The sequence below is a fragment of the Schistocerca piceifrons genome, chromosome 3 (genome assembly GCF_021461385.2).
Source record: "Schistocerca piceifrons isolate TAMUIC-IGC-003096 chromosome 3, iqSchPice1.1, whole genome shotgun sequence".
Classification (NCBI taxonomy): Eukaryota; Metazoa; Arthropoda; class Insecta; order Orthoptera; family Acrididae; genus Schistocerca; species Schistocerca piceifrons.
The window spans coordinates 419,653,842-419,798,020 of NC_060140.1; the positions used below are offsets into that span (position 1 = coordinate 419,653,842).

At 41.7% G+C, this 144,179-nt stretch overlaps 1 protein-coding gene across 1 annotated transcript; it reads left to right on the forward strand.

The window, feature by feature from the left end:
* Positions 1-87,048: 87,048 nt before the first annotated feature.
* LOC124788706 lies at positions 87,049-87,853 on the forward strand (the record flags this gene model as incomplete). Its single annotated transcript, XM_047255986.1, has 2 exons — positions 87,049-87,501; positions 87,626-87,853. Coding segments are annotated over 2 exons (681 nt in total), but the record flags the coding sequence as incomplete, so codon positions are not given.
* Positions 87,854-144,179: the final 56,326 nt, after the last annotated feature.

Sequence of the window (144,179 nt, forward strand, 5' to 3'; positions counted from 1 at the left end):
TTTTCTAATTCAGAAATCGATTTTTGAACATTGGTTGGACAGTGTCGTGATTCGAGTGCTTCAGTACCGTAGCTTATCGATCCTACAGTTTGTAGTCCAGCGATATAGTTGTTCGAATTGGTCACGATCCCATGACTGGCATGTGCATGTGAAGCCGATGGGCTCGGGAGAGAGCTCAACGACTAGCATTGAAAATGAGAGACACACTGTGGATAGTACAGTTACACCACGTACCTGGAGTCTGCAAGACAAGTAACCACACGGATAATGCGACAACGTCTGGAGCACTGTTGACTGTCAGCTTGGTGCCTATTGTTGCGGCTTCCCTTGATGCTTCAGCAAAGCATGGCACTCAGTCACATCACTGGTCGCAGGAGAGGCATCACATCGTCCTTTCATAGGAGTCCCCATTCTGCGTACAGCGTGACAATTGACATAACCATGTGTGAAATCTCCAGGGGCAAAGAACATGGGCACAGCATTTGGATACATGATATGGCGTGCCATTAGGTACACAACACACTTATCACTGGTTCGCACAGCCGGTAATTTCAGTAGCAAGTGTTGTACTTCTGACGTGTTCAAACTACTGTCTGCGCTCTTAGAAGTTTCCGTGACATTATATTGCATCAAGACAATGCAAGACTGAATGTTGACTGTGATCTCCTGACGTATCTCCAAATAGAGGGGTCCGACTATTGCCCTGGCGAGCACATTCTTCATATGTCTCACCTGTTGAAAGCATCTGGTCACGAGCTGCTGAAAGACTGGGCTCGCCAAACGCTGTGACTGATGACCTCTAGAGTAGAGTTTAAGAAGCTTGGCCTGATGCACCCGTATCAGTGGTCAAAACTCATTTTGACTCTATTCCCAGCCAGTTTACAGCCATTGTTGGCGCTTCAGTTGGTAATTTTTGCACATCGAATTTCGCACCTTGCAACTCCCTAATCACCTAAAAGCGTTATCTTGTGTTCTTTCTGTACACGCCAAGTAAGTAAAATACAGTGCCCAGTAACGTTAATGTGACTATCTGAATAATCATCTTTTGCAGTGTGGACCATTGTGTCACGAGCAACAAGAGTCAGTGAGGTTGTGGAAGGTACCGAAAGGGGTGTAGAATCATGTCGACTCCAGTACCGTGGCCAGCTACCCTAACTTTCTCCGTTGGGGACTCATGGCACAAATAGCCCGACCGAGGTGGTCCCATAGATTCTCGACTGGGTTTAAGTCCAGGGAGTATGGTGGTCAGGGGAGTACAGTAAACTCATCCAGGTGTTCTTTGAACTACGTAGGTACCCTGAAAATTGTGTTATACTTTGCATTGTCCTGTTGGTAGATGCCATCGGGCCAAGAAAAACCAAATGGCACACAAGAGTGGACATAGTCCCCAAAGATAGATACAATTTTCGTTGATCCACAATGCCTTCCGGAATGACGAGATCACCCAGCGAATGCAGTGAAAACATTTCCCAGACCAAAATACTCCCTCCATCGGCCTGGAGTTTTTACTATCAGACATTTCAAGCCATACGCTCAACGACCTGTGTCCTTTGGAGCGCAAAACGTGATTAATCTGAAAAGGCTAACTGTCGCCATTCAGTGGACGTCCACCTGCGGTAACGACGTGCAAATTGCAGCCTTCATCACCAATGAACAGCAATCAGAATGGGTACATGAACAAGACTTGTGCTCCGAGGGCCAATACGCAGCAACTTTCACTGAAGAGACGTTGATGATCCCTTAGTCATCATGGAATTCACTTTGCTCGTCTATTTGCCCGCACTCATCTCTGCATCCCTCATTCTCCCCTATCGTCTAAAGCCCACTGTGCACGGCAGTTGCCTCGGCGGAAGCCAGTTTTGGATAGTGCCATACTGCTATGCACCGTATACTTTAACCACAATGGCACGTGAACAGTTCACAAACTCACCCATTTTCGAAATGCTTCCAACCTTGCCTGAAAACCAGTAATCACGCCTCTTTTGACGCGAGATAAATCGCTATGTTTCTGCATTACGAGGACTGCACAGTGTTCCGCGTCCACCCCGACACGCTTTATATACCTTCCAATAGTAGTGCTGCCACCTGTGAGTGGTTACTGCGAGTAGTTGTCGAACTTAGGTGGTGGTCACATTAATGTGGCTGGACCATGTGTGTTTAAATGCTTTCATCCTTGATTTTTCGGTTTCAGTTCCAGCAGTGTCGTTGGCTGCTTGTCTGCACATTTGAAACTCCAAGGACACGGGTACTTTGTTTTCCAGAATGAAGCAAAACATCTCTTGCAACTTTTATGTCACACTTACTACGTGGGAGAAATTGCACACTTAAATACCTCGGACTAACCTTTGACCGGTAACTAATGTGGAAAACTCACCTACTAACCATCCAACAAAAGCCCTCTGTAGACTAAAACTACTAACTGGCCAAACATGGGGAATACACTTCTCCACTGTCCTTAAAATGTACAAATACCTGATCTGCCCTATCGTTTGCTATACAAATAGTACATGGATATCTGTGCCTCCCAAGTTCTATAAGCCCCACCAGATCCGCATCCATTTAACACGCCGCACAAGGATCCTTCACCAATTCATCGAAGTCTCACCTCTCTTCACTCACATTGAACATCTCCAAACGATTTACATCATCTGGAAACTCGACTCCAATAAACCTAATCTTGCCTCTCTACTTTCCAATTCTCATAAGCTGCCACACCTTTACCAACACATTCCACCACCCCTACAGATACATACCCTCCACAGACTCTCCCGACGAAACTTCAACCACCTCCCCTCCAGATCATAAACTACGTCCTGACATTTACCCATTGTACCATCTATTACTCCACCCCACCCATTCCACCCCATCAGGGCTTCCTCTCCCTCGCCCCCCCCCCCCCCTCACTGTTCTTTACCTCGCCTTTCCCTCATCTGCCTTTCTTTCCCCACCCTCCCTTCTTCCAGTGTCAGAATTCCCTCATCTGCTTTTCTTTCCCCACCCTCCATTTTTCCAGTGTCAGATAAATCGCGTCATTCCCGCACTACGACGAATGCATTGTTTTCTGTGTCCACACTGACACGCTTTGTATACCTTCCACTGCTAATGCCGCCATCTGCCCTCTGTTAGTGGTTCTTGCACGTTAATGTCGAATATAGGTGATGGTCATATTAATTACTCCCTCTACTCCAGCCCTTCTTCTGTCCCAACAGCCACTCCTACCCTATTGCTGTTATGCAATAGTCCTCCATCCTCATACCGCCATATTTCTTCCAGCCTCATGAGCCAGCCTTTTGCCCTTCAACGACAGCTTCCATTTCACAGGGCAGCGCTTCCAGTTCTCAGTGACAGAAAAGTGCTTCTTTTAAATATCAGCGTTTCGGCGTCAGGTTATTAATGTTTTTAACTATGCGCTTATTGTGTTTCGTTTTACGTTTCAGGTAAGAGGTCACAACTCTCGTGTAGGCTATCTAAAAACTTCCATTTTATTTTTTCCATGAAAAACGTTTTAAATTCAGTGTAAATAACTCCGCTATTTATTTCATTTCTCTTAGCTGCAGAGCGGGTTGCCTGTAACGCTGACAGCCTACCCCCCCCCCCCCTTCCACTCACGCATATGGGACGTGGAGGGATGAAATAACAATTAAAAAAAAATAGTCGGTCTGATTCCCTCTTGTGGATCTGCGGATCTACCATTCGCTTTCTCGTTGATATTCTTCAAATTTAGGCAAATCCTTCCCCATGGCTGTAGTGCAGGTAGATTTCAGCAGCAGCAGTTCGTCAGACTCGGACAATTTTGAATAATACGGTAATTTTTGTCTTTTATTGTCGCATCATAAGGTTCCTCTAAGCACTTATCAATAGGGCGGTTCTTTGTTTCCATTACCAGGAATACGCACTTGCAGAGCGTACGAAATTACAGAAAATCGACGTTTCTTGAAGTTGTGTTGTATTTGCATTCCCGATGCACTATCGTCATCGACGTTCCAATATAATAACAACGGGATTCATATGTGCTGTTGGGGTCAGCATTTCGAAACATAATACTTATTGTTGGACAGAAATACTTTGTGTTCCAGTACTTCAATGATGCTCAGCGGTGTCCTACCATGCGTTTCCGTCACTCCTGTCGTGATTGTCCCATTACGGTCTCTTTCGGTATTTTATCCCCCTTTGGGATTGGTAAGAAATGGGTTTTCCAGTTGAGCGGTTATTTCGAATTCCACTCACAACAGACGAGGTAACGTTAGTTTCTGGGAACTACAACAATACATGTACGATGCTTTAAAAAAATAAATACAAAATAAAGGAAAGAGCAGGGCTGTAATAATTTCTGTCCGTAGCACTGGTGGTGGTGGCCACGGCCACGGAGAACGCTGCTGGACGTACGCCGGCGGCAGCGTTATCGCCTGCTGGTGAGACGTGCGGAGTGTGACGGGAGGGGAGGGGGCGCCGCCGGCCGCTCTTTTGTCCGGCTTATCGGCGCGTGCGTCTTTTGTTCTGCGCCGTATAAAAGCGCGCGTTCGCAAACTGTGAATGGAGTAATCCGGCGAGTCGGCCGAGCGATTGATCAAGTGCGCACCGACCCCGGTGGCGAGAGACGATCAATCTGGCTATCGGCAGGCCCGTTCCTCGCAAGACAAGTAGCCGCGGAGTCGTGATGGCGCTTTAACACCACCGTTCTGTGCTCGCGAGCCGCCGGCGCGGCAGTGCAGAAGGACGCTCGCATTCTGTAAATTTGGTCTGGGTCAAATTTTGTCGAAACAGTTCACGTCGATTCAAATCTGGAAAAAGAAATAAAGTGCTCTAGGGAAGAACTTTAAGGGATGAGTTAGAAGTCGGTTAAAGTGTTGCGGGGAGTGAATGAACATCAGACCTTTACAGATTCACTGATCATAGACATAAATGGTTAAGGCGACCGTTCACGATAAAGTAAATTCTGATTAGAGTCCTAGTCCGGCAAAAATTTTCAGTGTCGTCATTCCATTCTACAGCTGGAAGTCGATCGTATTCGCAATGCATGCATGTCCGAAAGAACACTGTAGCGTACTTCTTACAAACCCTGGCCCTGCTGTACCTTATTTATCCGCCAACACCAGTCTAGTGGCTTTCGATTAAAATGTCTACCCTGTACGGGAACTACAGTAAGTGTACAAGTGCAAGTTAATGACATATGGACGACGACATATATAAGTTTCGATGTGGCCAAAACAGTTAAGGCGACTGCTCGCGACAAGTGGGAAATCCAGATTCGAAACCCGGTACCGCACAAATTTTCAATGCCGTCATTCTATTCTGCAGTCGGAGGATGTCTGTATTCGCAAATGCGAATCCATTTCCTGTACACCAATATAAATTTAGCAGATGTCGGTGCTGGATGCCTAGCTACAGTTAGATTTTCTAGAACTGCAGTGTGACAGACAGTTGTGTGATAAATCCCATAATTAAATAAAACTTGTAGACTCGTGTAAAAATTTAATCACCATAAATTTCGACAACTTCACAGGTTTGCAGGTACGATTATGTCGATATTTGGATCTATGTACTTGTGTGAGCAACTTTTTCCGCAGTTAATTGAACAAAATGTACCCACAGAAGCTCACTGGTAGAGTCAACTTAAAAACTTATCTTTGAATTAGCCGTGCTTAGAAAGTGGTACGAGACATTAATGCTGTAGTGAAAAGCAAAATGGGTAGTACCGGTACTCATTGACATCTAGTGCTTTTATGTTTAACGTATGAACAAAATAATCAAGAAATACGAGTACTTTTTTCCTTTTGTTGTGGCCTTGAAATATTAGTTGATGTCGATTTAAACTTCGTCTCAAAACGATATTCATCATAAGGTTGCATGAGTCTTAAGAAGTATTACGTTTCGTAATCAACTGTCCAACGTTTTTCTCATCGATAAACAGAAATGAATGTCTCCATTTTAGCTGCCATTTCTCATGAAATAAATTTCCCATGAATAGTATTAATTAATGATTGAAGAACTAACGTTACGCGTTTAGAACGCACTCGATGATAATAGTTTCTCGTGCCGAGCTGCGTTGCTCTCCGATTTCTCCTCCCCTCCCCTCCATTTCCCCACCACTACTGTCCCTGAGCTGGTCGGTTGCTCACTGCTAAGAAGCGGGCGTGAGCCAGTTAGCACGAGCAGATCGGTGAACAACCTGCCCTACGCCACGCACTATTAGGTGGGTCGCACAGTAAAGATACAGTTAAAGAGTATTGTGCAATACGCTTTGGACAGGCAAGTGCCAAGCGAAGTTGTGAGGGAGGTGAGAGATCCTTCATGCTTCAATAGCCATTTCAGAAAGTTGTTCCGAAAGCAAAAAAAATGTCATCGCAAATTTAAACACATCTGAAAGCTTGTAGATAAACAAGAACTGAACGAAGCCAAAATGAGCGTAAGAAGATCCATATCTGAAATGTTCGATGATTTCTGAAGTAAAATTCCATCAACGGATCTGGCAGAAAATCCTATGAAGCATTTTCCTTGATTCGCTTCCCTAGCTACGTGGTCAACACGGCAAGACGACATTCGAGAAACCCGGGTTCGATTATCTGCCGGCTTGGAGATTTCCTCCGCTCAGGGAGTGGGTATTGTGTTTTTTTCGGTATCATTTCAAACTCGTTGGCACGCAAGTCGCCGAAGTGGCGTCAACTAAAAAGACTTGCACCAAGCGACAGGTCTACCCGATGAAATTTACAATATTTTGTAACGCTGAACATAACAAATGTGTGGTTAGACAAATAATAATAGACAGTTGAAACAAATGACCTGTCATAGGATAGAATAACTACAAAAACAATATCAATCAATAACGATGATAGCACAGTATAATAACACAGCATCTATTTGTCATTTATACTACATGTAATATGAGCGCTCAGATAACGCACGTTAGCAACCAGTGACAATAATCATGTCCGTATAAATGACCACATGACCACGCGTACATTTTTTTTTTTTTTAATCGTAACGTTAAGTCAGTGAACGGAGCAAAAACATTTGTCTATTCACTCAGTGATTATAAACACATCGGAAAGTAAGATGGCACAGAGATGGTCGAAATATTTAACTATGATTTGAGAAATTGTTTCACTGAGGAGCCTCGTATTGTTGTTCCTCCATTCAGTTGTTACACGAACGTGAAAACAAGAGACATTCAAGTAAGAGACTGCGGGGTGGAAAATCAACTGAAATTGCTCAACAGAGGAAAGGCCACTTGACCTGATGGGATACCTACGTAATTTTACATAGGTTATGCGGAAGAACGTGTTCCTATTACAGAAACAATCGTGAGTTCTTGAAGGAACGAAGCATTCCAAGTTTCGCTGACGTCAGTCTGGTGCAGCGAAATCAACTAGAATGAGATAAGTGGAGCACGTGGCACGGATGAGTGATACGAAAGTAGGTAAAAGGATATTAGATAGAAATCCAGCGGGTCAAAGAGAACGAAGTCGACCGACAATCACGTGGATAGATGTAGTGATGGGGAACCGGCTGAAAACGGGTTGAAGGGGATGGAAAGCTCGATCGTTCATTCGTGGTAACTGGCGGATAATTGCTGAGAGACCAAGGTTCACAATGAACTGTAGAACCACGAAAAAAGAAGAAAAGGAAGGAAAAGCAGAACAAGAAGGAGGAGGAGGAGGAGGAATAAGAAGCAATCTGATGCGGAATTTTATGATCGCGTATTATATTTGTGGAAACCGAAACTTTCGTTGTAGCGATCAATATGGATTCCACAAACTGCGACCGTGTGAAACCCAGCTGGCTCTGTTCGTCCACGGGATCAAGAAGGCAGTACATAGCGGCGCCCACGTTGACTCCGCGTTCTTTGATCCGCAATGCGCTATAGACAGTTACACACTGTCGCCTAGCGATCAAAATACAAGCGTAGCATTGTCATACCACCTCTGTGATTGAACTGAAAAGTTTGTAGCAAATACGCTCGTATTTGACGTAAAAATAGCTTCGGGCGTACGCCAAGGGAATGATATAGGACCATTACTTATCACGTTTTATGCAAATGACGTAGTGGATAACGTCGGAGGCTCCATGAAACTATTCGCATATGAATCTATTGTATATAGAGAACTCTCAACGTTATAAAATTGTAGTAAAATGCAGGAAGACGTGCGGAATATCGACGCTTCGTACAACGACTAACAGTTGACATCAATCAACAATGTCTCGCACACAAATAGGCGGAGAGACCCGCTGTGACACGATTTCTGAACCGTCGACGGAAACAGTCACATTCATTAAATACCTGGTTACGGAGTGGAATGATCGCGTAAAAGTAATGGAAGGAAAAGCAAATACCAGAATTCGTCGGAAGAATCCTTAGGAAGTATTGTTTATCCCTGAAGAATATAGCTTACAAAACTCTCATTCGACTGATACTTGAATATGGATCTTCAGGATTGATTGAGGAAATATGGGAATCCACGGAAGAATAGACCGTTTCGTTAAGTAACTGCGAAAAGTCGCGGAGGTGCTCATCTAACTTCTAAGGAAGAACCTCTTAGAGAGGTGTCTTGTATGGTTCACTGTTGAAATCCTGAGAACGTACTTTTCTAGAAGAGTTCACTACGGGAAGAAATTTCTAGTTCACTTGAATACTTGACAACAGGTAATCCTCTCACACAATTCACGAATGTGACAGGAAAGGATAGAACCGAGAGGCCTAGGTGAAACACTGTCGTAAGGTACCTTCTATACAAGCCCCCTTACGACGAGTGTACCGTATATACAGGGGTGAAGCGAAATTCGCGCACTCGGGCTTCGAAGTGCGACTCCTCACATGCCAGCGATAAAAATGTGTCTGGCGCAAAATTTCGTCCGGCGAGCACATCCGGCAGAAAAAGGACGTTAAAGAGTGGCAATCTAGCCACACGGTAACCACATGTATTGTAACTACCTCTGGCAGTAGGTGTTAGTCGCTACTGTACAGCTGGTGCAGTGGATAGTTTTGGGTTAGTATGCAGGAGGTCGAAGGTTCGATCCTGGGTTCAGGCGCATCTTTTTTATTTGCTTGTTTCATTCTGACATTTCCTACTGCAATATACACCGTTTCTTAGGTCACATATGGCCGCGCGGGTTTAGCCGAGTGGCCTATGGCGCTGCAGTCATGGACTGTGTGGCTGGTTCCGGCGGAGGTCCGAGTTCTCCCTCGGGCATGGATGTGTGTGACGTTCACAATAGAATACACTGTCCTCAGAACAACAGATGCTCAAAGCGACCTCCCTGCACTTCCAAACATTGCGCAACCCTTCGGATCATACAGCTATGGACCCTTCGCAGCAAAGCTGTATCCACAGTAACAAGAGCTGCATGAACATGCGCTACCAATTTTGCCGCATTCGTCGACAGAGTAGAGTACATGTACTCCTTCAGGTGCCCCCACGGGAAGAAATCGAGGGTATTTAGGTCAGGTGAATGCGATGGCTGTACAACTGGACCTCAACGTCTGAGACATTTCCCTGGAAATGTTCTGCCCAAATACTGTCGCACATTAATTCCAGAGTGTGGAGGTGCACAATCGTGTTGGAACCATATCCTCTGCTGAACATGTAGTGGAACTTCGTCCAGCGCATCAGGCAGATAGTTTGACAGGAATGCATGATAGCACCGTGCAGTTAGCCGGTCAGGTAACATGTAGGGGCCAAAACACCTGTCGCCCAATATTCCAGCCCAGTCGTTGATACCAAAGCGAACTTGATATCCACAGTCGCGGGTGCGGGTTAACTTTACACCAATGGTGGGCATTGTGCATATTGAAGACATCCTCACGAGTTAATGGTGCTTCATCTGACCATATTCAGTGTTCATGAAGTCATGAGGATATCTAGCAGCATATTCACGTGGCACATCATCCGGTTATCAGATGCACCAAGGACCAGGAGCATACCCATATATGCATCGTTTGTGTATGCCATACGTCTGCCACATTGGTTCAAATGGTTCAAATGCCTCTGAGCACTATGGGACTTAACTTCTGAGGTCATCAGTCCCCTAGAACTTAGAACTACTTAAACCTAACTAACCTATGGACATCACACACATCCATGCCCGAGGCAGGATTCGAACCTGCGACCGTAGCGGTCGCGCGGTTCCAAACTGTAGCGCCTAGAACCGCTCGACTACTCCGGCCGGCGCCACATTGGTTTAGAGGTTTAAATGAGAAAACTCGACACGCGTACGCATGTACACTGGAGTCTGTCATGGGCTCATTACTCCGCTCGCAAGTGTCCCTATCTGGTGGACGGCACATACAGTATAAACACGCCGTCAGTCCTGCGCTCTGTTCCACCTAACGCGGATTAATCCTCTGACAGATATTGTTTCGCATGATTCACCCCGGCACCGCTAATTGTAAAATGTTCGGTTTCGAATTACACTGTATCCCTAACGGCAATAGAAGTGATGTTTCCACAATCCTATCGATAGAATAATAATAATTTCAGTAATTGCAGGGGCAACAGTCTGGATGATCGACTGATCTGGCCTTGTAACACAACCAAAACGGCCTTGCTGTGCTGGTACTGCGAACGGCTGAAAGCAAGGGGAAACTACAGCCGTAATTTTTCCCGAGAGCATGCAGCTTTACTGTATGGTTAAATGATGATGGCGTCCTCTTGGGTAAAATATTCCGGAAGTAAAATAATCCCCCATTCGGATCTCCGGGCGGATGTCGTTATCAAGAGAAACAAAACTGTCGTTCTACGGATCGGAGCGTGGAATGTCAGATCCCTTAATCGGGCAGGTACGTTAGAAAATTTAAAAAGGGAAATGGATAGGTTAAAGTTAGATATAGTGGAAATTAGTCAGGTTCAGTGGCAGGAGGAACAAGACTTCTGGTCAGGTGAATACAAGGTTATAAATACAAAATCAAATAGGGGTAATGCAGGAGTAGGTTTAATAATGAATCAAAAAATAGGAGTGCGGGTAAGCTACTGCCAACAGCATAGTGAACGCATTATAGTGGCCAAGATAGACACGAAGCCCATGCCTACTACAGTAGTACAAGTTTATATGCCAACTAGCTCCGCAGATGGCGCAGAAATTGATGAAATGTATGATGAGATAAAAGAAATTATTCAGATAGTGAAGGGAGACGAAAATTTAATAGTCATGGGCGACTGGAATTCGAGAGTAGGAAAAGAGAGAGAACGGAACAAAGTAGGTGAATATGGATTGGGGGTAAGAAATAAAAGAGTGAAGCCGCCTGGTAGAATTTTGCACAGAGCATTATTTAATTATAGCAAACACTTGGTTCAAGAATCATGAAAGAAGGTTGTATACATTGAAGAAACCTGGAGATACTAGAAGGTATCAGATAGATTATATAATGGTAAGACAGAGATTTAGGAACCACGTTTTAAATTGTAAGACATTTCCAGGGGCAGACGTGGACTCTGACCACAATCTATTGGTTATGAACTGTAGATTAAAACTGAAGAAACTGCAAAAACGTGGGAATTTAAGGAGATGAGACCTGGATAAACTGAAAGAACCAGAGGTTGTACAGAGTTTCAGGGAGAGCATATGGGAACAATTGACAGGAATGGGGGAAAGAAATACAGTAGAAGATTAATGGGTAGCTTTGAGGGATGAAGTAGTGAAGGCAGCAGAGGATCAAGTAGGTAAAAAGACGAGGGCTAGTAGAAATCCTTGGGTAACAAAAGAAATATTGAATTTAGTTGATGAAAGAAGAAAATATAAAAACGCAGTTAAACGAAGCAGGCAAAAGGGAATACAAACGTCTCAAAAATGAGATCGACAAGAAGTGCAAAATGGCTAAGCAGGGATGGGTAGAGGACAAATGTAAGGATGTAGAGGCTTATCTCACTAGGGGTAAGACAGATACTGCCTACAGGAAAATTAAAGAGACCCTTGGAGAAAAGAGAGCCACTTGTATGAATATCAGGAGCTCAGATGGAAACCCAGTTCTAAGCAAAGAAGGGAAAGCAAAAAGGTGGAAGGAGTATATAGAGGGTCTATACAAGGGCGATGTACTTGAGGACTATATTATGGAAATGGAAGAGGATGTAGGTGAAGATGAAATGGGAGATACAATACTACGTGAAGGGTTTGACAGAGCACTGAAAGACCTGAGTCAAAACAAGGCCCCGGGAGTAGACAACATTCCATTAGAACTACCGACGGCCTTGGGAGAGCTAGTCCTGACAAAACTCTACCATCTGGTGAGCAAGACGTATGAGACAGGCAAAATACCCTCAGACTTCAAGAAGAATATAATAATTCCAATCCCAAAGAAAGCAGGTGTTGACAGATGTGAAAATTACCGAACTATCAGTTTAATAAGTCGCAGCTGCAAAATACTAACGCGAATTCTTTACAGATGAATGGAAAAACTGGTAGAAGCCGACGTCGGGGAAGATCAGTTTGGATTCCGTAGAAATGTTGGAACACGTGAGGCAATACTGACCCTACGACTTATCTTAGAAGGTAGATTAAGGAAAGGAAAACCTACGTTTCTAGCATTTGTAGACTTAGGGAAAGCTTTTGACAATGTTGACTGGAATACTCTCTTTCAAATTCTAAAGGTGGCAGGGGTGAAATACAGGGAGCGAAAGGCTATTTACAATTTGTACAGAAACCAGATGGCAGTTATAAGAGTCGACGGGCATGAAAGGGAAGCAGTGTTTGGGAAGGGAGTGAGACAAGGTTGTAGCCCGTCCCCAATGTTATTCAATCTGTATATTGATCAAACAGTAAAGGAAACAAAAGAAAAATTCGGAGTAGGTATTAAAATCAATGGAGAAGAAATAAAAACTTTGAGGTTTGCCGATGACATTGTAATTCTGTCAGAGACGGCAAAGGACTTGGAAGAGCAGTTGAACGGAATGGACAGTGTCTTGAAAGGAGGATAGAAGATGAACATCAACAAAAGCAAAACGAGGATAATGGAATGTAGTCGAATTAAGTCGGGTGATGCTGAGGGAATTAGATTAGGAAATGAGACACTTAAAGTAGTAAAGGAATTTTGCTATTTGAGGAGCAAAATAACTGATGATGGTCGAAGTAGAGAGGATATAAAATGTAGACTGGCAATGGCAAGGAAGGCGTTTCTGAAAAAGAGAAATTTGTTAACATCGAGTATAGATTTGTCAGGAAGTCGTTTCTGAAAGTATTTGTATGGAGTGTAGCCATGTATGGAAGTGAAACATGGACGATAAATAGTTTGGACAAGAAGAGAATAGAAGCTTTCGAAATGTGGTGCTAGAGAAGAATGCTGAATATTAAATGGGTAGATCACATAACTAATTAGGAGGTATTGAATAGAACTGGGGAGAAGAGGAGTTTCTGGCACAACTTGCTGGAAGAAGGGACCGGTTGGTAGGACATGTTCTGAGGCATCAAGGGATCACAAATTTAGCAGTGGAGGGCAGCGTGGAGGGTAAAAATCGGAGAGGGAGACCAAGAGATGAATACACTAAGCTGATTCAGAAGGATGTAGATTGCAGCAAGTACTGGGAGATGAAGAAGCTTGCACAGGATAGAGTAGCATGGAGAGCTGCATCAAACCAGACTGAAGACGACAATAATAATAATAATAATAATGCATTGAGATACATACTAAACAGCATGTGGTTTATGGTACAAATAGTAACGAAGTTTGTACATTATTCGCAAAGTACTTTGCTAGGACTACTGGTAACGTAAAGTCCTAACGAAATGTAATGGACCTGAACGAGGCAAGAATAATAGTTGGCATTAATATATGTGACCATTGGAGGGGGGTATAACGAAAACAGGTTCCGCATCTAGTAGATGAAGAGATGCGAATAAATTCACGCCCACGACGTGGAAAGGGCTTCTTTCAAAGTTGACCAATCTTTCTTTTCTATGATTGTAGTATGTAAGTGCAAATGTTTACTAGACGACCCGCTGCAATCGTTGTTGACGAATAAGATGACAGATACTGTACCACCTTGAATATATTTGCGAAATAAAAACCATACACCTCCACCCAGTATCCAACTATCGACCGCTTGACTGCTAACCCGAAACACTATCCACTACACCAACTGTACAGTACGAGAAGAATGTGCTGACAGAGATAGTTAATATCCATGTTGTTACAGTGTTCCTAGATAGCCACTCTTTAACCTCCTTTTTCTGCCGGATGTACTCGCCGGATGAAATTTCGTGCGAGACATTTTTTATCGCTGGCATGTGAGGAGTCGCACTCCAAAGCCCGAGTGAGCGAATTTCACGTCACCCTGTAGGTAGCGAGTCCCCTTAGGATGAGTGCAGATGCAGATGTATATACATACTCAGCAGCAAGCCCCTTACAGCGAGAATATGCGTGGGTTTTGGTGGCAACTTTGAAATCTTCAGTGGGAATCCCAGTTTTTTATTGCACATTACGATTTTACGGCAAAATCTACGTACGTTTTGTCTCAACCATTTTCTTCATTTCGCCACGGATGGCGGTGTAATTGGAAGAATGCAAATAGATAAGCAATCGTAATTTACGACATGCTACTCAGTGGCTTTTGAGTAACCAGTGACACGTGGGGACCCCACCTCCATGCTGTGGGGCTTTGAAACGTCAATATTTCATAACTGCTAGTTGGAAATCACATATGCAACATTGTATTTCTCCAACATATCGAACAGGGGACTGCTCGATGCGCCACCGTGACTGTGTAGGAAACTACAACGTATCATAACAGGCAGTGCACTGCGAATGGACCTCATATATCTTGCAGATGTAGAACAAATAGTGTCTCTAAGCATTACAATACCTGCCCGCACACCTCCCAATCATATGGAGGACAGACATGCAAGAGGACGATGAATGATGCAACCACAAAAGAAAAAATTGAAATGATTCTGATATACAGAGCACGGAGAAGAAAGTCTGAAGCTCTTGTTGTCCTGTGCACCGAGCGTTTCCCAGAGATAATTCGCTCGTGATTGCGATATGTCCGTAGGCAGTATTGTCGCAATACTGTATCGTCATAAGTATCATCAATGCCATGTGTCACTGCAGCAAGAAGTTAATGGTTCCGATTTCCATAAGCGGGTAGTTTTTTGTGAATGGGCACATCAACAAATGCAAACCACCGCCACTTTCCTTGCTGCGATATTATTTTCCGAGGAGTCTACATTCACTAACCATGGTACCGTTAACCAGCATAAAGTGCATTACTGGAGTGCATACAATCCCCACCGATTACGGCAAGTTGACCGTTAACGTCCTTGGTCGGTTAATGTATGTTGAAACCTCATGGGGAAAAAGCTCATTGGCCCATATTTTATCCATGGCACATTGAATAGACGCAAAAACTGAACGTTTTTGGAACAGGAACTACTAGTACTATTGTAAGAGTTGCCCTGTACATTCTCCAATGTATGCGGTTTCAGAATGGTGCCCAGAGCACGGGAGGTATTAGACTGTGTTTACATTGGTCGTTGGACCAGCAGAGTGACCCTATTAATTGGCCCCCTCGGTCGCCGGGTTTGATGTCGCCGGATTTCCTTCTGTAGGGCTATTTAAAAGCTAAGAGTAGTAGGGCAAACTTCATATGAGTGCATTTTGTTAGTGCAGGTATGCACTCAGGGGCAAACCTATTGTTCTCCTTTGATTTACAGGTACTTAACCTATTGTTCTCCTTTGATTGACAGGTCGTTAAGCTGTTGTTCTGTTAAGTGGTTTTCCATGTCATGCACATTTCCTTTTAATTGACAGTCGCTTAACGTACCGTGTGAAGAGGGACAAAAAAAAATGCAATGTGTAATTTCTTGTTTTTGCCCAGTGTCACTTTTAAGGGGCAAAACACACTGAGAAAAGTAATTTGGCATATTAGGTTTGGAGGTAATATCTTCGAAACGATGATAATGCTGTTTGGTTTGTGGGGCGCTCAACTGCGCTGTCATCAGCGCCCATACAAAATCCCATCTTTATGCAGTCAAATCTAGCCACTTTCATGAATGCTGATGAAATGATGAGGTCAACACACACAACCAGTGCTCAGGCAGAGAAAATCCCTAACCCGACAGGTAATCGAACCTGGGACCACATGATCCCAAGGCAGCAATGCTAGTCACTAGACCACGAGCTGCGGACACTTCAAAACGATGATATATAAAAAAGTTCCCTCATATAAATGCTAGTACACAATTACCATTCTTGAAAACTGTATCATCTAATTTTGTAATCATTTGAATTTTGCTAAATACCTCACCATGATTAATTAATTTTGAAAAATGAAAATTTTGTTTTAGCATACATTAAGAAGCTTTCAAGCTACATACATCCATGTGTAATCAAGTTGGTATGTCAAATACCGTTTTTGGAAAATAAGGTGTACACAATGCTCTGTCAGATTATTTTGAACATACCTTACTACAGTATCTAAACATTCATTATTGGTCTAGTTATTTATTTTACTTAAATTTGTTTTACATTTTAAAGTGTTACTTTACTTTTTAGATTCATCTTTGTTTTTCAGTTTACCGTTTCACATATGTGTATTTTGTTAAATGAAAGTAATAAATAACTCATTATTATGATATAAAATCATTACACTAATGATAATTTGCTAAAATGTTTAAAATATATTTCCTTATATTGAGCTTATAATATACATTATGGAGAACACCATATAAAACAAAATTCAGTGAGATTTCAAAACGTCACGTGTGATTCTCTAAATATTCTGAATTGTATCAGATATTTCCGTGCATTGTTAACCCTTGGTGAAAAGAATTGGTTATATACTAGTGACTGACACTTAATTACATTTTTTCTCAAGTGAGATTGATATCAAAACCATTCAACAGAACTATATCTGAAAAATCTTCTCACATAAGCTGTTACAGTATCAAAAACTGTATACATCTCATAATCGTATCTGTGTCATCGAGCCCTTTGGGGTCACCAGATGAACAAGTTCTTTTTCCTCAGATACGATGCTCTATATAGTTGCTGCACATTGAAAGCCCTACGAATCTAACAGTAATACAAACTTATCTCCCTCACTGGGAAAGAAAACATCTTTCAAATACCTTTTGATTTAGTCTTACCAGATTTCTATGCTGTCACAAGGATATCTGTGGTTTTAAGATGAGTTTTTTTTTTTTTTTTTTTTTTTTTTTTTTTTTTTTAACTGTGAGAAGGTAGGTGGCCAGTGTGAGAAAACCGTTATGACCATCATGCCAGAGGACGAGAAATTTGTTCATTGGTGAATCCAAAGGACTCCACGGCACAAGTGCAGACGTGGAAGGTATGTGGCTTTCGATGTTTGAAGAAACTTGTGAGATTTTCAGGTCTTATTCTGCTGATTGATTTTTATGTCAATCTCCACTTAAGAAACAATATAATTAAGCAGCAGTCACTAGTACATAATCAAGTCCTTTCGCAAAGGCTTACCAATGTAATGAAGTATGCCTGATGCAAATCCCAATATTTAGAGAATGACGCGCGACAGCTTGAAACCCTGCTGAATTTTTTTTTCACATTGTGTTCTACATCATACGTATTATGTGATGAAATTTCGTTCATTTTTTGTGCATGGTGTAAGAGAACGTTATTTTTGAACATCTTCTTTTGTGGATTAGCATTAATTTAATGATTTTGTATCATAATAAAATGGTTCAAATGGCTCTGAGCACTATGGGACTCAACTGCTGAGGTCATTAGTCCCCTAGAACTTAGAACTAGTTAAACCTAACTAACCTAAGGACATCACAAACATCCATGCCCGAGGCAGGATTCGAACCTGCGACCGTAGCGATCTTGCGGTTCCAGACTGCAGCGCCTTTAACCGCACGGCCACTTCGGCCGGCGTATCATAATAATGAGTTACTTATTATTTTGAAGTAACGAAATGCAACTATGTGAGACGGTAAACTAAAAAGCAAACAAAACAAAACCGAATGTAAAAGGAAAAAAAAGAAATTTAAAACATGAAAGGAATAAAAGTGAAATAAATAACTAACCTAATAATGAACGTTTAGATATCTAAATTAGATATGTTGAAAATACTCTGACTGTACATTCTGTACAGTTTTCCAAAAATGCAGCTTCAGAAACCGGCTTAATTACGTATGGATGTATGTAGCTTGAACGCTCCTTTAATCTGTTTTGTAACGAACTCTTTCATTTTCCAAAATTAATTAATCGTGGTGGGTTATTTCGAAAAATTTCAAATTATTACAAAATTCCGTTATACTGTTTTCAAGAACGTTTGTTACATCTCTACTTTTGTGTGAGAAACATATTTTATGCACAATCTTTTCTGAAGATATTTCCACCAAACCTAACACGCCAAATTACCTTTTGGGGTGTTTCTTACCCACTAAAAGTGAAACTGGGCACAAACCAAAAAATAGGTGGTGCATTACTTTACGCCTCTACACGTCCGCCTGTTTCATTACGATCGTTTATTGACACTACGGAACATTATTTTGTAAATATGGGGAGGGACTTAGTGCACAGAGCTGTTTCCTGCCGCCGTCTCAAACTAGTGGTCTCTGCTGACAGATCATATGGCATCATCGTACAGCGCAGCTCTGTGATCTTGGTTGGGCTTTGAGACGCAGAAGAATTCTATTAACAAAAACGACCAGTCCTTACTGTCGCCATCGATGTGCTTCTTGTGTACAGCGTGGTCCAATGATAGTGACCGGACCAAATATCTCACGAAATAAACATCAAACGCAAAAACTACAAAGAACGAAACTCGTCTAGCTTGCAGGGAAAATCAGATGGCGCTATGGCCCGCTAGATGGCGCTGCCATAGGTCAAACGGATATCAACCGCGTTTTTTTAAATAGGAACCCTCACTTTTTATTACATATTCGTGTGGTACGTAAAGAAATATGAATGTTTTGGTTGGACCACTTCTTTAGCTTTGTGGTAGATGGCGCTGTAATAGTCATAAACGCATAAGTACGTGGTATCACGTAACATTTCGCCAGTGCGAACGGTATTTGCTTCGTGATACATTACCCGTGTTAAAATGGACCGTTTACCAATTGCGGTAAAGGTCGATATCGTGTTGATGTATGACTGTTGTGATCAAAATGCCCAACGGACGTGTGCTATGTATGCTACTCGGTATCCTGGACAACATCATCCAAATGTCCGGACCGTTCACGGGATAGTTACGTTATTTAAGGAAACAGGAAGTGTTCAGCAACATGTGAAACGTCAACCACGATCTGCAACAACTGATGATGCCCAAGTAGGTGGTTTAGGTGCTGTCGCGGCTAATCCGCACATCAGTAGCAGACAAATTGCTCGAGAATCGGGAATGTCAAAAACGTCGGTGTTGAGAATGCTAAATCAACATCGATTTCACCAGTACCATATTAATATGCACCAGGAATTGGATGGCGACGACTTTGAACGTCGTGTACAGTACTGCCACTGGGCACAAGTGAAATTACGGGACGATGACACATTTTTTGCACGCGTTCTATTTAGTGACGAAGCGACATTCACCAACAGCGGTAACGAAAACCGGCATAATATGCACTATTGGGCAACGGAAAATCCACGATGTCTGCGACAAGTGGGACATCAGCGACCTTGGCGGGTTAATGTATGGTGCGGCATTATGGGAGGAAGGATAATTGACCCCTATTTTATCAAAAATGGCTCTGAGCACTATGGGACTTAACATCTGTGGTCATCAGTCACCTAGAACTTAGAACTACTTAAACCTAACTAACCTAAGGACACCACACACATCCATGCCCGAGGCAGGTTTCGAACCTGCGACCGTAGCAGTCGCGCGGTTCCCTATTTTATCGATAACAGTCTAAATGGTGCAGTGTATGCTGATTTCCTACGTAATGTTCTACCGATATTACTACAAGATGTTTCACTGCATGACAGAATGGCGGTGTCCTTCCAACATGACTGATGTCCAGCACGTAGATCGTGTGCCGTTGAAGCGGTATTGAATAGCACATTTCATGACAGGTGGACTGGTCGTCGAAGCACCATACCATGGCCCGCACGTTCACCAGATCTGACGTCCCCGGATTTCTTTCTGTGGGGAAAGTTTAAGGATATTTGCTATCGTGATCCACCGACAACGCCTGACAACATACGTCAGCGCATTGGCAATGCATGTGCGAACATTACGGAAGGCGAACTACTCGCTGTTGAGAGGAGTGTCGTTACACGTATTGCCAAATGTATTGAGGCTGACGGACATCATTTTGAGCATTTATTGCATTAATGTGGTATTTACAGGTAATCACGCTGTAACAGCATGCGTTCTCAGAAATGATAAGTTCATAAAGGTACGTGTATCACATTGGAACAACCGAAATAAAATGTTCAAACGTACCGACGTTATGTATTTTAATTTAAAAAATCTACCTGTTACCAGCTGTTCGTCTAAAATTATGAGCCATATGTTTGTGACTATTACAGTGCCATCTATCACAAAGCGGAAAAAGTGGCCTAACTGAAACATTCATATTTCTTCACGTACTGCACGAATATGTAATAAAAATGAGGGTTCCTATTTAAAAAAACGCGGTTGATGTTCATTTGACCAGTGGCAGCGCCTTCTAGTGGGCCAAACATAGCGCCATCTGGTTTCCCCCTTCAAGCTAGACAAGTCTCGTTGTTTGTAGTTTTTTCGTTTGACGCGTATTTCGTGAGATATTTGGCCCGGTCACGATCAATGGATCATCCTGTATGTGTGCCACTACCAGTCACCTATTTTAAAACACTCCTGCCTCTCTCACTGTGTTGCAATAGCCGCTGTAGTGTTGCTGAGTACGCTGCTTCAGCCAGTTGACCTGCCTCGCAACAGTCCACTAGCCTTGTTGAATTATTACAGTGACAACATCCCGCACTCACCTGCCGTCAGCGCTACTGCAATATACTGCTCAGGCTCACACTAACATGCCCATTTATGATATAATACGAGAACTTCAGCCAGTTCTCGAAAGCAACCTGATTTTGAATGAAATGAGTATCATTGGGTTGAATTTTCCGCAGATGTATGATGGAAATGGAGAAGGAAACGATGAAAAATTTAGAACTATAGGTAGGTGCAGTCAAGATTAAAGTATCAGCTATTATATTTCATTTACGGACTGATGGTAGATACGTAATTTGTGAAGGTGAGTATTAAGGATACCAGAGACTAAAACCAGCGAAGAGACTGTCTTTCGCGTCATTGGGTAACATTTCTCTACATCGTCCCTATCCTGAACTTTCCTCTCATCACTCGTTTAAAAATCGTCAAAGTTTGTTGGTATCCTTCTACAGATTACTCAAACAATCGTAGCTATCTATAACCATGTGGATTATTTGTAATGGTTCCCAAGAAAAGGTACATCACATTTCAACAGCGCTAATTACGAGACTAGCTTCTTTTAGGTGGAAATATTTTTCTACGTTTTTGACTATCATGCAGGTAAGACAGAGACAATTGGCTATGAAATGGACTTATAGACCTGATCGGTAACATACGATGTGTACAAGAACCAAAAGGGAACATTAATAACGGAAGACCAAGAACGAATTGTTCGGATTAAGGGATCCAGTTTTCACCCATAATGTTCAAGCTATGAATCGAAGAAGCAGTTATGGAATAAAACCAGGGTTCAAGAGCGGGATTAAAATGGGGCGGGGGGGGGGGGGGGTGAAAGGATAAGATTCTCTGATAACATTGCTATTCGCAGTGAAACTGAACAGTCAAATGAGCACAGAATGTCGTTTCAGAGGAAACCGAAGCGTTATGAATGTAATGAGTAACAGAAATGAGACTAGCGATAAACTTGAATCAAAACTGTGTACGAAGATGTAGACGAAGTTAACGAAGCGAAATAACAGATGACTGACGAATCAAAGGCGTAAAAAGTAGACTAGTGCAGGCAAAGAGGGCACACCTGACCAACAGAAGTCTACTAGTATAAAACAAATGCCTTAATTTCAGGAAGAAGTTTCTGAGAATGTTCATTTGGAACTCAGAGCTACATCTTAGTGAATCGTGAACTGTGGAAAGCAGAGAATCGAAGCATTTGAGTTGTGGTGATGTAGAAGGATGTTGAAAACAACGTGGACTGATAATGATTGAAGAGGTTCTTTGCAGAATCGGCAAAGAAAGGAAAGTATGGAAAACATTGACAAGCATAAGGGAAAGGATGATGGACACATGATAAGTCATCAGGGATTAACTTCCATTGTAGGAAGAACCTCAGAGGATGGAAACTGTAGGGGAACACAGATTTTTGAATATATACAACTAATTCAGAAAGTAGGGTGCTAATGCTGCAGGATTCGTGGCAGGTAGCATCAAATTAATCAGGTGACACGTGACTCAAAAACAAAACAAAAGAGAGATACAAGGATGAACAGTCAGTTGATGGTCTAGTCCTTTCAGTGGCAATCCATGAGAAACCTAGTGAAGCATTCGATGTTAACTAGGCTGATCACGATTAACATCATCGTCATCATCTTGAACAGTTTCCAACCCCAGGTTGGGCCTGTTTGGAACATAAGCCCCGCCATCTAGTCCTGTTTTACAGCCATTTTTCTGTGTTCGCTTTAGTCCATTCCTCTCCTCTTTTCTCAACACACCCCTCCACACCTTTTAATCATCCATCCATTGGTCTTCCTCTTGGTCGTTTCCTTGGCATTTCTGTTTCATGTATCTTCTTGGGACTCCTCTTATTTTCCATTCTCATGTAAGTGCCCATGCGATCTTAATGTTAATGTTCCTGTCCTGCTCTTCAAGGGTTCCTGTTTCACTGTTTCTCTTATTTTTTCATTCCTTATCCTATCCCTCCTTGTTACTCCTGTCCTACTTCTGAGAAACTTCATTACACACGCCTGTAATCTGCTTACACCTCTATTCTTCATCACCCATGTTTCAGATGCAAAGGTCAGTACTGGGATGTAGTAGCCTCTATATATTACGTATTGGATTTTCTGTGGGACGTCTCTGTTCTAAACCGGGCTCCCAACACTTCACAGGAATGCTTCTACCAGTCTGCGATGTCCACTGATCTCTCTCTTTCATTTTTTCTATTTTCCTCTATCACACTTCCCAAGTACTTGATACTCTCCACCTTCTTCAACTGCTCACCGACAATCCTTATTCTGCTAGTTGGTATTTCTACTGTAACCAGGATCTCACAGCTGTTTACATTAAATTTCATTTTATACTATCTCATAGTTTCTTCCCAAGCGTCCATTTGTTACTGAATCTCCTCCTCCTTGTTTCCCCAGAATTAATGACAATTCTCTTGCAAAACGTAGCGTTTTACTTCAGTTTTCTGAAGGCAGAGCGTAAAATATACTGGTCTATGACTTTCAACTGACATATCGCAGAGTTTCAACAGAATTAGTTGAAAACTGCAAATTAATATTCATTACATTACAGAGGTTCACTACACGTTTGAGATATGTACACCTTGGGGACAAAAGACCATACAGTAATGTTTAGCTGCGTATTAGCCCCGCACAGTTCGTAGAAAGTTGTGAGACGATTTGTCATACTGAAGGGCCAGGCGCTTCCTATGATGTTGGGGTATACAATGAATTGACCGTTCTTCCCTCGTAAGTGTCATCCACACAAGGACACAACTAGTAGCCTGTGGCAAGAAGGGATCATAGTCCCATGTACTCCTAGACACACTCATACATTTCCATTGAAGTATCCTAATTTGTACCGCTACTCATTGATCTAAAAGGTTCTGACCAGCCTTCGAATACCGAATACCACTTTTCTTGGACTTACTCTAATCTCACGGTACAGTGAAATTAGTATTAGAAAACACGGCTGTTCACGAGCTGTAGTCTTCTACATTGCTTCAGCGATTTATTTGAACTGTGCCCAATGTGTCTACAAATTCAGTCCTAACTAGTTGTCAGCAACGCCGGTCATTCTGGATTGATAATCGTGTGAGTTGAATCTTCTGGCGGTATCAAGTCGTGTCCGTCCTGAGAGGTTGTTTGTCAGGTGTCCAGCTAAAGGACTGTCAGTGTATTGTAATGCAACATATACCTGTCTGTACTACATAAGGACTTATAACATTAAAGCATACTTAAATTCGCTATAATTCGTTATAATATTTATCTTTGGAAAAGAAATCACAAAATTACAAATTCGAAATTATATTAAAACGAAGGAGTGTTCAACGTTTCCATTATTTGCAGCGTCAGACAGACACAAAATAACATATACTATACCACATATTTCTTTCTATTAACAATGAAACCAGGAAGGAAAGATTATATTTAATGAATTGTTAAATAAATGAAATTATATGGTTCCAAAGACCTTTTCAAGTCTGAAACATCTATGATGTGTACAGTATGTTCCACAAATCATGTTACACATTTCCAAATGCTTCACAGGGGACTTGGTGGATCAAATTTTTCACAGGAATCCATGTCCGGATGGTGGATCAAATTTTTCACAGGAATCCATGTCCGGATACGTCGTCCAACGACGCTACAGAGCGATAAAAATATAGGTGCCGCCGCCTGTGAATGTATGCATGTACATCGTGATATCGTTATGACGTCACAGACTTTCTAGGATTATAGAGAAGGATAAATGCATAAAGGAGGTAAGGATCCCTGTACTGGAAAAGAAGGAGTCGGGAGTTGTAGACGAAAACCGTTCTGATACCTCTGACAGAGAAATACATGTACTGACACTGTTGTTGCTAATTATTGTAAGGTAGGAAACTTTCGGAGGTGGTAGTATGTACCAAAACAAGGAAAAACAAGCAAACATGGGCTCTAAAATGCATTTGTACAACAGAGGAGATGTGTTTCACACTTGCGAAGATGGACAAGTGTTCATAGTTCCTCAATTATGCATTATAGGGCCCACGTTTGTTAGACATTATTTATTTTTTTGATCCATACCACCACCTCCGAACGTTTGCTACCCTACAATCTTAGTAACAATAATATCATACATGTATTCCATTGTCAGAGGTATAGGAATAATTTTCACTTGTAACTTTCGACTTGTTCGTTTCTCGTACAGGGACCTCTACCTCAAATTTATACATTTATCCTTCAATGTCTTCTTAGAAAGTTTGTAAAGTCATCACGGAATCACCCTGCATGTTCGTACATTTGGAGGCGCCGGCGCCTGTAACTTTGACATTCTGTAACGTCGTTGGCTGACCTTTATTGTCTTGGGTTCCTTTGTAAAACTTGACCTACTAAGTACCCTATACAGGCTCTAGAAGTATGTAACATGAAGTGTGAAACACCCTGTATATGCAGACTAAAGTAACGAGTGAAAATTTGTATCAACGCCAGGTCTGCTGCTCGCTAGGCATTTGCACTAACCATTACGCCACCTGGCACAATGGCTTTGCAGAGCTGCTCGGACTTCCTTAATTCAACCCAAATTCTCATTCACGGTTCAGCCCATGTGGTATTCCCCCTAAATTCGAAAAGCAATGCAAAGACTCTCCAACTGTATTGGAATGGCATGGAACGAAAATGGAGTTTCTGCCTGAAACGCTGGCATTGGTGCTTTATTCAAATGAAACTATGTGGTTACAAATACCTTTTCCAGTCTCAGACGTCTGTAATGTATATATGCACACAAAAGTGACGAATGAGAATATGTACCACGACCGGGATTCGAACTTGGGTCTCGTGCTCACTTGGCAGATGCATAAACCACTACGATACCCTGACACAGTGGCTTTGCACAACTGCACGGACAACCATAGCACAAATCTCTCCTCAGTTCAAAGATTAAAGCACCTACGGCTTGATTTCAGGTGCTATCCCCCATTTCGTTCGCTGCTGAGGTGCTACTCCAGTACAGCTGGAGAACCTCTGCGATGCTGTTCCAGTTTTGGGAACATACCAAATGGGCTGAGGTGTGAATTGGAATTTGGATGGAGGAGGGCTAGGGTAGTCCGTGCAGTTGTGCAAAGCTGTTGTGACACAGTGGCATAGCGGTTAGTGCATCTGTCTAGTGAGTGGGAGACCCATGTTCAAATGCTGGTCATGGTAGAAGTTTTCATTTGTTGCTTCAGTCTGCATATGTAGATCATAATGAATAGTTGTTTCATCTAATAGAAATAATGAAACGTTATTTAGCTCTAATTAGATCACCAATCCTTTTTAAGTGATTTATTTATTATCACTAATAGCATTAATATGAGCTTTCGGTGAGACATTTGACTGTGAAGAATAACTGCTACAGTCCGAATACCTGGGAGAGTCAAGGACCTTTGACCTCCTTAGCTGACATCTCGTGCCTGTCATATGACGGTGAACCTTGCGCCACATCAAGTGGGCATGAAGATACTAAACTCATGATTCATCAATCAATTAATCAAGAATTTGAAATTAAAAACCCTTATTACTGTATTAAAAATTCAAATTGCATGAATAATCCAATTATGTTAGTGGAAAATTAACAATGTTGTACTCCTTATCTCTAGCCACTCATAGAGTCAAAAAATCCAAGATAGTGGAATAGCGCAGTTGTGTTAGTGGAAATTCAAAAGCTTCCCTTCCATATCTCCAACCAATCAAAAAAGTCCAGTATGGTGGAAACAGAGCACTGTGAGTGTTATACCTGCTCCCTCTCCTCCGTTTCCGTCTAATCAGAGTGTAGTATAGTAAATGGCATCTGATATGTAGTACAAATTACGTAACCTCAACTTGAGAGTCTCATTATTGAAAGTCTAAAATATTAATTATTTTTGGCATTAAAAGTAGCCTCAGTTTACTTTATTTAAGTGCAGACCACTCTTGTGCTTTATACCGCTCCGCCTTCTCTTTTACCAACCAGTATTAAAATGATGTGCCAGATATGCGGTAAGAAAAATAACATAACCCTGTGTTTAAAGTTGAAGATACATCCATAATTCCCAAGAAAGTCACATACCTTTCAATTAATATTAAAGCAAAGCCAAGATCATACTTAATCATACTTATGCACATACATACCTGTTGTGTAATATCAAAATGATGTCAAGGTCAAAGATACGCAATATATACGTAAAATGACGACTCTTTAATTTATGTACTGACCAACTGTGTGATTTATACCCCTTCCTCCCTCTTTCCAACTGATAAGTGTTGCCGGCCAGTGTGGGCGAGTGGTTCTAGGCGCTTCAGTCTCGAACCGCGCGACCGCTACGGTCGCAGGTTCGAATCCTGCCTCGGGCATGGATGTGTGTGATGTCCTTAGGTTAGTTAGGTTTAAGTAGTTCTACGTTCTAGGGGGCTGATGACCTCAGATGTTAAGTCCCATAGTGCTCAGAGCCATTTGAACCATTTTTGATAAGAGTGTTGTATTTTAATGATATGTCCGATATGTAGTACAAAAATCAGGTAAAGCTGGACGCGAAAGTCAAAGATATTAGTTATTTCCCTTGAAGTTAAAGACATTAGTTCTTCCTCGCATCAAAATTGAATCATGTTATGTATTTAAAACAGAGTAAATCAGTGCTTTATAATGCCCCTCCTCGCTTTTCCAACGTGTTACATTGCAGTACTAAAAATCCAAGATGATGAAATAGACCACATACCCACCTCCAGTAATCAGCAAACGGTAAACACTAAACTCAGAACAGTAAACATCTAACGGCAAAGGCTAAACAGTAACGCTGAATACCTTATGGTAAATACTAATCACTTAACACTAAACGGCAAATGCTCAACACCAAACAATAAATCCTCAATATTGAATGCTAAATGATTAACAGTAAATGCTAAATGATAAATGTTAAATGCATAACACTTATTGAGCACTGAGCATCACTGATCACTGAAAATCACTTATTACTGACCATCTCCAATCACTGATCGTCATTGATTCATCTCCATCATTAAGAATCACTGAACACTACTGATCACTGACCATTACTCATCACTGACCAAATTTAATGATTGGCCATATTGATCACTGATCATCTTTGGTAACTGTTCACCTTTGATCACTAACAGTCTTGATTACTGGCCATCTTCAGTCACTGATCATCGTCGATTCTTCCCTATCATCAATCATTTAGCATCAATAATCACTGATCACTGACCGATTTTGAACACTGACCATCACTGATCACTGACTTTCTGGCACTACTGTCATTTTGCAGAACACGCAGAAGTTGGCTAGTGTAGAAGTGCAATTCCAATCATGACTGAAGAAAGGTTGTAAACTATGTCCTCTCTGCCTACAGTTTTAATTATATATACAGTTATAAACCCAGATGAAATATGGTACATATGGATATATACACTCCTGGAAATTGAAATAAGAACACCGTGAATTCATTGTCCCAGGAAGGGGAAACTTAATTGACACATTCCTGGGGTCAGATACATCACATGATCACACTGACAGAACCACAGGCACATAGACACAGGCAACAGAGCATGCACAATGTCGGCACTAGTACAGTGTATATCCACCTTTCGCAGCAATGCAGGCTGCTATTCTCCCATGGAGACGATCGTAGAGATGCTGGATGTAGTCCTGTGGAACGGCTTGCCATGCCATTTCCACCTGGCGCCTCAGTTGGACCAGCGTTCGTGCTGGACGTGCAGACCGCGTGAGACGACGCTTCATCCAGTCCCAAACATGCTCAATGGGGGACAGATCCGGAGATCTTGCTGGCCAGGGTAGTTGACTTACACCTTCTAGAGCACGTTGGGTGGCACGGGATACATGCGGCCGTGCATTGTCCTGTTGGAACAGCAAGTTCCCTTGCCGGTCTAGGAATGGTAGAACGATGGGTTCGATGACGGTTTGGATGTACCGTGCACTATTCAGTGTCCCCTCGACGATCACCAGTGGTGTACGGCCAGTGTAGGAGATCGCTCCCCACACCATGATGCCGGGTGTTGGCCCTGTGTGCCTCGGTCGTATGCAGTCCTGATTGTGGCGCTCACCTGCATGGCGCCAAACACGCATACGACCATCATTGGCACCAAGGCAGAAGCGACTCTCATCGCTGAAGACGACACGTCTCCATTCGTCCCTCCATTCACGCCTGTCGCGACACCACTGGAGGCGGGCTGCACGATGTTGGGGCGTGAGCGGAAGACGGCCTAACGGTGTGCGGGACCGTAGCCCAGCTTCATGGAGACGGTTGCGAATGGTCCTCGCCGATACCCCAGGAGCAACAGTGTCCCTAATTTGCTGGGAAGTGGCGGTGCGGTCCCCTACGGCACTGCATAGGATCCTACGGTCTTGGCGTGCATCCGTGCGTCGCTGCGGTTCGGTCCCAGGTCGACGGGCACGTGCACCTTCCGCCGACCACTGGCGACAACATCGATGTACTGTGGAGACCTCACGCCCCACGTGTTGAGCAATTCGGCGGTACGTCCACCCGGCCTCCCGCATGCCCACTATACGCCCTCGCTCAAAGTCCGTCAACTGCACATACGGTTCACGTCCACGCTGTCGCGGCATGCTACCAGTGTTAAAGAGTGCGATGGAGCTCCGTATGCCACGGCAAACTGGCTGACACTGACGGCGGCGGTGCACAAATGCTGCGCAGCTAGCGCCATTCGACGGCCAACACCGCGGTTCCTGGTGTGTCCGCTGTGCCGTGCGTGTGATCATTGCTTGTACAGCCCTCTCGCAGTGTCCGGAGCAAGTATGGTGGATCTGACACACCGGTGTCAATGTGTTCTTTTTTCCATTTCCAGGAGTGTATGTTACACGCAAGAGCTGTAATTTAGCTGAGTGTATATGTGCACTACATTCAAGCAGGATTCCGACTCCTGCATCGAATGGCTAATGATTAATGCATAATGCATGATGCCTTCAGGCAATACAATATAATATACAGTTTTATCCCTTCAATAAACGACGTCCGTCTGGTGTCAGAAAACTATTACAGATACAGTGACACCTGATGTGGACCATTTAACACATAATCCATAACATGTAATGCCTAATACCGAACAACTAATATAAGAAACTGCTAGTGAATACAAATCTCAGGTGTAATATTGAAAAATGACTCCCAAGGACAAGTATATAAATAGTTGTATTCCGTCAGAAAGGTATTACTACTTTTAATATTACTTATATAGAATCTTCGAGGACAGAATTTTTTGCAAGGTAGTGTGTATGAAAAATTCGATCTGTGTGCTAGAGCACCTGCACTAGATGCATATATCACCAATGTATTGGAGAGCATATATACCTTCTGCCCTCTCCTTCAGAGAGTGAGTGTTACTACTCACTGCATGTTAGATTCTCTGAAGCTGGGAATGAACCTAATAAGACCCTCTCCCTCCAGTAGCGTCTAGTTCTTCTTGTGTGACGTCCGATCTAACGTGCAACGAGAGTTATCATTGTCACTGTTACACAGGGGAAAAACTGCAATCTTTTTCACATATTACAGCTTTTTATTCATAATAAAATGTTTTTGCCTGGCTAAAGTATGCATTGCAGAGAGAGAGAGAGAGAGAGAGAGAGAGAGAGAGAGAGAGAGAGAGAGAGGTTATTATTATTATTTCTGTTTGTTTTTATGTATGCAGTAAAGTCGACCACCTTCCTAGCTGAATGATTAAGTCATTGCCATGATGTGGAAGGACCTGGGTTCGATTCCCGCTATCTCTTCAAATTTCTTCAGACAGGAAGACTCGAAGATGTAGTCCAAAAGAGAGAAACGTCTTGGAATTACCCAGAATCGTCATTCTGACTACAATTGGTTTGTCAAGGACAATATTTAGTCTGCTAAATTCAGTAACCACATGATTTTTGTTAATTAATGCTCCTTCTAAAATTTGCAAGTAATGCAGCTGCCCAGAATCGACCTTCTGATTGACTTTTTACAGCTTTGAGGCTGATAGAGAAATGACGTTTTGTGAGATGGAGCTCTACTTTTTGTATCTGAAATGCGAATCTGAAATTTCCGTCTGTTTTGAAACTTTACGAGAACATGAACAAATCGAAAACAATAGACAATAATAGCTATTAACTAAAAAGTTACAAGATGCTCGCAAAGCATTGAATCATCTGGACTTCTACAACAAATGCCAGTCATCTTCAAGGCAGGCGATTATCATCTTGTCTCCCTCCAAAAGCCGCAGCGAGTGCTGGCGGCTCATATCACTGTCACTCTTAAGACAGAAGCTGCTGTCTTAAATTGTAACATGCGTTAGAAGAGCGGCTTTTTCTACAACAACAAGAAACAGGAAATTTCATTTATTTATAAATTATAGAACAAAGCAATCAGTAGTCCACTTTTGGCAGGTTTTATTTGGAAAACCCAGATTTCGGATAGTGCCTAGCCATTATCAATGCTAAAAATACAAGAAGTACATGGTCAGGCTTTACTATAAAAAACTCATGGCGTAACCTATATGGCTTATACATTAGATTACATACCACTATTCTCTAGCCTCGATACATGTCAGTTTTCTGTTGTTCAGGCGTCTTTGAATACTACTGTGTAAAGAAGGTAGGCTGTGTGGAGAACACATCGATTGGTTGCATGGCGCCCTCTGTTTGAGCTACGTAATGAATAACATTCAAAGGAAAGTAAAACATTTTTGTATGAACTACGTAATATATAACGTTCAGAGGAAACTAAGAAAACTTCATACAGGGGCCCCATATAACCAGTCGATGTGTTCTCCACACAGTCTACCTTCTTCATACAGTAGTATTCAAAGAACTGTGACTGGACGCCCGAACAACAGGGAACTGACATGCATACATGCATACATACATATATTATTCCTTGTTCCTTAGATCATGAATACGACATTTCGTAATGATGTGGAATGTATCACGTTAACATAAGCTTTCTTCCCATAAAATAATTAATCTTATTTACAGTTACTATTTCATATTTAAGAATTCATCTATTTAGTAGAAGGATTGTCATTCAGAAATTCTTTGAGTTTGCTTTTAAATATTGGTTGGCTATCTTTGAAACTTTTAATACTATTTGGCAAATGACCAAAGATTTTTAAGGCAGCATAATTCAATCCTTTCTGTGCCAAAGTGAGATTTAATCCAGAATAGTGAAGATCGTCTTTTTTCCTAATGTTGCAACTATGCACTTTGCTGTTATTTTTGAATTGGGATGGCTAATTAATTACAAATTTCATAATGGAAAACAAGTATTGCGAAAGTACTGTGAATATCCTGAGTTCCTTAAATACATGTCTGCAAGGTGATCTTGGGTGGGCTCCAGCTATTATTCTGATTACACGCTTTTGTGTAATGAATAATTTCTCTCTTAATGACGAATTTCCCCAAAATATGATACCATATCAAAGAACTGAATGAAAATAGGCATAGTAGCCTAATTTATTGATACGATTATCACCAAAATTTGCAATATTCCTAATAGCATAACTAGCTGAACGTAACCATTTTAGCATATCATCAATGTGTTTCTTGCAATTCAATTTCTCATCAGCGCACACACCCAAGAATTTAAAATATTCTGCCTTAGCAACAGATTTCTGTTCCTAGTCTATATTTATCAATGGTGGTATAACATTTACTGTACAGAATTGTATAAACTGTGTTTTCTCAAAATGTAGTGAGAGACCATTTGCAGGGAACCACTTAGTAATTTTCTGAAAGAGATTATTTGTAATTTCCTCAGCTGATTCTTGCTTGTTTGGTGTGATTACTATACTTGTATCATCAGCAAAAAGAACTAGCTTTGCATCTTCATGAATATAGAGTGCTGGCCGGAGTGGCCGTGCGGTTCTAGGCGTTACAGTCTGGAGCCGAGCGACCGCTACGGTTTAATTTGTTCTAAGTTCTAGGTGACTGATGACCTGAGAAGTTAAGTCGCATAGTGCTGAGGGCCATTTTTTTAATATAGAATGGTAAGTCGTTCATATGTATTAAGAACGATAAGGGACCCAAGATTGAAACCTGTGGGCCACCATTCTTGATACCTCCCCAGTTAGAGGACTTTGCTGGTTTTTGAAGACTATCTGCACTGTTAATTTCAACTTTCTACATTCTTCCAGTTAAGTACGAATTAAACCATTTGTGCATTGTATCACTCATACCACAATCCTTAACCTTATCTAGAAGAATATCATGATTCACACAGTCAAAAACCTTTCAGAGATCACAAAATATCCCAATGAGTGATGTTTGGTTATTCAGTGTATTTAATATTTGATCAGTGAAAGCATTTATAGTATTTTCTGTTGAAAAACCTTTCTGAAAACCAAATTGGCATATTGGTAGTACTTCATTTTTACAAATATGTGATGCTACACTTGAATACACTACTTTTTCAAGAATTTTGGATAAAGTTGTCAATAGTGAGATTGGGCAGTAGTTGTTAGCATCAGATCTATCCCCTTTTTTATGCAATGATTTAACAATAGATTATTTCTGTCTATCTGGAAAAATGCCCTGTTTCAGTGAGCTACTACATATGTGGCTGAGAATCCTATTCATTCGTTGGGAACAAGCTTTTAGTACTCTGTTGGAAATGCCATCAGTTCCATGTGAGCTTTTATTTTTGAGTGAATTTATTATTTTCCTAATTTTAGTAGGAGAGGTGGGTTGAATAACAGTTTTATCAAATTGCATCGGTACTGTCTCTTCCATATACTGCCTTGCATTTTCTAATGAATATCTGGATCCTATTTTCTCTACAACACTTAAAAATCATTATTAAACATGTTTTATACTTCTGACTTCTTGTTAACAAACTTTTAATTTTGTGTAATAGAAATACAGTCTTCCTGTGCTCTCGGTTGCCCTGTTTCCTATTTAAGAATATTCCAAATTGTTATAATTCTATTATCAGACGTGCTAATCTCAGACAGTGCAGTAGTTTTTACAATGTTTCACTGTTTTGGGATCATTACTCCTCCTAGCTGTAAGATACAGTTCCCTTTTCTGTTTACAATATATTTTTATCCCTTTAGTAACCCAAGACTTTTTACATGGTTTCTTAAAATTATATTCAACTGTTTTCTTAGGGAAACAGTTTTCAAATATACTCACAAAGGGATCATGAAGTAGGTTAAATTTTAAATGAGCTTTATGCTCCCTGTACATTTCATCCCAGTCTAACTGTTGTAAGCTTTCCCTAATATTGTGAATTGTTAAATTCTTAATTGAACACACTATTATGTAGGGCTGTTTCGAATTACTGTATGAAGCTATATCATATACTGTAACTACCTGTGTGTCACGAACAGACAGACTATTTTTAACAGGAAAAGTTTTTATTTGATTAAATTTATCTTGGTCTGTGAAAACATTATCTGTCAATGTGCTCCTTCCCTGTACCACCCAAGTAGGAAAATCAATAACTGATGTCAAATTGAAAGAACCAAGTAATACTTCAAGGTCAAGCTTTCTATCGGGCTCTTTCAGAAAACCTGTATCGAGACTAGAAAATAGTGGTATGTAATCTAATGTATAAGCCATACAGGTCATGCCATGAGTTTTAACTTTTTATAGCATAACCTGACAATGTACTTCTTGTATTTTTAGCACTGATAAAGGCTAGGCACTAGCCGAAATCTAGATTTGCCAAATAAAACCTGCAAAAAAAGAACGACTGATTGCTGCACTCTATAATTTATAAATAATACCACAGTCGCTGAGTGCACCAACTTCCCTACTGGAAGGTCAACTGAGAAATTTCATGATATTTTCCCATAACACATGTGGTACGTCATATTCATGCATTTTCTCTCTCTCTCTGGAATTCTTTGTGTGGCCATTGGATCTCACTGTAGTTTGTATATACAAACAAGTGTTATGATACAAAAATTGGTTTTAACTCTTTCTTAATTTATCGCAGAACACAAGCTTTGTGTCTAGACACAGAGGCTGGAGGAGCTTTTAGTCATTAGATAAGCCCTAGCAAAAACCTGTGGAAGCATCTCTTCACTCGCCTGTTTCTTGTCTCTCGAAAAAACGCAAGTTTATCATGTTACTGAGGTTCATGCCTTTCCTGATGTCTAATGGGAAATCAGTGTTTCTAGAAATGTACGAAACTCCTGATTCCACACATAAGAAATCTACTCTGATTCAGCAGGAAGGTTTGTGTATAAAGGCAGGAAGACTCGTTTAGTGGGTATCAGTTGATGCCGAACCTGGGGTCAGTCTCTCTGTGCAGTCTCTCTCAGGCAAATAACGTTGTAATATGGATGACACGGTGTATTGAATAAACAAGATTACAGTTTCTTCATTATGTTGCAGTGGCATTGATATTTATTGGTGCCATTTAGACCAAACATTACAAATACAGAGAACTAGACCTTACTGGAGGGAAGGGGTCATTTTACGTTCAATCCCAGCTTCGGAGAATCTAACAAACAATGTGTAATAATAATACTGATAATAACAACAATAATAATACCTCTCTCTGACCGAGGAGGTTGAAGCACACATGCTCTCCAATATATTAGTGATAGACGCGTCTGTTAACATGCAATGATTAACAGTAATATCTCCATCTGAAGGATGTGGATGAAAGCACACATGCTGTCCAATGTATTACTAATACATGCACCTGGTGTTAGAGTTCCAGCATACATTTTGTATTTTTCATGTGGGATATCTTGAAAGAAAAACGTAGTTTCTGTCATTCTAGATTTTCTAAAAAAAGTCATAAAAATTTCTTTAAAAAAGACAGCAAAGGTAGGATTTCCCTGAGATTATTTGAAAGCAGAATAAATATAAATTTTTTTAGAAAGGTTTTACAGTCGTTCTAGTATCACCACAATTTGTGATTGTAGCAAATATAAACGCAGTCAGCTTCAGGAAACACCCTTCCCATTCTCTCTGTACAGACAAACATCCAATTATGTTATTATCAGAGACTAACCCATCAGTCAGTGGCCTCTCTGAATTGAATGTAGCAGTGGGTTTCACATCAAGAAAGCTTTTTGCGAACAAAACCTTGCTATTGGGGTGCCACAATGCATATATTCAACCTAGGATACAATTTTTAATATTAAACCAGAGTTATGAAGGCAAACACAATTTTGTATAAATGCCTTATGCACAAGCCTTTCAGCATCAGGAGTTAATGGACCCTTAATAGTATCCTGACATGAGGTGGACATCATTTACTGGAGGAGCAAAACTGTACATTACAATGTTGTTGCCTGAAGGCATTATGCATTATGCATTAGGCATCAGCGATGAAGTGTCGGCACCATTATATACACTCCTGGAAATGGAAAAAAGAACAAATTGACACCGGTGTGTCAGACCCACCATACTTGCTCCGGACACTGCGAGAGGGCTGTACAAGCAATGATCACACGCACGGCACAGCGGACACACCAGGAACAGCGATGTTGGCCGTCGAATGGCGCTAGCTGCGCAGCATTTGTGCACCGCCGCCGTCAGTGTCAGCCAGTTTGCCGTGGCATACGGAGCTCCATCGCAGTCTTTAACACTGGTAGCATGCCGCGACAGCGTGGACGTGAACCGTATGTGCAGTTGACGGACTTTGAGCGAGAGCGTATAGTGGGCATGCGGGAGGCCGGGTGGACGTACCGCCGAATTGCTCAACACGTGGGGCGTGAAGTCTCCACAGTACATCGATGTTGTCGCCAGTCGTCGGCGGAAGGTGCACGTGCCCGTCGACCTGGGACCGGACAGCAGCGACGCACGGATGCACGCCAAGACCGTAGGATCCTACGCAGTGCCGTAGGGGACCGCACCGCCACTTCCCAGCAAATTAGGGACACTGTTGCTCCTGGGGAATCGGCGAGGACCATTCGCAACCGTCTCCATGAAGCTGGGCTACGGTCCCACACACCGTTAGGCCGTCTTCCGCTCACGCCCCAACATCGTGCAGCCCGCCTCCAGTGGTGTCGCGACAGGCGTGAATGGAGGGACGAATGGAGACGTGTCGTCTTCAGCGATGAGAGTCGCTTCTGCCTTGGTGCCAATGATGGTCGTATGCGTGTTTGGCGCCGTGCAGGTGAGCGCCACAATCAGGACTGCATACGACCGAGGCACACAGGGCCAACACCCGGCATCATGGTGTGGGGAGCGATCTCCTACACTGGCCGTACACCACTGGTGATCGTCGAGGGGACACTGAATAGTGCACGGTACATCCAAACCGTCATCGAACCCATCGTTCTACCATTCCTAGACCGGCAAGGGAACTTGCTGTTCCAACAGGACAATGCACGTCCGCATGTATCCCGTGCCACCCAACGTGCTCTAGAAGGTGTAAGTCAACTACCCTGGCCAGCAAGATCTCCGGATCTGTCCCCCATTGAGCATGTTTGGGACTGGATGAAGCGTCGTCTCACGCGGTCTGCACGTCCAGCACGAACGCTGGTCCAACTGAGGCGCCAGGTGGAAATGGCATGGCAAGCCGTTCCACAGGACTACATCCAGCATCTCTACGATCGTCTCCATGGGAGAATAGCAGCCTGCATTGCTGCGAAAGGTGGATATACACTGTACTAGTGCCGACATTGTGCATGCTCTGTTGCCTGTGTCTATGTGCCTGTGGTTCTGTCAGTGTGATCATGTGATGTATCTGACCCCAGGAATGTGTCAATAAAGTTTCCCCTTCCTGGGACAATGAATTCACGGTGTTCTTATTTCAATTTCCAGGAGTGTATATGCTATGCATATATATATAGGGTGGGAAATAAGTATCAAACAAAAAACTATAAAGAACGAAACTCGTCTAGCTTGAAGGGGGAAACTTGATGGCGCTATGGTTGGCCCACTAGATGGCGCGGCCATCGGACAAACGGATATCAACTGCGTTTTTTAAAATAGGAAACCCCATTTTGTAATTGCATATTCGTGTAGTACGTAAAGAAATATGAATGTTTTAGTTGGACCACTTTTTTGGCTTAGTGATAGATGGCGCTATAATAGTCACAAACGTATAAGTGCGTGATACATTCCACCAGTGCGGACGGTATTTGCTTCGTGATACATTACCTGTGTTAAAATTGACCGTTTGCCAATTGCGGTAAAGGTCGATATCGTGTTGATGTATGGCTGTTGTGATCAAAATGCCCAACGGGTGTGTGCTATGTATGCTGCTCGGTATCCTGGACGACATCATCCAAGTGTCCGGACCGTTCGCCGGATAGTTACGTTATTTAAGGAAACAGGACGTGTTCAGCCACATGTGAAACGTCAATCACGACATGCAACAAATGATGATGCCCAAGTAGCTGCTGTCGCAGCTAATCCGCACATCAGTAGCAGGCAAATTGCGCGAGAATCGGGAATCTCAAAAATGTCAGTGTTGAGAATGCTAGATCAACATCGATTGCACCCGTACCATATTTCTATGCACCAGGAATTGCATGGTGACGACTTTGAACGTCGTGTACAGTTCTGCCACTGGGCACAAAAGAAATTACGAGACGATGACACATTTTTTGCACGCGTTCTATTTAGCGACGAAGCGTCATTCACCAACAGCGGTAACGTAAACCGGCATAATATACGCTATTGGGCAACGGAAAATCCACGATGGCTGCGACAAGTGGCGGGTTAATGTATGGTGCGGCAGTATGGGAGGAAGGATAATTGGACCCCATTTCACCGATGGCAATCTAAATGGTGCAATCTATGCTGACTTCCTACTTAATGTTCTACCAATGTTACAACAAGATGGTTCACCGCATGACAGAATGGCGATGTACATACTTCCAACATGATGGATGTCCGGCACATAGCTCGCGTGCGGTTGAAGCGGTATTGAATAGCATATATCATGACAGGTGGATTGGTCGTCGAAGCACCATATCGTGGCTAGCACGTTCACCGGATCTGACGTCCCCGGATTTCTTTCTGCGGGGAAAATTGAACGATATTTGCTATCGTGATCCACCGACAAAGCCAGACAACATGTGTCAGCGCATTGTCGATGCATGTGCGAACATTACGGAAAGCGAACTACTCGCTGTTGAGAGGAATGTCGTTACACGTATTGCCAAATGCATTGAGGTTGACGGACATCATTTTGAGCATTTATTACATTAATGCATAATTTACAAGTAATCACGCTATAACAGCATGCATTCTCAGAAATGGTATGTTCAAAAAGGTACGTGTATCACATTAGAACAACCGAAATAAAATTGTGAGCCTTATGTTTGTGACTATTACAGCGAAAGCGAAAAAAGTGGTCAAACTAAAGCATTCCTATTTCTTTACGTACTAGAGGAATATGTTATAAAAATGAGGGTTCCTATTTAAAATAACCATGGCAGCGCCACATAGCGGGCCAACCATAGCGCCATCTGGTTTCGCCCTTCAAGCTAGACTAGTTTCACTCTTGGTAGTTTTTTCGTCTGACGCTTATTTCGTGAGGTATTTGGCCCGGTCACGATCAATGGACCACCCTGTATATATATATATATATATATATATATATAAAATCTATGTGTATTACATACCTCATATATTACCGCCTCATAGTTGATAGCTAGATAATTATATAATTAAAACTGTAGGCAGATGGAGAACAATTTTTTGACTTTTCTCTGGTTATAGCTGAAAGGTGTACTCCTACACCAGCCAATTTTAGTTTGTTCTGCAAAATGATGCTCAGTAATCAACCATGGTCAGTGATCAGTAACAGTAATCATTAATGGCCAGTGATCAGTGATGGCCAGTGATCAGTGATGGCCAGTGATCAGTGATGGCCAGTGATCAGTGATGGCCAGTGATCAATTATAGCCAGTGATCAATTATGGCCAGTGATCAATTATGGCCAGTGATCAATTATGGCCAGTGATCAATTATGGCCAGTGATCAATTATGGCCAGTGATCAATTATGGCCAGTGATCAATTATGGCCAGTGATCAATTATGGCCAGTGATCAATTATGGCCAGTGATCAATTATGGCCAGTGATCAATTATGGCCAGTGATCAATTATTCCAGTGATCAATTATGGCCAGTGATCAATTATGGCCAGTGACCAATTATGGCCAGTGACCAATTATGGCCAGTGACCAATTATGGCCAGTGACCAATTATGGCCAGTGACCAATTATGGCCAGTGACCAATTATGGCCAGTGACCAATTATGGCCAGTGACCAATTATGGCCAGTGACCAATTATGGCCAGTGACCAATTATGGCCAGTGACCAATTATGGCCAGTGACCAATTATGGCCAGTGACCAATTATGGCCAGTGACCAATTATGGCCAGTGACCAATTATGGCCAGTGACCAATTATGGCCAGTGACCAATTATGGCCAGTGACCAATTATGGCCAGTGACCAATTATGGCCAGTGATCAATTATGGTCAGTGATCAATTATGGTCAGTGATCAATTATGGTCAGTGATCAACAGGCATTATGCATTAAGCTTGTAGCATTTATCATTTAGTGTTTTCTGTTAGGCTTTTAGCGTCTACTGTTTAGCATTAAGCATTTAGTGTCTATTGTTGTGCGTTTACCATTTAGCTTTTACAATTTAGCGTTTACTGTTCACTGTATAGCATTTACCGTTTAGTGTTTATCATCTAGCATTCAACGTATATACTACTTAGCGTTCAGCATTTAGCATTTACCATTTAACATTTACTGTTTAGCATACAGGAGATAAAACACACAATTGGTCTATTTCCAGCAACTTGGATTTTTAACACAGCATTTTTAGACTTCACTCTGATTGGTTGGAAAGAGCAGGGAAGGGAATGTAAAGCACACAATTGATCTGAACATAATTAATGTAACTTGAAACCATTTTTCCACTAGGCTCTCATGCTCGGACATATAGAGGACGGAGTGTGGGGTATAAGCCACACAACTGGATCGTTTCCATCATCTTGAACTTGTAATCACTATGGTTGCTTGGATGAAAGGAAGGGGAGAGGGTTTTAAATTTTCCACTAACAGAATTGGGCTTTTTCCACCATCCTTGTTTTTAATACTGATATGTATGGTGATGTGAGACCTGAGTTTCTCCTGGCGTATACAACTTTCAAATAACATCTGGGAATTCAGCCAGTAACACTTTCAGCGACCGCCGATATTTCGGCGGGAGAACACCCCGCCATTTTCAAGGCAAACTGCAACGGACAGGCGACGACATGGAAATTTAAAACCTCTGTTCTCGGACTGATGCAGGAAAGATAACACACACACACACACACTGAACACAAGTGCCACCCAAGATGACCAAAGTTAGAGCTATCGGTAGTGAGACTGCGAACTCGCAGGTGAGGTAGCATTGACTCTGTCCCTCTGTTTTTTGACAAGGGAGAGAGCCGGATTCCAAACAATTTAAACAAAAACCTCCATCCCCGTTAACGAGGTTGCTCACTAATTTAATCTCAACAGCCTCCTTAATAATATTGTCTCAATAGCTGGACGTGCATGCCGATATCTCAGTTTTATGATATAACGTGGGGTGATCAGTATCCAAGCAATGTTCGGCAATAGCAGATCTACTTGGCTGTTGTAATCGCGTGTGCCGTTTATGCTCAGTACATCGGTTCTCCACGGTCCTGATAGTTTGACCAATATATGCCATGCCGCAGCTACAAGGAATGCGATATACACCCGTATTACGTAGACCAACATCTTCCTTAACAGAACTCCAAAGCGCTCTAATTTTAGATGGAGGTCGGAAAAGAATTTCACATCGTATTTCCGTAAAATACGACCGATCTTGTTGGAAGTGTTTCCTACGTAAGGCAAAAAGGCAGTAGACTTAGGTATCGACTCAGAATTATCATCAATCACTCGATGTACGGTTGGTCAATAGCGCAACGCTGTTCAATCTGTCTATCACTATAACCGTTTTGACGAAATGTAGCTTCAAGATGGGACAGCTCAGCTGGCAAAGTCTCAGCGTCAGAAACGACATGTGCCCTGTGTACCAAGGTACGAAGTACCCCTTCAGACTGAGTCGGATGGTGACAACTATTAGCCTATAAGTTCAAGTCGGTGTGAGTATGTTTCCTGTAGACTGCATGTCCCAATGATCCATCATCCTTCCTCCTAACCATCACGTCAAGAAAGGGAAAGCAACCATCCTCTTCCACCTCCATCGTAAAACGAATGTTCGGGTGGATCGAGTTCAGATGTTCTAGAAAGGCAATCAAATTCTCCCTACCATGAGGCCAAACAACAAAGGTATCGTCAACATATCTAAAGAAACAGGTTTCAAAGGCTCGTCCACCCAAGAGTATGTAACAGCAGCAGAGAGGGCTGCTTTACGCTTTCTCAAAGTTGACCCTGATATTGTTATTTTACATGCGGGAAAGGGCAGTGCCATCGTGGTTTTAAATAAACAGGATTATGTACAAAAGATGCGACGATTACTATCTGATCCAGGGTATCGCAGAATCGGTGCTGACCCCACAAAAAGTGTAGAAGGAAAGACCAACAGCCCCCTGAAGAAATGTGGTTTGTCGCAGGACACTATCAAGAGTCTTAACACCTATAGTGCTGTTCCCCCTAGGTTATATGGCCTTCCGAAGGTTCGCAAGGAAAGGGTTCCTTCCCGTCCTATAGTGTGTAACATCGGCGCTCCGACATATCGTGCTGCCAAGCAATTTGCTTCACTGTTGAGTCCACAAGTAGTTCGGTGTGAACATCATATCAGGAACTCAGCTGATTTTTATACGTCGTTTGAAGGGACTGCAGTTGAATGACTGATATTTTACTGAGTTTCGACGTGGTCTCTCTCTTCACTCGTGTTCCTCTGTCTGATTCGTTGCTGTTAACTGAGGCTAGGTTTGGTGCTTAATTAACTAATTTTCTTCGGCATGTGTTCACATCCACTTACTTTTTATTCTATGACCAGTATTACGAGCAGACAGATGGAGTTGCGACGGGTAGTCCGTTATCTCTTGTGAACGCAAATTTGTTTATGGAAGACTTCGAGGAACGTGCATGGGATTCGGAGCCTTTGAAACCCACCTGTTTCTTAAGATTTGTTGACGATACCTTTGTTGTTTGGCCTCATGGTAGGGAAAATTTGATTGCCTTTCTAGAACATCTGAACTCGATCCAACCGAACATTCGTTTTACGATGGAGGTGGAAGAGGATGGTTGCTTTCCCTTTCTTGACGTGATGGTTAGGAGGAAGGATGATGGATCATTGGGAAATGCAGTCTACAGGAAACGTACTCACACCGACTTGTACTTACAGGCTAATAATTGTCACCATCCGACTCAGCGTGAAGGGGTACTTCGTACCTTGGTACACAGGGCACATGCCGTTTCTGACGCTGAGACTTTGCCAGCTGAGCTGTCCCATCTTGAAGCTACATTTCGTCAAAATGGTTATAGTGATAGTCAGACTGAACGTGCGTTGCGCTATTGACCAACCGTACATCGGGTGATTGATGATAATTCTGAGTCGACGACACCTAAGTCTACTGCCGTTTTGCCTTACGTAGGAAACACTTCCAACAAGATCGGTCGTATTTTACGGAAATACGATGTGAAATTCTTTTCCGACCTCCATCTAAAATTAGGGCGCTTTGGAGTTCTGTTAAGGAAGATGTTGGTCTACGTAATACGGGTGTATATCGCATTCCTTGTAGCTGCGGCATGGCATATGTTGGTCAAACTATCAAGACCGTGGAGAACCGATGTACTGAGCATAAACGGCACACGCGATTACAGCAGCCAAGTAGATCTGCTATTGCCGAAAATTGCTTGGATACTGGTCACCCCATGTCATATCATAACACCGAGATATCGGCATGCACGTCCAGCTATTGGGACAATGTTATTAAGGAGGCTGTTGAGATTAAACTAGCGAGCAACCTCATTAACGGGGATGGAGGTTTCTGTTTAAACTCTGTTTGGAATCCGGCTCTCTCCCTTGTCAAAAAACAGAGGGACAGAGTCTATGCTACCTCACCAGCGAATTCATAGTCTCACTATCGATAGCTGTAACTTCGGTCATCTTTGGTGGCACTAGTGTTCATTGTGTGTGTGTGTTATCTTTCCTGCATCAGTCGGAGAACCGAGGTTTTAAATTTCCATGTCGTCGCCTGTCCGCTGCAGTTTGCCTTGAAAATGGCGGGGTGTTCTCCTGCCGAAATATCGGCGGTCGCTGAAAGTGTTACCTGGCTGAATTCCCGGAAGTTATTTGAAAGATCTACGGTGATGTCTCTGATGATGTCTTGAGTTCAAGATCAATGTTGATGTCCTACGTGGACATGTGACAGTCACGCAACAGTCAGTGTCAGAGTCAAAGGAGTAAGGTAGCAAAACTGTACCGATTGTAATGCAAGGTCCAATTCGTCCCTGATTATCGTAGTAATGCTGTTATCGGTTGATTAAAATATGGTACACGTGGGAGCAAATTCACACACACATGTAGCTCTCCTACTGTACAATTATTGTTTTTTCTGTGGGTTCATAGCCTCGTAAAATTCTTCGAAAGACCTCATGCTCGCAACTGACTACGTTTTTGACACATTCACAATAAATAAAGTGCAGTGAACAGTTGACGTAAAATCTTTCAAAGACTTCTAAGAGCGTAAGTGCGGTCGACTGCTGTAATTATTAGAAAAGGAAACTGAGATAACATTTAGTCTTCTTCAATAGTGTACGTATTCTGTTTTAAGGTCTGATGGCCGGAACACTGTTTTACTCCACTAATCATTTTATCCCAGCCCACATTAATGTGTGTGGACGGAGAAATGGTAGGAGTGCGTCTGGGGTACAGTAGGAGGAGGGTGGGAAGTGGGAGGGAAGGAGGCGACTCCACGACAAGTGATGGTTAGTGCCAGAGCTGTAGGTGGACAGAGAGAGGACCGTATTACTGTCCTCATAAGAGGAACAACCCTTTTTCTCTCAGCTCCCCTCCTTCTCTTTCTACGTGAAAGGACGAAAAAATAAGGGGTGCGGTTTGTTGGGCGTGGAAGGGTACAACACCAAGGGTGAGAAATTCGAGAGGACCCGAGCGCTGCAAATCAAACTTTAGCCAGTTATTTAAAAAGTTGTAGCCGAAATACGGGGCAAGTTGCCTGCAGAAGCGCCAGTAAAATATTATGGAGTATTTTATTGACTGCCTTTTTATGGATCTGACCTACGAAAAAGTATTTATACTGTGGAACTTTGCTAATCGACTTCCCAGTATTCTCGCGTCCAGAATGTCGCTGATAAAACTTGGTCTTTTTATTTTCTCGGGGCAATAAAAAAAGGACATTTGATGTAACCCTCTAAATTGCTCTCGTGCGCCGAGGATAGCAGAGTGGAGGCTGATCTCCAGTCGTGTTATACAGCACAGATACGGTATGCACTTGAGACTGCGTAGGATAGTAAATCCGAACAGTGAAATAAAATATACCTTTCTCGCAGAAGTAAATCGAAAAGCGTCGAAAGGTTCAGCCACAGATTTCACAGCACCATGACTACTGTTATCACATTTTCTTTGCAGTACAAAAAATTGGTTCCATACATACTGCTTTTTTCATATTCAACTCATAATAATCTTTCTTAAGATTAAGAAAGACGCGGTCAGGATAGTTTCGTGCAGTGTTTACTTGTGGAAGGCTCTCTGCTAGTTTCTTCATTGTCGCTTACTAAACAGAATACGCGATTAAAGAATGTCTGTCAAAAGGAGCACTGTAAAAATGAAAATAAAAACTTTGTGTAATGTCTGACCACCATCACAATGCTGAAAGTCTTGCTCAACCTATACGAGATTTGTAGAAATATGGTTATTAATTTATGGAGCCAAATTTTGGGATAACCATAAACAAACTATCAGATGAATTCAATTCCCTGAAACGAAATTAATAGATTCATGGGGATCGAATCAATAAAAATTCAGTGTTATGAAAAGATATGCCGATCTGAATTGTTGACTCTGAATTTTGATGAATATGTAGCGATTAACGAAAATTTGTGCCACATTGGTCCGCAAACCCGCATTTCCTGGTTTTCGAGAGCAGTTGCCTTACCTTCTTAACTGTGTCTCCATTCTTTCTGTTTTGCCCGACCATTCATTCACAATTAAAAGCCTTCATCGGCAATAACTCTTTTTCAAACAGAAAAAACTCCTCTCAGGAAGATATTCCATACTAAAGAACCGAATCTGTCTTGAAAAATATGAGGGCGTGATAAAACGTAAGGCCTCCGAATGTTTTATGTGAAAACATAGTCGCCCTGGAGAGAAACACACTTGTCCCAACGACAGATCAGTTTCCTGTTGCTGTCATTGTAGGATGTTTGACTTTGTTGAAGGAGCCACAAGCTCATCTCTACTTGCATCACCTATCACTACCAAAGTGAAGTCTTCTGAGGTGTTCTTTAAATTTTGGCAACAGACGAAAATCGGATGGGGCCAAGTCGGTACTGTAAGGAGGATTATGAATGACAGTGAACCCAAGGGGTCGGATTTGTTGCAGATGTCGCAGCTCGTGTGTGGTCCGGCACTGTCATGCTGAAGGAAACGATGCTCCATGTGTGGCCGAACTCTTCGAATTCTAAACTCAATTATAGCACCCTGTCTCTCACACACTGACATGCTTACGTTACACACAGCCATATTACACGCAACAATTCGGACCCTCTAGCGGCAAAGCGCTAGAAATGAAGAATAAAAGTATAGAATGTTGATAATGTTTGTTCTATTTAAGAATTTCAAATGTTTTCACATAAATACTTCGCACGCATTACTTTCCAGCACGCCCTCCTAAATCTTCTTGGTATTATTAACATCTTGTCTCCTTATAAGCAGATCCTGATTGGGTTGCAGTTCTTGTATAGAAATTGTCTGTGAAATGGAAGAGAAGAATAGGCAACAGTACAGTATGTATCGTCCTAACGGGATATATCTGTACGGAACATGACTCATGGCAATATTATTAAACTTTAAGGCTACTCATAGTAAATCAAAGATTTAAAATTTAATGGTACTTTCCAATGTCATTCTGAACTATAACTATGTCTGTCGTCCATCAAGATAAGAAAGCATTACGACGTTTGATTACCTGAAAAGATATTTCAGTCCGAATGTACATTTCATTGGCACTAACTGCTGGAAAGCCAGATGAATTTGATGCTGATTTACATTTTCCCTGTTCGCTTTTAATTTGTGAAATGACAATGTTTGGTCACGCAGCTGAACACGAATGATTCGGCCTACCTTTCAGAACCTATGGTGTCTAGATATACGATTTTCAGGCGTAAAAATGTGACGGAAAACTTGTAAACAAGAGGCAGAAGTTGCTAAGATAGGTGGTATTTCGAAATGCAAAATTTGTTACGGGATACGTATATAAGCCATTAATCACAAACCTCCCAGAAGAATTCACTCAAGTATGGAAATATCCAGTGAAATACATAACTGAAGACACTGACACATTCCAGTCACTCGCCTAGACATGATATATTCCTCGCTAAAACTTTGACTTCAGTTTGAGGAAATAATTTCGAAGAATGTACGTTTGGAGAGCAGAATTGTACAAAAGTTCATCACGGACTGTCGAAAAAACAGCAAAAAAGAAAATAGTAGTATTTTACTTGTTGTTTTGCAAAGGGGTTAAACAAATTTGACTGGTCTGATAAGGAATGAAGAAGTTATCTAAAGAATAGACAGAAAAAGAATATGTGGAAAACACGGACTAGATGAACGGACAGTATGGTAAGACGTGTTGAAAGACATGGGCTACTTACGTGCATGGTACTAGAGCAGTGTTTCCCAATCTTTCTGAGACCATTACCCCTGAATTCCCTCCCCCCCCCCCCCCAATTCAAGACTAAAGTCATCGACATCAGTACCTGACTAGATCGTAAAAAGAAAAAAAATCTGTTTAAAAACTTTTATTTTTAGAATGACGAAAGGTAGTTTCTGCACATGTTTTATAATGTCACGAACTATTGATTCTGCTTATTTCTAACAAGCCCCCCTTTTCAGTACAGAATGATGAAGCATTTAGCAGCTCATCGTTAGTGCTACCTGTAATTCCTCTTCAGAAAAGAAAGGTACCTATCCGCATTGAGGATAGACACTTTTTACAAAACATGCTTCCTCTGGACCACTCCTCTCCATAGCGACTCTTGCTTAAAAGCTACCGAATTCAGATGCAAGCGCTACAATTACTGTATGTAAATTACTTCATTGCTGGACTTCATGCTTCTGAACTGACAGAAACTATAAGATCTTTTGCTGCCAAAACTTTGTCTGACTACTACTGCTATTAACAACAACACTGTGAATCCCCTGCAGCAACTTGGTGAGCAGTGAGTAGTTATTGTTTTATCGTGCCGTTAGTTAGCTGGATCCTAAGGAAATGCAATCCGAAAACAAAGGAAGTAGGTTACAGTACGCTTGTTCGCCCACTGCTTGAATACTGCTCACCAGTGTGGGATCCGTACTAGATAGGGTTGATAGAAGAGATAGAGAAGATCCAACGGAGAGCAGCGCGCTTCGTTACAGGATCATTTAGTAATCGCGAAAGCGTTACGGAGATGATAGATAAACTGCAGTGGAAGACTCTGCAGGAGAGACCCTCAGTAGCTCGGTACGGGCTTTTGTTGAAGTTTCGAGAAAATACCGTCACCGAAGAGTCAAGCAGTATATTGCTCCCTCCGACGTATATCTCGCGAAGAAACCATGAGGATAAAATCAGAGAGATTAGAGCCCACACAGAAGCATACCGACAATCCTTCTTTCCACGAACAATACGAGACTGGAATACAAGGGAGAACCGATAGAGGTACTCAAGGTGGCTTGCAGAGTATGGATGTAGATGTAGATCATTTGTTGCTGTGATAGTGGTGGTAAAGTCCTATGGGAAAAAACTGCTGAGATCATCGGTCCCTAGGCTTACACACTGCGTAATCTAACTTAAAACTTAAACTAACTTGCGCTAAGGACAACACACACACCCATGCCCGAGGGAGGACTCGAACCTTCGGGGGGGGGGGGGGGGGGGGGAGGGAGCCGCGCGAACTATGGTAAGGCGCCCAAGACCGCGCTACTATCCCGCGCGGTTATTTGTTGCCAAATGAATAATGAAGTGAAGTAGTCTGTGGTCCATTCCAAAAAATACCTACAACTCAGAGAAGGCATTTTGATGGGACTCAAAACATATGTGATGTGCACGTCTCAATTTTACTGTCGTAGATGGCCGGCACAAAGTATAAAGTTTTTGTGTAAAAGTTGACGATTTGAGGAGAATATCTTACGAACATTCATTTTATAAGCTTTAACCTCAACCAAACTGTGGCACGGGTTAATGCTCGTGTTTAGAAAAAAAAGATAAGGTCTGGCAGTTTATAATCAGTGTTACAGTCTCACAAAATAGTGATAATAATAATGATCTTTAAAAAATTAATTTAGTTTCATAACCGTAAGAAGATAGAATTCTCTTCTTTGTATCCCTTAGAATATTTCATTTTATCCCTCAGGGGGTAATTACCCCCAGGTTGGGAACCATTGTGCTAAAGGTACTTAATTGTAGAGGGCAAACACTGTAGCTGTAGGGGAAGACAGGGATTCGAATATATCCAACAAGTAATTGAGGACATTGGGCGTAAGTGCCGTTCTGAGGTAAAGAGGCTGAAACAGAAGAGCGAGTCGTGATGAGTCACATGACATGAATCAGTTCACTGACGGTCCAAAAAAATGTAAGACGATTATCCAAGTGAATTCTAAGATCTATGGCAGACTAGGTCCTGGAACGTTATTGTTGAATAACAGAAGAGGTCTTTGTCAATCCTGTATCTTTCAAGTAGAAAAAGTTTATTGAATTTTGTCCACAGTTATTCTGACTATCATTTCGTATAATACTTCTCAAACAATACTAGACCTCTTTGAAGTTCATCGTGTCAGAGTGACATAGTGTTGAAATCATTAGCGATTGAAGCTATGTTAAGTGGATTCAAGTCTGGTATGTCAGATGAATATGTGGATGAGACTAGATAGGAAGATGTACTTTTTGTTCGAATTGACCCATAGTGAGGAAACCCTCTGGGATGTTGAACATATCAAAAAACAAGAATACATAACAAATATTTACAAAATGAGGACAGACATGCTAATGTACCTTCCACAGATCCCAAATGAAATTGCCCTTGTGGATGTGGAATCAGTCAAAAAAATCTTAATCATATTTACGTTTAAAAGGACACAAAAATTGTCACCAAATATTAGGTACTCAATACACTTAGGTGCATATGATAATTCTTTGGCTGTTGTACCCACGTCTCACAAAATAAAAAAAAGTAAAATACGTTTTAGAGCACATTTACAATGATCGCATTGCTGCACAAAATTTGTAAAGAAGTCACATTGTATGAAATATTCATATCCTCAGTGGTATTATTAATAATGTACAAACATCAATAGGTTCTGTTAAGAAATTAGTCAGTGAAGTAGGAGTTGGCTTCCAATAAATCCTTTAGAATCTTTTCAAACTGAACTTTATCGTTAGTTAAACTTTTATGGCTGCTGATTTAAACATTCTTATTTCTAGAACTGATTCCATGAACTGAGCTGACAGTTTGAAAAAAAAATTTAATGACAAATTTCATTAGGGAGTAAATTTACTGGAAAGAAGTAGTTAGTATCCCCAGTTCCTTAAACAGCCCTCTGCAGGACATACTTGAGTTCATGCCACAAATAATTCGTATTACACGTTTTGGGCTCAAAAAACTTTAGATTGGCTTGATGAGTTACCCCAGAAAATAATCCCGTGTGATATTATGGAACGAAAGTAAGTGTAATAGACCAACTTTTTTATGTCGGACAATATTCACATTCCAAATAGAGATTTGTTTAGGCGCTTCATCAGTTCTGTGGCTATGCTCCTCCCAGTTACATTTATCATCAAGTTGTAATCCCAAGAATTTTACACTGTCAACTGCTTCTAGCTACTTCTCATCATATTTTAGGCATATACTGGAGGGAAAACTTTTACAAGTTCTGAACTGCAAATAGTATGTCTTTTTAAGGTTCAGTGACCAGATAATAGGCTAGGAACCATTTATTAATGTCGATGAAAATTTCATTAGCCAATCTTTGCAAGAGTATACTTGATTTACTATTTATTGCAATGTTTGATGCCTGGGAATGTTCCTGATAGGTCATTTATATACACTAGGAAAAGTAAGGGCTCTAAGATGGAACACTGGGGTACACCACATGTTACTGGTTCCCAGTTGGATGATGCCTGATAGAGTAATATGCATCTCTTTCCTGTTGACACCCTTTGTTTTCTCTCAGAGATACAGGCTTTGAACTATTTTGCAGCATTTCCTGTTACACCGTAAGATTGTAATTTATTTAAAAGGAAATTGTGATTTACAAACTCAAATACCACTGCCAGATCAAAAAAATATACCAGCAGCCTGTAATTTATTGTCTAATGAATGTAGTGCATTTGTAGATAGCCTGCTCAATATGAGAAACCCTTTAGAAAGCTGGATTGTGACTTGGGTGATATTTTATTTGTGGTCAGATGGTTAAGATGATGACTGTATGTCATCTTTTCTAAAATTTTAGAGAATACCGACAAAAGAGAAATTGGGCATAAGTTTCATAGCATTTATTTATCTTCTTTGTTATGTATATTTCAACCTTTCAGGAAATATTCCCCTGACAAAAAACTTGTTACACAAATGATTTAAAAGTCGCTAAACTCAGAGACACACTGTTAAATAAATTTCTAGATATATTTACCATAGCCACGAGATTTATTTGATTTTAAGGATTTTATGGTGGACATAACTTCTATTCGTGTTGTGAGTGTCATACTCACATTGTTATTGTTATTTGCAATGGTTGGTCTGAGATGTTCCCTGCAGCAGCTACTGAACTTGACAACCCCATTTTTTCAAGAATAGTTATGAACAGCTTATTGAAACACTATGCCGGCATCTCGTGGTCGTGCGGTAGCGTTCTCGTTTCCCACACCCGGGTTCCCGGGTTCCCGGGTTCGATTCCCGGCGGGGCCAGGGATTTTCTCTGCCTCATGATGGCTGGGTGTTGTGTGATGTCCTTAGGTTAATTAGGTTTAAGTAGTTCTAAGTTCTAGGGGACTGATGACCATAGATGTTAAGTCCCATAGTGCTCAGAGCCATTTGAACTACTATGCGCTCCTCTTCATCTCTAGTTACACCAGTCTCTTCCTTCACTATATCCCATATTGTCTTTATTTTGTTATCTGATGTGACTATCCTTTTCTGATAATACATTTGCTTTAATGTCCATATTGCTACCTTCACTACTTTGCAGTATGTTTTGCAATGATCTATAGCATTTCTATCAGACTTGTTTCTGACTGATATATACATACTTTCCTTTCTGTCTTACAAAATACCTTTATTTCTTGAGAAATCCATTACCTCTTCATACACTTTGGTCTAATCTGGGTTAGTTTTCAAATAAGTTAAGGCCATTCTTAATAAAAGTGTTGTATTTCTCATTCACATTATGAACATTACACACATTACTCCAATTCATGTGTTTGAGAAGTTTCCTGAAACAAAAAAAAATTAGGGTTACTGACTGCCGTCTTACCCTCAGATTCAGTAGGTTTTACATCCCAATCAGTATTAACATTTAACAAAATGAATTTCATGTCATCGTCTGAGAGGCTACGTATTATTGGTTTTGTAATATAATTTTGTTTATTAGACACTTCTATAAAGATATTATCAGTGGTCATCTTTGAGACCTTAGCTATTCTAGTTATTCTATTAACAGTATGAATTAAATTTAATGACAATGCTACTGACTGATGTAACTTCATACTGGGAGAATTTTAAAGAGAAACAACATCATCATTGCCAGCAACCGCTTATTGTTTCTTTCTGTTGTTAAATAGACCAACAGAACTTCAAAGTGATTTATGAACAGATTAAAATTATCTGTTGGTATTCGGTACAACTTACTATTATGAATGATTTATTATGAAATCCTTCCTCTGTTGAACGTGCTTCCATATGCTGCTTTAGGCAAGATATTTGAATGTCTGTGTTATTAAATTTATGGCAATTCCTGATGAATGGGGAAACGTCTCAATCCTCCATTTCTGCCCTGAAAAAGAGAGAAGCTAACCTAAATCCTGCAACACTTAACAAAAAGAAATTTTTCAATTGGCTCTGAACACTATGGGACTTAACAGCTGAGGTCATCAGTCCCCTAGAAATTAGAACTACTTAAACCTAACTAACCTAAGGACATCACACACATCCATGCCCGAGGCAGGATTCGAACCTGCGACCATAGCGGTCACGCGGTTCCAGACTGAAGCGCCTAGAACCACTCGGCCACACTGGCCGGCCAACACTTAACATATCTATACCAGTGGTCACATGGTGTTCAGAGAGGTAGATTATCTGCACTGGTTTTTATGACTCTGATTCATCAATGCAGATAAGTAGTTCATTAGTTTTACTTCTTAGCCCTCGAGTATTTTGATGCATTATAGATAGTTGGCATTTCACATTGACTGAAATAAAACTGTGAGGAAATAAAATTTCTGCTGACTGGTGAAAATTTTTTAACCAACAGCTGTGTTTATTGATCGATTGAGCCAAAATTATGCTGTTTTGTTTCTTTCTCAAACTGAAGGTTCGTTTAAATACTGAATTCTCTTAAAAATTGACTTCTTTCTGTCCTACGTATCATAAAAAGGGTGCTGCTCCAACACCTGTAAGCAGTGGTAACTCATGGCAGTCTCCCCCGCCCACCCCCCCGTCCACTTACACTATTTGTCCAATTTGTCCATTCATTTCTTCTTCCCTTTCCTGCTGAGGTGTATGGCATGCCTAGTATAATTCCAACTACTGGTAGAGTTCGTCTCGAAAAGGATCCCAGTGGTATTCCCACGTCAAAATGTAAATATCAAGCAGTATTACTCCTGTATACACTGAAAGTACGTTCTTTAAGCTATGAACGAAATAAGTTTTATTGTAGAAATGAGCTTTTAATTTTATTAACTTACGTAATAAGCAAATATATCATATTCTCTCGGGGGATTGAGCAATGTTCAGGTACACAAATACCGTGGATTCATCGTAATTATAGCCGTCAGTGATCGCTTCCGTTATTCTTAACAACGCCTAGGGAACAAAGCGTTTTGGTACATCTGGTTTGTTGTTTCCCATTTTATGGACTGCAAAGAATGATCCGTTCAGTTCCTATCGATGTTAGTAACAACAGACGGATTGGTCTGTAATTTTTTGTATGTACAGTCTTAGAGTGTGACCCTGGGGCTTAGCGATGAAATGCCAGACAACATATGCAGACATCAGGGTTTGAATGTCCGATCAGTCCTAGGAATTCAATATGTCACTTCCTACTTCTTTAAACTCCGGAAATATTTGCAACATGGAAAACGCCGAGCCGTACAAGGGTTAAGAGTCCGTGTTAAACAGTAGTTCCCCCTATAACCGGCTGTCAGTTCAAAGGTCGGAGGAAGATAAGGGCATACAACGTCTAATAGTATAGGCCTCATAAAGCACAGTAGTGCTCGAACCAGCCTCATGTTGATGACACCTATACCTTATACTGTCGTCTTTCTTTTGTTTAGTGTATTAATTACGGGGATCATTCCGAAAATAATGCCTACCATTTATTTTCAAAGAAATTAAAAGCTACAGAAAGCAGTGCAACAAAAGAGCGAGATTTCAGCTGTATACTGTCATTTTTACACATATTCATTGCAATTCGTAATAAACTTCTTCAAGTGGTAAACAAAGAGACTGCATCCCGCGCTCGTAGAAACCTCAAGCGGTTGACGAAAACCACATTCTTACAGCTTTGACGACAGCATCTGAATCTGAATAATATGGACTGCGTAGTCCATCGTCAATAGGCCAAAGGAGATGGAAATCTGAAAGTACTAAAGCGACACTTTGCTATGGATGTGGCGGTACAGAGTCCAGCGAAATTTGGCAATGAGTTCCACGATCGCAAATCCATTGTGGGACGTGGCGTTATCCCATTCTAGCGGACATTTGTCGTCTTCTCTGGTTTGACTCTGGATATTCGGGCTTTCAGGCGAGTCAGTGTCGTCTGAATTGGCAGTTACTTAGAGCTCCAAGACATTAATGAGAACAACAACCAGCCTATCCGAGAAGACTGCGCACATCAGTTAGCCTGTATGTGGCTGTCTCTTGAACTTATTTTTGTTGGAGAATTCGGGCTGCTGTTTTTGGGCTACTCACTCATAGTGGTGACACCTAGTCTGACCTCTGGTAATGATAGTGTTTAAAAAATTATCACCTTCAGCCTCATATTAGCGGCAACAAATTTACACTCAATGTCCTTTTTTTTTTCCTTGTGTAAGTATGCGTCGGGTCCATTGCAACATTACGAGCAGTGCCCTCTATATACACAAACTACTCAAAGAACAGGAGGTTATCTGAGCGATAATTTGCCAGCAAGTTTCGATGTAGTGGGTGAGGCAGACCAGTTAGCTCGAATTGTCCAGCGATCCGGGTCACTGTAGTGATCTGAACGAGGGTGAACCGTGAAATTACTTTCAAAACCTTTTCTTAAGAATTTACTTTATTTACTATCGACTCATCAAGAACATTAACACATTTCATCACACTATGTGAGCGTGGAAGTAGTTTCCAGGAAGTAACTGATGAAATCAAAATGAAATTGCTTTTAACAAACGGGAATTTTATTCCTAAAAGTTTTTTTTAAGAAACAGATTCAAAATTATAAGCAGAAAGCACCCTCTAAATATCAAGTCACAATTTATTCAGAGGCAGATAGAAACAAATTTTTGAGTGTATGAGCTTTCGGGCTGAGAACCTTGCCGCTCCCTTTCGACACGGCCGTAGTCACGACTGCTCACAACAACGTCTGAAAGACTACGCAGGTACAAATCTGCAACACACCAGACTACCTTAGAGCAAAAGTTTTAAGAATTCACACATGCACACAAACTATGCACCTCGTAGGAGGGATGGAAATGTTAAAAGATTAACTTGCCACCGTAGATGCAACTTGATTTTAACTTTTAAGAAAAGTCTTACGGTGGAAGGGTGGCAACTTTATATACCAAAATGACCATTTAAATAAAAGCCCATAAAATGCAATCTTACATAAAATTATACAAGGTTGGCCAAATACGCTCTACAGCACACATATACCGCCTCTCAAGGTGACAGGCAAGGAGACGAGGTACTGGCGGAAGTGAAGCTGAGGGGACGGGGCGTGAGTCATGCTTGGGTAGCTCAGGTGAAAGAGCACTTGCCCGCGAAAGGCCAAGGTCCCGAGTTCGAGTCTCGGTCCGGCACACAGTATTAATCTGCCAGAAAGTTTCAAGATAAAAACATATTTTAGGAATTAGGCCATTACACTTCAAGCAATAAATTCGTTAACACACCGAATCCGACAAACATGATAGAGGCAGCTATTAACGTACGGCAGATTGATAGGGAGATTACCGAACAACCCTAACCGCAGGTTGCTCTAACCCGCCCCTTCTCCACAAGTGAAAAACGGACCACCCAATTCATAAATAACCACCTTTCCGCGGTTGGGCAAACGGAGAAGAATGGTGGGACGGCACCAAACAAGCGGCTGGTGACCTCACCAAGAAAACAAGTAGAATTTAACAAGTAAATGAAACAACATATCACCAATCACTTAACTTCTAATAAACTGCGATTTCGGACGAAGACCTGGCGCAGCACCCCCAAAACGCTCTCCCGAACCGTCCGCTGCCAGCCGCTTCAACGGACGCAGGAAGGCGCGCCGATCTCCCGTCTCACGGCGTTGCAGCTCGCACAGGCCAGACCGATGTCGTGGGTTGACTCCTGTTGCTCTCGTGTCGGCCGCGAAGCCACTACCCCTCGCTATACTGTGCGCCCCACTGGACTCACGTGGCGAACTCACATGCGCCCACGCTCAAGGCGGACAAGTCATCTTGTGTCTCAGTGCGAGAGCGACCAACCGATCGATACAGTAGCCAATGACCGTTGCCTGAGCAACTCGAGCAGACTGACGGCGTAACGCGCAGACTCAGATGCAGGGACTAAGCCCCCGACCAGGCGACCACTCGTTGTGCTCTCTCACTGCGCCACAAATTCGGACGAGAGACAGACTAGCAAGCTGGGACGAGAGACTGACCCCCAGACTGACTCCAGACTTACCCCGACTGACCCCGACTGACCGACTGGCGAGCTCATGGCGCCCCTTAAATACACGTGAACAGGCAACCTTTCCCCTCTCCCACCAGAGGAAGACACCAAAGCTGCGATTGTCACAGCGGCGCCACCGCTAGAAACGGAGGGCGACTGCTAACACTACGCGCTGCGGCGCGCTTTTCAGAAGTAATTTTTACCAAGGCTCAGAGGGGATGGGATTGGTATCCAGCGAGCTGGTCAGCGGAAGCAACCTGGAACCCTCCACAGCAAGCTAAACCGTGTTACCGAGAAACACCGAGCGCTAAACAGGGCCATTCACCCTTTTACTAACAGAATGCCTATCTAGTAATGAAGAATGAATAAAAATATTGTCTATGACTATGCTACTGTTCCCCTGCACCCTAGTTGGAAAAAACACAGTTTGCATCGGATCATATGAATTTAGGAGATCTACCAACATCCTTTCTGTTGCACAATCATGTACAAAATTAATATTGAAATCACCACATAGAACTACTTTCTGGTACTTCCTACAAAGTGAATCAAGAACCCTCTCTAGCTTAATCAAAAATGCTCTGAAGTCGGAGTTAGGGGGCCTACAAACAACAGCAATTAGAAGTTTAGTTTCACTAAATTCAACTAATGCTGCACAACTTTCAAATATCTGTTCAGTGCAGTGTCGTGATACGTCTATGGACTCAAATGAAATACTGTTTTTTACGTACAGAGCCACTCCCCCACCCCGCAAGGAACTCCTTGAGAAACAGCCAGCTAATCTGTAGCCTGGTAAAGGAAGCCTCTGAATTATCAAATTATTTAAGTGGTGCTCTGATATACCAGTAATTTCAGAGTTAACATCTATTAGCAGTTCACTAACTTTATCTCTAATACCTCTTATATTTTGATGAAATATGCTAATTCCTCCTCTACTTGGAAACATTACATCCTCTGGAGGTGAGCCCTTAGTTAGAGGCACTTCCTTTAAGCAGGTATACCTATCAGCTGACTTCAGTCTAAAAAAGGTGCAGCTCTAACATCAACTACTATAGGAATTTTTCCATGAGTGATACCACTACCACCAGCACCACCACCACCACCACCACCACCACCACCACCACCCACTACACTGTCACCTATAAGCTTAGCCAGCCTCCCCTTCCCATACCTATTGAGGTGCAGGCCATGCCTAGTGAATCCCCATCTACAGATAGAACCAGCTGGCACCACTGAGATGTAATCCATGCCCTCCGCCATCAGTGCCCTCCCCAGCCCCACATTAACGCGCCTAACAGCCACATTAAGTTGAGGCCGATCGTGACGCTGAAACAGTTGCACGAAATGCACATTAGTGCCACCAGTTTGAGTAGCTATCTTAACCAAGTCACCACTGACATATTCCCCGTCCCTATCGAGACTCTTCCCTGCTCCACCCACTTTCACTACCTGATCCTCTTTCGTAAAATTCTTACATAACGCCCCTATACTTTCAGTCACCTGAGCCAACCCTGCACTAGGCTTCACAATGCTGGTGACCTGGTACTCACTCCCCAACGCTTCCTGCAACTGCTGGCCCACACCTCTACCGTGGGAACTACCTAACAGCAGAACCTTCTTTCTGCTAGACTTTGCAACTAACCTAGGCCTCCTAATTGCTGAGGACTGCTGCAAGTTACCTACATCTACGGCTACACGAGGCTCCTCTCCACTCAACTCTGACAGTTGGTCGTATCTATTGCATGTATGCAAAGTAAAACTGTCTGAGTACCTCCTCTTCCTAGCTATCTTCTTGCCAACTGCCAGTTCCCGTTCCCCACCACCCTTCACCCTCCTCAACCTATCTAGTTCCTCCTTTGCGCATTGTAACTGCACCTGAAGGGCTCCTCTATTAACTTGTTTCTACTACAGATTCTACATTCCCAGGAGAGGATCTCCCTAAAATGACCACTGGCTTCCCCACTGCATTCCCCACAATGAAAATACTTTGAACAAATCCCACACCGTAATCCACTACCCACAAACCTACGACAGAGCCCACACTTTTCAATCATGGTAAATTTTACAGTTACTGAAAAATACTATACGTCTACGTTACCAAAGTTCAGTTACACCAGTAGAACTATTTAAGAACTAACAATAATGGTCTTGAAATTCTCTGCCTATTAAGAAAGCAGCTACTTGTATTAATACTACTACAACACAGCCGATACCAATACCAGCAAAACTTCACAAAATTATTAGCTACAAGCAAAAAATTAAAACTACCACTGTAACACTGAGCGAAGTTAAAACACTATATGAAAATTTTACTGAAATATTTCACTAGAAAGAATAATAAACGGCAGTTGAAAACTAAAGCACGAAAATTACTAACGACTTCAACACACTGAAAACTCTCTAAAACACAGCGAGCGAACGATTACAAAAGTTTATTAAGTCGCTATTTCGCCACAAACGGCACGCAACACCGCTGAAAACTATTAATTTTAATAACTGTATTACAGAGTACAAATAAATTTGTCAGTACTTAGCTTATAACCGCTACAGCTGCAGTGCACGCCGCAAAATGTAAACACACTACTGAGGCAAGAAGCTTAGACGAACGACGAAAGCAGACTCACAAATAACAGACCACTCGAGTCAATAACACAGGAAGAAAGACAGAGATTAATGAAAATCCATACACTTCGGTTCAGCCGCAGTCCAGCTAGCCACCGCCAGTGCGACCATCATTGCCTTGGCTCCGCGAACGCAGTCGACTACTGGCAACTGACACGACTCTGACGGCTTCGCAAAGTGTGCAGGAGAAGACATTATATCAACAGAGACTTCCAGTTATGAACGCCTCAAGTTACACCAATGGATAATGGCACTGTAAAGTAAAAAACCAAACTTCGTACCCACTGCCCCTATTGCATATTTCATAGTCATTTTTTTTAAAATTAAGGTTCATCCCTCCATTAGTTTTAATGTGTTGTTGTGGTCTTCAGTCCTCAGACTGGTTTGATGCAGCTCTCCATTCTACTCTATCCTGTGCAAGCTTCTTCATCTCCCAGTACCTACTGCAACCTGCATCCTTCTGAATCTGTTTAGTGTATTCATCTCTTGGTCTCCCTTTACGCCTTTTACCCTCCACGCTGCCTTCCAATACTAAACTGGTGATCCCTTGATGCCTCACAACATGTCCTACCAACCGATCCCTTCTTCTAGTCAAGTTGTGCCACAAACTTCTCTTCTCCCCAATCCTGTTCAGTACCTCCTCATTAGTTACGTGATCTACCCACCTAATCTTCAACATTCTTCTGCAGCACCACATTTCGAAAGCTTCTTTTCTCTTCTAGTCCAAACTATTTATTGTCCATGTTTCACTTCCATACATGGCTACGCTCCATACAAATACTTTCAGAAACGACTTCCTGACACTTAAATCTATACTCGATGTTAACTAATTTCTCTTCTTCAGAAACGCTTTCCTTGCCATTGCCAGTCTACATTTTATATCCTCTCTACTTCGACCATCATCAGTTATTTTGCTCCCCAAATAGCAAAACTCCTTTACTACTTTAAGTGTCTCATTTCCTAATCTAATTCCCTCAGCATCACCCGACTTAATTCGACTACATTTCATTATCCTCGTTTTGCTTTTGTTGATGTTCATCTTATATCCTCCTTTCAAGACACTGTCCATTCCGTTCAACTGATCTTCCAAGTCGTTTGCTGTCTCTGACAGAATTACAATGTCATCGGCGAACCTCAAAGTTTTTATTTCTTCTCCATGGATTTTAATACCTACTCCGAATTTTTCTTTTGTTTCCTTTACCGCTTGCTCAATACACAGATTGAATAACATCGGGGAGAGGCTACAACCCTGTCTCACTCCCTTCCCAACTGCTGCTTCCCTTTCATGTCCCTCGACTCTTATAACTGCCATCTGGTTTCTGTACAAATTGTAAATAGCCTTTCGCTCCCTGTATTTTACCCCTGCCACCTTTAGAATTTGAAAGAGAGTATTCCAGTCAACATTGTCAAAAGCTTTCCCTAAGTCTACAGATGCTAGAAACGTAGGTTTGCCTTTCCTTAATCTTTCTTCTAAGATAAGTCGTAAGGTCCGTATTGCCTCACGTGTTCCAATATTTTTACGGAATCCAAACTGATCTTCCCCAAGGTCGGCTTCTACCAGTTTTTCCATTCGTCTGTAAAGAATTCGCGTTAGTATTTTCCAGCTGTAGCTTATTAAACTGATTGTTCGGTAATTTTCACATCTGTCAACACCTGCTTTCTTTGGGATTGGAATTATTATATTCTTCTTGAAGTCTGAGGGTATTTCGCCTGTCTCATACATCTTGCTCACCAGATGGTAGAGTTTTGTCAGGACTGGCTCTCCCAAGGCCGTCAGTAGTTCTAATAGAATGTTGTCTACTCCCAGGGCCTTGTTCGACTCAGGTCTTTCAGTGCTCTGTCAAACTCTTCACGCAGTATCATATCTCCCATGTCGTCTTCATCTACATCCTCTTCCATTCCCAGAATATTGTCCTCAAGTACGTCGCCCTTGTATAGACCCTCTATATACTCCTTCCACCTTTCTGCTTTCCCTTCTTTGCTTAGAACTGGGTTTCTATCTCAGCTCTTGATATTCATGCAGGTGGTTCTCTTTTCTTCAAAGGTCTCTTTAATTTTCCTGCAGGGAGTATCTATCTTACCCCTCATGAGATAAGCCTCTACATCCTTACATTTGTCCTCTAGCCATCCCTGCTTAGCCATTTTGCACTTCCTGTCGATCTCATTTTTGATGTTTCTTTGTAATTCACTCGTTTTCCTAGGATTTCCGTCTCCCATGTAGCATACGCCTCTCGTCATTCGTAAATGTTACTAACGTATCTCATATTTTCAATTCCTTTATTCTGTTACTACAAGATTTCTTTTGATTACTTGAAGTTACATTAATGTTATACTGTTAGCCAGTTCCCAAATAAATAATAAAGAAAAAGACTACCAAAGCGCTGCCCTGAAACGCCTTTCGTGGACAATATTTGAACATTCCTAGTGTAAGTAGGCTGTTTAGGTTTTTATGTTAGTTACGTCACCTAGCGCTCTGTATGAAAATCACTGGCTGTGCTGTGTGCAGTCTGTAGCTGATGGGCATTGTTGAAGTAGTCGCTATTGTAGTGTTGGGCAGTTGGCTGTTAACAGGGCGTAGCGTTGCGCAGTTGGAGGTGAGCCGCCAGCAGTGGTGCACGTGGGGAGAGAGATGGCGGAGTTTTGAGAGCGGATGATGTGGACGTGTGTCCATCAGAGACAGTAAATTTGTAAGACTGGATGTCATGAACTGATATATATATATATATATATATATATATATATATATATATATATATATATATATATATATATATAATGACTTTTAAACACTATTAAGGTAAATACAGTGTTAGTTCTTTATCAAAATCTGTTATTTGCTAACTATGCCTATCAGTAGTTAGTGACTTCAGTAGTTAGAATCTTTTATTTAGCTGGCAGTATTGGCGCTCTCTGTATTGCAGTAGTTCGAGTAATGAAGATTTTTGTGAGGTAAGTGATTCATGAAAGGTATACGTTATTGTTAGTCAGGGCCATTCTTTTGTAGGGGTTTTTGAAAATCAGATTGCATTGCGCCAAAAATATTGTATGTCAGTTTAGTGATGATCAGAATAAGTAAAGAGAGAAACGTCTGAGTACGTTCAGTTTTGCTCAGCTGTTTGAAAGTCAATTAACGTAAGGGGTTTACCAGCACAGTAATTCACTAATTTTCTGAGGAGACGTTTCACTAGTTTAAACTGAGAAACGTTTATCTGAGACATTTCATTACATGCCAGTACACCACGTTATAATGGTTACTAAGGAACAAATTGTACGAGAATATATAGCAGCTCTAAATATAGGGTGTCCCAGGAGAAATGGTCGGTATTTAGGGATATGACAGGAACCACCATTCGAAATAAAAATTTCTAGTAAACACAGTTCTAAAATGCATACATTAAGAGCTACGAACACTTCTTCACCTTCGATACTTTTAAACAAAACTTTTCTACTACAAGCTCTTTGGTTTCCATATTTTTGCAGTAGATAGTATGGACGAAAACAAGAAAATATTGTATAGTAAACATGGGCTTAAAATTCACACCTAAAGAACTATGAGCACTTGTTCTGTAGAAGATGTGTGTCTCATGGTAGCGAAGATGAATAAGAGCTCATAGCTGTTAAGATATGCTCTTTAGAGCCCATGGTTACTGGAATTTTTTCTTGTTTTCGTTCACAGTAACACATTTCAAAATGTGGAAGGCCTTCTCACTATCGAAGATGAATAAGTGCTCAGAGCTCTTAAGGTATTCATAATAGAGCCGAAATTCAGTAGACAATTTTGCTTCGAGTGATCGTTCCTGTCATATCCCTAATTTTGACAATTAATCCTGGGGCGTTCTGTATATGACCTGTATTTTCCTAAAAAGGCATCAAAAAACAAAATTCGTTCCAAACACCGTCGCACGAAGCAAGGAGGAATTTCTGTGACGAATCAAGTAAATATGCAGTTTTATGTTTTAAAATTAACGAACATACCAGTCAGCACTAGCTTGTAACTGAATCCAGCAAGCGTACTCATCCACGTAATACCGTACTAATTAGCTGTATCAGACAATGATGGGTGATTTGTGCTCGGATAAAGGGATTAATTATGATACAGCGAAGAAACTTGGATTACAGGAATTGGTATTTTGTTTGAAGTTTTCTGGTAGTAATTGGCTAATTAGCATTTTCATTTTATCTGTGTGCAGAGCTGCATGCCTATGGCCGCTACGTGCGAATAAAGCTGTAGAAGTGCAAGCTTTGCCCTCGTGTTTAGCAAGAATTTTATGTGGCTTACAGACCCATGTATGCAGACTTTGCTGCAACATTTCACTACACACACACGCTAACTATATTTACTTTTGCGTATTATCAGGAGAGAAAGTAACACAGGATCATGAAGTGCATACTTGCATATTGTAAAATGCTCCTGCGTTAGCTGTTTTCCTTACCTTGGAGTCTACTGTCACTGCTTCCTGTCACTGTAGAAATTTTCTCGTACGGTAGTAAGTTTTCAAGTTCAACAAAGGCTAAGAGATACAGTTCGTTCCTGACAATGATGTCATGTCATAGTTCGTCACATCATGTGCAGTTATACGTCACGTAAGGACTGACTAAAACAAGACAACGCGAGTGAATTATTCTATTTTACAACAAAATATTAATCTATTTCATAGGTAATAAGTTCACAGTTGCCGTGTGGCTAGGGCCTCCCGTCGGGTTGACCGCTCGGCTGGTGCAAGTCTTTCGAGTTGACGCCACTTCGGCGACTTGCGTGTCGATAGGGATGAAATGATGATGATAAGGACAACACAACACCCACTCCTTGAACTGAGAAAATCTCCGACACAGCCGGGAATCGAACCCGGGCTGTTAGGTATGACATTCCGTCGGGCTGACTACTCAGCTACCAGGGGAGGACAGTTCACAGTTTAATACGAAATAAAGAACTACCCTTTTATAGTGCTTGTGAAGCCGCGCGAGATTAGCTGAGCAGTCTGAGGCGCTGCAGTCATGGACTGTGCGGCTGGTCCCGGCGGAGGTTCGAGTCCTCCCTCGGGCATAAGATTTCACACAGAATTGAACAAAGTGCTTGTGAAAACTCTGCTTACTATCCAAGTGATATGTATACTGCTCTGTTCTACCCTGCGCTCTCCTCATTACACATGCGCTCGGAAGGATACTTGGTTTGCTGGCCGGAGTGGCCGAGCGGTTCTAGGCGCTACGGTTTGGAACCGCGCGACCGCTACGGTCGCAAGTTCGAATCCTGCCTCGGCCATGGATTTGTGTGATGTCCTTAGGTTAATTTAGGTTTAAGTAGTTATAAGTTCTAGGGGACTGATGACCTCAGAAGTTAAATCCCACAGTGCTCAGAGCCATTTGAACCATTTGATGCTTGGGCTATGACACTCCCGCTCCTACTTAAAGCCACTGAGGGAGAATATTCATTTATCTACCTCTAGATGACTGCCCTATTCATTTCAGTATGGTCATCAATGCAAAGGCAACAATTACAAAACCCAGTAGTTCTGTAAGAGGGAGTAACACCGATTCACCGTGAGTTCTCACGCCGTTAAACTCGTTGTTGCAGTGAAGGAAATTGACATGACTTTTGCACTGATAGCCTCCCGCCTGAATTTTTTGGAGGGTGCCGCAAGATATCAGTCACCGTTTTATTCTATGTCGGTTCCGAATTTTAATCATGCATAACACTTCGCTGTGAGTCATGCAACTTTGTTGACATGCGCGTTACCTCCCTTCGTACACTGTCCAATAAAAAGTATCCGAACACCTATTAGCGAACTTTAATATAGGGCATATCCACCGTTAGCCTTTCTGATATCCTTTAATAGCTTTTAATTATGTATATGAATGTCTGCAAGGGCTGAAGCCAGAGAAAATAGAGAAGTTTGATGCTGGGGTCTGGAGAGAAGACGGCGATCTAACTCACCTCAAAGATGTGCCATTGGGTTCAGGTCGGGACTCCGGGCAGGCACAAGATGAAAGGTAAAGTTCGCCACGGATTCGCAAAATCCAACCCTTCCATCGGACTGCCACAGGGTACAGAGCGATTCATCGCTCCAAATAACTCATTTCCAGTCATTTTCCATCCACGGCGTCGATCTTTACTCCACCTTATGTGTCACGTAGCATAGACTACAGATATTATGCATTCTATCTTCTTCTTCTTGGACCCGCGAGTAGATGTACAAGACATCACATTTCCTTTTTATGACAGGAATGCATGTGACGGGTCTCTAACCATTCAGAGCTACATCCCAGTGTTCAGAATACAGTCTGATGCAAGACGCTTGTACAAAGGTTGCCACACACTCTGTAGGTACGTAAGATCCTGTGTAATCTGGACGTATTCTGGCTTTCACGGCGAAATAGTATTCGTAATTCTATATTGTAGCAATCAGTCTACCTTGCATGCTGCCATTAAATTTTTCCTCCCTGTTATATCTCCTATACAACCGTGAAAAGAAGCAACGATTGACATTCAACTCTTAACACACCCGACTGTACATCAATATTGTGAGCCAAAAGTATATAATAAGCAATCAGTACCACTATCCCAATATTTGTTCCCAAGCAGGTTGGGTCAAACACACAGACTATTTCATGATGGCACCAATGATGTCATGGGTTGGCATGCCAGGGAGAAGCCCACACAGTGACTCACGACATAACTTCTTTTTCCTCATATACCTCGTTGATCCCTTATGAACAATAATATATATCGGCCAGGTAAGCCATTTTCCGTAGAAAATATGTGTACAAGTAATGCCTCTTGAATTCGGATAGCATCAGCTGTAAATAACAAATCACTATGCTTAGAACCCATTTCATAACAAAGAGCCTTAAAAATCCCAGCTTTCAGTGAACAACTGTTGAGGAGGATATCAGTTTCTCCAGACGTTACAAAAGCCGCTCCAGTAACACACATGATAACACATTTCTGGTGAGGAAAGTGTTACATGATAGCTTTTCCACAAAGGCATCAAGGAACATATCTCAGGACGTTATATGCTCATCCACTATGGTCAATGTAGTCGCTGTCTTACACTGCATCATAACTGCCTACAGTATTCAGTACTTCTAGTGACTGTCCAGCTAATTGTTCCTTCTTTCCCTTTCTTTATATACTGACTGACAGTCACTAGCAACAGACTCACAGGCTAAGATCACTGAGGATACTTGTTGTCCACTGTATACTTTGCTGTGCGGTTTGGTTAATTATGTTTAATAGCAAGGTGTGCGGTTGGAAAATGGGTGTGTCAGCCCGAACCCGGTAACAAATACAGCTGAATTCTACAGCAATGCAACTGAGCCGGGCGAAATAAAAAACAATTATCCAATTTTCTCAGTACTGAACAGCTGCGGACCTACCATCCCGTGACAGCACGCCTCGAATTAGCAAATAAGTTGTTACACATGTTGGCCAACCTAAACCAACGTCTCGGGAAGAAGCACGGAACACCACTACTATTACTGACATGACACACAACAGTAATATCACTGAAAACAATTGAAAATTGCTTTAATTCTTTTATTGTTTTACAATTTCATGTAGTAATCTTCTGCGGACATGGATAGATACATGCAAGAAATTAAAAAAAAAAGTATAAAAAATCGAGTTTTGAACACGGGATGCGAAAGTGTGGTGCACCACTTCGTCTAAACTTACTACACGATGAAAGGCACATAAAATACATAGAGAACTTTGACTGCAACATGTGTTCGCTTATTTTGACCCCTGCTCCAGTGAGCGAAATTTCTGGGAAATCGGTGTATGGCACTAAACTTACTACACGATGAAAGGCACATAAAATACATAGAGAACTTTGACTGCAACATGTGTTCGCTTATTTTGACCCCTGCTTCAGTGAGCGAAATTTCTGGGAAATCGGTGTATGGCACTTGCCGTGTTTTCCTCCTGCGTACAGAGGACGAGCCCGACTGAGAATCTCTAGCCACTACCTCTGTCGGCATTCACATTCACACCACACGGATGTGGTAAGAATGGGTCGGCGTTCCAATCACCAATTCGGTAGGGACGCGATGTTAGTTAACTCCCATCAAGATCCAGTAGTACAGTTTTAACGTTTTGCTGCTCGTTTGTTGCTTCCCCCATGCGCTTTGTCCATATTACTGGTGTTCGTACTTGTTTTTTCCGTTTTCTTTCTGTAACCATTAACCATTCTTGCAGTCATTTGTCGTTTCCGTGATTTATTCTCATAATTATGCTTCTGTAATACTCTCCCACCTGTGCTAACATTAGATTTCACAACTGTAATCTCTTGTCCATTTATGAAATGTATATCCACTTATATCAGTAAGTAATTCAGATGCTGGTATTATTCTATTGCTACCTTTAATACTTATTTCTCTTTTAGATTAGATTATTCCTCCTCTTACTAATATACTGAAGACCCAAAGGAACTGTTACGCTTGCATAATATCGTGTAGGGCCCGCGCGAGCACGCAGAAGTGCCGCAACACGAAGTGTCATGTACTCGACTAATGTCTGAAGTAGCGCTGGAGGGAATTGACACCACGAATCCTGCAGGGCTGTTCATAAATTCGTAAGAGTACGAGAAGGTGGAGATCTCTTCTGAACAGTATCCCATATATGCTCAAAAATGTTCACGTCTGGGGAGGTCGGTGGCCTGCGGGAGTGTTTAAACTCAGAAGAGTGTTCCTTGGGCCACTCTGTAGCAATTCGGACGTGCATTCACCAAGGGTACATGAGTGGGCCTTCGGCTCAGAAAGCCCATATCGATGATGTTTCGTTGAATGGTTTGCACGCTGACACTTGTTGATGGCCCAGCATTGAAATCTACAGCAATTTGCGGAAGGGTTGCACTTCTGTCACGTTGAACGAGTCTCTTCAATCGTCGCTGGTCCCGTTCTTGCTGGATCTTTTTCGGGCCGCGGTGATGTCGGAGATTTTATATTTTACCAAATTCGTGATATTCATGGTATACTCGTGAAATGTTCGTACGAGAAAATCCCCACTTCATCGCTACCTCGGAGATGCTGTGTCCCATCTCTCGTGCGCTGACTGTAGTACCACGTTCAAACTCACTTAAATCTTGATGACCTGCCATTGTAGCAGCAGTAACCGATGTAACAATTACACCAGACACTTTTTGCCTCATATAAGCGTTGCCGACCGCAGCGCCGTATTCTGCCTTTTTACACGTCTCTGTATTTGAATACACATGCCTATATCCGTTTCTTTGGCGATTCAGTGTATATCTGTGTGTGGTGCCGTATCCATGCTTGATCGAGCCACTTCTATTAATTATCAGTTCAATAAGACGTTTCCGTTTTGTTTCGTTCTTAAAATTTCCTTGATCATATGGGAAGCATCACTTCTCTGTAAATCACCAGAGGTAGGACTACAGCATATTGGAGGTATGCTAAACAGCACAACCGACACCCCACAAAATGCGCCAAAAATTCTTTCAGTATTTGTTTCTAACACCCTGCAGAGCAGAATATCTTCGAACTCATTGATTTAATCAGGAAAATGAACTCATGCTGTTCGATGATCATCGATGTAAATGCCTGTCCCATCGCCCTCCTGAAAACCAAAGTAGCTGGTACATTTAAAAAAGTGCAAACGAATTTAGCTGAAAGTTAAGAGAAATTACCTTTCTTCTCTGTTTTATTCTAGTGCAAAATTTCTGCCCTGAGCGTTACAGCCCTTTTTAGATACTTACTTTAACATAATGAAAAAGAATTGTAAATCTGAATGATATCAGTGTTTCCCACATTTTTCTCACTAGGTGTAGACACACTAACCTAATACGTGCGTCATTTGACCATTGAAGAAATATTGGTAGAAGATCTAAATGGGTTTCGTAAAGGCAGAGCTAGTGCCTGTATTGGTTTTACCATGAAGCACATCATTAAAAAATGAGTGTAATCCCTGCTCCAGGATTTCGATGTAAAGAGTTTTTCATCGTTTTTACTACTGCACCGAGGAGTATACATTGTAAAATTAAAGAACACCACATATCCTTTAACGTCTATAGGTAGTACCGTGAACTCTGTGCATCAACATTTAAATGACGAAGATTATCAAAAAATAACCATTGGCAGTATGTTAACCTGGACGTTGTAAAATGTTCTTCAATGTACCTAATTTCGTTAGCCTCTCTGCTAGCGTCGGTGAGTCTAGGAAATGCCATTATGGTTCCTGACTTGAAGACGGGAAAATCATGACGTTACCTCCCCGTGATAAATATGGGGCAACGTCTGTATAAATGATGTAGAAACGGCCAACGACGCAGCGACTAAGTATGTTCCTGAATAAGAAGATCCATTCCGTCTAAGTGACAACAGTCTGTTCGAAGTGTTGATGAGAGAGAGGAAGGTGGGGTGGAAATATTTAAGCTATCGATACCTTCCATCCGATTTGGACCATGACGCCATCAAAATAGGGGATATAGGCTGGTTCGAATGGCTCTGAGCACTATGCGACTTAACTTCTGAGGTCATCAGTCGTCTAGAACTTAGAACTAATTAAACCAAACTAACCTAAGGACATCAAATACATCCATGCCCGAGGCAGGATTCGAACCTGCGACCGTAGCAGTCGCTCGGCTCCATACTGTAGCGCCTAGAACCGCACGGCCACTCCGCCCGGATAGGGGATATAATCCACTGTCTAAAGTACTCGCCATATTATTCTCGTGACATCACATTCGTAGGCCACGTAAGACCACAACCAGACTGTTATCATTCAACGTAACGGATGTTAATCAGGAGTAGCGTCTTCAACTAGCAATCAAAAAATTCTGGATCTCATGTTCGATCCCTCCCATTGTTCAAACTGTGAATAGAAATCATCAGCAATGGCGGCGGAGGACTTTCTGTATGAGAAATCACTTCCATTCTTCCATCGACCCGGTCAAAGAGGGAGGAAGTGGTAACAGATATTCGGGGCATCCTCTTGTGCTTCAGGTAGGAAACTATCCCTAAAAGGCGGAATAATCTGCAACGAACAACGGTATGGGGATACAAAAGGCAATGGAAACCACTGAATGAAAGATACACAATTTGTATCCACAAGCCATATGGCTTTTAAAGAAGAAAGTGTCGTGATGATCTCTCCATTGGCAAAATATTCCGAATTAGTCACCATTCCAACCTATGGGAAGAGTCTGCCAAGGCGAAAGTGATGACTAGAAAAAGACTGTGCAACCAAAGCGAAACCTTCTACGAAAAGGAGCGTGCAACGGTAGAACTCTTAGTGTGGTAGGGAACTTAGATAATGAGTTTGCATTCTACAGAAGCGTGACACAGGTAGTTGCCCAGGCGTCCTGATATGCGTTTCACAGGGTTCTAGCGATCACCTAGTGAGATGGCGCAGGTCCCCACCTGGATATCCGAATGTAATTTTCCTGCTGTTTCCCAAACATTTCAGGCGAATGTTTAGTCGGATCAGTCAAGATGCCCGCATCCGATTTTCTGCCTCATCTTTGCCCAAACCGAAGTTGTGCATTATCTTTGCACATATCATCCCGTCCTCATTAAATTGGTACTCGAACTTTTAGAGTTTCTCGCCCGAGTCACAACAGAGCCCTTCTCCTTGCTGGTGCATCTTCTGTAACCGTCTTTCTTAAAATCCGTCTTCAAGTATCGGTAGAGGGCCAACCAAAATTAAATTGCGAGGAGAAATAGTAAATAGTCTACTTTAAAAGTCTCTACAGTTAAATGCGTCAAGTGATTTATACCAATAATGGAGATCTATAGCACATCCCTTATAACATAGCAACAAATTATGTCTGACCGAGATATTATAGTTTCAGCGCTGTTGACCACAGTGTCACGTTTCTCGGGCTACTTTTTGTACTCCATGTATGAAAACGTATTCCTACTGTATTACCGAGTGAGGTGGCGCAGGGATAAATGAACTAGGCTTGCATTCAGTACGAGCTGTGTGCAGTTCCTCATACAGCCAGATAGATTCAAACATTCTTTTTCAAAAAGGGGAGCGTTCTTTAACAATGAATTTTTCATGTTTATTAATGCACATACGATGCGTAATGTTTGTCTTACGGAAATTTACTGTGTAATGTGTCGTTGAGCAAATGGTGTGCTTAATCAGTTTACTGTAATCCAAAGAAAAATTAAACAACTTAATCTGGAAAACTAGTATGTAATGCCTATAATGAAATCAATCACTCTGAAATTTACTCAGTCTCGTGAGCACCGAGTTCTATGGCCCTGTGCAATATACTGATAAAATTCCCTATGCAAATAAACAATGAAATACCATTTTCCTTAGCTCTTGAGTCGCAACGGATGTAATCTTGTTATTCTGTTGTCTCCACAGTAAGCATACAAAATAGTCAATCTTGCCTCAGCGAAGTGCAATGCCGGCCGTAAAATAGCTTCATACAAATAATGTCAGTAGATTAGTTGATGAATGAATAACCTTGCAAATGTTCAGTGGTAATTTTGGATATTGGCTCAGCGCTGTGCAAAGCTGCCCGCAATGAAACTGTTACAAACATTAACACTTTCCTGATTCTGGTTGAAAAATCATTTCTTTTAAAAAAATACTCATTGGATTTAAACAAACACGACATGGAAGAGAATAGAGCACTGATAACGGGATATGCTAAAACCAACTTCTTGAGTTCGAAAATTGTATTCAAAATAAAGTTTTCCCCTCACAAAATCTAATATGAAACATTTTACATAAACTTCAAAATCAGTCAACTTCTCAATTATTCTACAATTCTCACTTACTGACGTAATTAAAGACACTTGGATTGTTACATGACAAAAGTCTAACATCGTTTAACAAAATAGATTTTAAAATTTAACTTGTCTGTATCAGGATTACAAAAAACACAGAATATTTAAAATCGGGCATACCTTATCAACCTATACATTAAATCTGATGGAAAATATTTGGTTCCTACACTCAAGGGTCAGTACTGTAAAATTAGCAAACGCCACATTGCGTTGTTGCATACTTAAAACTAAATATACAAAATTTCATAAGCTTACAAAACTTTATTATGCTGCTTTCACAGGCCAACAGCTAAATTCTCACGGCTAGCCACTAGCTTTAAGTCTTACATCCTACCTTTAACAGAGTGCAAGGACAACTGCTACTGCACTCCGCGCGCTCCCACTTACAATCGATTCTGCCACTCAGGTAACATCTTTGGTTCAGTGGTGACAAAGATACAATCTCTTCTACATGTGATAACCATTTCACGTCATTTTTCAGGAAACACATTACAAAATCTGGTTCCAAATACAAATGGACCCCTCACAAGATTTAGGTCTTCTATGGTTTGCGTATACCAGTAAAGAAGGAGGTCAGGTCAGTCCTGTAGAGAGCGACGCAGATGACTTTTTTTCCTATCGTGCTCTAATCCGCGATTATGCTGCAATGGCCTTGCCGTTGATAGGAAGTTAACTCACAGTATTTCTTGCTTTTATCATATTTGACATTTATAAGAGTAGAAGCAGTTTCCTAACCTGCCTTGTTAAATGTAATGAATACGTTTTTTGAAGTACTTGGTCGGTATTTTTGATACGTTTTGGTAAAGGGCTTTGAATACATGGGTAAATTATTCTTCACATAATATTTTTGTAGTTGGATAAATTATAAGAAAAATTGCTTCAGCAACTTCTGTTGAAACTGATCTTTTAGTTTTTGGCGTATAATGAATATGCTGCGTTGAAATTTGTGAATTGTCCTAGGTTACGGTCGTGCCCTTCGAAGTTTGAGGTGTGGAATACGGGCCCTGGACCTGACATTAATCGCCCTTCAAAATAATGAATCAGGTATTAAATGACTGTTAAATGAAAGAAGAACCATAATTAGTTCAATTTATTCTGTTGAAGAAAACATCTGAAAAACAGAAACAATATTATTCCAGTAAAACGTTGGTGCATCTGATAAGAGTCTGGGTGTACTACTTTAATAAGATCATAAATGAAACTATTGCCATCACAAAGTTGTACCGTGATTAGGTTGATGTTAGCAGAAAAGACAGATGTTAGCAGACGCGAAAGCATTGAACCTGCGTTCAGACTTGAAATCAAGCTAGTCATTGAATCTGAATGCAAGTCTTCAAAGTAAAGCCCAAAGTTATGAAATTCCATGAAATAGCTTTAATGTCCCTATGCATCATCTTGGGTTGCGGCTCTATCTCAGCACAGTAAACTGTAGGTGGAGACTGAAGTGGCTGCAAACAGTCATTGGCAGCGCGTCAGTGACCCTAACTAAGGGCTAAGTGTAAATCAGCTTGAAATCTCTGTATGTCCAACAATACATCTGCCCCTGCAGTGCATACTGGCAGTGAAGGCTTTTGGAATGACTCTCTATGAAGACGAAGTAGAAAGAGGTCTTGAAGTCTCTCTCCGAAGAAGTAACTTTGTACTGAGTGTTCACTAAAACGAAAACTCCTATTTGCATGTTTTCGCTCCTTACTCTTGTAAGGTGTCAGTCCATTTTTACCACCTTCCATGGTCACAGATAAGGAGACAGTCAACTTTACCACCTTCAATGGGCACCTCCTCGATGATAGAGTCGAATGAAATGTCACACGCCATACTTTGCATATCGAATGACATGAAAGTGTACTTGGCTCATCGGAACATGATACTACGTTATCCCTTTTCCGACTTGCATGTACGTACAGTTTTGTAGCAACGTAGACCTGAAACGGAGAGGAGGCGATGATTCATTACGCAACGTTTTCTTTAAAAACCGCTTTGCAGACCGGTGTCGAAGGATAGGGATGGGTCATAAATACTACAGTCACAAGGGACACAGCTTGTATATCGACAGAGCAGCGTAGCTTATTCCGTCACAGAAGGCCAACCGCGCGACCGCTACGGTCGCAGGTTCGAATCCTGCCTCGGGCATGGATGTGTGTGATGTCCTTAGGTTAGGTTTAAGTAGTTCTAAGTTCTAGAGGACTGATGACCTCAGAAGTTAAGTCCCATAGTGCTCAGAGCCATTTGAACAGAAGGCCAACGACACTTTTACAGCCTCGGGTGTACCAAGGGGGAGGCGACTGCACGGTTCACACTATTTGGTTGCCCGCTTTTTCATGGGCAGAGAAGGAAATACATAGTTAAAACAGCATGTGGCACTCACATAAAGGGTGCATGATGTCAACACAAATACAGTGTGAGTCACGATGTATCTCCTCTGTGTCCAATCCGACGATTTGGGAATTGTCTCTGCAACTCACTTCTAGCCATCAGCGAAAAATGTGCCAAACACTTATCGTGTTGATACCACATTCTGTTCCTTGTTCCTAAAGGTATTTCTTCCAATAACAGCCCTAATGTTTCTTGCAGGAATGTGGTTTACTTCCTACCATTAAGATTTCCTTCGATGAAATACGGATCTATAATTCTGCCCCCCAGGATCCCACACCGTACATTCAACTACAACGGTTTTTGGTTTGCAATTTGCTGCAGCCAACATGGGTTTTCAGTTGCCCAATAATGCATCTTACACAAATTAACGTTTCCATGGTTTCTGAATGTAGCCTTGTCAGTAAACAAAATCAAATTAATAAACATGTTATCCCTCTGAATCTGAAGTTGAGCCCATCGGCAGAATTGAATGCCATGCCTACAATCCGTACCAGTTAATTCTTGGTGGAGACTGATATGGTAAGGAAGATATTTATGGTGATTCAGAACATGAACAACACTACTCTGGCTCCTGTCAAATACTCTTGCTATTTGAAGCGAACTAACATAAGGATCTCGAACCACAGTGGCAACAGTACCAATTTCTGTTTCCTTGCTAGTAACTTTCCTTTACCGGATATGTTTCCGTTGCGTTAAAGATCTAGTTTTCTCAATTTATCATACAAATATTTAAATGTACGATGTGTGGGGTGAGTACGTTGAGGATATGTTTCAATAAGTCTCTAGCTCTCACTGAATGAGAAGCATATCGACTTGTTCTTCGAAGGAATACACCATTCACATTCGCTTGATTCGACGACACTAGTCTTACCATTCCTATTCGTGTTACATTGCGAAACCGGAGAGAGATTTGTTCTGTGGTCGCTTTGAGCACGATAGACTCTAAATAGATGAGCGTTAAATAAGCTGAAAGTCTCATATATTCTCCAAGTAGAGAGATCGTGAAGAGTCATGTTAGTTAATGTGTTCTCGTGGTACTGCTAGTGTATCACTGTGCACGTCGCCTTACCAACCAGGCGAGTGTACGTAGCCATTATAGGCAGACTAGGAACCAACATCTCCTACTTCACAGAAGAACTCGGTAAGTGTATATGCCCGACACTTCAGTCAAGAATAAGGAGTTTTATCGATTGAAAGGAAGCACAGAGCAGATGTGGTGATCTGGCGTCTCGCACATTCAACGACAGATTGTGCAACAACGGTAAATACAAAATTGCAATCACGCAGGGAGTACGTTATATACAATTTCATAAGCGTGCCTCTTCGTCCAGTTCACTGTTTAGTTTGGAATAGTATACTAAACCTTCCTTCCCGTTGCTTTCCGCCAAGCGCTACTGAAATGTAGAATGTCAGTTGGAACGATTGTCCAACTATGTTAATTAAAGTTATTTAAGTATGGTATATTGCAGGATCCATTTCTGCCGAGTTTACTTCTGTTCTTACTTGTTTGTTTTACTATATCGGGTAACAAAGCATTTCCATCTATTACTATCTGATACTTGTATCGAAATCCATCTGTCCTTCTTTTAAATTTATTTATCAGTAACCATTTCTGTCCTGAATGGTTTTGTAAACAACATGATAATAAAAACATTATAATAGCTCAGGTAATGGGTTGTTCGTCCCGAAAGTAGGTTACATACTCTCATTAAATTAAATTACGCGGCAGAGAAACTTTTTCATAAATCGACAAATAACCATTCATCTGGTGTCCAACTAATTCAGCGATTCATGCCCCCTAGCAGGAAGGGTTAGGCAATAAACAGTTCTACAACACTCAGAGCGATCCTTGCGTGCCAAGAGTAGGGAGCAGATTAAGAATCGCCGTTACGTTCAACCCCATTCCGATTGGCTGGTGTAGAGATCCTCTGAGCACCAACATATGACAATGTTCCTTCCCTGGGCTTTTGTTTAGGTGATTAACCAGTAACGCATGTCCTACCATATAACACTAAAAAGGCAACTCACTCTCGTTCCTTTTCTCTCTGCCGCCAGTGAGGTGGATCCTCACTAGCAGAGTAAAGTTGCTCCATCTAACTTCTAGTTTATTCCTATTAGCCAATCCTGACAGTTACTATATCTTGTGCAAACATTCGGCTTTTGTGAAGTCAGCGTCCAGCAGTGTCTCACGCCTTCAAAGCATTCCAAAACTGCTGGTTTCCAATCCATATTCGAGACAGCATCTGAGCATTCGGTAATTTTTGGAGTAAATACAGCTTTCTACGTTTTGTGCACAATAGTGCCTTCTTGGTCTTCGCTAAAAACTGTGTTTCTTCTCACTCCACTTCATGGTTGTATAAGCGATAGCAGCTGGGGGCCTTCAGGCGCCCAACGGCAGGCGCCCATTGGCCTACGAGCAACTGACCTGCGTGCCTTCTGGCCCTTTCCGGAAAACTGCTCTAAGGTGATGGCCTACGTGACTGCATAGCCTTGTTGCCCCATCCCAATCAGCTTTCAGTAGCCTCTTATTTACGTAAGGCATGCAAATCAAATAAAAGAGTACATGAATAGTAAATTACATGAATCAGTTACTGGCAGTCAGTCCTACTGTCGTGTATCATGTTTCTCGGTGTCAATTATTTATTCTAATCCAATGAGTCTTTGCATTATGATTTCACATACGATTGTTTCCGAAAAGACGGTTGCATAGCAGTTGATGTTCTGTACAATCACTGAAAATTTTGGTTTAATCTGTAATGTTTCACTTGAAAATGTGCCTTACCTACATTTACATAATTACTCTGCAATCCACACTTAAGTGCCTGGCACAAGGTTCCTCGAACAACCATCAGAACTATTCTCTACCATTCTATTTTCTATCAGAGTGCAGGAAAATTTAACACTTAATTCTTTAGGTACAAGTTCTGAAGTCCATTATTCCATTATGATGATCATTTCTCCCTATGTAGGCGATAATAAAAGTTTTTGCATTCAGAGGAGAAAGTTGGTGATTGGAATTTCGTAAGAAGTTCTCGCCGGAAAGAAAAATGTCTTTGTTTTAATAATTGTTACTCCAACTCGCTTACCATATCGAAGAGACTCTCTCTGCTATTTCCCGATAATGCAAAAAGAACTGCCTTCCTTTAGACTTTTTCAACGTCCTCTGTCAACTCTATCTGGTAAGTACCCCGTACTCCACATCAATACTCTATCAGAGGGTCGACATGCGTAGCGCAGGCAGTCTTTTTAGTGGATTTGTTACATCTTGTAATTATTCTGTCTTTAATTTGCCCTCTCACAAGATTATCTGCGTGATTGTTCAAATTTAGGTTGTTTGTAATAGTAATTCCTAGGTATTTAGTTGAAGTGACAGCCTTTAAATTTGTGTGATTCATAGTGTAACCGAAATTTAGCGGATTTTTTTTTTTTTTTCGATGGTGACCTCACACTTTTCCCTATTTAGAGTCAACTGCCACTTTATGCACCGTAAAGAATCGCGTCTAAGTCATTTTGCAATTGGTTTTGAACTTCCGATGATACGTATAAGAGGTGCTATATGGCAGAATCATCTACAAACAAGCTGAGAGGGCTACTCTAATGTCTCCTATATATAGACTAGAAATAGCAGAGGTCCTATAACACATCCTTAAGAAACTTAAGATGTTACTTGTATTATTCCATGATTTTCCATTGATTACTACGTAGTGTCACCTTTGTAACAGGAAATCACAAATCAAGTCGCACAAGTGAAGCAATACTCCTTAGACACGTAATTTTATTAGAAATATCTTGTGAGGAAAGGTGTCAAAAGCCAGCTGGCAGTCTAGAAATATGTAATAAGTCTGATATCATCTGTCGACAGCAATCATTACTTAATGCGAAAAAGAGCTAGTGGTGTTTCGCATGAAGGATATTCCTCTTCGAGAAAATCTGCTTATAAGTTAATCAAGTTGGCAATTGTTCTTGATTCGAATTCTGGAATATTTACTTCGTCTTCTTGGGTTGGGGATTTCTGAAAACTGTGTTTAATGACTCCGATTTAGTGCCGGTGTCATCAGTGACATTACCATTGGAATCGAATCGCACAGTGAAGGTACTGACTATGCCTTGCCACTGGTGTGCTTTACATACGAACTTGGATCTCTTTAGGTTTTCAATCAGATTTTGAGACAGAGTTTCGTTGTGGAAACTATTTTACATTCTTTTAAGTTTGGCATGCTTTTAATTTGGCATGCTTTTTTCATTGCTTCTGCAACAGTGCTATGACCTGTTTTGTGTACCATGGAGGATCAGTACCATCTTTTATTAATTTATTCGTTATAATTCTCTCAATTGCCGCATATACTATTGCTTGCAATTTAAACCACATCTGGTCTACACTTACATAGTTGTGAAGGAGTGAAGACTGTCTATTAGAAAGGTGTCAAGCGAATTATATCCGCTTTTTTAAGTAGGTGTGTTATGCGTTTATGTTTTTTGAATTTGGATGCTGCGTTAGTCAGTCCAGCTGCAACGACCTTTTGGTCGCTAATCCCTGTATCCGTCATGATATTTCCTATTTGCTCAGGATTATTTGTTGCAGAGAGGTCGAGTATGTTGTCGCAAAACATTTACACTTTGAATGGGCTCCTGAACTAATATGGCAAAATTGCGCATTTGCGGCAAAAAGTGTTTGAAGTTCCAACAACACTTTGACGATGTTCCGGACAATATGAAGAATTGTCTGAGTCACTTGACCATCTATGAGTATCTTAACAGCTTTAGTCTTTACTCCAGCTTACTTTTCCAAATCCTTCTGATTTATATCAGCATTCTTCTTCTTCTCATTGCCAACGAATGGCATAACATAGAAAATGTATTTTGCAGAGGACATGACTATTATATTTCATTTCTTGTATATGATAATAACATCGTATGCTCTAAATTGTGAAGTATAAGCAATACAGCTATACGGCCTAGCCCTTTACAAGGATTAAGTTAAAAGGAACCAGACACTCAGTGCCAAAAGGTTTCAAGGATCACAACACGTTCACATGCACAACCACAGTCTACCAAAAGCGTTCATGGTATTTCTTAACCAGTTTTAAAAGATCTGACTGACAGGGTGTTACTCTCTAAACACGGTTGTGTACAAACCAAAAATGAGAGTTTGAACAATGTGATTTGAACAAGAATTATGATCTTCAGATCAGTGAAGCTTCTTTGCACAGAATTTCGAGTTGATGTCTACTCACAAACAATTTCAATACAGCTAGTAGTACTGTCATCAGTATCACAGTAAACTATTAACCTGTTACTTACGTCCCTTCCTGGAAGTTTATGCTTTAAAAATTTTTAAAAACTCGAGTACTGAATCGCGTCACGTTTGCACTGAACTAACAATACAAATCGTGAAGCAAAAACAAAGATATTACTTTATTATTGAGACTCTTGGTCTGAAACTGAAACAGTAGCCTGTAGTATCATTTTAGCTAACTGTGGGAACATGTTCCACAGATATATTATCTGCAGAATTACTGTAAATTTTGAGTGTCAGATTTTTCCAAAAGAACACGTTCTGACAAATATGTCCCAGCATGTTTTCAGAAAATAAATTAAAAACGTTCAGTATTAAGCTAAATACTGAATCCATACGCCATCAGATCAAAGGATCCGGAGACTTGTTAGTGGACATTAATATGAGAATGTTCACCATTCGTCTTTATGACGGCTTGAACGCTGCTGGGAACGCTTTTGATGAGGCATCTGAATGTCTTTGGAGGAATGGCAGCTCATTCTTTTTCAAGAGCGGAAACCATAGAAGATAGCGGTGCTGGACAGAGCGTTCTGGAGAGAAGTGGACACTCCAACTCATCGCAAAGGTGTTCCAGTGGGCCCAGGTCGGGACTCTGGGCAGGCCAGTCTATTTCGGGAATGTTATTTTCCACAAACAGTTGCATCACAGACGCTGCTTCATGACCAGGTGCATGTATGGATTGAACTGGGGACCTAGAAACGACGGAGAGGCTTCGTTCCCGCCGTAGCCCTCAGTGGTACACAACCCCACAGGCTACAGCAATCCACACAACCCACCGCCGCCGCCCCACACAGAGCCCAGCATTATTGTGCGATTCGGCGCCCAGTTTACTAGATAGGATTGACAGTGGACATGGAAAAAGTCCAAATGAGGGTGGATCGTTTTGTATTATCGCGAAATAGGGGAGCGAGTGTCACGGACACGACAAGCGAGATGGAATGCTAATCATTAAAAGAAAGGTGTTTCTCACTGCGCCGAGACCTTTTCTAGACATTTCAATCACTAACTTTCTGCTCTGAATGTGACAATGTTTTACTGTCGCTAACTACAAGGGGAGAAATGAGCATCGTAATAAAATAAGACCAACCAGAGCGTTCATATTTCCCACGTGGTGCTCGAGAGTAGAATAGTAGAGAAATGATCTGAACACTCTACCGGGTGCTTAAGTGTGAATTGCAAAGCAGTCATATAGACGTAGATGTAGATAAGAGGACCACACCCTAACCACGAAGAATAACCCCTGCCGTAACACCGCTTTCCCTGTTCGGAGGCAACGTTCTCCAGGTATTCGCGAAACCCAAACCCTTCCATCGCATTGACACAGGATATAACGTGATTCATCACCCAAATCACTAGCTTCCAGCCATCCACAGTCTGGCGGCTCCACTTTTACACTACCTCAAGGGTCTCTTAGAAATGCCTACAGAAATGTGTGGCTTGTAATAAGCTGCTCGACCATCGTACCTCATTCTTTTTCATTCCTTACACACAGTCATTGTGCTAGCTGGTTTGCTGAGAGCACTCGGGACCTCATATGAGATTCCTTCCAATGATTTCACCCCGATTTTTTACAGCCACCTACAGCAATGCCCGACGGCCTCGTCCTTCAGTGTAGGAGGTCTGCTTGGTCTTGGTATAGCTGTGGTTTTTCCTTTACGTTTCCACGTCAGCAGAAGTCGACTCGTTGTTGTTGTTGTGGTCTTCAGTCCTGAGACTGGTTTGATGCAGCTCTCCATGCTACTCTATCCTGTGCAAGCTTCTTCATCTCCCAGTACCTACTGCAACCTACATCCTTCTGAATCTGCTTAGTGTATTGATCTCTTGGTCTCCCTCTACGATTTTTACCCTCCACGCTGCCCTCCAATGCTAAATTTGTGATCCCTTGATGCCTCAAAACATGTCCTACCAACCGATCCCTTCTTCTAGTCAAGTTGTGCCACAAACTTCTCTTCTCCCCAATCCTATTCAATACCTCCTCATTAGTTACGTGATCTACCCACCTTATCTTCAGCATTCTTCTGTAGCACCACATTTCGAAAGCTTCTATTCTCTTCTTGTCCAAACTGGTTATCGTCCATGTTTCACTTCCATACATGGCTACACTCCATACAAATACTTTCAGAAACGACTTCCTGACACTTAAATCTATACTCGATGTTAACAAATTTCTCTTCTTCAGAAACGATTTCCTTGCCATTGCCAGTCTACATTTTATATCCTCTCTACTTCGACCATCATCAGTTATTTTACTCCCTAAATAGCAAAACTCCTTTACTACTTTAAGTGTCTCATTTCCTAATCTAATCCCCTCAGCATCACCCGATTTAATTTGACTCCGGCAGCTGTAAAAGGGTTGAAAAGTCCCTGATGGATTTCTTACTTAGGTGGCATTCACATTCGGAGTAACTAGATCCTCCTGACCGATCCATTCTGATGTTAGTGCTTCTCTACTGACAACATAGTACCCCTTGACATCTATTAGATCGGCGCTTATACCTCTCGTGACATCTAGTGGTCAATTCCGTATTACGTATGTGTGTCTGGTTACCTTTGAATAAGTAGTATACCATCATCATAAAGAGAAAAGTTTCTTTGCCTTTCGCGGGCAAGTGCTCTACCATCTGAGCTACCCAAGCACGACTCACGCCCCGTCCTCACAGCTATACTTCTGCCAGTACGTCGTCTCCCACCTTCCAAACTTTACAGAAGCTAGGTCTGAGTTCCCTTAAACAAGGTGAAGACCACAGCAGTCTCGTCACGTGAGGATGGTGTTTGTAACGTCCCTACATAATGTAATGTTATTGTAATATTCCGGCTGCGAATACCAGCGATGATGTGCTACCGTAACTGAGACGACAACGCTCTTTGCTGTGACGACAACGCTCTTTGCTGTGAAAAAAAAGAGAAACATCTATGCTTTTTGTAATTGTTCGAGATAAGAAATGCCGATTGGACGTTGCGCCTTTTTGAGGTGAGACAGGTTTGCATATAGAAGTAATTTGAAGTGCAGAGGTCAACTTGTAATCGCAATTATCAAGAATAAAAAATTTAATTTGTGAAAAAGAAGGTAAATATCGTTTACGAACTTTTACTCGACGTTGCATCCCCGTACCTTCATAAAAACTATTAGCGTGTTTAGCAATACAGTGCATAGTGAGTTCTTCGCGAATTAACAATACTGGCCGAATCTGCTACCATCACGGTCCGAACGACGAGCAATATTTCGCCGTCTTCAAGTATGTTCAAGACGCCCCCTAAGCGACCAGTCTGTTAGTCAGAAGAAATCATACTGCCACTGTCGTTCAACCTTCTCATTCTGAAAGTGTTTCCAGAAAATCTTTCGGCGACTGTTAGTATTGTAGCTGCCACGAGAGATGGCGTCTTCACCTTGAGTTTTAGCGGTTGTCTCTGACTTTGCCCGGCGTTCTCTGAGAACCGGAGAACGGAAATCTCCGACCACCAACTCATCCTGTACATAACCCGCTCTCTCCTTACAGCAGCCACGAAGGAAACATATTTATCTATAGTCAAATTTTTTTCGCAGGTTATATTAGACAGGTAAATTTTTTTAAAATGCAGTACCTGTCTTATCTGTGTCGAAGTCAAAGGTCAAGTAAGTTAATTATTATTTTTACTTTTTCGACGTAGCAGTTCAATTTAAATTTCATTTCCCCTTTCCTCGCGTCCTGCTCTGGAAGCAGAACATCTATGCTCGTGTGGTGACTACTCATTATTTCGCTCGTCGTGAAGAGCGGACATGCATGGCTTTCAAGTGGTGCAACGCCTGCGGCGGTAGAATGTCTTTGTGCACAGCGATCGAAGGGCGACGCCATGCCACCTGGCCGCCGGCGGTGGAGCGCAGGAATGCACCGACGCCGGCTGCGGAATTCCCTAGCCGGCTAATCATAAAGACATCACACGCGAAATAATGAAAAGGCTACCTGCGCGCCGCCCCAGCTATGCCACTTAATTTCTCCGACGGCGGGTTTAATTAATGAAATTAATTTGCACGAGGTACCGATAAACCTGCAGGCAGGGAAGGGCCCAAGTTGGTTCCGCACAGTGTGCCAGCTAAGTGCGTTGTCGCTAACCCGAGAACAGCTGCGCTCTGCCCACAATACGTCTCATCCTCAGTGGTCTCGGCAGACACTTACAAACGACGACGAACTCCTCATCCGATTATTCTTACCTAGAGTTGTAAAACTACCGTAAGCTTCCGGAGACTACCGTAAGTAAGGGTACTACACTACTGGCCATTAAAATTGCTACACTACAAGATGACGTGCTACAGACGAGAAATTTAACCGACGGGAAGAAGATGCTGTGATATGCAAATGATTAGCTTTTCAGAGCATTCATATAAGGTTGGCGCCGGTGGCGACACCTACAACGTGCTGACACGAGGAAAATTTCTAACCTATTTCTCATACACAAACTGCAGTTGACCGGCGTTGCCTGGTGAAACGTTATTGTCATGCCTCGTGTAAGGAGGAGAAATGCGCACCATCACGTTTCCGACTTTGATAAAGGTCGGATTGTAGCCCATCGCGATTGCGGTTTATCGTATCGCGACATTGCTGCTCGCGTTGGTCGAGATCCAATGACTGTTAGCAGAATATGGAATCGGTGGATTCAGGAGGGTAATACGGAACGTCGTGTTGGATTCCAACGGCCTCGTATCACTAGCAGTCAAGATGACAGCCATCTTATCTGCATGCCTGTAACGGATCGTGCAGCCACGGCTCGATCCATGAGTCAACAGATGGGGACGTTTGCAAGACAACAACCATTTGCACCAACAGTTCGACGACGTTTGCAGCAGCATGGACTATCAGCTCGGAGACCATGGCTGCGGCTGCGGTTACCCTTGACGCTGCATCACAGACAGGAGCGCCTTTTCGGATGAACCCAGGATCTGTTACAGCATCATGACGGTCGCATCCGTGTTTGGCGACATCGCGGTGAACGCACATTGGAAGCGTGTCTTCGTCATCGTCATACTGGCGTATCACCCGGCGTGATAGTACGGGGTGCCATTGGTTACACGTCTCGGCCACCTCTTATTTGCATTGGCGGCACTTTGAACAGTGGACGTTACATTTCAGATGTGTTACGACCCGTGGCTCTACCCTTCATTCGATCCCTGCGAAACCCTACATTTCAGCAGTATAATGCACGACGCATGTTGCAGGTCCCGTAAGGGCCTTTCTGGATACAGAAAATGTTCGACTGCTGTCCTGGCCAGCACATTCTCCACGAAAACGTCTGGTCAATGGTGGCCGAGCAACTGGCTCGTCACAATACGCCAGTCACTACTCATGATGAACTGTGGTATCGTGTTGAAGCTCCATGGGCAGCTGTACCTGTAAACGCCACCCACGCTCTATTTGACTCAATGCCCAGACGTATCAAGGCGTTATTACGGCCAGAGGTGGTTGTTCTGGGTACTCATTTCTCAGGATCTATGCACCCAAACTGCTTGAAAACGTAATCACATATCAGTTCTAGTATAATATATTTGTCCAATGAATACCCGTTTATCATCTGCATTTCTTCTAGGTGTAGCAGTTTGAATGGCTAGTAGTGTAGTTTTGCTAGTAGCTTTGGTAGTCAAGGTCGTGCCCGAGTTACCCATATTACCTGTCATGCGTCACCTCATAACGATCGCTTTCTGTACGTACGCCATCAATGTCTTTCTGGATTACCCTAAACACCGGAAGCAGTGAAGCGTCTGGTAACTGCGGATATATAAAGGGCTAGGTAATCTACGGAACATCGTTGTTCTACAAGGTTATCCTCCTGTCTGTTTTCTTAAGAGTAAACAGCATTTATAGATAAACTGAAACTGTCAATGTTTCATTCAGATTTTATTCGAAAATTGTTGATCTGTGACACGAAACAAAGGGATGTTGCAGTAAAAATAAAGAAAACGATATAGATTTATCGTATAGAAATAGAAAATGCAATTTTCTTGACGAAAAGTTAAAAATAAAAAAGCAACCACAAAACAAAGATGTGTCCCACATCACTTCAATACAAAGTCGAACTTATATAAAACATCTTTCTGTTATTCATAAACAGTTTTCGCATTCATTGGTAACAAAAGCAAATTTTTCCTTTGATTATGATGAAGAACTTTCTGTTGATTACAAAATAACAACAATAATTATATGTATTTTTTTGTTTGTGCATATTGTGGCGTCTTCTGTCATCGTCCAGCACCGTGACATGGACGGGTGTTCGAAAGTACAGTACCGCGAAACTTTCCCGCAGGACGCTATACACAAGCTACAGTTGTTCTGTGATTTATTCTTTGATTGTTGATTTCTGTTCCACGTTCTAATCCTTGGTGAAAGCGTGAAGGCAATCGTGGTGTCGCAGACTGGCGCGTCTTTAGATGCGGTGGCTGAATTAGCCGATAAGAGGCAATGACGCCATCAATAGTTAATAGTTAACTCCGCCACCGCGGCGTGCACCTGCGCGGCGACAACTGTCTCACGCGCAGATTATAATGTTCCCACCATCAAAGTGGACTTATTATCACGGCAAATCAGCAAGGAGTTACACTGCCGCGACACGGACAACAGGAGCCGACATCGATCTGTTGTCGCCCACGCATATGATCATCGACAGCCTCGACTACGACAGGGACAGAACAAACAGTTTGTTGGTATCATCGCAAGTTTAGCGAGCAAGCACTTAAGTGTACGACGCCCTGCGCCTACCCAAACGGCAGCGGCGATCGGAAGTGAACGCCTCCTCCGGTTGCTGTCCGACATCCAGGGGCCTGTTTGTAAGTGACCGACGTTCCACCCGGAAATACTTAGTAGACACTGGTTCCGATTTGTCAGTCTTTCCTCGAACCATGCTACGTCAGAAGCGACCGTCTACGCCCCTATGCCTCACAGCTGCTAACGACTCCAGGATTACTACGTATGGCACGGTGCGCTTGGAACTCGACCTCGGGTTGCGGACGTCACCGAACCAATCATCGGAGCCGACTTCCTCGCCCACTACAATCTGCTGTCTGACTTAAGGAACTCTCGCCTGGTCGACAACACCACCGGCCTAACAACTTCCGGATTCCATCGAGATGCCGCTGTCCATACTGCCAAGGTAATCCAGGTAGTGGATGGCGAGTACGCGGAGCTGCTGCGACGATTTTCAGCCCTGATGCTACCACCCGGGGCACCTAATGAGGTAAGACATGATACCGTCCATTACACTGAGACTACTGATGGACCCCCTACCTCTTGTAGGCCGCGACGTTTATCCCCAGATCGCCTCAAAATATCAAAGGCAGAATTTGACTGTATGTTTCGCGAAGGTGTAGTCCGGCCTTCCGACAGCCCTTGGACCTCACCATTACATCTAGCGCCAAAGAAGGAGGGTGCATGGAGGCTGTGCGGCGATTATAGAGCGCTGAACGCCTGTACAATACCCGATCGTTATCCCTTACCCTTGCTATTTGCCACACTCTGCTGAGATACAAGATCCTTTAGTCGCAGCGCTAAATGGTACGAAAGCCAAGGGTAACGCGCCCGTAACTTAGTCTCACGAAATGACTGATGCATTTGAGGCGGTCAACAAAAGCATCGCCAACGCAGCCCTGCTGGCACATCCAGATCCTACCGCCACGTTAGCACTGGTAGTCGACGCTAGCCAGACTGCAATCGGCGCTGTGTTGCAACAACAGTATAGTGACACGTGGCAGCCACTCGCATTTTTTTCACGCAAGTTGACAACGTCACAAAGACGGAGCACATACGGCAGAGAACTTCTGGCCATTTACGAATCTGTCAAGTACTTCAGACCGCAACTAGAAGCACATGACTGTTATCTTTACGGATCACAAGCCACTAACATATGCATTCCGTCAGAACAACATGAAATGTTCCCCCAGACAACACAACCAGCTCACGTTTCTTTCTCAGTTTACCACTGATGTACGTCATGTGTCTGGGATCAACAATATAGTGGCCTATTGTTTGACCAGAGTCAGCAGCATCGCCAATACGATCGATTACATCAACCTCGCTGCAGCACAGCAAGCTGATACGGAATTATAAGCGATTCTGTCAAATGGTGAATCAGCGCTGGACGTGCAGCTGGTAGACATTCATGGAAGTGACGTAAAGCTATATTATGACATGTCCACATCGAACCCGAGACCCTTCCTACCGCTGGAATTTCGGAAGGACGCATTCCATTCGCTGCACGACTTATGTCACCCAGGCGTACGAGCTACGACACGCTTAGTAACAACGCGTTACGTGTGGCCTGGAATGCAAACGGTCTGCCGCGAATGCGCGAGATGCTGCTTGAAATGCCAGCGTAGCAAGTTAAATCGCCACGTCCACTCACCGGTCGGAAGCTTTCCAATCACGACAGCGCGATTCACGCATGTCCACCTTGACATTGTTGGTCCACTGTCATCATCCGATGGTCAACGTTACGTACTTACGATGATTGATCGGTACACTCGATGGCCAGAAACTGCATCAGTGGGCAATGTTACGGCAGAAATTATCGCTTTCACCTTCATCACACACTGGGTGTCACGTTTTGGATGCCCGCTGCATATTACGACGGACAGGGGACGTCAATTTGAGTCCGATTTGTTTCTAGAGTTGACAAAATTTTGTGGTACACTTCATCACCGGACGACGCGCTATCACCCCTCCAGAAATGGTTTAATAGAGCGATGGCACCGCACCCTAAAAGCTGCCCTAATGTGTCATGACACCGGATGGACCAATGCACTTCCTGTGGTATTACTTGGACTCCGCAGCACATCCAAGCCAGACCTGGACGCTTCATCAGCCGAATTGGTTTACGGCGAAGCATTATGCCTGCCGGGAGAATTCGTAGCTACCGACACTCTGCCGAACCCTACTGGCGACCAGTCGGAATTTCTCCGCCAACTGCGACAACATGTGGCTCGCCTCCGTTCGCAGCAACCTCTCCGACACGGGACTCCTGCCACGTTTGTCCATCGTGACCTGTCCTCCTGCACACACGTCATGTTACTAATGGAAGGTATTAAACCCTCGCTCCAACCACCATATTCCGGCCCACACCGTGTCGTAACCAGAAGAAGCAAGACCGTGGACATCTTGATAAATAGAAAACCGACTACAGTCTCCATTGACCGCGTGAAACCGTCTTACGTCTTTCCGGGAGCAACGACGCATGACCTACCACGACTTCCACCTCCCTCAGCAATCACTCCCTCAACGTCTTCGCCAACACAGACGCAGCCGGAGCCCGCCGTTGACCCACCACCACGCACCTCAGGATACGAGCGACATGGCAATTTCCCAGCACGCTATTTGGAATGACGCTCCGCTTCCACCATGGGGGCTGATGTGGCGTCTTCGGTCATCGTCCTGCGCCGTGACATGCACGGGTCTTGGTAGCCGTGCGGTTCTAGGCGCTCCGTCCGGAACCGCGTGACTGCTACGGTCGCAGGTTCGAATCCTGCCTCGGGAATGGATGTGTGTGATGTCCTTAGGTTAGTTAGTTTTAAGTAGTTCTACGTTCTAGGGGACTGATGACGACAGATGTTAAGTCCCATAGTGCTCAGAGCCACTTGAACCATTTTGAACGGAATAATTTACCTTACTGAATTTTTCTCACGCCTTCGCACGAGTTATCGGTTGCAGTGTATAATTGTCTGTTCCGACCGCAGAGTTTCGTTAATAAATTGTTACATCAAGCTGAGACAAGCCTACATCCCTTATTCAGCCTACAAGCACACGCAGATGTTAAACCGTCGAACGCGGTAATTCAAACCGGTACCGGCACATATAAACTGTAAACAGTTGCTTTGTTTACACAAAAGCTCAGATGTTGGACGGTCAACTAATTTTTATTACTTATAAAGAACAATTTGTATTCTGTAAGGATGTAAAATACACAATGGACTAACACTGTACAATGTTCGATTCTATTTACGAACAAAACGAAAAACCGAAGAAACAAGTAAACAAATGGAAGCCGTCGGCTCCCATTTTGTCTCTTATACATTCATTTATGTTCTATTCCCTTCCAATTCTACAAATACTAACGGTACACCTACTATTTACTATGTCATTTATGTAATGTATCAAAACCACCGAACCGTATATTTGGTAGAACGCAATTCTACTGTGGAGAGACACACGGTGCAGGATATTAAGTACGGCTCGGAGATTTTGCATAATGCGCTAAAGAGAAAAATAGATTTACTCTCTGGAGTTCTGAAAGTCTATGAAGAGGAACCTGACTGAGAACTAAAGGAGCAGAAATAGTTCAACCAGTACCATTTACTTAGTATCTTTTTTACGAAATTCTGTAGTATTTTTTTGGCTCGTTATACTGATAGACCACAGCTGTGCCTACCCGCACGACTACAAGCCGCTTCATCTCCACGTCACCACATGATGACTCTGAAATTCACAGTTTAAGTGCCTGGTAGAGGGTTCTTCGAATCAATTTCAAGCTACTTCTCTACCGTTCCACTCTCGAACAGCACGAGGAGAAAACGAACACTTAGTTTTTTCCATGCGGTCTCTGATTTCTCTTATTTTGTTATGATTATCATTTCTCCCTATGTAAATAGGCACAAAAAGGTTTCACCCTCTGAGAAGAAAGTTGGTGACTGAAATTTCATAAGAAGGTCCTGCCGCAGCGAAAACCGCCTTTGTTTTAATGAGTGCCACTCCAATTCCTGTATCATATCCGTGACACTCTCCCCCTCATTTCACGATAATACAAAACGAGCTGTCCATGTTTCAACTTTTTCAATGTACTCCAGAAGAGGACGAGAAGCGAAGTGTAAGCAGTCTCATTAGTAGACCTGTTATATTTACTAAGTGTTCTGTCAATAAATCGCAGTCTTTGGTTTGTTTTCCATACAAAATTACCTATATAATGGTTCCAGTTTAAGCTATTCGTAATTGTAATCTCTAAGTATTTTGTTGAGTTTATAGCCTTTGAATCTGTGTGCTTTTTCGTGTAACTGAAATTTAGTATATTCTTTTTAATGCTCATGTGGATGACTTCACTTTTTTATGATTTAGAGTATATTGCCACTTTTTGCAGCATACAGATACCTTGTATAAAACATTTTGCGATTCATTTTCATCATCTGCATCTGCATCAGCATCAGCTATCTTCTTGCCGTAGCTGTTACTCTGACTTTGTACTACGACATGTTGGTACTTGGGAAGTTGCCTAATGCCCACATAATGCGGTTCTTAAAGGGTTGTCATCAGACTGTCAGGAATTTTTCCGGCATCAGGATGTTTTCTCTGAACATTATACGAATAAAAGTTTTAATCTGTGTCCTGGCTGGCTGCAGAACCGAACAGAGTGCTGGAATTAGCAGAGGAAGTTTTGAAAATCGAAGAACTGTGAAGCTCAGATATTAATAACTTTTTTAAATTGGTTTGTAAAAGCAAAGTTAAGATATAAAACGTAACAACGTGATCATGACAACATTTTACGTGTGTTGCTATCCAGAACGAGCACAGTAACGAGTACTGCGTTCGCTATGCTGTTTACATTAGCTCTTACACTTTCTCAGCCGCGCGTGGTAGCCGTGGGTCTAAAGCGTTTTGTCACGGTTCGCGCGGCTCCCCCCGTCGGAGGTTCGAGTCCTCCCTCGGGCGCATGGGTGTGTATGATGTCCTTAGCATATGTTAGTTTAAGTTAGATTAAGTAGTTTGTAAGCCTAGGGACAGATGACCTCAGCAGTTTGGTTCCATAGTCCTTACCACTACCTAACTAACTCACTTTCCTAGTTTCTCATTCATTATTAAACCTACCCCTTTATTACTCCTGCCTGGTTTTGTATTAATAGTCCTTTACTTACCTGAACAGTAGTCTTATCCCTCCTGCCAGCGCACGTCACTAGTTGCCAATGTATCTAACTTAAAATTACTATCCATTTCTCTTTTCATATTGTCTAACCTTCCTACCCTATTCTGGGATTTAATGTTCCACACTCCGATCCGTAAAATGCCATATTCGTTTATTCTGACGAAAACGACTTCCTAACTAGTCCTTGCCCCGAGATCCGAATGGGGGACTATTTTACCTCCGGGATATTTCACCCCAAAAGGGTCTTCACATGAATAAGTCATACAGCAGATTTGCTTACCATTGGAAGAAATTGGAACAAATAACCGCTCTAGTTTTTCCTTGCTTCCAACCGTTCGCAGTTACCAACGTAACAAGGCCATATTGATTAGTGTTACATGGTTATATCAGTTATTCATCCGCTGTTACCCCGAAAACTAATGGAAAGGTTGCCAACTGTCTTTAGATACCCCTGCTTTGTGGTTGCACCTAGGGTACTGCTTTCTGTATCGTTGAGATACGCTAGCCGCCCCTCCTTGGCAAGGTCCACGGTTCACGTGGGGGTTGAAGTACGCGTGTTGCACACTGTTTGTTGCAGATTTTGATTAACGATTTTTAGGGTGGGATAATATCGTAGATGCCTTCTGTGCCAAAGGGCAGCCGAGCTCGTTCATGCAGAGAGATAGATATGTGTTTCACCTGTAGGATCGTTCTGCTCAGGTTTTACATGTAAGAATCTAACGGACTGTCCGAGCTTCGGAGGTCTACACGCTGTAAGAGATTAAGGGCAATCCGCGATATTTTCCTCTGCCTCGCTTTGCACCCTTCAGAAATTGACCCATTTCCGTACAGCGGTTAATTTTGTTTTAATTCCCGTTCCGTTAGGCTGCAATTTCCCGGGCGTTCGCAGTGGAAATTGGATGCCTCGTCGTTGCGCATCGCTTCCAGCAAGCGGCGAATGGGCGGTGGGAAGCCAGTGGAGAAAACAAAAACAAAAAAGATTCAAGCCTCCGGATACTAACCAGTAAACAAATCAACGTCAGGCACGAGAAGATAAGACGCGAGCAGATATAGTTTCCCTTAATTATCTCAGACTAGAAATGGCAATCCCTTCTTAGAGGCAGAAGTAGAGCTATTTCCAGCAGACTGGAAGAAATTTCTAAAGTAAAATTGAGAAGAAACCGTAATGTATTTCAGATCATTGAAGAATAAGCATCTACAACGCTCAGAACTGAATCTTGGCACTAGTGGTATCACTTAAAGTGATGTGAACTACAGCATCACGTAAAAAGAAGCGGCGTAGGTACTTTAGAGCAAGGTAAGGGAATAAACTAATATTGTTTATCGCCGGCCGGTGTGGCCGTGAGGTTAAAGGCGCTTTAGTCTGGAACCGCGTGACCGCTACGGTCGCAGGTTCGAATCCTGCCTCGGGCATGGATGTGTGTGATGTCCTTAGGTTAGTTAGGTTTAAGTAGTTCTAAGTTCTAGGGGACTTATGACCACAGATGTTGAGTCCCATAGTGCTCAGAGCCATTTTATTGTTTATCAAGAACATGTGGGACTGTAGCAAACCAGAAATTCAAGGTTAAAGCTTTGAAATTAGAGACGTGTGACACTGATTACTGAATGTTAGTTGTAGAATTAAGGTTTGGGTCTATTAACACCACAACACTTCCGTAATAAGAGCATGGCACAACCATTTCTGGCAAGCTAAAAATCTGAAACTTAACACCATCGTGCGAAACATTTAGTGGATAAAATAATTCCGTGTTTTACGTTCTCATTGCTACTGCATTGTAGAACTGTGCAGGCATGGATCATGTCAGGAAGTAGAGAGGTAGATCACAGGCGGTGTTTCCTAGTGGAACATGCTATTATTGATGGGAAACCGACTGCTTTTAACAACCGATTGGCTAAACGATTGTTTTTTCGTGCAATCGGTTTTTTTTTTCTATCGAATGAAACTAGGCTGTCACGGCAACTGTATGAATATTTTTCATTATTTTTCCTGGCTTGAGTGATTTCACGTAATGTGTGTCAACCGACTGACACAAGTCTCAAATGGTTATGTTAGTTGTATGGATGTTTTCACTCAGTCTATAGCTAGGAGTGGTTTCACTTACATACTTGCTCAGTGTTTGTGGTTGTTCGTGAACCACGACTACAGCTGCTACTTTTTCGGACAAAAGTTGAAGGAGGGGTAAATAAAAATTTAATTTCTAAAGATATAATACTTTTTAAAATCTATTCCTACTTAAGGCACTGAATATCAGTCAAAGTTTAATAACTGTTGCTATATTGTAAATTTATGTTTAAATAACTGAACAGTTACTTTTGCAATTTAAAGTTACTGAAGCTTTTTTGCCTCTCTTTCGGTAAATACTGAGGTGACGTGAACATGAAACGTAGAAGATAATGTTTGTTTTTCAGTCTTTTGGTAACTTCCTTGCTTTGTCACGCATGTACCGCCACTTCTCGGAGGTATTTTCCCGAAAAATATTTGTCACCATTCATTAATTTTCTATGAATTTCTCTAGTTAATATTGCTTCAGAATATGAATCACTCTAGCAGATACTGTGCATCGCACTGAATTTATCTTCAGGATAATTTTTTATCCAACCGCACGTTTTCTCCCATTACCATGCAACTGAGCATTTAGACCGTTTGATTCAAGCTGAAAGTTAACTACACGGTAGAGCCACATTGCCGGCCGCGGTGGCCGTGCGGTTCTAGGCGCTTCAGTCCGGAACCCAGCGACTGCTACGGTCGCAGGTTCGAATCTTGCCTCGGGCGTGGGTGTGTGTGATGTCCTTAGGTTAGTTAGGTTTAAGTAGTTCTAAGTTCTAGGGGACTGATGACCTCAGATGTTAAGTCCCATAGTGCTCAGAGCCATTTGAAACATTTTGATGAGCCACTTTAAGCCAACGGCCTTGCCGCAGTAGTAACACCGGTTCCCGTCAAATCACCAAAGTTAAACACTGTCGATCTGGATATTGGATAAAATAATCCCGTGTTGTATTTTCTCACTGCTACTGTATTGTAGAACTGTGCACACATGGATCATCTAAGGATGGGTAACCATTCTGTCTGCCGAGGGCTGTTGTAAAGCGGGTGCACTGAGCCCTTGTGAAGCAAACTGAGGAGCTACTTCATTGAGAAGTAGCGACTCCGGTCTCGGAAAGTGGCATACGACCGGGGGAACGGTGTGCTGACCACATGCCCCTCCATATCCGCATCTAGTGACGCCTGTGGGCTGAGGATGACACGGCGGCCCGTTGGTACTGTTTTGCCTTCATGGCCTGTTCGGGAGGAGTTTATTTATTTTTTAGTTATATTAATGTGACCACTGCCCATGTGAAACGCTAACGTGCAATAACCACTCAAATGGTTCAAATGGCTCTAAGCACTATGGGACTCAACGTCTGAGGTCATCAGTCCCCTAGACTTAGAACTACGTAAACCTAACTAACCTAAGGACATCACACACACCCATGCCCGAGGCAGGATTCTAACCTGCGACTGTAGCAGCAGGGCAGTTCCGGACTGAAGCGCCTAGAACCGCTCGGCCACAAACCACTCAAAGACGGCAGGTGGAAGCACTAGCAGTGGACGGTATATAAAGAATATATAAAGCGTGTCGCTTCCGTAGTGTGAAAACGGAGCGATTTACCTGACGTCTAAAAGGGCTGGAGCACTGGCTTTCGGGCCAAGGGTGGAAGCATCTCCGAAACGGCTAAGTTTGTAAACAGTTCGCGTGCCGCCGTGGTTAAAGCACACCGTGCGTGGTGACATGGCGCTACCCGAAACTGGAGTCGAGGCAAATGTGGTGCAGCATGGGTCACAGATGACAATGGTGAACGACGGCTGCGTTGTGTACGGACGAAAGGACGTGCAACTGTTGAGCAACTGACTGCCCAGATGAACCAATGGGCTATCAACAGTAGCTCTTCAACGACCGTCCAGATAATGTTGTTGCTTATGGGCCTCCACAACAGGCGTCTGGTTCATGCACCCGTGCTACCTGCTGATCATCGGCGACGAAGGCTGGAGTTTGCATGACATCTGGACGTCCACTGAGCCGCCTCTTCAGATGAATCAGGTTTTACGCTCCATCGTCTTGAAACGTCTAAAAGCAAATACCATACAACAACCATCGCAAGGGTCCAGACCGGAGGAGGGAGCTTTATGGTCTGGTGAATGGCTGATCTCGTCGTTCTGGAAGGCACAATGGATCAGCACAAGTGTGCATCTATCATTGGGAACCATGTTCACCCTCAAAACGCAGCTTGTTTTTCCTCGGAACGATGGCATGTACCAGCAGGGCAATGCAGCGTTTCACAGAGAATATTTTAGAATATAATAGTAGGCTTTAAACCAGCAATCTTTAAGATTACGTTTTGGTTCATTATTTTAGAATTTGATTTTATAATTATTTTAAATCGTACGAAGAGCACCTTGAGGAGTTTACTGTTCTCCCCTAGCCACGAAACTCCACGGTTTCATTCCCAGTCGGGAGTCTGCGACTACCGTGATCGGGCTGTTCGCACCACGGATCCTAAACCGAGAAACCTGTGAATTAGGCCACAGTGCTGGAGTCGGCATGGCTCTATACCTCTGCCAGTGCCTTCCAGAACCTCACTGAGTCTCCTCCTGCACGTCTCGCAGTGGTCTGGGCTGAAAAAGATGGTTATTCAGACATTTGGCAGGTGGTCACATTAATGTGGCTGATCAGTGTATTAAGTAAACACTCTATTTGTAAACATAGACAAAACCTGAACTAAAAGCTACTTATTTGAGGTAAATAAAAACTGAATCTGAGAACGATGATAACAGCGACGACAGGAAAATGCAGTCAACAATGATGATTCAACACGCCGGCCGGTGTGGCCGTGCGGGTCTAGGCGCTTCAGTTTGGAACCGCGTGACCGCTACGGTCGCAGGTTCTAATCCTGCCTCGGGCATGGATGTGTGTGATGTCCTTAACTAGGTTTAAGTAGTTCTAAGTTCTAGGGGACTGATGACCTCAGACGTTGAGTCCAATAGTGCTCAGAGCCATTTGAACCAAGCCATTTGATGATTCAACAACACCAGAACGATCGACTCTTTCAAATCAGAATAGAATGATCCGGAGTTCTGGCGACGTCAAGTACCACTTCCAGCGTTCTTGAGGGCTTCGCAGGCGTTTACAGACTATGGAAAAATATAACTGCAGATTTGAAGTAGCCAAGCGTAAACGTGAAAATTCACTCTCGTGCCACATACGAAGAAACTCTGATCACTGCAGATTGATTTTGGTGTTGAAACTCCAGCTCTTTTTTTTCTGTTGTTGCAGTCGCCTTCCGGTCAATATTATTTTTATATGAAACCTTTTTATTTCCTGCACAACTGCTGATGAAGGAATTATCAGCCTAGGTAAGCTTTTTTGTAACTCTGCGTTGCATATTCTGCAGATACAAAGGAAATCAGAGAGCACTGATTAATTTGTTCCATTCGCACTCCAGCCAACGAAGTACTGTTTCGTGCACAAAACTATATCTGTGTTCCTTACTCGCAGTTTACCTGTAATTCGTCATACTGCATTCACTCGCCAAGAACGAAATTTGTCTTTGTGTGGAATGTAATTCATTTTGGAAAACATTTAAAAGAAAATTTAGTAATACGAGTGTGCATCTCGTCTTCCATGATTTCATTAATCTCCTAAAAATACCACTATTACACCAACCGAGTTCTATAGCCCTCATCTCATATTCCAGTTACACAAATACACATAAATACTGCGTGAAATAATTAACAAACGTTACAATTCAATTAACTAGAAACCATGAAAACTGAATTACATTTCTTTTCTTAGGATTTTTGTTGTGGTCTCTTGTCCAAAGACTGCTTTGATGCAGCTCTCCATGCTAGTCTATCCAGTGCAAGCCTCTTCGTCTCCGAGTAACTACTGCAACCTACATCCTTCTGCATCTGCTTGCTGTATTTATCTCTTGGTCTCCCTCTACGATTTTGACTCCCCCTCTCCCACCATGGCTTTCCTTGGCACTGCCAGTCTGCATTTTACATCCTACCTACTTCAACCATCCTCATTTACTTTGCTGCCCAAATAGCAAATCTCATCTACTACTTAAAGTATCTCATTTCCTAATATAATTCCCTCAGCATCACCTGATTTAATTCCACTATATTTCGTTATCCTCGTCTTGCTTTTGTTGATGTCCATCATATGTCCTCCTTTCAAGACACTGTCCATTCCGTTCAACTGCTCTTCCAAGTCCTTCGCTGCCTCTGATATAATTACAGTGTCATCAGCAATCTCAAAGTTTTTACTTATTTTCCTTGGACTTTCACCGAGCGAGGTGGCGCAGTGGTTAGCACACTGGACTCGCATTCGGGAGGACGGCGGTTCAATCCCGTCTCCGGCCATCCTGATTTAGGTTTTCCGTGATTTCCCTAAATCGCTTCAGGCAAATGCCGGGATGGTTCCTTTGAAAGGGCACGGCCGACTTCCTTCCCCATCCTTCCCTCATCCGAGCTTGCGCTCCGTCTCTAATGACCTCGTTGTCGACGGGACGTTGAACACTAATCTCCTCCTCCTCCTCCTTGGACTTTCGCCCCTGCTCCAATTTTTTTTTCTTTTCGTTCCTTTACAGCTTGCACCATATACAGATTCTATAACATCGGGAGTAGACTACAACCCTGTCTCATTCCCTTCTCATTCACTGCTTCCCTTTCGAGTCCCTCGACTCCTATAACTTGCCATCTGGTTTTAGTACAAATTGCAAATAGCCTTTCGCTCCCTATATTTCATCCCCGACAATCATAGAATTTGAAAGACAATATTTCAGTCAACGATGTCTAAAGCTTTCTCTAAGCTAAGCACATGCTATAAAAGTAGGGTTGCCTTTTCTTAACCCATCTTCTATGAGAAGTGGTCGGGTCAGTGTTGCCTCCCGTGTTCTACATTTCTCCAGCATCCAAACTAATCTTCCCCCAAGGACGACGTCTACCAGTTTTTCCATTCTTGAATTCGTGTTTGTATTTTGCAACCGTCACTTATTAAACTAATAGGTCAGTAAATTTCATACCTGTCAACACCTGCTTCCTTTGGAACTGGAATTATTTCGCCTGTCTTATACATCTTGCTCGCCAGATGGAAGAGTCTTGTCATAGCTGGCTCTCCCAAGGCTATCACTAGTTCTAACGGATTGTTGTCTACTGCGAAGCGCTTGTTTAGACTTACACCTTTCAGTGCTCTGTCAAGTTCTTCACGCAGTATCATATCTTCCATTTCATCTATGTTGCCGTCAAATACGTCTCCCTTGTGCGGATCCTTTATATACTCCTTCCATCTTACTGCTTTCCCTTCTTTGCTTAAGACACGTTTTTCATCTGAGCTCTTGATATTCATTCTCTTTTCTCCAAAGGACTCTATAATTTTTCTGTAGGTGGCATCTATCTAATCCCTGGTGATATATGCTTCTCAATCTTTACGTTTGGGCTCTAGCCATTCCTGATTAGCCATTTTGCACTTCTTGTCAATCTCATAGACGTCCGTATTCCGTTTCACCTGCTTCATTTACTGTATTTTTATACTTTCTCCTTTCATCAAAAATGGTTCAAATGGCTCTGAGCACTATGGGACTTAACATCTGAGATCACCAGTCCCCTAGACTTAGAGCTACGTGAACCTAACTAAACTAAGGACATCACATACATCCATGTCCGAAGCAGGATTCGAACCTGCGACCGTAGCAGTCCCGCGGTTCCGGACTGAGCGCCTAGAACCGCTAGACCACCGCGGCCGCCTCATGATTCTTAAACCGAGTATTAGCTATGATTAAATTACACTCTGTGCAAAATTGTACCAGGCGCTTTTCCTCTGTCACTCGTTTCCCTATTCCCTATACCCCTACTACTTTTCCTTCTCTTCCTTTTCCTATTATCTAATTCCAGTTCCCCTTGACTTTTGAATTTTCGTCTCCCTTATCTGTCTGAATAATTTCTGTTATCTCATCATACATTTCTTCAGTTTCTATATCATTCGTGGAGCTAGTTGGCATATAAACTTTTACTATTGTGGTGGTTGTGGGCTTAGTGTCTATAATGGCTAAAATAATGCTTTGAGTATGCTGTTCATAGTAACTTATACGCGTTACTATTGTCTCATTGATTCTTAAAACTACTCCTGCATTACCACTATTTGATTTTGTGATGGAGAACCAGTTCTAAGCAAGAAAGGGAAAGCAGAATGATGCAAGAAGTTTATAGATGGTCTATACAAGGGTGATGGATTAGAGAGCAATTTATGGAAATGGAAGAGCAAGTAAATGAAGATGGAATGGGAGATATGATACTACGTGAAGAATTTGACAGAGCACTGAAAAACCTAAGTCGAAACAAGGCTCCGGGAATAGGCAACATTCCAATAGAACTACTGACAGCCTTGGGAGAGCCAGCAATGACAAAACTCTACCATTTGGTGAGGAAGATGTGTGAGACAGGCGAAATACCCTCGCACTTCAAGAAGAACATAATAATTCCAATCGCAAAGAAAGCAGGTGTTGACAGATGTGAAAATTACCTAACTATCAGTTTAGTAAGTCACTGCTGCAAAATACAAACACGAATTCTTTACAGACGAATGGAAAAACTGGTAGCAGACGATCTCAGGGAAGATCGTTTTGGATTCCGTAGAGTCGTAGACATGTTGGAACATGTGAGGCAATACTGACCCTCCGACTTATCTTGGAAGATAGGTTAAGGGAAGGCAGTCCTATGTTTATAGCATTTGTAGACTTAGGAAAAGCATTTTACAATGTTGGCTGGAATACTCTCTTTCTAATTCTGAAGATGGTAGGGGTAAAATACAGGGAGCGAAAGGCTATTTACAGTTCGTACAAAAACCAGATGGTAGTTATAGGAGTCGAGGGGCACGAAAGAGGAGAAATGGTTGAGAAGAGAGTGAGACAGGGTTGTAGCCTATTCCCGATGTTCAGTCAGTATATTGAGCAAGCAATAAAGGAAACAAAAGAAAAATCTGGAGTAGGAATTCAGAAAATCTTGTAGGAGAAGTAAATTTCATTATGAATAAGAAAGTAGCGCCAAGAATAAGTTACTGAGAGCAGTTCAAGAATACGATGATTCAGATCAGCATAGAAATCAAACCAAAGCTGCAGTGGTAACCTAGTTGAGAAGGAATGGCCATCTCTGAAAGGTTAATCACAGAAGTTGAACCGACGAATACAGATAAAAGGGAAGAAAATGTAAATAAACTACAAGTAAGTGAAGAAATGCTTCAATTGACCGGTGAAAGAAGTAAACACAAAAATTTCAGGGAAACGAGGAATACAAGGACATTAGTCACTTAGGAATGAAATAAATACTAAATGGAATGAAGCTGCTGCAAAATGCGAAGAAAACGAAAAGGAAGTTGTCCGATGGACAGATTCAGTGTGCATAAACAGATTTTGGAAAAATGTAAAAGCACAGGCCATAACGTTAAGTGACAAAATACGTTCCATTGTTAAACACAGAGCAGGGAGTGGATAGACGAGAAGAGAACAGTGAAGGGCTCTACGAGGGACGGAAACTGCCTGCTAACGTAACAGAAGAAATGGATGTCGATTTGGCGGACATAGGAGATTTAGTATTAGAGCCATAGTCTGGGAGACCTCTGGAAGACTTTTTAATAAGCAATACAGAAAGAATAAATTACGTGCGTTCGGAATATCTAAAATTGTTATGGGAGTTGGCAATCATACAATTTTAAAGTTAGCATGTATACTCTATAAAACTGGAACAAATCATGGGACTTTCTGCAGAATATCATCCATACAATCGCGAAAATACCAAGTTTAGACAAATATTAGAGCTACCATATAATCTACCGTATAATCAGCTCGTCAGATCTTGCATCAAAGTCGCTGGCAAAAATAATACACAGATGAGTGAGTATCTGTTAGCTAACGATAGTATTGGCTTTAGGAAAGGTAAAGGCGCCGGGGAGGCAATTTTGACGACATGGTTGTCAAGAAATTAGAAATAGCTCAGTAGGCAGTTCACTTGAAGATGAATGGACATGTCTTAAAAGGATGTCCTTAGGTTAGTTAGGTTTAAGTAGTTCTAAGTTCTTGGGGACTGATGACCATAGATGTTAAGTCCCATAGTGCTCAGAGCGATTTGAACCATCTCAAAAGGACAGTCACATAAGTCCGAAAGACAAGAATAGGTACAAAGAAGGTAACAGCGAAGAAACCATGGACACAGAAGCAATACTTCAATTGAACGATGGAAGGAGGAAGTACAAAAATGTTCAGGGAAATTCAGGAACACAAAAATACAAATCACTTAGTAATGAAATAAACAGGACTTGCAGGGAAGCTAAGGCAAAATAATTACGTGAAAAATGTGAAGAAATCGGAAAATAAATGACTGTCAGAAGGAATGACTCAGCATATGGGTAAGTCAAAACACTCTTCGGTTAAATTAAAAGCAAGGGCAGTAACATTAAGAGTTCAGTTAGAATTCCGCTGTTAAATGCTGAGGAGAGAGCGAATAGTTGGAAACAGTACACTGAAGGCCTCTTTGATAGGGAAGACTTGCGTGATGAAGTTACAGACATAGAAACAGGAGTCAATATAGAAGAGATAGGGAATCCAGTATTAAAGCCAGAATTTAAAAGATCTTTTGGAAGACTTAAAACTGAATAAGGAAGAAAGGATAGATAAGATTAAATCAGAATTTCTAAAATCACTGGGAAGTGGCAGCAGAATGACTATTCACGATGGTATGTAGAATGTATAAGTCTGGCGCTGTATCATCTGACTTTCGGGAAATCATCAACCACACAGTTCCGAAAACTGCAAGACCCGACAAGTGCGGGAATTACCTCACAGTCTTCTTAACAGCTCATGAATCGAAGTTGCTGACAAGAATAATATACAGAAGAATGGAAAATAAAATTGAGGGTGGGTTGGACGACGATCAAGTTGGCCTTAGGAAAGGTAAAGACACCAGAGAGGCCATTCTGATGTTGCGGTTAATAATGGAAGCAAGACTAAGGAAAAATCAAGACGTGTTCACGGGATTTGTCGATCTGGGAAAAGCGTTCGACAGTGTTGGATGGTGCGAGATATGTGAAATTATGAGAAAAAATTGGTAAGCTATAGAGGAAGACGGATAATATACAATATGTACAAGAGCCAAGAGTGATCAATATGAATGGAAGACCAAAAACTAAGTGCTCGGATTAAAAAGGGTCTCAGACATGGATGTTTTCTTTCGCCCCCGCTGTTCAATCTACACGTCGTACAAGCAATGACCGAAATACACTACTGGCCATTAAAATTGCTACACCACGAACATGACGTGCTACAGACGCGAAATTTAACCGACAGGAAGAAGATGCTGTGATATGCAAATGATTAGCTTTTCAGAGCATGCACACAAGGTTGGCGCCGGTGGCGACACCTACAACGTGCTGACACGAGGAAAGTTTCCAACCGATTTCTCATACACAAACAGCAGTTGACCGGCGTTGCCTGGTGAAACGTTGTTGTGATGCCTCGTGTAAGGAGGAGAAATGCGTACCATCACCTTTCCGACTTTGATAAAGGTCGGATTGTAGCCTATCGAGATTGCGGTTTATCGTATCGCGACATTGCTGCTCGCGTTGGTCGAGATCCAATGACTGTTAGCAGAATATGGGATCGGTGGGTTCAGGAGGATAATACGGAACGTCGTGTTGGATTCCAACGGCCTCGTATCACTAGCAGTCAAGATGACAGCCATCTTATCTGCATGCCTGTAACGGATCGTGCAGCCACGGCTCGATCCATGAGTCAACAGATGGGGACGTTTGCAAGACAACAACCATTTGCACCAACAGTTCGACGACGTTTGCAGCAGCATGGACTATCAGCTCGGAGACCATGGCTGCGGTTACTCTTGACGCTGCATCACGCCTGCCATGGTGTACTCAACGACGAACCTGGGTGCACGAATGGAAAAACGTCATATTTTCAGATGAAGCCAGGTTCTGTTTACAGCATCATGATGGTCGCATCCGTGTTTGTCGACATCGCGGTGAACGCACATTGGAAGCGTGTATTCGTCATCGCCATACTGGCGTATCACCGGCGTGATGGTATGAGGTGCCATTGGTTATACGTCTCGGTCACCTCTTGTTCGCATTGACAGCACTTTGAACAGTGAACGTTACATTTCAGATGTGTTACGCCCCTTGGGTCTACCCTTCATTTCAGCAGGATAATGTACGGCCGCATGTTGCAGTTCCTGTACGGGCCTTTCTGGATACAGAAAATGTTCGACTGATGCCCTGGCCAGCACATTCTCCAGATCTCTCACCAATTGAAAACGTCTGGTCAATGGTGGCCGAGCAACTGGCTAATCGCAATACACCAGTCACTACTCTTGATGAACTGTGGTAGCGTGTTGAAGCTGCATGGCCAGCTGTACCTGTAAACACCATCCAAGCTCTGTTTGACTCAATGCCCAGGCCTATCAAGGCCGTTATTACGGCCAGAGGTAGTTGTTCTGGGTACTGATTTCTCAGGATCTATGCACCCAAGTTGCGTGAAAATGTAATGATATGTCAGTTCTAGTACAATATATTTGTCCAATGAATGCCCGTTCATCATCTGCATTTCTTTTTGGAGTAGCAATTTTAATGGCCAGTAGTGAAAAAGAAAGGTTCGAGAGTGGGATCAAAATTCAAGGTGACAGGATATCAATGGTAATATTCGCTGATGACATTGCTATCCACAGTGAAAATGAAGAAGAATTACAGAAGTTGCTGAATGGAATCAACATTCTAATGAGTACATGATATGGAATGAGAGCAAATCGAAGAAAGACAAAAGTAATGAGAAGTAGCAGAAATGAGAAAGATGAGAAAATTAACATCAGAAATGGTGATCAGGAAGTAGGTGTAGTTAAGGAATTTGTGCTGCTACAGAAGAACGTTAAAAATTAGATTGACTTATAATGTACGGAGTGAAGATATTCTACGGAGGAGCGGCGAGGACAGGAAGATATGAAAAACACTGACAAGAAGATGGGGCAATATGGTAGGACATCTGCTACGACGTCAGGCAATAACTTCAATGGTACTATAGGGAGCTGTAGAGGGTAAAGCTGTAGAGGAAATCAGAAACTGGAATACATTCAGCAAATAATTGAGGACGTTAATTCCAATTGCTACTCTGAGATGGAAAAGTTGGCACAAGAGAGTAATTCGTGGCGGGTTTTAACGAAAGGCGAAAACTCCTTATGATTTTCCGTCAAGTTGGTAGGTAGAGTTTTGTTTTCGTATTCGTCGAAGTCTCCACACATTACCTCTCCTTACGCTGATTTTGGCTTCATTTAATTTTTGTGTATCTGTGAGGCTTTGGCTAAGTATAAATACGCAGAGAAGCACTCTTTGCATTCGTAGCAACTTCCTAACACGGTTGTCGAACCACAATGGGTGTTTTCCATCCCTCACAATTTTCCTCGGAGCATACTAGTGTAAATCGTATTGTACAATACTCTTGAACTTTTTCCACTGATGCTCAACATTGTCAGTGGTGGAGATGAATAGTAAAAGTCATTATTCGAAATTAGTATAAAATAAGTTTGGAATTTGCAGGTGCTTTAGTTGGAATGTAACGACTTCAGGATCGACCACTCAGCTTTGAACAAACAAAAGATAAATTGTGAGTGATATTTTCCCTGTTGTGTTCTTTGTACTTTCATGTTTATGGCGCTCTTTTGTTTGTTATAAGACTTTTCATACAGTGTAAAGTAAAGTAAAGCAAACTCGTGTACTCTGAGAACGTGTTTAAATAATGATTTTAGTGTCACTTTACTTTGTGAACACAAAAATCTTACAGTGGTGACCCCGCAATGAAACACAAGAAGAGAAAAACCTCAACGACTGCCGCAGAGTAAAGCAGGAAGATACACATCAAGAAACGCATACGACACAACACTACGAGGCAGATACTTCAACAGACAGCAACCCACGCAAATCAGGACGCTAGCACAAGGTACGATCTCCAGTCATGTTAAATTGCCTCCGTTCTGGATAAAAAGACCAGAGTTGTGGTTCGCTCAGGCAGATCGGCAACCCATGCAATCTACAATATCAGCACAGGGTAGGACCTGCAGCCAGGTTAAATTCCCCGTTTTGGACTACGGGACCGGACTTAAAGGTTCACTCAGGCAGATCAGCAACCCACGCAACCTATGATGCAAGCACAGTGTAGGACCTCCAGCCAAGTCAAATTGCCTCCGATCTGGACAACAAGGCTGGAGTTGTGGTTCACTGATGCACGAAGCATTTTCAGTCAGCATGGTGTCTGCAACGATACGGAATAATTTCACTATGCCATTGTCCACTGGGACCTAATTAATATTGTCCAAGCAGAGGAAGCGTTTCTAATGCATTATTACATTGCCTTAAAAAACTGCCTTATCAAGGATTACGAGCCTACGCGCAAAGTAGCGCTTGAGAGATTACTTACAGACGAGCAGCTGGGTGACATATAGCCCAAATAACTGTCGCAAGAGCTTCGGTCACTGTCAGAGACAGATGTGTTATCACAAAATTCCTTACAGTTTTTGTGGTTCAGATGGCTCCCTTGAAACATTCGAACTGTTTGGCGTCATAAACTGAGTTTCGACATGGTGTGCTAGTGGATAAGGTGGGAACCATTGCAAGTTGGTTACAGTATAATGTTAGCAGCGCGGAAGCAAAATTCTGCAGGGCGAACGGCCCAAACCGCGCATGCTGGAAGGGAGGCCGCCCGACAGCCCTGGACCACGCATTTCAGTGCGCACTCGACAACCGCAAACCAACTGGCAGAAGGCGTGAAAGAAAACTGCGACACTGACTAAGGCCGTGGCCTAAGTAGAGCGGGGCGGACAGCGTTGGACGCTGTTTCCCCCGCAGCTTGCAGCACAAACCTATTTGCCGATACGGAAGTGTTCTGGCAGCATATGTTTCGGGGGGTGCGTGCAGCTGATAGTAACAGCGTCCAGCGGAGCGTGCGCGTGCAACACAAACCAATTTCTGTTTTCCGGGCGTGCAGCGAGCGGCGAGCCCTGTCCTTTGAAGAAATTACCATAGCGGTAGAAACGCCAAAAATCAGGCAATCTAGTCATTCTCAGTACAAAAATAGGTCGATTGGAAAGGAGATGTGGAGTGATGCAGAAATGACGGTAGGTAAATAGTTTCATTGTGTGATTCAGTTCCCCGGCCGATGTGGCCAAGCGGTCCTAGACACTTCAGTCCAGAACCGCGCTGCTGCTACGGTCGAAGGTTCGAATCCTGCCTCAGGCATGGATGTGTGTGATGTCCTTAGGTTAGTTAGGTTTAGGTAGTTCTCAGTGTAGGGGACTGATGACCTCAGATTTTAAGTCCCTTAGTGCTTAGAGCCATTTTTGATTCCGTTCAGACAAAACTGTAGCGAATGTTTTTCAAAATGTAATCAAATGTAGACAGAGACATTCTTCTAAATTTATGTAATTTACCAGGATCTGACTGTAAATTCTCGTACAATTTATTGAGCTCGTCTAATGGTTATCTGTGTTTCATTAGAATGCTTAGAGACCTTTCTTACACTGCATAAATCGTCTTTCTTAAATGTATTTCCTTCCACTATCAAGTCGGATAGCAATACGTCCAACTCTGCAGTTTATCTGATTTCTGCAGAACGTTGCCACACGCTCCTGAACAAAGAACTGCTACTCAGGACACTACAGCTTCGGTTCCCGTTCTGACGTAGTCGAGCGTTCTACCCGCTCGCTGCCACGCTGCACTAATTAAGACCGCAGCCTAAGTGGCGCAACGTATCCTTACTCCATAATCAGGACGACAAGAGGGGTGTTGGGAAATTTAGCTGGCGGTAGTATCAATATCAACAATTCGGAAGCAAACTGAAAAATGTGTGGCAGCTTGCAGTCACCCAAAGGCTTCTGACAGGCACTAAAGGGCACCGGTGGCCGTCGTTCTCTTTTAAATAGTCCCCTTACCCACTATTCTCCATCCACGGCTACCGCTTCGGATTTCACGAGAAGTACACTTCCGCTGACACACAGGGATTGCAACGAGTTGCACCATGCAAGAAGACATCTGAGCACAGCTCATTGCAGCAAATTCCATTCAACGTCACTGTCTTGACAAATCCAGTGGTACAACTTGGAAAGAAGCCAAGCAACAGGATGCGAATGGCTCTGGCGTTAACCACAGCCCGTCAACTCAAATCCACTGCAAACTTCTCCTCAGGTCAGTATAACGTAAATATTCAGAAGGCCAAGATCGCTCCCATTCTGGGTTCTGATACAACAATCACCGATGGAGTTCCAAAATTAATAAACAAAAGACACCACTGTTTAACCTTTCAGGCAGGTTTCGAGAACTCAACTTGAAAGAAGTGCGCTTCGAATATCAGAAGAATTTGGGGACCTCTCACAAAGTGTTGTCCCAACAGCTGCGAAGACTCAGTTTCATGAATTTCGCTGCTAACGACTCGAAAAAGACTCACTGTGGTAGACAGGTTAACAGGAACCTAATTTCTGGTAGACACAGGCTGTGATCTCAGTGTGCTACCACATCACAGTTTCATCGCAGATGGTTTTGCAAGATCACTACTATTGATGACAGCTGTTAACTTTCTTATTTAAACATATGGGAGGAAGCAGCTGAATATGGACCTCAGTTTGGACTGGAAGTTCCAGTGGACATTAATAGTTATGACCATACTGAACCTATAACTGGTGTGAATTTCCGACACCACTTTCACTAGTAGCTGATCTCTACAACAGGAAACTACTGCCATTAGCAACAGTAGAATCAACACAATGCAACTGGAACTTGGCTAGCATCCTAGACAAATCTTCAGAGATTGCATCAGTAGGCAAACACAAGACAATGCGTTGCATTCGGACATAGCCTGGACCACCGGTAGGGGCCTAGCTGCTCCTCCTAACGCCCAAAACGTTTGTGGCTCCACAAGAAGACATTAATGGGAAGATCCAAGCCGATGTGACTTCACTTTCGGACATTCAGTGGGCCTCGCTGCTAAACACGATGTAAAAGCGCAAAAACATAGGTGTTTGTGCAACGAATTCAGAGGTCTGAGCGCTAGGACTCTGTCAAACAGATGTCGTATTCCACATGTAATGGATTTCAACATATTGTGAAAGCTCGAATATTCACCGTCCTCGACTATGAAAGGCCTAGGCACAAATACTGACTACTTCTGCAGAAAAAATGTTATAACTACCCCGTTTAGCATGTTCAGGTACCACTTCACGCAGCACGATTTGAAAAATGAGGCACAAACATTACAGCATTTTATTCATGTTCTCAGATACGAGATCTGTTTCACACAGATTTTCCAACGTCTATGCCAATAACGGGTTGTCATCAACAAAGAAAAATGCTTCTTGGAGAAAATCAATGTGAGCTTTCTAGCTTTTTACTGTGTGAGCATGGGGTTAGCTCCAGTGCATGAGAAGGCAGAAAACGTTCTCAGCGTGCCGATATCACAGACAAACGTCTGAGGCTTTCTCTGGGAATGCTTAATTCTCACAGAAGTCACCAACCGAAAGCAGTAAAACTACAGACACCCCTCACGGAGTCGTTGAAGGAAAAATGTACGGTCAGAAGAAGGAAAGTGAACCAGAGTCAAGAACAATTGGTGGCGTTCGACTCAGTTAACGAATATGCACCTCAGGCAGTGTTCATCGCACACTCACAGCATAATGCACCAATGGCATTATTAGTTGACGCTAGCCAGATAGCAGTCAGAGCAATTATGCAGCAACCCCGTACATGAAGCCTGGCAACCAGTGGCGTAGCGTGGATACCTGCCGCCAGGTGCGAGAACCCTACATTTGTCGCCCGCCTTATTTTTGCAACTGGGCAAAAATAATAGAACCTATCCTGAGGAGACATTGCTACCAGGCTTACTAAAAAATATTCCGTTAGCCGTACATAATAACACGTGGTTCTTCCATGATGGTGCTCCATCCCACGTTGGTCACAGAGTGCGAAGGTTTTTGGATACAGGCGATTTCCGTGACAATGGATAGGACATTTTGGTCCACGAAGATGGCCAGCACGCAGTCCTGATTTCAATCCACTGGATTTTTACTTTCGGGACTGTATGAAGGAACTTATTTATGCTCAGCAAGTAAATAATGTGGACGTACTTACGCAGACGAATTTCGATGCTTACAGTACCACAAAGGCAAATGTGCATGTGTGTGAGCGAATACGACGAAACTGGGTTCGCCCTAATGAAGCGTGTGTCGAATCGAATGGCGCGCATTTTGAACGCTTATTGGAATATTGGTGTAACAGGAAACAAAGTAATTTGGGTTTCATTTTCGTTACGGTACTATTGTAGGATAGGAAAATAATTTGAGTTTAATTTTCGTTATGGTATTGTTGTAAAATGAGGAAACAGTTGATTATAACTAACGCACAACAAATGACGTGGTAATTGGTTGATTTTGCACTATTGGAAACACATTTTATTTGATATTAGCTTTCCTTTACTACCCCTACCTTTGTTACGGTAATGTTGTAAAAGAGAAAACGTCTGGTTGTACTTAATTCATTGTTTACGTAAAACGAATCCTTGACAACCCAGTGACTGTTTAAACTGCTTATTTCGGTAGAATACCTAGCCGCCGGGCCGCGTCGTTTACACGTCCAATGTTTCCATGGCTCTGGTTCGTGCGTTGCCTTTCTCTGAACGCCACGTCGATGTGTTAAACAAACAAGGCCGTGTACTGTCAGTTGACAATTTAAACAGAAATACGTCTACTATCAAACCTAAAAATATGTCTTTTAGGAATACCAAAATAAGGAACTTGATACGACTTTACATTAGACTTTTTTGTCAAGCACACCGTGGTGTACGTCTTCATGATTTCGGCAATTTATACCTTTTACACCTTGTTTATACGGAAAATGTGTATAAGGAAAGCAACAGCTGTAACTTTATGCTGACAAGCAACAGTACTAATAAAACTATTTCTATAGCAAGTTACTGTGAAAAATTTGGTTTAGATTTAGATTAATACTAGTTCTATAGATCATGAATACACCTTCATAATGAAGCGGGATGTGTCAGTTTAACAAAAGATTTCTTTAAATACCATAATTCAAGTTTTTGTAGGACTACTAAATTATATCGAAAAATCTATTGAGTTGTCATTCGGAAATTCTTTTAATTTATTTTTAATTGCTGATTGGTTTTCTGTCAGAATTTGGCGCTATTTGGTAAGTGACCAAAGATTTTTGTGGCAGCATAAATCACCCTTTTCTGTGCCAAAGCTAGATTAAATCAAGAGTAGTGAAGATCAGCCTTTCTCCTCGTGTTGAAGTTATGCACATTGCTATTGCTTTTGAACTGGGTTGTTGTGAATATCCCTAGTTCCTTAAGTCTAGTAACTTACCTGAATTGATGGACTGGTGTCGGTAGGCAATTCATGAATTCATGCCAAGATCGGCAGACTTAACACCATTGGACTACTTCTTATAGGAAGCTGTGAATCCACAGATGTGCTCCACTCCACCGACGACGCCAGAAGATACGAGAGGATTGTGGCGGGTTTCCAGTCAGTCACCCATCAGACATTGAATGACGTTGAGACCAGTTTCCGGCAGAGAGTGCAAATGTGCATTAGGCAAAATGGGCAGTTGATTGAGCAACTGACATACTCAATTTCCAGTGAAAACCATGTTAATCAGCCCTTCTCAGAGCTAACGATGTGCAAAGTCCGCTGGGCAACCTCCACGTAGTGCCCATTTGGTTCCGCTAACGCTGACGGTATTTGCTTTCAGGTTAATCCCAACTGAAGAATTACGAGGCTATTTCGAATTCAGGAAAATTTTACCAGTGGACAGAGTTTAGAAACCATACAAGATTTTCACTGAAAAATTTTCCCGATCTCGCTTTCTTCTCGAGATACAGGCAACCTGGGAAAGTTACAATGAAGTGCTCCCTGGCGTCAAACCATTGATTAAAAACAAGACGTTCCCTACAAACAATGCGTATTTCTTCATGTAGAATACGAATATGAAATAAGAAATAGGGGTTACTATTTGCAAAAATGAACTTGACCTTGAAAATAGGCTTCAAGGTCATTTTGAGCTAACCACTCCATGCCCTCCTCCAAACCTTACAACTTTTACAAGAGACGTTGCATGTGTGTGTGTGTGTGTGTGTGTGTGTGTGTGTGTGTGTGAAACATATAAATGACTATTATTGTTTTTCATGTATACCTCTTTAATTCTGTAATATGCATTTTTGATGTAAGGACTCAAGTCACTACCCTGCAATCTCAAAGTAGACTGCCACAAACATACATTTAGTATACATAATTTCTTAACACCCATTCTTTTATTATTTCTATATGCATATGCATTGTGCTCTCGTGAAAAAACTGTATACTAGAAAACTTCAGACTGCGGGGGGGGGGGGGGGGGGGGGTAGTAGGTTTTGTTAACATTACATTAAAATTACGATTTTCAATTAGTTTAGGCGAAAATGACACAGTTTGAATCTTGTGAACATAATATGAGTTCTACAGTTAGTAGAAAACCTAATTATCTTCTCTCTGAATGTTGATGAGATAATAAGCTCTCTGTAACAACTATGATATTTGTATGCAACAACTGTTCATCATTTATTTATAGTCATGAGGGTACACTGAAAAGTGATGGAGTAATGTACGAACAAAGAAATTAGATAGATTGTTCAAAATATGAAATACTTAAGCTTCAAAACCATGTATTTATTTTTCAACACAGTCACCATTAAGAATAACACATTTCACTCAATGTATAACAAGTTTTTTTCATTCCATCACTGAAAAATTGAAAAATTCCTCCAACTTTTCTAGAATCCAAGACATGATGGCTGCCTTCACCTCATTGTCCAAGGTCTAAGAATTGCCTTTGAGGTCTCTCTTGAGTAGAGGGAAAAAATAGAGATCACAAGGTGCAAGACCAGGGGAGTAAGAAGGGTGTGGAATCAGTTCAAACTTCAGGTTTTGTAAGATGGCAAGAACTATACCCCTTACATGAAGTCATTAAAGATCACCAAACTCATGTAGAGTGAACAGTAGGGCTGAACAAAAATGACTGACAAGGCACAATGCATCTTGTAGAGGGTATAGTATGGACGTATTGGAATAATTAATGTCGGGTGATGGTTTTAAGGTAATTCACACGACATGAAAACTTTGTGGAAACGCGTCGATTTACTGGAGGCTAGTTTATCCCAGGGAAGAATTCAGAGTTGACCATGCATGGCTGGGGAGCGGCAAAGGGAACCGACAGTAGGCAGCTTAGGGTGGCTCAAACTCTGAGAAAGTGGTAACGGGGTGCGGCTTCCAGCTGCCTTAAGATGAGTGACAGTGAGGGGGTGGTTGACCCCTTGCTGGTGTACCGGGAAGCAGACGGAGAACTTGTATGCCTGTTGATAAATGTCCGTTGTCCCGTTTTCAGTGAAACATGCGAGAAAGCCATGCAAAGCTACGGTGGAGCAATCAACAGAGGCAAAAATATGCATGTTCGTGACTATAACAACTTCACACTGAATTCACGGTCCAAAGAGTCTGAAGTAAATTAGGTGAAGAGCGACAGAATGAAATACGCCGGCCTCCGAAGGGAACGTAGGACCAAGGAATTTCAAGTACTCTCCTGGGAGTCAGAATTCCGGAAAAAATGGTGTTTTGTGCAGACGCCAACCTTGATGGGTGGCCTGGGAGGAGCTAAATAGCGGAAGTTGAGAGGAAGGGAAATTTTGGGGGAATTTGTTCACTTCCCAGAGCAGGCACTGGTCGGCGCTGGGAAGCGACGCATAATTAACGCATCTTGCACTGCAATTGGCGTAAGTGATTTTGCTGGAGGGGAAACAGAGGCGAAGAGCGGACTGGCAGGGGTCTCCATAGAGGTCTTCCATTCCCAGCTTGCCTAGAGTTCGAACGTGACTTTCTTTACTGAGATTTTGGGGGAATTTGTTCACTTCCCGAGCAGGCATTGGTCGGCCCTGGGAAGCGACGCATAATTAACGCCTCTTGTGCTGCAATTGGCATAAGTAATTTTAATGGAGGGGAAACCGAGGCGAAGAGCGGACTGGCAGAAGTCTCCATACAGGTCTTCTGTTCCCAGCTTGCCTAGAGTGCGGATGTGCATTCTTTACTCAGCTTGCCCAAGAGAGAGTGAGCATCTCTGCAGATTAGGACTTAGCAAATGGAACGATTGAGCTAGAAGATAGAAAGTTTTGGTTCAGCTATGTACATAGCAAGATAGCTAGGAGTGAATAGACGAGTGCAGCCTTGCAGCACCGTGAGGCCGGCCGAAGTCCTCACGACAACGCTCCGCCATGCTTAATTTGGTGATATTGCACCCACTCTGGCTTGAATTAAGCCACTGATTAATTTGTTGGATCACATTGGCAAAGTTTCCACGAGAGTTTCGGGCCGTGTATTGGGGAATTCTTCTCGCACTTCGCATTACGCCTGTGTCAGTCAATAGGAAGTAATTTTGATTTATCGCGCTTTACTCCACGTAAACGCAATTTATTACCACTGCCTTTAGGAGAGTCATGTAATGTGATGATTGAAGGTCGGGAGTTAAAATAAATTTGTGCTAATCGACTAAATCTGTTTTCAATCAAGTAGTTGAAATCCCAAGTTACTTTCTTAATTAATTTTATGTTCAAAATTTGCATCTGGTGTTTAATAGCTGAATATAACATCAATGTGCACCCCTTTTTATTTAAAAGTGACCAATTCTGAATCAATTAATGTCAACACTGCCACTGCAGTTCGATCAGGAGTCACAGGGCCTTATTACTTTCTTTGCGTTATCTGATACTGCGGCAGTTTTGCACTCTTCGTTGATCTGTTAGTCAATTAGCTGGGGTGAACACACGCCAAAACCAGATAAGTGACGGGTGGGGTGTTACATATGGCGACCCTGCCAGGATACGATACTTCGGGATTTGCTAGTAATAGTCTTGAAAAAGGAAATTTTTCCACGTGATCCATTGCTTAACTATTTTTAATTGAAGAAACGGGTAGCATTAGTTACAATAAGTGACATTGTCTTCTTCATGTGCTGTCCTTTCAAATTGACATTTATAGGTGCCTATGCATTGTATTTATGTGTATTTGTGGTTTGTTGGAGTACTTATGATGTGCAGTGCCGTAATCAGCTGATGCTGAGCACACAGAACACAATCATTGGTACTAGCCCTTTTGGGGGAATTCTTCATGAACTGTTTGTTGGGTCACTGCTCACACCCAGTGTATCAATTTGTGTCCTGATATATGTTTTGCATTATCTAATTATTGAGTGTAAGGGGTACCTGGGTTTTGAGTTTTCATGCAACATAAAAGTACAAATGGTAACGAGGGGAAAAGCCAGGACAACAGCAGAATATAATCAAACTGTTACTCGGGAGAGCATGAGTGATAGTAGGGGAAGCTCTACCGACAAGCATGACGAACACGAGTTGCAACTTCCTGAAACTGGGTCTCACGACCGGTTTAGTCCACGTAATAGCAAGGACGTTGATTCAGGCAGTGATACTGAGGGCTCAGGGGACGCAGGGAGTACAGGATTAATCCATAAGTATGGAAGATCCAGCCTAAGAAGCCAGAGTGTGTTGGAACAAAACGGGTCCGACCATTATCAAATGATTCATTCACAAGTGATCTGACGGAGGCGCGGAGACGTTACTTGTCTGGATATCAAATGGTTCCTCAGAACAGAGGAGAAGAGTCGCATTTTCAACCACAAAAGAATGAGGATCAAAATGCGGCTACTTTCAAAATATTACGGACTTGTTGCAACAGATGCAAACGGTGAACTTAGAGCAGAGCGCCAACCTTAATGCCGAAATTAAAAAGGCGAATTCGGGGCTGAACTATAGGCTTACAGAAGTTCATAGAGAAGTAAAAGAGTAGGTAAAGAATCTCGGCGTCAAAATAGAGAAAGGTATTGCCATCATCTAACGAATGACAATTGAAGCCAAATTAATTACGAAAGGTGCAATGAAAATAGCGAGAGAAACTCGTGACTCCACGCAAAGCACGGCAAAAGTAGGAAAGGTCATGTTATCAAGGCTACAAAGCCGGATAAAACGTGTCGAAGAAAAGCAACAAGAGCAACCGGACATAGGGCCTAACTAGATGTTGAAAGAGGAGGTGGCGATATTAAAAAGAAATTTAGAGGACGAGGTAAAACGTCTCATTACACAGACATCAGGAAAGGAGAAGGGTGTATTAACTGCGTCAACTGAACCGTCACTTGCCGGAACACAGATAACCGCTTCACGGTGTGACAAAGTTGACACTATAAGCAACGGGAGCCACTCCTTGATTCACAGCTCTGAGGCAAAGACCGAGGTAAACACGGACAGCGCGCAGCAGTCCAGTGAGCACAATTGCTGTCAGCTGATTAGATGTACCGAACAACTGTCGAACATACAGAGGGGGAGAGATGACTATAGCGTATCGGAATGAATAAGTCCACGTCCCGAAGTTCATCCAAATCGTAAGAACGGGTGAAATGATAACTGGAATGTGACCGGTATGACTACAAGCATTTTGTATCAGTCCGAAAGTTCCATCACTACAAGGACGAAGGTTGCAATGAAAATAGCGAGAGAAACTCGGGACTCCACGCAAAGCACGGCAAAAACTTTTATTGGACAATTCGAGTTATCTTTGCCCCCGCACTGGCCATTGATGTACCAGCTGGATTAAGTGTGCTCCCATACGGAGGGCGCGACCGCTGAGTACATGAGAAACGTAGCGAAGACGAGCGTCTCGTTCGAAGAATTCAAAAATGCCTTCTTGGGCAAGTATTGGTCTAAAGAAAGGGGCAGGATGCCGGAGTCCGGTCAAATTTTTTGAAAATATGACAAAAAGGAACCAGTACCTAGACAACCCATGTAGCGGTACGGAAATCATCAGATTATGCTACATAAAACTTCCCATCTCGTATCAACAATCACTTGCTGGTCTTTGTGGTAGCGATACTGAGGTATTTAAGGGAATTTTGCGCGAACTGGAATTCGCATTTCAAGAGGAACAGACGCGGGAGAAACGCCGACAGCGTGAACAAAATAACAACCGTCGCAATAATGGACCCCAGTGGGATAGTAGCCAGTACTGAACTACAACGGCCACAATCAAGATAAGAGTAATGGCAACTCGAAAAGAAGGTACACGGAAGAAGAGCGACACTCTCCGGTGCAACTTAATAAATCACAAAGGACTTGGGGCGGTAACCAGAAATCGGGAAGGAATAGGAATAATGGTTACGAAAATAACAACCAGGAAGATGTCGAAGTCCGCCCTCCGAAGCATGGTCCATCCCACCTTAATGGGTAGGATTACGAATGACTAGACAAGAGCGCGGATGTAGTAAATATAGGCTTAGAATAAGGATTTTTGCTAAAGTGTCTTGTTTGTTTGTGTATGTACTGGTCTTGGTGGTAGAATGTCTCGTTTATATGTGCCTATATTTTGCGTTTTTATTATTAATAATGATAACTCGCCTTTGGATGTTGTGAGAGTGAAGTGCACTAGATTATTTTGTACAAACAAATGATTAAAGAATGGAAAGCAAGTATTTCTGGGCGTACCCCTAGAAGAAGATAGATTAGGAACTCTGTAAGTTATATGAAGGTTCACCGTGATTGTATCTCCGTGATTGGAGAACATATTTAAGGTGGCCAGTCCCGTAGGTCGTTACGAGGACACACCGATGCATCTCGTATGCCCCTGAAAACGTAAGAGGTGGACAGCTATGCGCAGTTGCGTGAGTTAGCGCACCCAGTGCATGTTAAAATGAACCGGATGTAACCATGTACAGAGCGAACAGCAGCATTAATACGCCAGAAATACTTGTTGATACCAAGATAGTAGAACATCTGCGAGCGTGAGCTACATTTGCGTTGTGCCATTGTGACATTGCTAATCCGAAACATGTTCACAGGCCTTATGAACCCATTCGTGACAAAAGGAGAAAACGGGAAGAAAATAGAGAAGAGGTTTCGCAATAGAACACGAAAAAGAACGCTACCCAAACTTCCAATAAAAATCTTGGTAAGACTGACACACGTCTGAGTTGTTGTGTTTTATACATGTCTGCAGGCACAATAAGAGGGACGTGTGCCACATAGGGAATTCAGAAGAAAAAAAACAAGATTAGAGATAAAAGTAGTAAATAGTAGATATGTAGTCAGGTTGGCCAACACTGTGTTAGCCGCAGGAATTGGTAGTTAGAAATGGTGATGGGATCCTGTCCAGATAATCTTGATTCCCTATCCCTTGATTGTGTGTGTGTGAATGACTGTGAAGCAAGTTGTATTGTAAATTTTTTATGTATATGTACAAAAAAAGTTCTGTTACATTTCTATTTTAACTGATCCTGAAGTTAAAAGGTAGGAGACGAGATACTGGCAGAAGAAAAGCTGTGAGGACCGGGCGTGAGTCGTGCTTCGGTAGCTCAGATGGTAGAGCACTTGCCCGCGAAAGGCAAAGGTCCCGAGTTCGAGTCTCGGTCGGGCACACAGTTTTAATCTGCCAGGAAGTTTCATATCAGCGCACAATCCACTGCAGAGTGAAAATCTCATTCTGGATCCTGAAGTTGAATTACAAACAAGAAAATCATTCCTTTTGTAATGAGACAATTTCATTGTCTTCAATCAATTAGTTGTCTTAGTATGTTAAGGTGGCGTAACTGAGCAAAAGGGAGTTGAAGCTATGACACCTGACACACCACACACGGGCTGAAAAGGAACGAGGACGACAGCAATGAGGGGAGAACACAGCTGACGATGGTGATGACATGCAGACCACACCCTGATTCGATGGGGCCGGTGGTCAACTCATCAGCCAAGGAGAGGTGAGATCCAGCACCTCTGTGTATGACAAAGAGGTAGGTCCTGGTCTCAGTACATGATGCGGATCAGGGGCAGCAATGAAAAGGTCCAAGAAGGTTTCTATATTTGTTGCTCGCCACGTCAGGTGGAGCGACAGCCCAGTTGACCTTTTGTGCCTAATGACACCAACTTTGAGGACCTGAGCTAAAAATAGGCTCTCATCTGATCATGGTCCCTCCCTTGCCCTAAAGCGTCTATAGAAGGAGCAATGAGCTGTGGCTGAGCTGCGAGAGGTCGCTGATCATAGGTGCACCGATGGGGTCTTGTGCCTGTCGGATAAGATGTCAACAACGAGCTCTTAGGCCAGAGCCATCCTGCCTCATGAAGATGCGGGTGCCTGTGGCGCCATCTCGGTAATTGACGTTGCTCTCTTCTCAGCCATTAGCCATCCCTCAACTTGCTAGTCAGAACTAATGTCACTTCCGTTCCTGCAAACAACTTGTGCCGTGTGTGTGAGGTTGTCACTGTGGATTCGAATGAATAACATGCGCCTCAACAAATGTAAAGTACTCATTTGTTCTGTTTATGAATTATGTTATAAGAAGGTTATGATTTTATAAATATGCCATTTGTTAAAGGTTCATATATTTATACATGTGTGTACACAATCCAGACACTGGACTGGGCCAGACCTTGTTGAATTTTGTAAAGATGACACTTACACCATGCACAATATAAACGTCTAAGGACAGTGAGACAAAAAAAAAAAAAAAAAAAAAATCATTTAAAAAATGTCAAACGGGCGTTCAGATATAATTGAATGAGAGCAACCACTATCAACTTCACAAAATGTTACACGAATACTGTTCATGTATTTGTTTAGTAATTTAAGTCGAGTAGGGATGGATAACTGAGAGTGAATGGACCTTAAGTTATAATTGCGGGTCTTGCCATTCAAACAACAAGCACAGAGGTGCTTAAACATGTGTATTTGCCCTTTGCGACATGTGTCCTTGTAATATAATTGTAGTTTTCTCTTGAGTACTCTGACCAATAATTGTCTCAGTAATCGACAGAGATTAAAGTAAAATTAAGACTAAATAATGACCACGTTTTTAACAGTAAATCCAGTCACAGAAGGCAGGTACCCTAGGAATGAGTGGGAGTTTGCATCAGAGAGGAGGCAGTGGTAATCAATCGCCCATAACTAATCATGTGATCAGATTAAGATACCAGTTATGGAGATATTAATTTTGTGCCACAGGTGGTAACACCATAGGAGTCATCACCTATACTACAAAATTGATTTGATGAGAGGGGTTATGTAAGATGGCAAGAACTATGCCCCTTACATGAAGTCATTAAAGATCACCAAACTCATGTAGAGCGAACAGTAGGGCTGAACAAAAATGACTGACAAGGCACAATGCATCTTGTAGAGGGTATAGCATGGATGTATTGCAATAATTAATTTCGGGTGATGGTTTTAAAATAATTCACATGACATGAAAACTTTGTAGAAACAAGTCAATTTACTGGAGGCTAGTTTATCCCAGGGAAGTATTCAGAGTTGACCGCGCGCGGCTGGGGAGCGGTGAAGGGAACCGACAATAGGCAGCGTAGGGTGGCTCAAACTCTGATAAAGCGGTAATGGGGCACGGCCTCCAGCTGCCTTAAGATGAGTGACAGTGAGGGGGTGGTTGACCCCATGCTGGTGTACTGGGAACCAGGTGGAAAAAATTGAATGCCTGTTGATAAATGTCCATTGTCCCGTTTTCAGAGAAACATGCGAGAAAGCTGCGCAAAGCTACGGTGGGGCGGTCAGCAGAGGCAAAAATATGCATGTTCGCGACTATAACAACTTCACGCTGAATTCACGGTCCACAGAGTCAGAAGTAAATTAGGTGAAGAGGGACATAATGAAATACGCTGGCCTCTGATGGGAACGTAGGACCAAGGAATTTGAAGTACTCTCCTGGGAGTCAGAATTCCAGAAAAAATGGTGTTTTGTGCAGATGCCAATCTTGATGGGTGGCCTGGGAGGAGCTAAATAGCAGAAGTTGAGAGGAAGGGAAATTTTGGGGGAATTTGTTCACTTCCCAGAGGAGGCATTGGTCAGTGTCTTGTGCTGCAATTGGCATAAGTGATTTTGCTGGAGGGAAACCAAGGTGAAGAGCAGACTGGCAGAAGTCTCTGTACAGGTCTTCCGTTCCCAGCTTGCCTATAGTGCAGACGTGGCATTCTTTACTCAGCTTGCCTGAGAGAGAGTGAGCATCTCTGCAGTTTAGGACTTAGCAAATGGAACGATTGAGCTTGAGATAGAAAGTTTTGGTTCAGCTATGTACAGAGCAAGATAGCTAGGAGTGAATAGACGAACGCAGCCTTGCAGCACCACGAGGCCGGCCGACGTCCTCACAACGACGATGCCCCGCCACACTGAATTTGGTGATATTGCACCAACTCCAGCTTGAACTAGGCCACTGATTATTTTGTTGGATCACATTGGCAAAGTTTCCATGAGGGTTTCATGGGCCGTGTATTGGGGAATTCTTCTCGCACTTTGCATTACGCCTGGGTCAGTCGATAGGAAGTAATTTTGATTTATCGTGCTTTACTCCACGTAAACGCAATTATTTACCACTGCCTGTTAGGAGAGTCACGTACTGTGATGACTGAAGGTCGGGAGTTAAAATAAATTTGTGCTAATCGAATGCATCTGTTTTCAATCAAGTAGTTGAAATCCCAAGTTACTTTCTTAATTAATTTTATGTTCAAAATTTGCATCTGGTGTTCAATAGCTGAATATAACATCAATGTGCACCCCTTTTTATTTAAAAGTGACCAATTCTGAATCAATTAATGTCAACACTGCCATCGCAGTTCAATCAGGAGTCACACGGCCTTAATACTTTCTTTGCGTTATCTGATATTGCAGCAGTTTTGCACTCTCTGTTGATCTGTTAGTCAATTATCTAGGTTGAACCAATGCCAAAACCAGATAAGTGACGGGTGGGGTGTTACAGTTTCTCAAAGACTCTTCAGATTTACCTGAGGTGTGTGAACGAACATTGTCATGTTGTAAGATTATTGAAGCCAGGCTACCTCTAACATTGCAATCTCAAAATCACAGTTGTTTTACATTCTCTACATACTGAAGAAGAATTTGCTGTTGTCCCTTGTACCAGATAATCAGTCACATAAATTTGGAGAGCATCCCAAAACACAGCCAAAAGAATTTTTTTTTTTTTTTTTGCACATGATTGTGTTTTGAACTTTTTCACCTTACGAGAAGGTGGCTGTCAATATGCAGTGCTTTGCCTTTTCTTTTCTAGGTCATAATGATGGGCCCATAACCTATCCCCCCTTACAATATTCAAAAGGAAGTCATCTCCTTCATCACAGTAGCCTTGCAACATATGCTCATAGTATTCCAACTGACACTGTTTGTTCTTGTCTCTGAGATGGCATGGTACCCATCATGCACAGATTTTATGGTGTCCAAATTGATCAGTCATGAAGCCAAAATATTGCGTATTTATTTGAATATGATTTGCAATACGCTTTTGAGTGATTTGCTTGTCCCTATCAATCAAATTCTCAACAAGTTTGCAGTGTATATCATCTGTGGCTCCAATTGGATGTCCACTGCATGTTTCATTCCCAATTATAGATTTTCCAAGCTTGCAACCCAGAAATGTTATTACCCATTAATTTACTTTAGACATATCAGTGTCATCATCACCATAAACAGTCTTTAAACAATGATGAATCTCACAAGGAGTCACTTTTTCAGGAATTAATAATCTCTTTTTCAGGAATTAAAAATCTGATAACAGCATACTGTTTAATTTATCTTGACGTAACACTAGAACATGTCTCCATGCTTCTGCCAGAGCCATCCTGCCTCATGAAGATGCGGGTGCCTGTGGCGCCATCTCGGTAATTGACGTTGCTCTCTTCTCAGCCATTAGCAACACATTCAGACTTCAAATACATATACCAAGAGAAGTTACCTTTCACATCTAACCTGGCACATTTCGCGAGGTCACTTAGCTGTGTTTTACAAGCAAGTGTGAATTAAATTTCAGCCTACCCTTGTAGTTTTAGTAATTTCTGGAAGTCACACCTTCTTTAAAATTGCTCTGACAACAACAATTTTGACTTTTCTTATGTCATAACTTTCTACTAGACTAATCTTATGATGAATATAATATCAGAAACCTGTGTCTGACTTTGTGCAAGAGACAAGCTGAGGTCAGTCCAAAATATGATCCGTATGGAACCCAAATGAAGGAAGTCAAAGTAAATGAAATGGAGGACACCACTGATATGAAAATTGCATGCACAAAAAAAAGGGAATAAGTAAATGATAAAAATTTCAAGCTTCAGTACACAAAATTATGAAGGGTGTGTTTCTAAGCTGATCTGATCTTAGGATAAAAGTGTGAAGTAAAATATTGTAGCAAAAGACTTACGTTAAATTTTGTAAACATCTATGTTTCATTCATATTATCAGGGGCAAGTGAAAGTGAATCACTAATAGCAATTTTTCTTAAAATGTATTACAAGTATTTTAAACCTCACCATTTCCTCTCTATGCAAGTTAGGAAAAGTTAAGTTTAAACGTCATGCTCCTACAAACTATGATAGCAAGACATTTTTGTCATAACTTTGTAAAGGTGCTATTAAACTACTATTGAGAAAGTGAAATAAGCTGAAGTCACCAATTTATATTTTTCACGTTTAAGTCTGTTCAAAATTTTGAAAACTGAAGTCAGTTAAAAAAAAAAAAAGAAACTTAAGTACATGAGATAATTAATGCTATTATAACATACTTACTCTGCAACAAAAATGTCACACAATCACACATCATTGTGTAAGGTATTGTGAGCATTGCCGGGTGGTGGGGATACTGAAATGAACCTGTACTTGGTAACACATATTACCTATCATCTTGACCTAAAATGAGGGACATCCTACCAGAGATACTTCCAACCCCTCCTAAAGCAGTATTCCAACCTCCACTACACCCTAGTCCATCCATAAGCCACTCTCAATCCCAATCCCTTGCCACAAGGATCATATCACTGTGGATAACCCAGGTGAAACACCTGCCCAGTCTACCCACCCAACACTTCATATTGCAGTCATGTCACAGGTTCATCTTACCCCATCAGGGGCCAGGCCACCATGAAAGCAGCCGTGTCATTTACCAGCAATGCTGCAATCATTGCACAGTTTTTTATATTGGTGTGAGTTAGATACCTGTGGTCTAGGGGTAGCGTCTTGGATTCATAATCAAAACATCTTCGGTCCCGGGTTCGATCCCCGCCACTGCCTAAATTTTGATAAATAATCAGCATTGGCGGGCAAAGACTTCCGGTATAAGAAGTCAGCCTCATTCTGCCAACGGCCTTGTCAAAGAGGGCAGAGGAGCGGATAGAGGTTTAGGGCACTCTCTTGTCCTAGGGATGGGAAATTGCCCCTAAAGGCGGAAGAATCAGCAATGATCAACAACACGAGGATGCAGAAAGCAATGGAAACCACTGCATTAAAGACACGTAACGTGTATCCACAGGACATGTGGCCTGTAATTAAAGAAGTGTCATGATGATCTCTCTATTGGCAAAAGATTCCGGAATAGCCCCCATTCGGATCTCCGGGAGGGGACTGCCAAGTGGGAGGTTACCATGAGAAAAAGATTGAATAATCAACGAAAGGATAACGTTCTACGAGTCGGGGCGTGGAATGTCAGAAGCTTGAACGTGGTAGGGAAACTAGAAAATCTGAAAAGGGAAATGCAAAGGCTCAATCTAGATGTAGTAGGGGTCAGTGAAGTGAAGTGGAAGGAAGACAAGGATTTCTGGTCAGGTGAGTATCGGGTAATAACAACAGCAGCAGAAAATGGTATAACAGGTGTAGGATTCGTTACGAATAAGAAGGTAGGGCAGAGGGTGTGTTACTGTGAACAGTTCAGTGACCAGGTTGTTCTAATCAGAATCGACAGCAGACCAACACCGACAATGATAGTTCAGGTATACATGCCAACATCGCAAGCTGAAGATGAACAGATAGAGAAAGTGTATGAGGATATTGAAAGGGTAATGCAGTATGTAAAGCGGGATGAAAATCTAATAGTCATGGGCGACTGGAATGCAGTTGTAGGGGAAGGAGTAGAAGAAAAGGTTACAGGAGAATATGGGCTTGGGACAAGGAATGAAAGAGGAGAAAGACTAATTGAGTTTTGTAACAAGTTTCAGCTAGTAATAGCGAATACCCTGTTCAAGAATCACAAGAGGAGGAGGTATACTTGGAAAAGGCCGGGAGATACGGGAAGATTTCAATTAGATTACATCATGGTCAGACAGAGATTCCGAAATCAGATACTGGATTGTAAGGCGTACCCAGGAGCAGATATAGACTCAGATCACAATATAGTAGTGATGAAGAGTAGGCTGAAGTTCAAGACATTAGTCAGGAAGAATCAATACGCAAAGAAGTGGGATACGGAAGTACTAAGGAATGACGAGATACGTTTGAAGTTCTCTAACGCCATAGATACAGCAATAAGGAATAGTGCAGTAGGCAGTACAGTTGAAGAGGAATGGACATCTCTAAAAAGGGCCATCACAGAAGTTGGGAAGGAAAACATAGGTACAAAGAAGGTAGCTGCGAAGAAACCATGGGTAACAGAGGAAATACTTCAGTTGATTGTTGAAAGGAGGAAGTACAAACATGTTCCGGGAAAATCAGGAATACAGAAATACAAGTCGCTGAGGAATGAAATAAATAGGAAGTGCAGGGAAGCTAAGACGAAATGGCTGCAGGCAAAATGTGAAGACAACGAAAAAGATATGATTGTCGGAAGGACAGACTCAGCATACAGGAAAGTCAAAACAACCTTTAGTGACATTAAAAACAGCGGTGGTAACATTATGAGTGCAATGGGAATTCCACTGTTAATTGCAGAGGAGAGAGCAGATAGGTGGGAAGAATACATTGAAAGCCTCTATGAGGGTGAAGATTTGTCTGATGTGATAGAAGAAGAAACAGGAGTTGATTTAGAAGAGATAGGGAATCCAGTATTAAAACCAGAATTTAAAAGAGCTTTGGAGGAATTACGGTCAAATAAGGCCGAAGGGATAGATAACATTCCATCAGAATTTCTAAAATCATTGGGGGAAGTGGCAACAAAACGACTATTCACGTTGGTGTGTAGAATATATGAGTCTGGCGATATACCATCTGACTTTCGGAAAAGCATCATCCACACAATTCCGAAGACAGCAAGAGCTGACAAGTGCGAGAATATCGCACAATCAGCTTAACAGCTCATGCATCGAAGCTGCTTACAAGAATAATATACAGAAGAATGGAAAAGAAAATTGAGAATGCGCTAGGTGACAATCAGTTTGGCTTTAGGAAAAGTAAAGGGATGAGAGAGGCAATTCTGACATTACGGCTAATAATGGAAGCAAGGCTAAAGAAAAATCAAGACACTTTCATAGGATTTGTCGACCTGGAAAAAGTGTTCGACAATATAAAATGGTGCAAGCTGTTCGAGATTCTGAAAAAAGTAGGGGTAAGCTATAGGGAGAGACGGTCATATACAATATGTACAACAACCAAAAGGGAATAATAAGAGTGGACGATCAAGAACGAAGTGCTTGTATTAAGAAGGGTGTGAGACAAGGCTGTAGCCTTTCGCCCCTACTCTTCAATCTGTACATCGAGGAAGCAATGATGGAAATAAAAGAAAGGTTCAGGAGTGGAATTAAAATACAAGGTGAAAGGATATCAATGATACGATTCGCTGATGACATTGCTATCCTGAGTGAAAGTGAAGAAGAATTAAATGATCTGCTGAATGGAATGAACAGTCTAATGAGTACACAGTCTGGTTTGAGAGTAAATCGGAGTAGGCGAAGGTAATGAGAAGTAGTAGAAATGAGAACAGCGAGAAACTTAACATCAGGATTGATGGTCACGAAGTCAGTGAAGTTAAGGAATTCTGCTACCTAGGCAGTAAAATAACCAATGATGGACGGAGTAAGGAGGACATCAAAAGCAGACTTGCTATGGCAAAAAAGGCATTTCTGGTCTGGATCCTTCCCTCCACCACCGCCTTTTCTGAATTGGTGTTATCCTTGAAACACATAATCTATTCCTCTAATTATCCTGGCCACAACCTACGGTAACATACCATCCCCACACTCTCCATCCAACAGTTTCCACCCCCTCTGTCCTATCATCGCCTCCCCATTCTCATCTCCCACCCCGTTTATTTGCAGACGTTTGCCAATGTCTCCACCTGTCTTTCCCCACTCTTCTCTGTTTTCCCCCACCTCCCTGCTCCACAACCTCCTGATGCTGCATCTGTCAGCAGTCTAGTCTCAGTGCACTGCACCAGACAGTGTTCGTCTTTCTCCCTACCCATGCATTACTATCCCATCCCCTTCCCCTTACCCACCCCCTCCAGATTGCTGCTTGTATCCCATGTAATGTTGCATTCCGGCCCGAGATGCTGGAATTGGCGGTCGTGTGTGTGTGTGTGTGTGTGTGTGTGTGTGTGTGTGTGTGTGTGTGTGTGTGTGTGTGTGTGTGTGTCTTTACTGACAAAGGTTGTGGCTAAAAGCTATGAGTGTCTTTTAATCGTGCCTATCTGCAACTTGACGTGTCTTCATTACGGTAAGTAGCAATCTATCTTTCCCTATATTGCTGATATTCCTACCTGAACTTTCCATTATCTGAACATCTCATCTCAATACAATACTTGTGCTTGTGATATTCCTTGGGTACCTGAACTTTCCATTATCTGAACATCTCATCTCAATACAATACTTGTGCTTGTGATATTCCTTGGGACTTACAAAACATATTTTCTCTGCATGTTTTTGCAGATCCATTTTAAAATTTGGGGACCTACATCTATAATTTCATTTATAATTTTATGTTATTTCCCATTTCTTCATATTTTCATCAGTTATCTGAAAACATTAATTATTTCATGTGATCTGGCTTGCTTACTATACCAGATATCAGCAATTGAACTTATGCCCGGGAAACACAAATTATTAAAAAACGAAATCCTTTGTAAAAACCCACTCTATTCAAAAATTATATTTTACAAAATTTGGTCATGAGTTATATAATGATATCTACATAAACGTAATTACAGTTGAACTATACTGATATTAATGAAAGTTTGTGATCTGTTGAAATGTAGTGTCTTTGTTTTATGTTGCCCTCTGTAGTTTGTATGTAGAGAGAGCCAATCATAATGTGGTAGTGTAGTCATAAGGAACTATGTTTCCATTGTTAATGGGGGACAAAGGGGGTGAGGCAGAATTATAACTTGTCCCCATTGCACCCACATGAAATGCAGTCATAGAGCTATGCTATTATACAAAAAGTTCCAGTGGTCGAGATCTTCTCCTCTGCCCCTCCTTCTCTTCTTTCAGTGTTCTTACTTATGCTGATCTGGCAACCTGTCTGGTTTCTTGTATTATTTTCAGTTTTCGCTCCCCTTGCCTTTTCTTTTTGACCATTCCTTTTTGAAGTTTTTAGCCCTCCTTTGGGATTCGACCTCCACTTTCGAATTTTCTCCCTGTAGTGTCAGCCATTTGGGGAAGAACTTCCTTCCTAGCATTTGTGGCATGGGTTTCTCTCACCTACTCCTTCCATTCTTTGTTCCCTGCCATAGTCCACTTTCCCACCCCACTAGATCACTAATATTTGTAGCCAGTCCATGCAGTGGGGCTATTATGTACCCATCTGGCTCAGCTCCCTGAAAACATAGGGATCACAGTTATGACACCTGAGCTGCTGCTTTCCAGTGCATGCATAGTAGTGGTTGATTATCATTCTGGAGCACAGAAAATCCTGGCAACAGCCCCTGTGCAAGACAGCCCTTGATGTGGCTGGGTAGTGCCCACGGGGAGAGCCCATGATCAGAGCAGATGGTATCAGGGCAGATGCTTTGCATATGAAATTCATTAAGCTTTAAAAAAATGGCCGTTCTTCTATGGCTGTTTCTTTAGTTGGCAATGGATCATTTAATGCTGCTTCTTATGATCCTAAGGCCTTCCCTTCCCTGGCTACACCCTGGGAGAAGAGCCAGGGGTGATTGCTTCAGGTGAAACACTTTCCCCACTACTGGATCTGCACCAGGACTGATGGGGACACTTTCACTGCCACCAATCAGTTATATTTTGTGTCAGAACTTCTTCTGTGCCCAATCTGCAGTCCTTTGTGCTTGTGAACCTGTTGCCGATATGTCAGTGTCCATTACTCCTCATCAGTCTTTGTATATGATTCAGGGAGTCATTTTTTGTAGGGACCACATCCTTCAAACTGATGAGGATTTCCAGGCCAGCCTGGAATGAAGGGGTGTTGGTTTTGACTAGTGTTTTCATAAAGGTTGTAAGGAAAATCACATTGATACTGGCACCTTTATTCTGGCATTTGATGGAGGTACTCTTCCAGAGAAGGTCATGGTTACATGTTACCAATGTGACGTGAAGCCTTACATCCTGGCACCTATGAGGTGTTTTCAGTCATTTGCATTTTGGGCACATCTTCCCACTGTACCGAGGACTCTATGTGCTGAATGTGTACACCCACATCTTGAGGGGAAACACTGTGTTCCACTGCTCAGTGTGTTAATTGTTACAACTGTTACTGTTCACGCCCATCAGATTTCCCAGTTTATAGTAAGGAAAAGAAGGTACAACAGTATAAGTTCCTTGATAGTTTATGCTGCACTGAAGCTCACCAGAAATATGATCATCTTCACTCTATGTTCATGATATCTAACTTAGCCTCTGTTACATCCTATCTCCTCCTCCCTACCTCAGTTGCCTCCCTCTTCCCTTCCCCTCCCCTGTGGTTCCCACCCTCCCCACCTCCGGATGCTGCTCACCCTCTCTGGCTGGAGAAGGGTGCCCCTTTTTTGATGCCTGTTGGTGATGAGGATCCCTCCTGGGATTTCTGCTTGTGACTGTGTATGTGTGGATGGATATGTGTGTGTGTGTGTGTGTGTGTGTGAGTGTGTACCTGTCCTTTTTCCCCCCTAAGGTAAGTCTTTCTGCTCCCGGGATTGGAATGACTCCTTACCCTCTCCCTTAAAACCCACGTCCTTTTGTCTTTCCCTCTTTCCTGATGAAGCAACCATTGGTTGTGAAAGCTTCAATTTTGTGTGTATGTTTGTGTTTGTTTGTGTGTCTATCAACCTGCCAGTGCTTTCATTTGGTAAGTCACATCATCTTTGTTTTTAGATATATTTATACATAGTATTATATATAAATACAAAGATGAGGTGACTTACCGAACAAAAACGCTGGCAGGTCGATAGACACACAAACAAACACAAACATACACACAAAATTCAAGCTTTCGCAACAAATTGTTGCCTCATCAGGAAAGAGGGAAGGAGAGGGGAAGACGAAAGGAAGTGGGTTTTAAAGGAGAGGGTAAGGAGTCATTCCAATCCCGGGAGCGGAAAGACTTACCTTAGGGGGAAAAAAGGACAGGTATACACTCGCACACACGCACATATCCATCCACACATACAGACACAAGCAGACATATTTAAAGATTTCCTGATGAGGCAACAATTTGTTGCGAAAGCTTGAATTTTGTGTGTATGTTTGTGTTTGTTTGTGTGTCTATCGACCTGCCAGCGTTTTTGTTCGGTAAGTCACCTCATCTTTGTATTTATATATAATTTTTCCCACGTGGAATGTTTCCTTCCATTATATTTATACATAGTATGTTATATTTCAAGTTAAAATTTATGAATAGGAATCACCTTATAAAATATTTTAGTCTTGATGTTATAATCAATAAGTATATAGTATGTATGGTTAAAATTATTTTTTTTGGAAGTATTTGAAATTAGGAATTATTGGCCCACTTCAAATTTCTATTATTAATTATGCAATCCTGTACTGTTTATTTCTGGATTGATTTCTGAAATAATAATCCAAATTTAAGCCAGCAGAAATTCATTTGTTAAGATAGTAGAAATTCATTTGTTAAGAAAAATTGTAAACCCGTTGAAATATTGTTATGTACATAGAGCGTGAGAGTCGTACACATGCCTCTCAAGTGATCGGATGTACCTTTTTATTTTTGTGTGAACAATGTAATTTTGGTTTTGTTAATGTGAGAAATCAAAATACTGTATGATACGCTAAAATGTTAGAAAATATATTTACGTAAAAAAAAAAAAAAAAAAAGGCTGCAACAAAAATCTTCAGATTTATTTATTTCAAACCAACCATGAGGACCTGATATGACATTATCAGTTTTAAGAATCAGACTCCCAGACAAGAAGAACTGGAGCCATCTCAACATCTCAAGCTAAGTAAATTAGAAAGTTTATTGTAATCTTAGCTCCCCTTAAATCTTCATGAAAGACGTTGTGTAATGTGGACTATGGATGGAAGTAGAAAGGAGGGGGTATATTACAAGTGGGGGCTCATCTGGGATTAATTGACTACTAATCAAAGAATGTTGACGACAGCAGAGCTGAACATAAGACCACAGTGGAAAAATTGTGAGCTGGGAGCTATCTCCCAACAAAATGTCATACGTATAGACAAAAAATTTTAAATGTAGAAAACAATATACAAACTAATGTAACTGTTTTAGGTCCGAAAGTTTCAGCAGTTCAGGAAAGTTGTACTAACAAAAATCTGTGTGCACACAATGGTACTGAGTGGTCAAACACTCCTCTCAAAAGTTTTCCATCAAATATTTACATCCAGTCAATTTTCTGCACCACTGCATTGATAGCTTTGTGTCAGGTATGAACAACAATCAAAAAATTAAGTTTTTAAAAAGATTTCTTGAATTCAGAGGTCGGTCTTGGGGAAATTTAAATTTAAGTCAGTGGGAAACAGAGTTTTGAGAAACAAATTTTTAAATAAATTTTGTGGAAATCAGAACAGGGAGACTAAAAGTAAATTTTTGGATGGTGCTAATTATAGGAATAGGGACGACATTTTGAAAGATTTTTGTAAGAACTAGCTTAAAAAATCAGCACATGTTGACAAACCATTCGACAAAATGACGTTGACTTATGCACTTAAAATGAGATTACCAGAAAGATTGCATTGGGATTTGGTACACGAACATGACGATTGTCTTGAACAGTTTTTATGATATGCTGACAGGCTGGATAGGACAGTAGAAAAAAGTATGTACCATAAAAATAGGAATGAAAGAAATCACAATGGGAGTAATCACAGAAACAGAGATAATGGTAACCTCTGTCATTATCAAAGTATTAATAGAGAGACAAATTCTGAACAGCAGCAGGATAGGAATAATGGGAATAACCATAGGCATTTTAATAGAAGAAACAATCATAGAAGTAAGAACTCAGGAAATGGCTATTTGCCTCAATGAAGGCCCACAATTTTGGGATGAGGAAACATAACAAGCAAATGACCCCTAAGTTACCCTTGCAATTGGACTGTAATTACAGTGTTAATAATATGGCACATATATCTGCAACTGAACATAAAGACTATCATATTCTCATTTACATTTTGATCAAAACTTTTGGGATATTATGTTTAATTATGGTGATGTAAGTGCTAATCACAAACCAGAATGTGAGAGTAATGAGAATTTTGGTGTAGTATGTACTAATGATTCCTTCTCTTGGATGGAAAACAGTATTGTTGATGAATGTAAATCAGGTGATGACTGCATTGAATCTGAACTAAGTGGTACTTTTAATGTAGATGTGAATGAGAGCTGTGAAGTAACTGAGGTTGGTAAGTCTGAGACTGGTGATTTATTGCAAATAAATGTAGGTGAGATTAGTGACTTTGATGGAGATGAGACTTTTATAATCAGTGATGCTGTTGATGAAGTAATTTTGGAGGAATATGATGATGATGAGTATCAGCTATTTGTGGAGTTTAAGAATAATTAAGTTTCAGGGTTATTTGTAAATGATGTTAACAATACAGGTAAGGTAAGTGACGTATGTGATGTTGTTAAGTGAGGGTCATGGAATACCAGTCCAGTCAAAACAGTTTTTCATTAATGTCATGCAGAGTAATGATCCAAACAGTGAAGGTGACATATCTGTAAGCCTGCAGAGTAAAGGTGAAACCTTTTTGAAGTTTGTTTGGTACCAGTTTGATGATGACTTAGATGAAGTTGCATTCTGGAATAAGTTAGCTGTGGTTAGTCAGAATTTGTAATCCAATTGGTGGAATGAAGTGAAAGAGGATCTAAGCAAGAATGTGTTTTGTGTTCCTTTTGTAACAAGTGATGTTAGTTGTGCCATGGAATCTATTCATAGTGTTCAATCTTTACCTGAGAAAATGAGTAATCAAAGTAATGTTACGATACCTGTAAAATTGATAAAAACTTGTGAAGACAGTTTGGATGGATCATTTGATGAAATTAAAAGTGATCTTTTGCATGAAGTGTCTGACAACAGATAGGATAATTCAGATTTTGGGTGTCCTTACATTAAAATTAAAACTGATCAGTGGGAAGGCCATTGTTTGATTGATTTGTGGTATATCTGAACACTTTAGAGACAAGATCAAGTGTAGGAAGAATTTTGTGAAAATTCCCATTGTAGATGTAAAGAGAAGAGGAGTTAAAAGGTAATCAAAGCAAACTGGTGATATCTCAGGAGCTTTTAACATCTAGTATTGAAGGCAAGACCTTTCAACATGGATGCTTAGTGATCTCTAGTCTGAAAGCAAATATAATTCTTGGCATGGATTGCATAGTGAAAGCTGAGGCTTGTTTTGGATGGAGCGGAAAAGAATTGTTTATTTTGGAACCTACAAGTAATACCTATGTCAAAATTAACTTCTGTATATAAACTGTGGGAAATGTTGTAACTATTTGCAAACTCTAGGTGAAGTGAAAGACTATGAGTGCATGCTTTACCTTAGAGATCATCAACCTTTCTTTCTCAAGTGATATAATATACCATCTTCAAAAAGGAAATACATAGATACAGAAATTCAGAAAACAGAAATGTGGGGAGTAATTGAGATAAGTAGGAGTGCTTACAATAATCCTTTGATTGTGGTAAGTAAGAGAAATGGTGGAGTGAGAATTGTTTTGGACTCTATACATCTTAATTAGTTTCTGGTCAGAGATAATGACCATCCTGAGAATGTGGATGAGCTGTTGCACAAAATTAACTATTTAAAATTCATTATTAGACTGCACTTGACTTCTAGATTTTATCAGATTAGACATGAAATTAATGCTAGAAGTTATACTGCATTTTTGAAAGGAGGTAAGTGTTTCCAATACTGTATGGTGCCATTTGGGCTCGATGTATCTGTAACTGTGTTGTCCTCACTCATCCCGCACCCTCCCTGTTTCCATTCCAGCAATACACAGCCATCATTTCACCACCACACCAAGTCTTTCAATTTCTTTTTATTTTTCTCCTTTCCACTACTCCCCCCCCCCCCCCCCCCCCCCCCACTTCCCCCTGCACACCTTCTCTCCTGCCCTCCGTTTAAACTGCAGCACTTCACTGTCTGCCACCCCCACCATACTATCCCTTCCCCTCCCTGCCCCAACCCCCTCCTTGACCCCACCCAGTCTCCACTCCCATCATGCACTGGTGCTGCTGCTCGCAGTGTGGTTTCAATTGTTTGAGACAGCAGACGTGTGTGCAAGTTACGTTTTTGTGTGTGTGTGTGTGTGTGTGTGTGTGTGTGTGTGTGTGTCTATTGCTGACAAAGGCCTTAATGGCCAAAAGCTACAATTGTGTGTATCTTTTTATTGTGCCTATCACAACTCAGCATCTCCGCTATACGGTGAGTAGCAACTTTCCTTCTCTAATATTGTTAATTATTACAATCGTTACCTTAATATTTTCCTTGGGTGGGATCCCAGGTTAAGAAAATACTACTCACTATGCTGCAGTAAGCAGTCATGTGCACCTTCAAAACTCCACAGCTGATTAGGATGACTGCAAAGCTAGTGATGAAATGGCAGCCTGAAAACAAATTAAAATCCACATTAATATTACTGAAAACATTTATTTATAAAATATGGATTACTAAGTATGTCACACTAACAATGGTTGGGGAAATAATATTTGCTTAAGATAGCTTTTCCTATCCATTTCTATATGCAAATATTATTCAATTTTTTTGGTGTGTATTTTGTTGTTTGTATTGCTTAAAAATGTTCATTATAACCCTTGGCAGGAAAGTTTTTCACATGCACTAAGATCAATCTTTTCCATAAAAGAACACTGTACTAGTGTTTAATGACCAGTAATAAGCTCCAAATGACCAGTAAATTAATAACAGAATGAAACTCAAAGTGGATGCACATTTGTGAGTATTTACATCATTATATTGTAATTAGGTACTTAAAGTCACAATATTTATATGCCACACCTTTAAAAAACGCTGAGGCAACCAATAATAGAAAAAATACAGGCCTAGTTTTAAATGTTACAATTTAGGTGTTATCTAATGAGAATTTTATTGCACATGCAAGACATACTGGACCATAGAAATAAAATGCCATGATGTTAATAACCTAACATCTAAACAAGATTAGCTTCAAGTCTGAATGTGAGTACATTAGTATGGGTGACAGTCAATACCAGATGTAATTCTTCTGCCTAGATGGTGTAGTTACGGCACTCAATTTGGGATAATTTTAAATCCTGCCCCTCCATCCACAATGTTGTACATGGGACACAGCTTGTTTACAAGTAGTGTGGTTGATCACACTCCTTTCAACCAATGAGCTAGTGTGTTGCCCTAGTGTCTGCATCATTGTCAGGATGGAGATTTTGAGGTAATGGGGAACATGAGGCAACTGCCAATCAAAAAGTTGTGTTAACACAAAAAATGAATGCTATTACCCATCAGCAATTATTCCATAATGTACCAATCCCACTGCTTGGAACAAGATGTGTTGTGAACTATATTTGCATGAGAAAGTCACAAGTCAAGCTATATGGAAATATAAAACGCTGTTTGCACAGAAGTAAATCCGCTTTACAGACACATCAAATAATATGACTGATTTGCAAAGTATTATTCAGCTGGCTTGCTGTGTAATGGAATTATCCACAGCAAGTGCAAGGTGTGGACTGGCTTCAGTCTTTTTAATAGCAATGTCTACAACTTATTCCACTTGACAGTCACATCAAATCATAATTAAGTATTATCTTTGTTTTTAATTATGATAATAGAGCTGCCTTCAGATAACATAATAATTATTTTAAAAATGGTGCCTGAAACTTGCATGCCTTTATCCATATTGGATGTGGGATCAGTCTTGAGGCAGTTTTCAGTTACAATTTCTTATTTCTTTTGTTTAGTTTCAGTGGTTATACCACCATTAACCCACACCATTAAGTTTATGCTAGTTAGTCAATAGCACTGTATGTTCAGAGGTCAACAATGGAAGAAACGTTGCAAGCAGTGCTAGAAGTGGTCCCTCCCTCAAACTTAAAAAATTTTAAATAAATAAAATTACTTGATGCCTTATATATGCCCTTTTGGGAAAGGAAAGTTGGTAGACAAATGTCAAAGTGCCATACTTCTCAATCAAGTAGCTCCTCAGTTTCCCTCACAAGGGGTGAGTGCGCCTTGTTGCCAACAGCGCTTGGCAGACCAGAAGGTCACCCATCCAAGTGCTAGGAAAGCCCAGCAGTGCTTAACGTCAATGATCTGACGGGAACTGGTGGCACCTGTGGCAAGGCCATTGGCATAAAAATTCATACAACATTGAATTACTTTTTCTCCATAACTTTTATTTAAATTTATGTTTTCTTTATCTTCACCAAAATTTGCCATATAAGATGCACATGCAGATGGAGTTTTAAGCTTCCTCAATTCTTTACACATGGCTTCAAGTGCTTTCCTCATTTTCTGAGGGGATTTATTTGAAAAATAAGATGAGCTTGTATTTCTTTTATTAAATCATTATTTCTTTTGTCTGGAAGTGTCTCCATCTGAAGTGTTTCTGGCATTTCTTCTTGGCTTTCATATATCAATCCCGTGTGCATTTGCTCCAAATGTTCAGAAGAATTTGAAGCCATTGCATTCTGAGAGCTATATAGAGGCTCTAGCCATCCTTCAGGAAGCTCCTCATTTGTAGCAATAAAATAATACAGTCTATGTGTACTGTCATTATCTGTTGCCTCCCTGTATTTTTCTGATGGTAAAACAGTATTGCCCCAATCTATGTGTTTGCAGATCTTCCCTGTATTGCCTTGGTGACAAGTGAAAACAAGAACAGCCATATTTACAATGTAAAATAAAAATGTAAATGTTGTGTGACTAGTGCCTCCCGTCAGGTAGACCGTTCACCCGGTGCAAGTCTTTCAATTTGAAGCCGCTTCGGCGACTTGCGCATCGATGGGAATGAAATGACGATCATTAGAACAACACAACACCCAGCCCCTGAGCAGAGAAAATTTCTGACCCAGCCGGGAACTGAACCCAGGCCTTTAGGATTGACATTCTGTCTTGTTGACCACCCACCTACCGGGGGCGGACATTTACAATGTAAAAATCATTATCTCTTTCTTCACTGGGAACCAGATGAACATCCTTATTGACTTGTCTGATCTTTGCTAGAATTTTCTGTGAAGGAGCCTTTATAGGCCTGGAGAAAGGCTTAGGACTTGCTCCATTAGCAGCATCGAGAAGTCTCCTCTGAAAATACAAATCCACCTTCGTGAGCAAGAAGTCCACCATCTGCACCATATTGAAGGTGTGCACCCTCTCAAAAATTATGTCGTTTAAAATTCTCATGAAGGTCTCATTTTTATTAGAAGTGTTTGTTCTTCTATAAGCATATCTTTTTGATGTGAAATGGTCCACAATTGTCCCCTGCCCCAATACCCTTCCAACTATTTCAATAAATTTTGTTGATTTTTGCCAGTGTTACATTATAAGTTTACCACTGCTTCATTTTTAGTTGGCACAAATATAATTTTTTTGAAATTCTGAAGAATTCACACTGTTTTTGCAGCGGTGTAACATTTTTTGCTTTGAGAAGCCAGTGCCACACAGCCTGCAGGCCATAAAATATTCACAACAAATTTTTTGTGCATGGGAAGCACCTTTTAATTGCATTTTTCTCTGACTGGCTGTAATCAGTAAGAATCACTCTTGGGCCATTGACATTTCCCCCAAAAACATTTTCCCCAGTATCTCTTTCAGCAACTGTAATACAATTTCTATAGATATAATCAAAACTCCCAAGTAGTAAGCCTCCACACTCACTGTGAGTAAGTAAAACAAACACTCTGCTGCTATCATGGTGCAGAGAACCAGTAGAATCGATAAATACAAGTTTGGATCAGTTTTACATGAGCATGAACTGTTTGCATCAGTGGTGAGCAAATACTGAAAAGGAATTATAGAAAGGTTAATAGGAGCTACATGTGTATGCATAAAGTTCTCATCAGACTACAAATGTGTAAATGTACTCTTACCATACTATATAATAATCATCTTTCAGAATCATCGCGGCACACACAGCTCTGACTTTGCTGTTGTGTTCCCCTAATCTCTATTGCAATAACTGCTTTGCTTCTTTGTTGAAGTCTGTTGGTCCACACTTTTTCTTAAAAACTTCAATGAACAAATAGTGACAAAAGTTGTAATCACGACACTTGCTTCTGTCTGCATGGACTAAAGGGTAATCTGGACAATTCAGCTGAATTTCAACCATAATCAAGTGCAGTGGCTGGTGAATGACCTCTTTCAAACTGGGAGGTTAATTTTTCTTTGATATCACATGATGGTTGCCTAAATTTTAAGGCAGCAGCACTCAAAATGCTGTGGTTATGACCCAGCACCAGTTAATCTCTCACGGCATTTCTTTATAGATTATTGCTTTCTCTACAGACTTACCTCTGTATCTATCATGCACAGCATGGATTGTCACTATCATTTTTGATGGACAGTTGATGTTTTTTGCTGCCCTTTGCATGAATCGTGAAATTTTTTACTGTGAGTACAGACCAGCCTTTGTTTAAAAACAACATATTTTCATGATGCAGGTTCAATGCACCTTATTGTATATGTTGTTTTTGTTATGTTTTCAAACTGATAAACTCTGTCAAAACTCCTCCTTTGTTTTAACGTCAACAAGAACGTTTAAAGATTTCATTTCTTGCACATTACAGTCAGTTCTGCACAGCCCCAACATGAATGTTTTCCACTGTGGGAGAATTTCATGTTGAGAGAAAAGAACATTTATTACTATCACTTCTTCACTTTGCTTTATTTAAATTATTTCAGAATTTGCTTCCCTACACTTGAAATGAGAAGAGCAGCAGGTATGTAGATACACTGTGGACTACACCACAATTTCATACTTACCATCAATAAGTACACATTAAGAGGAAGTGTAAAAATCCTATAATGAAAGCTATTCTTGAAACCTTAGGCAAAAAACAGCACTTTTTTAATGCGCTTGAACATAAATGACATGGTTACAACCCACCAACATGGAAGAATGAATAAAACTGATGAACTACAAATTTCATCACAACGTAAAAATATTAAAATTCTTTGTTTAAACGAGCATTGGCTTACGAAAGATAGTATCATAATTTTAAATAAGTTAAAAAATTTCAATGTAGCCTCAAGTTTAGTACTCATGGGGGCTTGTGCACACTTGTAAACTACTCTGTAGAGTATACAGTAAAAGACAATTTTCTAAATGAAGGAGTATTTGAAAGCTGCTCAATTGAATTAGAAACACAAAATATTATTATTGTTTCTATATATAGAATCCCAGATGTAGAGATAAAAAAACTGTTTTTACCAAAATTAAAAAATCTTTTAAAGAAAGTCATCACTGAGAAAAAGAAAAAGGTATTGATAGCAGCTGATTTCAGTATAAATTTATTAAATCAAACAAATGACTCAATAAATTTTATGGACTTTATCCTAAAATTTGGTTTCAAGGTAAACTTCATGGAAATCACAAGAGAAAACGAAAATAAAGGAATCGGTACTGATAAAATTTTAACAAATTACAAATTTGATGATGTAAAGAAGTTATGTGTGGAATTAGGACTCTCAGACCACACTGCTCTGTTCATTGAAATAGCAAATGCAAATGAACCAAGCACTAAAAATACTTATAGCAAAAGACATTTTACTGCTGAAAGTTTAAAACAGTTCTGCTCTAAATTAGAAGAGGCGGAGTGGCAAGTTGAAGATGATACTCCAATCTCTGTACAATTTAACAGGTTTCTAGAAAGTTTCATACCTGTATTTAATGTGATATTCAACACAGAGGTGTCAAATAAGCTAAATTGGATCACCACTGGAATAAAAATATCTAGTTGGAGGAAAGGACAACTGCACAAGTAGTTGCATTACAACAAAGACCGTGTTTTCGTAAATTATGACAAATGGTGGTTATTTAAAAAGGGTAGTGAAAGTTGCAAAATAAATGGTAAATAATAAATACAACTTGGCCCGTGAAAACAAATCAAAGGCAGTCTGGTCTGTTGTAGAATTAGAACTGGTGGGAAATAAAACTATAACAAATCCTGCTCTGATTACAGAATCTTTTAACGTTTTTTTTTAACAAATGTATCAAAATCAGTTGCAGATGTTGATGGTTATATGAAAAAGTACAAATAGGTCAGAAGGCAGAAGAACGCGTTAACAAATTTAAAAAACAATTTCAGCCAAGGATGTAGAAAACACTATATTACAGCTCAAAAACAAATATTCCGCAAGGTGGGATGGCATACCTACTAAAATAGTTAAATCATCTGCCAGGATAATAGCTCACCCCCTTTACTCAGTAATCAATAAATCACTCGAAGAAGGCCACTCACTTTCCAGACGCCCTGAAGCATGTAGAAGTAAAACCATTGTTACATTTGTTCAAAAAAGACTCAAGAGAAGATATGGGGAACTACCACCCAATCTCTATTCTCCAAATTTTCTCAAAAATATTTGAAAATGTGGTAGTAATGCAAATCAGATAGTCAAAATGGTTTTCAGAAAGTCAAAAATACAATACACGCCATAAATGAGTTTGTGAAAAAAATTTGCTCTGCCACCCCTTCCCCACCTCTCCCATGCCCTCTGCCTAACCTGCAGGCCTTCACTCTCTGCCACCACCACCATACTATCCCTCCCCATCCCCACCTCATCCTCCTCCTGACCCCTACCCAGTCGCCACTCCCATCATGTACTGGTGCTGCTGATCACAGTGTGGTTTCAGTTGCAGGATTGTTCTGTGACCTCATAAAAGCATTTGATTGCTTAATCTATCAATTGCTCCTGTATAAAGTGGAAAAATACAGAATTGGAGGTCATGTTTTAGAGTGGTTCAGGTCATACCTCACAAAGAGAAAAGAAAAAGTAGTTATATCATCAAGAAAGGGAAATTTCTTCTCTGAATGGATGATTATTACACAAGGTGTTCCGCAAGGCTCAATTCTGGGTCCAATTTTATTCTTACTTTACATAAATGACTTTCCACTAGACAAATTCACACTCAGTTTTATTCACTGATGACACGTCTACCCTCATCGAAAGCAATCACTCAGAACAAATTCCCTCAACTGTCACAAATCTACTAGACAGTTTAGAATACTGGTTCCAACTAAATGGGTTAGAACTGAATACTGGAAAAATACATTTACTACAGTTTAAATCTAAAAACTCTAAGATAAATGAAATTCATATTATCTGCAGAAACCAGAAACTGAAAGAATCAGATTGTGTTAAATTTTCAAGTATACATTTGGACCAAAATTTATCCTCATCTTCACATATAGAATACATAGCAAATAAGTTAAACAGCCTGACCTTTGCTATGAAGATTTTGTCATATTCAACTAGCACGGAGATAAGAAAAGTAATTTATCACAGCTATTTTGAAGTTATGGCATTATCTTCTGGGGTATACAAGCAAAATCATTAGAATATTAAAATTACAGAAATCAATTGTTAGAAATATGTGTAATGCAAGATGAAATGAATCTTGTCGCCCGCTGTTAAGAATTCTAAAAATATTAAGTGCCCCCTGTTTGTACATCTATGAACTGATTATTTTTGTATATAGTAACCCTACATTATTCACAGACAACAACTTTAAGCACCAATACAGCACTAGGAATAAGACAAACTTCATGCTTCCTACTCACAGGTTAAAGTTATATGCACAAACCCCAGAATACATGGGCATGAAAATCTACAACATGTTAAAAAAGAAACAAATGAACAGCATGGAGCTTGGGCAACTGAAACCAAAGCTGCAGAAGCTATTAGTGGAGAAATGTTATTACTCTGTAGCAGAATTAATGAATGATGATGTGGAAGTCTGAGCAAGGAAACATCACCTATAAATTAAGATTAGCAGTTTTGTGTCAAATAAATGATTGTAAAAATATGTTCACTACGTAAATGCTGTTGTTATATATTAGTTTGTAATAAGTGTAAACTGGAGTGTTGATATATTGTTTTTGTAATACTGTATATACAAATCGTAATTGTAATGTAAATGTAATGTTGACATCTCTCCAGTACATCAGATCTGTGATTTGACTTTGTGTGTTATGGAATAATAAAAATTCTGATTCTGATACCACAGCATACTCTGTCTCTTTCTCTTTAAGGTTTCAGTTTAATGTAATTTCTGGGCATTCTACACTAGTTATAGTCTAATGATTTCCAAACCGAAATATGGAGGGTAAACAAATTAGTTACTAGCTATTTTAACAAAGGCAAACACTTCTTATTATGAAACTGAAGTTAGGAGGCACTCGGCTGCTCAAGATATGAATGCCTTTTATACTCCACTTTTCTACACCTTTCCAAACAATGGAAAAAAACAGCACAAAGTTTAGCATACACATGTGTCTTATAATACCAGTATACAATTTCAAACAGTGGAAAATCCAGATGGAATGTAGCAATAGACCTAGATGCAAAACCTGTCCCATACATCCTCCCACCACCATCTACTGCAGTCCGGTCACTAACACCACCAACCCCATCAAAAGCAGGGCTATCTGTGAAACCTGTCATGTGGTCTACAAGGTAAGCTGCAGCCACTGTGGTGCATTCTATGTAGGCATGACAACCAACAAGCTGTCTGTCCACATGAATGGCCACCAACAAACTGTGGTCAAGAAACACAATGCCAAACATGATATCCTTCATTTCAATGATTGCTTCACAGCGTGTGCCATATGGATCCTTCCAACCAGCGTCATCTTTTCTGAATTGCGCAGGTGGATCTGACATCCTATGTTCCCGTAACCCTTCTGGCCTCAACCTTTGTTAGTCATTGTCCTCACCCATCCAGCACCTTCCCTGTTCCCATTCCAGCACTACACAGCCGCCATTCCACCACCACACCCAGTCTTTTTATTTCTCTGTTTTATTACTACTTCCCCCTCCCCCACCCCTTCCCCACCCCTCCCATGCCCTCTGCCTAACCTGCAGGCCTTCACTGTCTGCCACCATCACCATACTATCCCTCCCCATCCCCACCCCGTCCTCCTCCTTACCCCTACCCAGTCACCACTCCCATCATGCACTGGTGCTGCTGATCACAGTGTGGTTTCAGGTTTCAGTTGCCCGAGACTGCAGGAGAGAGAGAGAGAGAGAGAGAGAGAGAGAGAGAGAGAGAGTTGAAACTTTTTACACATGTACATGTTTTGCATATATATGTGAAACATTAAGTAAAAACGGCCTATGAAAAAAGCTTTCTTTTAAAGGGTCATTAAAAGTCTACATTGCTAACAAGAAACACACACAAAAAAAAAAAAAAAAAAAAAAAAAAAAAAAATTGTACAGAAACATGTATTATGGTATTTTTTCAGTAATGGGAAATGAAAATAGCTTACCCCTGTTTCGTATTATGATTAGTGTGTGCTGTTACATACAGTTATTAAATCTCTTCATTACTATCACATCATTTACATTACTGGAGTCCACAACATGATTTTTAAATAGACATTTACAATATGGTAAACAAGTTGGTTTTATCTTCACCTTACTTCCTTTCATAGTTTACTCAACTACCCAACCCGACCCTGCTAATCTCATTTTTACACTACCTGTACCCTTTGTCTTTCACGTTTTATTTAATCACCATAATTTTATAACAGTAAGTAGCTGATATTACCAAGACGCCAACAACAACCAGCAACTGAGCAGTCTGCACTCATAGTTTCAAAAACACAAACAGAGAATACAACCCACTTGAGAAATAGTAACAAGTACTATTAACTATTTCACTCCTTCTTTTGTTCACCGTCAACATTATATTTGAAAGTAATGAATTTAAATTGGATTGCTTTAAAGAAAAAA